The sequence below is a fragment of the Scyliorhinus torazame genome, chromosome 13, assembly GCF_047496885.1.
Source record: "Scyliorhinus torazame isolate Kashiwa2021f chromosome 13, sScyTor2.1, whole genome shotgun sequence".
NCBI classification, from domain to species: domain Eukaryota; kingdom Metazoa; phylum Chordata; class Chondrichthyes; order Carcharhiniformes; family Scyliorhinidae; genus Scyliorhinus; species Scyliorhinus torazame.
Window position 1 is genome coordinate 89,574,206 of NC_092719.1, and position 126,890 is coordinate 89,701,095.

The following is a 126,890-nucleotide window of genomic DNA, read 5'->3' on the forward strand; positions in this document are numbered from 1 at the left end:
CGGCCTCTTCCCCCCCCCCCCCCCCGGCCTCTTCCCCCCCCCCCCCCGGCCTCTTCCCCCCCCCCCCCCCTGCCTCTTCCCCCCCCCCCCCCCCGGCCTCTTCCCCCCCCCCCCCCGGCCTCTTCCCCCCCCCCCCCCCGGCCTCTTCCCCCCCCCCCCCCCCGGCCTCTTCCCCCCCCCCCCCCCCCCGGCCTCTTCCCCCCCCCCCCCCCCCCGGCCTCTTCCCCCCCCCCCCCGTCTCTTCCCCCCCCCCCCGTCTCTTCCCCCCCCCCGTCTCTTCCCCCCCCCCCCCGTCTCTTCCCCCCCCCCCCCGTCTCTTCCCCCCCCCCCGTCTCTTCCCCCCCCCCGTCTCTACCCCCCCCCGTCTCTTCCCCCCCCCCCCCCCCCCGTCTCTTCCCCCCCCCCCCCGTCTCTTCCCCCCCCCCCCCCGTCTCTTCCCCCCCCCCCGTCTCTTCCCCCCCCCCGTCTCTTTCCCCCCCCCCGTCTCTTCCCCCCCCCCCCGTCTCTTCCCCCCCCGTCTCTTCCCCCCCCCCGTCTCTTCCCCCCCCCCCCGTCTCTTCCCCCCCCCCCCGTCCCCCCCTCTTCCCCCCCCCCGTCTCTTCCCCCCCCCCCCGTCTCTTCCCCCCCCCCGTCTCTTCCCCCCCCCCGTCTCTTCCCCCCCCCCCGTCTCTCCCCCCCCCGTCTCTTCCCCCCCCCCCCGTCTCTTCCCCCCCCCCCCCCCCCCGTCTCTTCCCCCCCCCCCCGTCTCTTCCCCCCCCCCCCCGTCTCTTCCCCCCCCCCCCGTCTCTTCCCCCCCCCCCCGTCTCTTCCCCCCCCCCCCGTCTCTTCCCCCCCCCCGTCTCTTCCCCCCCCCCGTCTCTTCCCCCCCCCCCCGTCTCTTCCCCCCCCCCCCCCGTCTCTTTCCCCCCCCCCCCGTCTCTTCCCCCCCCCCCCGTCTCTTCCCCCCCCCCCCCGTCTCTTCCCCCCCCCCCCCCGTCTCTTCCCCCCCCCCCCCGTCTCTTCCCCCCCCCCCCGTCTCTTCCCCCCCCCCCCGTCTCTTCCCCCCCCCCGTCTCTTCCCCCCCCCGTATCTTCCCCCCCCCCCGTCTCTTCCCCCCCCCCCCGTCTCTTTCCCCCCCCCCCCCCGTCTCTTTCCCCCCCCCCCCGTCTCTTTCCCCCCCCCCCCCCGTCTCTTCCCCCCCCCCCCCCGTCTCTTTCCCCCCCCCCCGTCTCTTCCCCCCACCGTCCTCTTCCCCCCACCGTCTCTCCCCCCCCCCCCCCCCGTCACTTCCCCCCCCCCCCGTCACTTTCCCCCCCCCCCCGTCACTTCCCCCCCCCCCCGTCACTCCCCCCCCCCCCCCCGTCACTCCACCCCCCCCCCCCGTCACTCCCCCCCCCCCCCCGTCACTTCCCCCCCCCCCCGTCACTCCCCCCCCCCCCGTCACTCCCCCCCCCCCCGTCACTCCCCCCCCCCCCCCCCGTCACTCCCCCCCCCCCCGTCACTCCCCCCCCCCCCCGTCACTCCCCCCCCCCCCCGTCACTCCCCACCCCCCCCCGTCACTCCCCCCCCCCCCCCCGTCACTCCCCCCCCCCCCCCCGTCACTCCCCCCCCCCCCCCGTCACTCCCCCCCCCCCCCGTCACTCCCCCCCCCCCCGTCACTCCCCCCCCCCCCCGTCACTCCCCCCCCCCCCCCGTCACTCCCCCCCCCCCCGTCACTCCCCCCCCCCCCCGTCACTCCCCCCCCCCCCGTCACTCCCCCCCCCCCCCCCCGTCACTCCCCCCCCCCCCCCGTCACTCCCCCCCCCCCCCGTCACTCCCCCCCCCCCCCGTCACTCCCCCCCCCCCCCCCCCCCCGTCACTCCCCCCCCCCCCCGTCACTCCCCCCCCCCCCGTCACTCCCCCCCCCCCCCCCCCGTCACTCCCCCCCCCCCTCCCCCCGTCACTCCCCCCCCCTCCCCCCGTCACTCCCCCCCCTCCCCCCCCCGTCACTCCCCCCCCCCTCCGTCACTCCCCCCCCCCCTCCGTCACTCCCCCCCCCCTCCGTCACTCCCCCCCTCCGTCACTCCCCCCCTCCGTCACTCCCCCCCCTCCGTCACTCCCCCCCCCCTCCGTCACTCCCCCCCCCCTCCGTCACTCCCCCCCCCTCCGTCACTCCCCCCCCTCCGTCACTCCCCCCCCCCCTCCGTCACTCCCCCCCCTCCGTCACTCCCCCCCGTCACTCCCCCCCGTCACTCCCCCCCCCGTCACTCCCCCCCCCCACCCGTCACTCCCCCCCCCCCCCCGTCACTCCCCCCCCCCCCCCCCCTGTCACTCCCCCCCCCCCCGTCACTCCCCCACCCCGTCACTCCCCCCCCCCCCGTCACTCCCCCCCCCCCCCCCGTCACTCCCCCCCCCCCCCCCGTCACTCCCCCCCCCCCCCCCCCGTCACTCCCCCCCCCCCCCCGTCACTCCCCCCCCCCCCGTCACTCCCCCCCCCCCCCGTCACTCCCCCCCCCCCCCCCCCGTCACTCCCCCCCCCCCCCCCGTCACTCCCCCCCCCCCCGTCACTCCCCCCCCCCCCCCCGTCACTCCCCCCCCCCCCCGTCACTCCCCCCCCCCGTCACTCCCCCCCCCCCCCGTCACTCCCCTCCCCCCCCCCCGTCACTCCCCCCCCCCGTCACTCCCCCCCCGTCACTCCCCCCCGTCACTCCCCCCCCCGTCACTCCCCCCCCGTCACTCCCCCCCCCGTCACTCCCCCCCGTCACTCGCCCCCCCCCGTCACTCCCCCCCCCCCCCCCGTCACTCGCCCCCCCCCGTCACTCGCCCCCCCCCGTCACTCGCCCCCCCCCGTCACTCGCCCCCCCCCGTCACTCCCCCCGCCCCGTCACTCCCCCCCCCCCGTCACTCCCCCCCCCCGTCACTCCCCCCCCCCCCGTCACTCCCCCCCCCCCCCCCCGTCACTCCCCCCCCCCCCCCCCGTCACTCCCCCCCCCCCCCCGTCACTCCCCCCCCCCCCCCGTCACTCCCCCCCCCCCGTCACTCCCCCCCCCCGTCACTCCCCCCCCCGTCACTCCCCCCCCCCCGTCACTCCCCCCCCCCCCCGTCACTCCCCCCCCCCCCCCCCCGTCACTCCCCCCCCCCGTCACTCCCCCCCCCCGTCACTCCCCCCCCCCCACTCCCCCCCCCCCCCCCCCCCCCACTCCCCCCCCCCCCCCGTCACTCCCCCCCCCCGTCACTCCCCCCCCCCGTCACTCCCCCCCCCGTCACTCCCCCCCCCCCGTCACTCCCCCCCCCCGTCACTCCCCCCCCCGTCACTCCCGCCCCCCCCGTCACTCCCCCCCCGTCACTCCCCCCCCGTCACTCCCCCCCGTCACTCCCCCCCCGTCACTCCCCCCCGTCACTCCCCCCCCGTCACTCCCCCCCCCGTCACTCCCCCCCCGTCACTCCCCCCCCGTCACTCCCCCCCCGTCACTCCCCCCCCGTCACTCCCCCCCCGTCACTCCCCCCCCCGTCACTCCCCCCCCGTCACTCCCCCCCCGTCACTCCCCCCCCCGTCACTCCCCCCCCCCCCCCGTCACTCCCCCCCCCCCCCCGTCACTCCCCCCCCCCGTCACTCCCCCCCCCCCGTCACTTCCCCCCCCCCCCGTCACTCCCCCCCCCCCCCCGTCACTCCCCCCCCCCCCCCCGTCACTCCCCCCCCCCCCCCCATCACTCTCCACCCCCCCCGTCACTCCCCCCCCCCCGTCACTCCCCCCCCCCCCCCCCCCGTCACTCCCCCCCCCCCCCCCCGTCACTCCCCCCCCCGTCACTCCTCCCCCCCCCGTCACTCCTCCCCCCCCCCGTCACTCCCCCCCGTCACTCCTCCCCCCCCCCGTCACTCCCCCCCCCGTCACTCCCCCCCCCCCCGTCACTCCCCCCCCCCCCGTCACTCCCCCCCCCCGTCACTCCCCCCCCCGTCACTCCCCCCCCCGTCACTCCCCCCCCGTCACTCCCCCCCCCGTCACTCCCCCCCCCCCGTCACTCCCCCCCCCCGTCACTCCCCCCCCGTCACTCCCCCCCCGTCACTCCCCCCCCGTCACTCCCCCCCCGTCACTCTCCCCCCCCGTCACTCCCCCCCCCGTCACTCCCCCCCCCCGTCACTCCCCCCCCCGTCACTCCCCCCCCCGTCACTCCCCCCCCCCGTCACTCCCCCCCCCCCGTCACTCCCCCCCCCCGTCACTCCCCCCCCCCGTCACTCCCCCCCCCCCCGTCACTCCCCCCCCCCGTCACTCCCCCCCCGTCACTCCCCCCCCGTCACTCCCCCCCCGTCACTCCCCCCCCCGTCACTCCCCCCCCCGTCACTCCCCCCCCCGTCACTCCCCCCCCCGTCACTCCCCCCCCGTCACTCCCCCCCGTCACTCCCCCCCCCCCCGTCACTCCCCCCCCGTCACTCCCCCCCCCCCCCCCCCGGTCACTCCCCCCCGTCACTCCCCCCCCCCCCGTCACTCCCCCCCCCCCGTCACTCCCCCCCCCCCGTCACTCCCCCCCCCCGTCACTTCCCCCCCCCCCGTCACTCCCCCCCCCCCCCCGTCACTCCCCCCCCCCCCCCGTCACTCCCCCCCCCCCGTCACTCCCCCCCCCCGTCACTCCCCCCCCCCCCCGTCACTCCCCCCCCCCGTCACTCCCCCCCCCCCCCCCGTCACTCCCCCCCCCCCCGTCACTCCCCCCCCCCCCCGTCACTCCCCCCCCCCCCCCCCGTCACTCCCCCCCCCCCCCGTCACTCCCCCCCCCCCCCCCGTCACTCCCCCCCCCCCCCCCGTCACTCCCCCCCCCCCCCCCCCCCGTCACTCCCCCCCCCCCGTCACTCTCCCCCCCCCCCCCCCGTCACTCCCCCCCCCCCCCGTCACTCCCCCCCCCCCCCCGTCACTCCCCCCCCCCCCCCGTCACTCCCCCCCCCCCGTCACTCCCCCCCCCCCCGTCACTCCCCCCCCCCCCCCGTCACTCCCCCCCCCCCCCGTCACTCCCCCCCCCCCCCCCCCGTCACTCCCCCCCCCCCCGTCACTCCCCCCCCCCCCGTCACTCCCCCCCCCCCCCCCCCCGTCACTCCACCCCCCCCCCCGTCACTCCCCCCCCCCCCCCGTCACTCCCCCCCCCCCGTCACTCCCCCCCCCCCCCCCCGTCACTCCCCCCCCCCCCCGTCACTCCCCCCCCCCCCCCCGTCACTCCCCCCCCCCCCCCGTCACTCCCCCCCCCCCCGTCACTCCCCCCCCCCCCCGTCACTCCCCCCCCCCCCCCGTCACTCCCCCCCCGTCACTCCCTCCCCGTCACTCCCCCCCCCCGTCACTCCCCCCCCCGTCACTCCCCCCCCCGTCACTTCCCCCCCCCCCCCCGTCACTTCCCCCCCCCCCGTCACTTCCCCCCCCCCCCCGTCACTTCCCCCCCCCCCCGTCACTTCCCCCCCCGTCACTTCCCCCCCCCCGTCACTTCCCCCCCCCCGTCACTTCCCCCCCCCCGTCACTTCCCCCCCCCCGTCACTTCCCCCCCCCCGTCACTTCCCCCCCCCCCCGTCACTTCCCCCCCCCCCCGTCACTTCCCCCCCCCCCCGTCACTTCCCCCCCCCCCCGTCACTTCCCCCCCCCCCCGTCACTTCCCCCTTCCCCCCCCCGTCACTTCCCCCTTCCCCCCCCCCCGTCACTTCCCCCTTCCCCCACCCGTCACTTCCCCCTTCCCCCACCCGTCACTTCCCCCTTCCCCCACCCGTCACTTCCCCCTTCCCCCACCCGTCACTTCCCCCTTCCCCCCCCCCGTCACTTCCCCCCCCCGTCACTTCCCGCCCCCCCGTCACTTCCCCCCCCGTCACTTTCCCCCCCCCTCGTCACTCCCCCCACCCCCCCCGTCACTCCCCCCCCCCGTCACTCCTCCCCCCCCCCCCGTTCACTCTTCCCCCCCCGTTCACTCTCCCCCCCCCCCGTCACTCTCCCCCCCCCCCCCCCCGTCACTCCCCCCCCCCCCCCCCCCGTCACTCCCCCCCCCCCCCGTCACTCCCCCCCTCCCCGTCGCTCCCCCCCCCCCCCGTCACTCCCCCCCCTCCCCGTCGCTCCCCCCCCCCCGTCACTCCCCCCCCCCCCCGTCACCCCCCCCGTCACTCTCCCCCCCCCCCCGTCACTCCCCCCCCCCCCCCGTCACTCCCGCCCCCACGTCACTCCCCCCCCCCCCCCCCCGTCACTCCCCCCCCATTCACTCCCCCACCCCCCCCGTCACTCCCCCACCCCCCCCGTCACTCCCCCCCCCCGTCACTCCCCCCCCGTCACTCCCCCCCCCGTCACCCCCCCCCCCCCCCCCCCCCCGTCACTCCTCCCCCCCCCCCCCCGGTCACTCCCCCCGTCACTTCCCCCCCCCGTCACTCGCCCCCCCCCCCCGTCACTCGCCCCCTCCGTCACTCGCCCCCCCCCGTCACTCGCCCCCCCCGTCACTCGCCCCCCCCCGTCACTCGCCCCCCCCCGTCACTCCGCCCCCCCCGTCACTCGCCCCCCCCCGTCACTCGCCCCCCCCGTCACTCGCCCCCCCCGTCACTCGCCCCCCCCGTCACTCGCCCCCCCCCGTCACTCGCCCCCCCCGTCACTCCCCCCCCCCCGTCACTCGCCCCCCCCGTCACTCGCCCCCCCCGTCACTCGCCCCCCCCGTCACTCGCCCCCCCCGTCACTCGCCCCCCCCGTCACTCGCCCCCCCCGTCACTCGCCCCCCCCCGTCACTCGCCCCCCCCGTCACTCGCCCCCCCCGTCACTCGCCCCCCCCGTCACTCGCCCCCCCCGTCACTCGCCCCCCCCCGTCACTCGCCCCCCCCGTCACTCGCCCCCCCCCCGTCACTCGCCCCCCCCGTCACTCGCCCCCCCCCGTCACTCGCCCCCCCCCCCCGTCACTCGCCCCCCCCCCCGTCACTCGCCCCCCCCCGTCACTCGCCCCCCCCCGTCACTTCGCCCCCCCCCCGTCACTCGCCCCCCCCGTCACTCGCCCCCCCCGTCACTCGCCCCCCCCGTCACTCGCCCCCCCCCGTCACTCGCCCCCCCCCGTCACTCGCCCCCCCCGTCACTCGCCCCCCCCCGTCACTCGCCCCCCCGTCACTCGCCCCCCCCGTCACTTCCCCCCCCCCCCCCGTCACTTCCCCCCGTCACTTCCCCCCGTCACTTCCCCCCCGTCACTTCCCCCCCGTCACTTCCCCCCCGTCACTTCCCCCCCGTCACTTCCCCCCCGTCACTTCCCCCCCGTCACTTCCCCCCCGTCACTTCCCCCCCGTCACTTCCCCCCCGTCACTTCCCCCCGTCACTTCCCCCCCCGTCACTTCCCCCCCCGTCACTTCCCCCCCCCGTCACTTCCCCCCCCCGTCACTCCCCCCCCCCCCGTCACTTCCCCCCCCCGTCACTTCCCCCCCCCCCGTCACTTCCCCCCCCCCCCATCACTTCCCCCCCCCCGTCACTTCCCCCCCGTCACTTCCCCCCCCGTCACTTCCCCCCCCGTCACTTCCCCCCCGTCACTCCCCCCCCCCCCGTCACTCCCCCCCCCCCCCCGTCACTTCCCCCCCCCGTCACTTCCCCCCCCCCCCGTCACTTCCCCCCCCCCCATCACTTTCCCCCCCCCCCGTCACTTTCCCCCCCCCCGTCACTTTCCCCCCCCCCGTCACTCCCCCCCCCCCCCCCCCGTCACTCCCCCGCCGTCACTCCCCCCGCCGTCACTCCCCCCCCCGTCACTCCCCCCCCCGTCACTCCCCCCCCCCGTCACTCCCCCCCCCGTCACTCCCCCCCCCGTCACTTCCCCCCCCCCGTCACTCCCCCCCCCCCGTCACTCCCCCCCCCCCCCGTCACTCCCCCCCCCCCCGTCACTCCCCCCCCACCCCCGTCACTCCCCCCCCCCCCCGTCACTCCCCCCCCCCCCCCCGCGTCACCCCCCCCCCCCGTCACTCCCCCCCCCCCCCCCCGTCACTCCCCCCCCCCGTCACTCCCCCCCCCCGTCACTCCCCCCCCCCGTCACTCCCCCCCCCCGTCACTCCCCCCCCCCCGTCACTCTCTCCCCCCCCCCGTCACTCTCCCCCCCCCCCCCCCCCCGTCACTCACTCCCCCCCCCCCCGTCACTCACTCTCCCCCCCCCCGTCACTCCCCCCCCCCCCCGTCACTCCCCCCCCCCCCCCCCGTCACTCCCCCCCCCCCCCCCCCCCGTCACTCCCCCCCCCCCCCCCGTCACTCCCCCCCCCCCCCCCCCCCGTCACTCCCCCCCCCCCCCCGTCACTCCCCCCCCCCCCCCCGTCACTCCCCCCCCCCCCCGTCACTCCCCCCCCCCCCGTCACTCCCCCCCCCGTCACTCCCCCCCCCCGTCACTCCCCCCCCCGTCACTCCCCCCCCCCCCCCCCCCCGTCACTCCCCCCCCCCCCCCCCCCCCCCCGGTCACTTCCCCCCCCCCCCCCGTCACTCCTCTCCCCCCCCGTCACTCCCTCCCCCCCCCCCGTCACTCTTCCCCCCCCCCCGACACCCCCCCCCCCCCCCCCCCCCCCGTCACCCGCCCCCCCGGTCACTCCCCCCCCGTCACTCCCCCCCCCCCCGTCACTCCCCCCCCCCCCCGTCACTCCCCCCCCCCCCCCCCCCGTCACTCCCCCCCCCCCCCCCCCGTCACTCCCCCCCCCCCGTCACTCCCCCCCCCGTCACTCTCCCCCCCCCCCCTGTCACTCCCGCCCCCCCCCCCGTCACTCCCGCCCCCCCCGTCACTCCCGCCCCCCCCGTCACTCCCGCCCCCCCCCGTCACTCCCGCCCCCCCCGTCACTCCCGCCCCCCCCGTCACTCCCGCCCTCCCGTCACTCCCGCCCCCCCCGTCACTCCCGCCCCCCCCCCCGTCACTCCCGCCCCCCCCCCGTCACTCCCGCCCCCCCCCCGTCACTCCCGCCCCCCCCCCGTCACTCCCGCCCCCCCCCCCGTCACTCCCGCCCCCCCCCCCGTCACTCCCCCCCCCGTCACTCCCCCCCCCCCCCCCCCGTCACTCCCCCCCCCCGTCCCCCCCCCCCCGTCACTCCCCCCCCCCCCCCCCCCCCCGTCACTCCCCCCCCCCCCCGTCACTCCCCCCCCCCCGTCACTCTCCCCCCCCCCTGTCACTCCCCCCCCCCCCCCCGTCACTCCCCCCCCCCGTCACTCCCGCCCTCCCGTCACTCTCCCGCCCCCCCCGTCACTCCCGCCCCCCCCCGTCACTCCCGCCCCCCCCCGTCACTCCCCCGCCCCCCCCCCGTCACTCCCGCCCCCCCCCCCGTCACTCCCGCCCCCCCCCGTCACTCCCGCCCCCCCCCCGTCACTCCCGCCCCCCCCCCGTCACTCCCGCCCCCCTGTCACTCCCCCCGTCACCCCCCCCCCCCCCCCCCCCCCCCCCCCCGTCACTCTCCACCCCGTCTTCCCCCCCCCCCCCTCCATCCCCGTCTCTTACCTTGTTTGTTGCTGACAAAAGTGGAGGAAATGGTTTTGGGTCCCTTTGGCCCCCCGAACTTGGAAAAAAACGATATAAAAATAAAGCGGCCACACTGTTTTGCTCATGCGCATGGTTTTGCTCATGCGCATCGATAATCGGGCACATGTGCGCAGTGCAGCCAAATTTTTTTTTTCTTTTCCTGGTCATTTTGAAGGCCGCTCGTAGCCGGCATTATTAAAAGCCAGCTGATGCACACGGATTTGTGCGCTTGAGATCACTGCGACAGACGGCTCCGTGACCCGATGCCCGCCCACAGGTCGCGCCCCTGGGTTTGACAATGCCTGAACTGGAGGGATCAGCAACTAACCCAGGAGTGTAGGCTGGGGGGACTAATACAGCAAGGGGCAGTTGCACCAATGCTGGACATTTAAAGAATCTGTGACCTAAATATTTCCATTTCTATCAGTTTATTGGCTTTAATATTTCCTGATACAGAAAGTGACGAGGAACACGGATAAAGCTATTGCGGAAGAGCGAGATTTCATAGATGTGACTGAATTGTCAGATGAAGATTTAAAAGAACAGCTTATAAAACATGGGTTTTCTGCCGGTCCTATTGTGGGTGAGTATTAATACAGAATTGTGCAGTGAGACTTCCGGGTTGCGGCGATGCGGAGCTAAGCCGCGCGATTCGGCAGCTCCCGCGAAAACGGACTTTTGGGCCCGCTAACGCAGCCCCAACGGCACTTTTTTTAAAAACCAACCCGTGGGGATGGAAGGAGAAAGTCCCCTACAGACCTGCATGGATCGGACCTGCAGCGAAACGGCGAAAAAAGCTGCCCTGGAGCAGTGGGAGAAGAAAGAAAAAAAATAAAAAATGGCGGCGCCCACGGACAGAGAGGAGATGAAAGAGTTCATCAAGGGCTGCTTCGAGGAGCTGCGTAAGGAGATGGTGGCGCCTATTCTGGCAATGGTTGAAAGATTTGGAGCAACCCAGAAAGCCCAAGAGGTGAAGATCCAGGAGATCCAGGAAAAAGTGAGTGAGAACGACGACGAGCTCGTGGGCCTGGCAGAGAGAGTGGAGCGGCACGAAGCGCTGCACGAGACGTGGGCGGGAAGACTCGAAGACCTGGAGAACAGATCAAGGAGAAACAACTTGAGGATCCGGAGTCTCCCAGAAGGAGTGGAGGGGCCGATGCCGCGGCATATGTGGGCACAATGATTGGGACGCTGATGGGTGCGGAAGGCCCCCCCCGGGATTGCTGGAGCTGGATGGGGCGCACCGAGTGCTAGCGAGGAAGCCCAAGGCAAATGAGCCGCCAAGGGCGATGGTGGTGAGATTTCACCGGTTTACGGACAGAGAGAGGGTCCTGAAATGGGCCAAGAAGGAACGGAGCAGCAAGTGGGACAATGCGGAGATCAGAATATACCCGGACTGGAGCGCGGAGGTCGCTAAGCGGAGAGCGGGTTTCAACCGGGCCAAAGCGGTGCTGAATCGGAAAGGAGTGAAATTTGGAATGCTGCAGCCAGCGCGACTGTGGGTTACACATAATGGCCAACACCACTACTTCGAAACGCCCGAAGAGGCGTGGACCTTTATACTAGCTGAAAAATTGGACTCTAATTGAGGGTTTGTGTGGGAGGGGGGTGTTTGAGGGTTGAAGTATGATCGTTGTTGTACATAGGGGGTCAACCACGTGCAGGAAATGCTATATGGGCTGGGGGAGAGGGACAAGGCCACGACAGGAGCTGCGCCATGGGGGGCTGGGCAGGCTTTGGAAAGCGCGGGGTTGTCTTTCCCGCGTGCGGCAAAAAAGGCGGGAAGGGGAACAAAGGAATGTACATTGATTGGGAGAGTCCCACACGGGGGGGTTAAAGGGATGGCGGGGGAAGCCGGGGTCAGCAGGTGTCAGCTGACTTACGGGAGGGATATGGGGGGAGCAAAAAAGCTAGATGGGGATCTAGCCGGGGGGGGGGGGGGGGGGAGGGGAGGAGGAGGAGAGAGGAAGGGGGGGGGGGAAGGGTTGCTGCTGCACTGGCCAAAAGAGAACGGGACACACTAGGTGGCTGGGACGGGGATCCCCCGGCTGGGGGACTGGAGAGTGAGGGAGACGCGGACAAGGGACTGGCCCAGAAAAGGAGATGGCTACTCGGCGGGGTGGGGGTGAGAGTCCCTCCAATCCGGCTGATAACGTGGAACGTGAGGGGCCTGAATGGGCCGGTGAAGCGGGCTCGAGTGTTCGCGCACTTGAAGGGACTGAAGGCAGACGTGGTAATGCTCCAAGAGACACACCTGAAGGTGGTGGAGTATTCGGCCATAGCCGTTTCGGACCATGGCCTGCACTGGGTGGAACTGGAGCTGGGAGAGGAGAGGGACCAACGCCCGCTCTGGCGGCTGGATGTGGGACTGCTGGCCGATGAGGTGGTGTGTGGGAAGGTGAGGGGGTGTATTGAAAGGTACTTGGAGGCCAACGACAACGGGGAGGTGCGAGTGGGGGTGGTATGGGAGGCGGTGATCAGGGGAGAGCTGATCTCCATCAGGGCTCATAGGGAGAAGATAGAGGGAATGGAAAGGGAGAAATTAGTGGGGGAGATCTTGCGAGTGGACAGGAGATACGCAGAGGCCCTGGAGGAAAGATTACTTGGGGAAAGGCGACGGCTCCAGACGGAGTTTGACCTGACCACGGGCAAGGCAGAGGCACAGTGGAGGAAGGCGCAAGGGGCGACTTGCGAGTACGGGGAAAAGGCTAGTCGGATGCTGGCGCACCAGCTCCGTAAGAGGGCGGCAGCGAGGGAAATAGGGGGAATCAAAGATGGAAGGGGAGCCACGGTTCGAAGTGCAACGAAAATAAATAAGGTATTCAAGGACTTCTATGAAGAGCTGTACAGATCCCAGCCCCAAGGGGGGGAAGGGGGGATGAGGCGATTCCTAGACCAGCTGGGGTTCCCGAGGGTGGAGGTGCAGGAGACGGTTGGTTTGGGGGCACCAATTGGGTTGGAGGAGTTGAGTAAGGGTTTGGGGAGCATGCAGGCGGGGAAGGCCCCGGGGCCGGACGGGTTCCCGGTGGAGTTCTATCGAAAATATGTGGACCTTCTGGCCCCGCTACTAGTGAGGACCTTCAACGAGGCAAGAGAGGAGGGAACCCTGCCCCAGACTATGTCGGAAGCGACAATCTCCTTGATTCTAAAGCGAGACAAGGATCTACTGCCATGTGGTTCGTACAGGCCGATTTCGCTCCTCAATGTGGATGCTAAGCTATTGGCGAAGGTACTAGGATTGAGGACTGTGTCCCGGGGGTGATTCACGAGGACCAAACGGGATTCGTAAAGGGCAGGCAGTTAAATACCAATGTGCGGCGGCTCTTAAAAGTGATAACGATGACATCGGAGGTGGGAGAGGCGGAGATAGTGGCAACTATGGACGCGGAAAAAGCCTTTGACCGAGTAGAGTGGGAGTACCTCTGGGAGGTATTGCGCAGGTTTGGGTTCGGGGGAGGGTTTATTAGATGGGTTAAACTCCTTTACAGCGCCCCGGTGGCGAGCGTAGTGACGAACCGGCGGAGGTCGGAGTACTTTTGGCTGTACCGAGGGACGAGACAGGGGTGCCCCCTGTCCCCCCTGTTTGCTTGGCGATCGAACCCTTGGCTATATCATTTAGGGAGTCTCAGAAATGGAGGGGGATAGTCCGCGGGGGAGAGGAGCATCGGGTATTGCTATATACGTGACCTACTATACGTGGCGGACCCAATGGAGGGGATGGTGGAGGTCATGCATACTCTGAAGGAGTTTGGAGAGTTCTCGGGCTACAAGCTTAACGTAGAGAAGAGTGAGCTTTTTGTATTACAGGCAGGGGACCAAGAAAGAGGGATAGGGGACCTACCGCTGAGGAGGGTGGAGAGGAGTTTTCGGTATCTGGGGATCCAGATAGCCAGAAGTTGGGGGGCCCTACATAAACTGAATTTGACGAGGGTGGTGGAGCAAATGGAGGAGGATTTTAAAAGATGGGACATGCTCCCGCTCTCGTTGGCGGGTAGGGTGCAGTCGGTCAAAATGGTGGTCCTTCCGAGGTTTTTGTTCGTGTTTCGGTGCCTCCCCATCGTGATCACCAAGGGCTTTTTCAAGAGAGTAGGTAGGAGTATTATGGGGTATGTGTGGGCAAATAAGACCCCGAGGGTTAGGAGAGGGTTCTTGGAACGCAACAGGGACCGAGGAGGGTTGGCTTTGCCAAACCTAGAGAGTTACTACTGGGCAGCAAACGTGGCGGTGATCCGCACGTGGGTCATGGAGGGAGAGGGGGCGACATGGAAGAGGATGGAGATGGCGTCCTGTAAAGGAACGAGCCTGGGAGCGTTGGTAATGGCACGCTGCTGCTCTCGCCGACAAAATACACCACAAGCCCGGTGGTGGCGGCAACACTAAGGATCTGGGGCCAGTGGAGAAGACACGGGTGCAATGGGAGCATCGGTGTGGTCCCCGATCAGGGGTAACCACCGGTTTGTCCCGGGGAAGATGGACGGGGGGGTTCCAAGGCTGGCATCGGGCGGGGATAAGAAGAATGGACCTGTTCATTGACGGGACATTTGCGAGCCTAGGGGCACTGGAGGAGAAATTTGAGTTGCCCCCGGGAAATGCATTTAGACATATGCAAGTGAGGGCTTTTGTGAGGCGACAGGTTCCGTTGCTCCCGGCACAAGACGTTCAAGATAGGGTGATCTCGGGGGCATGGGTCGGGGAGGCCAAGGTGTCGGAAATATACCAAGAGATGAAAGAAGAGGGGGAAGCGCTAATAGAAGAATTGAAAGGAAAATGGGAGGAGGAGCTGGGGGAGGAGATTGAGGAAGGGCTATGGGCGGATGCCCTGGGTAGGGTTAATACCTCCTCGTGTGCCAGGCTCAGTCTGATACAATGTAAGGTGGTTCACAGAGCGCATTTGACGAAGGCGAGGCTGAGTAGGTTCTTTGGGGTAGAGGATAGATGTGAAAGATGTTCAGGGAGCCCGGCGAACCATGTCCATATGTTTTGGTCATGCCCGGCATTGGAGGGGTTCTGGAGAGGTATGGCGGGAGCTATGTAAATATACCAACTTGCCATGTATATAATCTTGTTCCGGGAGATTTTGCGTTATTTTGTTACCGGGGGGGGGGGGGGGGGGGGTTACTGTTTGTAAGGGGAAAAATTGTGTTGTTAAAAAAACCTTAATAAAAAAAATATTTTAAAAAAAGAATTGTGCAGTGATTATGGAATGTATGGCACAACAAGCCCTGACACAGTTAGTTGGCAGGATATCCTTTAATTCCTCAGCAATTATGGGCAAGGAAGACCATCCAGCTGACCTGTTCCTCCGCCAGAAAGTTATCCATTGAAACATCGAGTTATGTTTTAAATTATTCAGAGCTTTCACTTCCACTATCCAAAAACTCTTTTGTGATGCAAAATGTGAATTGATCTTTTGCTTGTTTGAGTCTATGATCCCATTATCCTCCCCTCTCCATTGAGTTTCATTCATTACTTGGAACTTCTTTCTGTCATTTACTTGTATCCCTCCCATATCGCATCCCATCGACCAGCTCACCCCTTTCTAATATGAATGCCACCCCCATTTCATTCCTTCCGTGCATTCCACATATCCTGAACCCCCCCCCCAGTAAAGATTTTTGATGAGTGGAGAATCTTCCTCCTGGTATCTTCAGTAGATACTTTGATGATTGTGTTTGGGATCCACAAATTTACAAACTTTTGTGGGGGAAATGGCAAAGTGCTGAATACAGTGCATATTACATCTTGTTTCTCTGGGCACTGTGTCTTATACTTTGGTCTGAGCGAGCAAGTAACAATAGGATGGCCTTGCCTTTAGGAATACATGTCATAATGCTGGGGTGATGCTAACTTTGAATGGTGAGATTTGATTACTGATCAGGAAAGCTGAAAATCGTTTTATGATTAGGGCAAAATCAAATTGTTTCATTCCACAAAGCAAGACACCAGGCCTCCAATGTTGGCAACTAGCTTCTGGAAATGGTTATGTGAAACCTGATGGAAACAGCCTGTACCTTTTGTAGGCGATGTTTGATCTCCAGTCACTCACCTTGTGTTTGGTTGAGATTGGGAATTCTGTTTTTCATCATGCACTCGTGGGTGTAAGCACTAATGCGAAGATATCAAATGGCTAAGTAAAGGGGAAGAGCAATCAGAATCCCATTCCTAAGTGGGCAAGTTATCTTTCCACTTGGCTCTGTTACCCAGCTGAAATAGTATATGCTGATCAGTCTTGTCTCTTCCAATAATGTGCTGATCACTGTTGCACAAAGAACAAAGAAAAGTACAGCACAAGAACAGGCCCTTCGGCCCTCCAAGCCTGCGCCGTCCATGCTGCCCGTCTAAACTAAAATCTTCTACACATCCGGGGTCCATAGCCCTCTATTCCCATTCTATTCATGTATTTGTCAAGATGCCCCTTAAATGTCACTATCGTCCCTGCTTCCATCACCTCCGGCAGGGAGTTCCAGGCACCCACTACCCTCTGTATAAAAAAAAAAAACTTGCCTCGTACATCTACTCTAAACCTTGCTCCTCGCACCTTAAACCTACGCCCCCTAGTAATTGATCCCTGTACCCTGAGAAAAAGCCTCTTGACTATCCACTCTGTCTATGCCCCTCAATTTTGTAGACCTCTAGCAGGTCGCCCCTCAACCTCAGTCGTTCCAGTGAGAACAAACCAAGTTTGTTCAACCGCTCCTCATAGCTAATGCCCCCCATGCCAGGCAACATCCTGGTAAATCTCTTCTGCACTCTCTCTAAAGCCTCCACATCCTTCTGGTAGTGTGGCGACCAGAATTGAACACTATACTCCAAGTGTGGCCTAACTAAGGTTCTATACAGCTGCAACATGACTTACCAATTCTTATAGTCAATGCCCCGGCCAATGAAGGCAAGAATGCCGTATGCCTACTTGACTACCTTCTCCACCTGTGTTGCCCCTTTCAGTGACCTGTGGACCTGTACACCTAGATCTCTCTGACTTTCAATACTCTTGAGGGTTCTACCATTCACTGTATATTCCCTACCTGCATTAGACCTTCCAAAATGCATTACCTCACATTTGTCCGGATTAAACTCCATCTGCCATCACTCCGTCCAACTCTCCAAACGATCTAAATCCTGCTGTATCTTCTGACAGTCCTCTTCGCTATCTGCAATTCCACCAACCTTTGTGTCGTCTGCAGACTTACTAATCAGACCAGTTACATTTTCCTCCAAGTCATTTATATATACAACGAACAGTAAAGGTACCAGCGCTAATCCTGGCGGAACACCACTAGCCACAGCCCTCCAATTAGAAAAGCACCCTTCCATTACTACCCTCTGCCTTCTATGCCCTAGCCTGTTCTGTATCCACCTTGCCAGCTCACCCCTGATCCCGTGTGACTTCACCTTTTGTACCAGTCTACCACGAGGGACCTTGTCAAAGGCCTTACTGAAGTCCAGATAGACAACATCTACTGCCCTACCCGCATCAGTCATCTTTGTGACCTCTTCGAAAAACTCTATCAAGTTAGTGAGACACGACCTCCCCTTCACAAAACCATGCTGCCTCTCACTAATACGTCCATTTGCTTCCAAATGGGGTAAATCCTGTCTCGAAGAATTCTCTTCAGTAATTTCCCTACCACTGACTAAGGCTCACCGGCCTGTAGTTCCCTGGATTATCCTTGCTACCCTTCTTAAAGAAAGGAACAACATTGGCCATTCTCCAGTCCTCCGGGACATCACCTGAAGACAGTGAGGATCCAAAGATTTCTGTCAAGGCCTCAGCAATTTCCTCTCTAGCCTCCTTCAGTATTCTGGGGTAGATCCCATCAGGCCCTGGGGACTTATCTACCTTAATATTTTTCAAGACGCCCAGCACCTCGTCTTTTTGGATCTCAATGTGACCCAGGCTATCTACACACCCTTCTCCAGACTCAACATCCACCAATTCCTTCACTTTGGTGAATACTGATGCAAAGTATTCATTTAGTACCTCGCCCATTTCCTCTAGCTCCACACATAGATTCCTTTGCCTATCCTTCAGTGGGCCAACCCTTTCCCTGGCTACCCGCTTGCTTTTTATGTACGTGTAAAAAGCCTTGGGATTTTCCTTAACCCTATTTGCCAATGACTTTTCGTGACCCCTTCTAGCCCTCCTGACTCCTTGCTTAAGTTCCTTCCTACTTTCCTTATATTCCACACAGGCTTTGTCTGTTCCCAGCCTTCTAGCCCTGACAAATGGCTCCTTTTTCTTTTTGATGAGGCCTACAATATCTCTTGTTATCCAAAGTTCCCGAAATTTGACGCATTTATCCTTCTTCCGCACAGGAACATGCTGGTCCTGAATTCCTTTCAACTGACATTTGAAAGCCTCCCACATGTCAGATGTTGATTTACCCTCAAACATCCTCCCCCAATCTAGGTTCTTCAGTTCCCGCCTAATATTGTTATAATTAGCCTTCCCCCAATTTAGCACATTCACCCTCTGACAACTCTTATCCTTGTCCACCAGCACTTTAAAACTTACTGAATTGTGGTCACTGTTCCCGAAATGCTCACCTACTGAAACTTCTACCACCTGGCCGGGCTCATTCTCCAATACCAGGTCCAGTACAACCCCTTCCCTCGTTGGACTGTCTACATATTGTTTTAAGAAGCCCTCCTGGATGCTCCTTACAAACTCTGCCCCTTCCAGGCACTAAGTGAGTCCCAGTCAATATTGGGGAAGTTGAAGTCTCCCATCACAACAACCCTGTTGCTTTTACTCGTTTCCAAAATCTGTCTACCTATCTGCTCCTCTATCTCCCACTGGCTGTTGGGAGGCCTGTAGTATACCCCCAACATTGTGACTGCACCCTTCGTATTCCTGATCTCTACCCATATAGCCTCACTGCCCTCTGAGGTGTCCTCCCATAGTATAGCTGTGATATTCTCCCTAACCAGTAGCGCAACTCCTCCACCCCTTTTACATCCCCCTCCATCCCGCCAGAAACATCTAAATCCTGGAACGTTTAGCTGCCAATCCTGTCCTTCCCTCAACCAGGTCTCTGAAATGGCAACAACATCATAGTTCCAAGTACTAATCCAAACTCTAAGTTCATCTGCCTTACCCGTAATACTTTTTGCATTAAAACATATGCACTTCAGGCCACCAGACCCGCTGTGTTCAGCAACTTCTACCTGTCTGCTCTGCCACTGTCCCTATTCCCTAGTTCTCCCTCAATGCTTTCACCTTGTGACCTATTGCTCCGGTACCCACAGAAGATTTGAATTCACCACTTACCTCAAGCCAACCGAAGGAAACAACAAAAAGGGAAACAGCACCTCCTCCCACTCTGCCCCGAATTACCACACTGCCCAAATTACCAAGTTCCAATTCCAATTCCCACTCTGGCTGTGTCTCACTCACTCAGGCTGTGTCTCCTTCACCTGTGCAAAGCTTAACAAAGTATATTTGTTAAACGCCATTTCGCTTTTCTCTTATTTTCACATTTTCTTTTTCTTAGTGATTGAGATTGAAGCACTGCAGGTAAGATGAATAATATGTCCACCAATCTCTCCCTCACTGTGCAGCCACCACTCGAAAGGTTTACGAGAAGAAGCTGGAGCAGCTGATGGACCAGGGCTCAGTAACTGAGGAAAACCAGCCAAATGGGAGCACAGATTCTGATCAGTACAGTGACACAGAAGAAGGTGAACAATCCCAGCTTAATGTAAACTCTTACTTGTAACTGAAGCAGAAAAGTGCTGGTAAAGAAACAGCAAGTCTCGCAACATCTGTGGAGAGAGAAGAGTTAACGTTTTGAGTCCGCATGACTCTTCAGAGCTAAAGAGAGCAGTGTAGACAGCCAGTGATTGGTGGGAGTTCCCACCTAACACTGACCTCGTCCGAGCTGCTCCACCCTCTCTTAAACAGCCCCAAATCATTCACTTATCTCTCTCTTTATCTTTGAAGAAGAGTCATGTGGATTTGAATGGTTCACAGAATTTACAGTGCAGAAGGAGGCCATTCGGCCCATCGAGTCTGCACCAGCTCTTGGAAAGAGCACCCTACCCAAGGTCCACACCTCCACCCTATCCCCATAACCCAGTAACCCCACCCAACACTAAGGGCAATTTTGGACACGAAGGGCAATTTAGCATGGCCAATCCACCTAACCTGCACATCTTTGGGCTGTGGGAGGAAACCAGAGCACCCGGAGGAAACCCACGCACACACGGGGAGAACGTGCAGACTCCGCACAGACAGTGACCCAAGCCGGAATCGAACCTGGGACCCTGGAGCTGTGAAGCAATTGTGCTATCCACAATGCTACCGTGCTGCCCACTGGTTAACGGCTTCTCTCCATAGATGCTGTCAGACCTGCTGAGTTAATCCATCATTATTCTGTTTTTATTTCAGATTTCCAGCATCCGCAGCATTTTGCTTTAATCTTTCTTGTAACTGCCAGTTTATAGAAAGAAAACGAGAGATGCTCTCTGGCACTGCTATAATACAACTTGTGATCCAGAGCGAGGCCAATAGCGCGGGTTCAATTCCCGAATTGGCTGAAGTTGTTTATGAAGGCTCAGTCTTCCCAACCTTGCCCCTCACCGGAGTTGTGGTAACCCTCATGTTAAATCATCATCAGTCAGCTCTCCCCCTCAAAGGGGGTTATCTTATGGGTGTACCTTTTGGTTATCTGGGACCATTCTTGCATTATTTATTTTGAAATATGAATTTCAGATGCTTAACAAAAGTTCTTGAAAATAGAAAAATCATTGAGTCCAGCCATTTCTAATTGATACCACCACAAAAAAAGCTTCCACTCCCGATATTCATCAAACATTTCTCTCTGATTCTTGCTCCGCCTATTAATCTGAGTTTGTAATTAACCAAATGAGATCAACAGGAGCTGAGTCTTCAGTTTGGGTCAAGAGACCAACATGAATCAAACTGTTGTGGTGAACTGTGACACTCAATTTAATTTTCAAAACTTCCATACTATTGTCACCACTGACCCGATGTTCCATATATTAATAACCCTTTCAGTTAACGGTCTCTGAGTCATTCTAACCATTTCATGCCAGTCTTAAGTTTATGAAGGCACTGAAGGAAAAGATTTTCAGGGAAGTTAACAAATGGTGCATGAACCATAAGAATTGTGTTAATGGGAGACTTAATGGAGTCATTAAGAACAGAGATGGGTGCATACATCTCTCATCCTTTTTGCTGTTATGAAGGGTGAAGGTTTCTTCAATCTCTGTTTATAATGAAATCGTGTTACCCTTGCATTTGTCCTGTACTTACCCTATAGCCAGTTAAAATGGCTAACTCCCGATTTAAAATGGCGAACTGCAAAGGCTGATGGGAAAGTCAGCCAACAGGACACAAACCAGCAGCTGCGGGTTGATTGTGTATTTACCTCTGGAAAGGCCAGACATAGAACATAGAACATTACAGCGCAGTAAGGCCCTACGGCCCTCGATGTTGCGTCGACCTGTGAAACCACTCTAAAGCCCATCTACACTATTCCCTTATCGTCCATATGTCTATCCAATGACCATTTGAATGCCCTTGGTGTTGGCGAGTCCACTACTGTTGCAGGCAGGGCATTCCACGCCCTTACTACTCTGAGTAAAGAACCTACCTCTGACATCTGTCTTATATCTATCTCCCCTCAATTTAAAGGTATGTCCCCTCGTGCTAGACATCACCATCTGAGGAAAAAGGCTCTCACTGTCCACCCTATCCAATCCTCTGATCATCTTGATGCCTTAATTAAGTCACCTCTTAACCACCTTCTCTCTGACGAAAACAGCCTCAAGTCCCTCAGCCTTTCGTCATAAAATCTTCCCTCCATACCAGGCAACATTCTGGTAAATCTCCTCTGCACCCTTTCCAATGCTTCCACATCCTTCCTATAATGCGTCGACCAGAATTGCACGCAATACTCCAAATGCGGCCGCACCAGAGTTTTGTACAGCTGCAACATGACCTCTTGGCTCCTAAACTCAATCCCTCTACCAATAAAAGCTAACCCACCATACGCCTTCTTAACCCTCTCAACCTGGGTGGCAACTTTCAGGGATCTATGTACATGGACACTGAGATCTCTCTGCTCATCCATACTGCCAAGAATCTTACCATTAGCCCAGTACTCAGTCTTCCTGTTATTGCTTCCAAAATGAATCACCTCACACTTTTCTGCATTAAACTCCATTTGCCACCTCTCAGCCCAGCGCAGCAGCTTATCTATGTCCCTCTGTAACTTGTAACATCCTTCCGCACAGTCCACAACTCCACCGACTTTAGTGTCATCTGCAAATTTACTCACCCATCCTTCTACACCCTCCTCCAGGTCATTTATAAAAATGACAAACAGCAGGGGCCCCAAAACATATCCTTGTGGTACACCACTAGTAACTGGACTCCAGTCTGAACATTTCCCATCAACCACCACCCTTTGTCTTCTTCCAGCTAGCCAATTTCTGATCCAAACTGCTAAATCACCCGGAATCCCATGCCTCCGTATTTTCTGCAGTAGCCTACCATAGGGAACCTTATCAAACGCTTTACTGAAATCCATATACACCACATCAACTGCTTTACCCTCATCCACCTGTTTGATCACCTTCTCAAAGAACTCTATAAGGTTTGTGAGGCACGACCTACCCTTCACAAAACTGTGTTGACTATCTCTAATCAAATTATTCCTTTCCAGATGATTATACATCCTATCTCTTATAAACCTTTCCAAGATTTTTCCCACAACAGAAGTAAGGCTCACTGGTCTATAGTTATGGGAGTTGTCTCTACTCCCCTTCTTGAACAAGGGGACAACATTTGCTATCCTCCAGTCTTCTGGCACTATTCCTGTAGACAAAGATGACTTAAAGATCAAGGCCAAGGCTCAGCAATCTCCTCCCTAGCTTTCCAGAGAATCCTAGGATAAATCCCATCCTGCCCAGGTGACTTATCTATTTTCACACTTTCCAGAATTGCTAACACCTCCTCCTTATGAACCTCAAGCCCTTCTAGTCTAGTAGCCTGAATCTCCGTATTCTCCTCGACAACATTGTCTTTTCCTGTGTGAATACTGAAGAAAAATATTCATTTAGCACCTCTCCTATCTCCTCGGACTCCAAGCACAAGTTACCACGACTGTCCTTGACTGGCCCTACTCTTACCCTCGTCATTCTTTTATTCCTGACATATCTATAGAAAGCTTTAGGATTATCCTTGATCCTACCTGCCAAAGACTTCTCATGTCCCCTCCTGGCTCTTCTTAGCTCTCTCTTTAGGTCCTTCCTAGCTAACTTGTAACTCTCGAGCGCCCTAACTGAACCTTCATGTCTCATCTTTACATAAGTCTCCTTCCTCTTGACAAGTGTTTCGACTGCTTTAGTAAACCACGGTTCCCTCACTCGACCACTTCCTCCCTGCCTGACAGGTACATACTTATCAAGGACACGCAGTAGCTGTTCCTTGAACAAGCTCCACATTTCCATTGTGCCCATCCCCTGCAGTTTTCCTCTCCATCCGATGTATCCTAAGTCTTGCCTCATCGCATCATAATTGCCGTTCCCCCAGATATAACTCTTGCCCTGAGGTATATACCTATCCCTTTCCATCACTAAAGTAAACGTAATCGAATTGTGGTCACTATCACCAAAGTGCTCACCTATCTCCAAATCTAATACCTGTCCTGGTTCATTACCCAGTACCAAATCCAATATGGCCTCTCCCCTCGTTGGCCTATCTACATACTGTGTCAGGAAACCCTCCTGCACACATTGGACAAAAACGGGCCCATCTAATGTACTCGAACTATAGCATTTCCAGTCAATATTTGGAAAGTTAAAGTTCTCCATAACTACCCTGTTGCTTTCGCTCCTATCCAGAATCATTTTTGCAATCCTCTCCTCTACATCTCTGGAACTTTTCGGAGGCCTATAGAAAACCCCTAACAGGGTGACCACTCCTTTCCTGTTTCTAACCTCAGCCCATACTACCTCATTAGGCGAGTCCTCATCAAACGTCCTTTCTGCCACCATAATACTGTCCTTGACTAACAATGCCTCCCCCTCTTTTACCACCTTCCCTGAGCTTACTGAAATATCTAAACCCCGGCACCTGCAACAACTATTCCTGTCCCTGCTCTATCCATGTCTCCGAAATGGCCACAACATCGAAATCCCAGGTACCAACCCATGCCGCAAGTTCACCCACCTTATTCCGGATGCTCCTGGCATTGAAGAAGACACATTTTAAACCACCTTCCTGCCTGCTGATACACTCCTGCAACTTTGAAACCCTACTCATGACCTCACTACTCTCAACCTTCTGGATACTGGAGCTACAATTCAGGTTTCCAAGCCCCTGCTGAACTAGTTTAAACCCTCCCGAAGAGCATTAGCAAATTTCCCCCCCAGAATATTGGTACCCCTCTGGTCCAGGTGCAGACCATCCCGTTTGTAGAGGTCCCACCAACCCCAGAATGAGCCCCAATTATCCAGAAATCTGAAACCCTACCTCCTGCACCATCCCTGTAGCCCCGTGTTCAACTCCTCTCTCTGCCTATTCCTCGTCTCGCTATCACGTGGCACGGGTAACAATCCAGAGATAATGACTCTTTTTGTCCTAGATCTAAGTTTCCACCCTAGCTCCCTGAATTCCTACCTTGCATCTCCATCCCTTTTCCTACCTATGTCGTTGGTACCTATGTGGACCATGACTTGGGGCTGCTCCCCCTCCCCTTTAAGGATCCCAAAAACACGATCCGAGACATCACGCACCCTGGCACCTGGGAGGCAACACACCAACCGTGAGTCTCTCGTTCCCACAGAATCTCCTATCTATCCCCCTAACTATGGAGTCTCCAATGACTAATGCTCTACTCCTCTCCCCCTTCCCTTCTGAGCAACAGGCACAGACTCTGTGCCAGAGACCTGTACCCCATGGCTTAATCTTGGTAAGTCTTCCCCCCCCCCCCCAAAAACAGTATCCAAAGTAGTATACTTGTTAGTAAGGGGAATGGCCACAGGGGATCCCTGTACTGACTGCTTCCTCCCAGCCCCTCTCACCGTCACCCATCTATCTTTATTCTTCGGAGTAACTACATCCCTGAAGCGTCTATCTGTGACCACCTCTGCCTCCCGAATGATCCGAAGTTCATCCAACTCCAGCTCCAGTTCCCTAACACGGTTTTTGAGGAGCTGGAGATGGGTGCACTTCCCACAGATGAAATCAGCAGGGACACTGACGGCGTCCCTCACCTCAAACATTCTGCAGGAGGAACATTGCACTACCTTCCCTGTCAGCCCCCCTAGATAAAAAAAAAGAAAGAAAGAGCTTACCTGTTATTCACTCCCCTTCTCAGCAAGCACTCACTCAGCAACCACTGCGCCCCGCACGATAACACCTGAGGGAAAATAAATAAAAACTACTTACCAGTCACCAGCCAATCCCTTACCTGCAGGCTGTGACTTCCTCTTGATCCTTACAGCGGTTGTTTTTTTGGTTAGAGGAGGGGGTAGGGAGGGAAACACTGAAGAAGTGTTTCGGGTTTAAGTGTCACTTGACAAGAGCTCCTCCACAAACCACCTCCAAGTTAGGGTGAGCACACGGACGTATGCAAATTTCCCCTGCAACGGCCAATCAGCAGCTCTGCTCTACTGCCCTCTGCTGGATGCTTGCCTTCACTTGAACAGCTAGGGTCTCTTGTTCAGGTACGCCTCCAAGTTAGGGTGAGCACACGGACGTATGCAAATTTCCCCTGCAACGGCCAATCAGCAGCTCCGCTCTACTGCCCTCTGATCGATACCGGCAACCATCAGCATAACAAAACACCAGCCATCTACATATTAATGAGCAATCCTCGGGAACAATGAGCAACATTTAGATACATAAAGCCAAACCAGACTCCGTGGCGCCAGCAGAAGCCTACACAATGGGAGGTGAACGACCACCTCAAGACCACCCATCGATCAGGGAACCGCTCCAGCATTGGAGAAAATCGAACCAAGTGATTAACCAGGTACAGGGTCCGCCCCGAAAGGCGGGAAGCCCCTGGGGACTATAAGAATCCAGCCCAAGTTCAAATCTGCCCTCTGCTTGACCGGGTCATTCAGCAACGCGAACCAACTCTCGACAGTGACCGGTCCAGCGATCGCTGAAATGTAGTAAGTCTTACTTCAACGCTCGCTACGAGATAGGCGCTCCTAGCTACCAATCTGTACCAACTTCGAATCCCGCAGGCTCAGAACCCGAACGAAAGGCCATTCGTTTCCCTGACCTGGTGGGCCAATTCCAAGTTAAGTATTGGCCTGTTAGTCGTAGAAGTAGCTTAGATGTAGAATTTATACATGAGTAGTGATTGCTGTGTATAATAAATGTGCTTTGATTTAAATCTTAGTAAGCGGTGTATTGGATTATTGATCATTACTCGGACTTGAACCACGTGGCGGTATCATAAAGATACCTGGCGATTCGAGAGCAAAGGTGATAAAACAGAGCAATTAAACGAAGGCAAAGTTAGCAACAACCCCATCCTCCCTAAAGCAAGGTGACAGTAATCAAGCACCGTATTTAAATGTAACCTAACCAATGATTTATAAATGTATATAAAACTTGATGGAGTATTTCTGAAGTTTAATTTTGTTTATGTCACATCTAATGGAGTTCAGCTGAATCAATAGATTGGCAATGGAATAGCAGGCTGGTGTTTAAAGCTGATTCAAGTATAAATTAGCCCTTTATCTTCACTCCATAGAATTTTGAGCCCGCAAGTAAAAACAAAATGCTGGAAATACGCAACTTGCATGGGCATCTGTGAAGAGATAACGGAGTTATCATTTTAGGTCGATAAAACCAACCTTTAATTGTATATAGTACCTTACAAGCTTTCCCATTGATCCAGTTTGCATTAGCACTACGAAATTTGTTTTCAACCTCAACTAAATGATTTGAATTCTCCCTGTTAGTTATCCAGGTTTGACTGGTCCAGTGCTGTGAAACTGCTGTCTAAACTGCTGCTTGTTTTTCCTTGTGATAGAGAGATCAGGTGTGTTGACAGCTCAGAAGATTTCTGTGATCGGAGAGTAGTTATAGAACGTAGTGGATTATTTACCCGTGTACTTGCCTTTTGATTATTCAGAGATCCTAAGTGAAAATAAGGAGCTGTTTACAAGCAAGACCAAGACTCCTGTAATAACCAGGCGCAGACAAACGGAGTACAGTTGGGTAAGTGATTTTCATGGATTATCCCATAACATTTTCAGCCTTGATCGCGTCAAAAATCCAATTATATATTTAAACAATTATATACTGATTAGAAATTGATTAACAATCTGCATTAAACCACACAAATAACAGAATGGGGCATAGTGCTGGAAGCAATGATCTTTCATTTAATTTAAATTGAGAGCAATGCATTCCAATTAGAGCGATCGGTGGCGGTGTTCCCACGGTGGCCCTGATCGCAGGAGCATTTATATTAATACTGACGGCTACAGACCCCCCCCCCCCCCCCCCCCGAGGGCAATGGTGGTGAGATTCCACAGGTACTTGGATAAGGAGCGCATTCTACAGTGGGCCAAGCAGACATGGAGCTGTAAGTGGGACAAGAGTATCCTGCGGGTTTACCAAGACCTGAGTGTGGAGGTGGCCAGGAGAAGAGCAGGCTTCAACCAGATTAGGTCGATCCTTTTCAAGAAAAAGGTGAAGTTCGGACTGTTGTTTCCGTCACGCACGAGGAACAGCACTTATATTTTGAGTCGCCTGAGGACGTGCTGGACTTCGTGAAAAGGAAAGGACTGGTGGTGGACTGAGAACTTTTGAACTTTGCTGCAGCGTTCATGTTTTTTTTTCTTTTGGTTTCTCTGTTCTTTTTAAAAAAAAAAAAAAAAAGTTTCTTGTTTTTCGTTTTGTGGAAGCTGTTTGTAATGCCTTCTGTGTTGATTTGGGACGAGTGACAGAGCTGAGTGAGTTCAGGTTTTCATTTGCACTGTTGGGGGATGGAAGTGTGCTTGTTTAGATTTTGGTGTTTTTCTGTCGGGCAATTGTGTGGGAATTGTTTGATGTTGGAGTATGTTTGTATGAGCGGAGGGGGAGGGAACAATAGATGGGAGACGATCCGGCGCCAGGGATAGGGGCCACCAAGCTAGCTGGGCGGGCTAGCTCACGGAAGCGCAGTGGGGGGGGGGGGGGTGCATATGTTTGGTTTATTAAAGAGGTTGGGTTACAGAGTGTTGTTATTGGGGGGGGTGGGGCGGAAAATGTTCTGACGAGGGAGGGACTTGGGCCAAGGGACAGAGAGGCGGGTGGGGGCGGAGGCTGTCTGGGGGCGGGGCGGTGGAGGCGCAGAGCATGGGCTGGAGGCGGGCCCAAAAAAGGGGATGGCTGATCGGCGAAAGGGGGGGCAATGAGCCCCCCAACTAGGCATGATCACCTGGAATGCTCGAGGATTAAATGGGCCGGTCAAGAGGGCACGTGTATTCGTGTGTCTTCGGGGACTGAAGGCGGACGTGGTAATGTTGCAGGAGACTCACATTAGCGTAACTGACCAGATTAGATTGAGGAAAGACTGGGTCAGTCAGGTCTTGCATTCGGGACTGGATTCAAAGACGAGAGAGGCGTGATCCTGATCAATAAGCGGGTGGTGTTTGAGACGGGTAGAATAGATTCGGATGTGGGAGGTAGGTATGTTGTGGTCAGTGGGAAACTGGAGGGAGTGCAGGTGGTATTAGTAAATGTATACGCCAAATTGGGATGATGTGGAGTTTATAAACATTGTTTATTGTGTTGTTATAATACCAAAAATACCTCAATAAAATGTTTATTTTTAAAAAAAATAATGACGGCTACCTTTTAAATGAGAAGGAAAGGTGACTGTGGCCAGAAGCGCAGCGATGAGCAGGTTACACGTGCTTTTGGCACCAAATCATGGAGGAGAGCTTGTTCCATTTTTTAGCTACTGGCATGCAAGACAAGAGGACTGTGAAGATGAATCATTTCCTTACAAGTAAGAGATGGCCAGAGACGCAAATAGGATGTTGTCATGTGAGAGTACCCTTTAAGAAATGGGTGTTTAAGAAATGTACCTTTAAGAAATGGAGCTGCTCATGTTACTGGAGTGATGTCAGAGTGTGGGTGGAGCTGAGCTCCACTTCTGCTTTTTTAGTTTCAGTTTGAGAAAGCTTGGGTGTCTCTGAGCTGCACTGCTGTTGATCTCTGCCATGAAAAACTATCTGTGGATCATTTGGTGAATTCAGAAGAAGTATAAATGTTTTCAGTCTTGAATAAACCCTGATGTGCTCCTGTTTGGAGGTTTGTTAAGTCTTTTGGATGGTAAAAGGATAACATAGAGGTTATTTAATGTTGTATTCTTTGGGGGGTGTATTTGATTTACTGGTTGCTAAGATGTTCACTGTTTGTTTTTGAAAGGCTAACTTGAGTTCATAGAAAAAACATTGTTTCGTTTTAAAAACCACTGGTCCATTTTCTGCTATACCATACATGTAGAGTGAGCCGTGTGCTCCCCATACCACAATCTATTAAAAGTTGTGGGTCAGGTGAACTCCATGATATACCTTGGGGTTCTCTAAACCCATAACAATGAGTACCTACTGGCCAGGATCTCACATCTAATCTGTTGGAGAGAGCTGCTCTGGAAAGTCCAGGGCAAGACCGAGCAGTGCTACTGTTAGCTCTGTACAGAATTCCAGGGCCTCTGGTTAACAGCCTACAAAAAAGAAAATTGACTCGGGAACAAAGCAGTAAAAGATGATTTGGTTTTGCCAATTGTGCCAATGCAATTACGGGCGCAAAGTCCTTCAGTGGGATTCTCCGTCCGCCAGCCGGTCAGTGGGGTTCCCCATGTGGCAGCCCCATGCCGTCGGGAAATCCCCGGGCATAGGTGCACTGCCGCCGTAACAGTGGAGAATCCTGCCTCGTAAATCCCCGGGACCTGATGAAATGTATCCCAGGATGTTGAGGGAGGCTAGGGAGGAAATTGCGGGTCCCCTAACACAGATATTTGAATCATCGGCAGCCACAGGTGAGGTGCCTGAAGATTGGAGAGTGGCGAATGTTGTGCCCTTGTTTAAGAAGGGCAGCAGGGAAAAGCCTGGGAACTACAGACCGGTGAGCCTAACGTCTGTAGTAGGTAAGTTGCTGGAAGGTATTCTGAGAGACAGGTTCTACAAGCATTTAGAGAGGCAAGGACTGATTTGGGGCAGTCAGCATGGCTTTGTGTGTGGAAAATCATGTCTCACAAATTTGATTGAGTTTTTTGAGGGGGTGACCAAGAAGGTAGATGAGGGCAGTGCAGTAGACGTTGTCTACATGGACTTTAGCAAAGCCTTTGACAAGGTACCGCATGGTAGGTTGTTGCAGAAGGTTAAAGCTCACGGGATCCAGGGTGAGGTTGCCAATTGGATTCAAAATTGGCTGGACGACAGAAGGCAGAGGGTGGTTGTAGAGGGTTGTTTTTCAAACTGGAGGCCTGTGACCAGTGGTGTGCCTCAGGGATCGGTGCTGGGTCCACTGTTATTTGTGATTTATATTAATGATTTGGATGAGAATTTAGGAGGCATGGTTAGTAAGTTTGCAGATGACACCAAGATTGGTGGCACAGTGGATAGTGAAGAAGGTTATCTAGGATTGCAACGGGATCTTGATCAATTAGGCCAGTGGGCCGACGAATGGCAGATGGAGTTTAATTTAGATAAATGTGAGATGATGCATTTTGGCAGATCGAATCAGGCCAGGACCTACTCAGTTAATGGTATGGCGTTGGGGAGAGTTATTGAACAAAGAGATCTAGGAGTACAGGTTCATAGCTCCTTGAAGGTGGAGTCGCAGGTGGACAGGGTGGTGAAGAAAGCATTCGGCATGCTTGGTTTCATTGGTCAGAACATTGAATACAGGAGTTGGGACGTCTTGTTGAAGTTGTACAAGACATTGGTACGGCCACACTTGGAATACTGTGTGCAGTTCTGGTCACCCTATTATAGAAAGGATATTATTAAACTGGAAAGAGTGCAGAAAAGATTTACTAGGATGTTGCCGGGACTTGATGGTTTGAGTTATAGGGAGAGGCTGGATAGACTAGGACTTTTTTCCCTGGAGCGTAGGAGGCTTAGGGGTGATCTTAGGGGTGATCTTATAGAGGTCTATAAAATAATGAGGGGCATAGATAAGGTAGATAGTCAACATCTTTTCCCAAAGGTAGGGGAGTCTAAAACTAGAGGGCATAGGTTTAAGGTGAGAGGGGAGAGATTCAGAAGGGCCCAGAGGGGCAATTTCTTCACTCAGAGGGTAGTGAGTGTCTGGAATGTGCTGCCAGAGGTAGTAGTAGAGGCGGGTACAATTGTGTCTTTTAAAAAGCATTTAGATAGTTACATGGGTAAGATGGGTATAGAGGGTTATGGGCCAAGTGCGGGCAACTGGGACTAGCTGAATGGTTAAAAACTGGGCGGCATGGACTGGTTGGGCCGAAGGGCCTGTTTCCATGCTGTAAACTTCAATGTTTCTATGTGTGTTATGTGCAGAGAATTTACTGATAAATGAGAGAAGTTTCAGAATTTGAAAGAGATGTGGTGGGTGAAAAGCTCCTTTTGAGGTTGAGTCCCCAGAGTCCATTATTAACTTACAGCTGACTCCAAATTAATAGACTACGCTGCTGCACCTTGCCTGTGACAGCACATTAAAAAACACGCCAAAAACCACGAGGCTTTCAGAATTCTGGATTAGTATCTCCCAGGAATATGCAGTGCTGAGTAAAACAAGCATTTTGTTGCTATTGCCCTTCACGATGACCTATATGTGGGTTGTTGGATTTTCCATTCTCCCAAAGAAGAAGTTGGCTCAAAGGAAACTGCTAAAATCTGCACCTGGTATGTGCTTGCCCTCTCCTCCTGTGAAACTGATTGGAGTGACATTGTGAGAACCAAGCAGGCTCCTCTTTCGCATTAAAGGTAAGTGATCATGTCATGGATTGCAAAGTCCTGCCGGCGTGGGTCACTATTCTACAGCTTACAAAAAACAATAAAAAATTGTTGGAGTATTCCTGATGTGATAAGATTTCAGAGTCTGCAAATGATTCATGGTGATCTTAGACAGTGAATGCTCTCGGGTGGACATTCACCTTCTCCTTCAGGGGTTCATCTATTTGTTTAGTTGAGTTAGCATCTGCTACAGTGGAAGAGAGGAATATCATTAGAATGTCACTGAGAAATCATCTAGTAACATGAGCCATTTACGTGGAATGTACAGTACAGGAACAGATCATTTGGCCCAGTTGGTCAAGAACTGTTATTGATGCTCAATGTAAGCTTCCTACCACCATACTTCATCTCGCTCTGAGTGATATCTTCTATTCCTTTCTCCTTTGTGCACTAATCCATCTTCCTCTCACATGCACCTACATTTTAAACATGTACAGCACACCATACAGTGACTGGCAGTTTGATTACACATGGGGCATGGTCTGCTGGAGGATATGTGGATATGTTTCAAATGTGGAGCGCTGGTGCATACAAGGGAGATGGCAGATTTCTACCACTAATGTATGTGTGTACATTTTATATATGATGTGGAGATGCCGGCGTTGGACTGGGGTGAGCACAGTCTTACAACATCAGGTTAAAGTCCAACAGGTTTGTTTCAAATCACTAGCTTTCAGAGCACTGCTCCTTCCTCAGGTGAATGAAGAGGTAGATTCCAAAAACATTTATATAGACAAAGTCAAAGATGCAAGACGATACTTTGCGAGCATTTGCAGGAAATTAAGTCTTTACAGATGTACAGTCTTTACCTCTTCGTTCACCTGAGGAAGGAGCAGTGCACCGAAAGCTAGTAATTTGAAACACACCCATTTTATATATGTATAGGCTTTCACAACCACCAGACTTCGCAAAGCACTTTACAGCCAATTAAGTACTTTTGAATGATGGTCAGTGCTGTAAATGTAGGAAATGTGGCAGCCAATTTGCACGCAGCACACTGTAGGATTGTACAAACAGTAATAGAATATTACCAGATCATCTAGTTTTTGTTTCAGAATTTTGGATGATAACTATTTGTTGCAACCTGTTAAAAGGCTGCACATACTTTCTAAAATAAAAACCGAATACTAGAAATGCAAAGCAAGTCGGTCAACATCTGCAAAACAGCGATGCAGGTTATTGTCTACCATAGAATCATAGAATCATAGAAGTTTACAGCATGGAAACAGGCCCTTCGGCCCAACCAGTCCATGCCGCCCAGTTTTTACCATTAAGCTAGTCCCAGTTGCCCGCACTTGGCCCATAACCCTCTATACCCATCTTACCCATGTAACCATCTAAATGCTTTTTGAAAGACACAATTGTACCCGCCTCTACTACTACCTCTGGCAGCCCATTCCAGACACTCACTGCCCTCTGAGTGAAGAAATTGCCCCTCTGGGCCCTTCTGAATCTCTCCCCTCTCACCTTAAACCTATGCCCTCTAGTTTTAGACTCCCCTACCTTTGGGAAAAGATGTTGACTATCTACCTTATCTATGCCCCTCATTATTTTATAGACCTCTATAAGATCACCCCTAAGCCTCCTACGCTCCAGGGAAAAAAGTCCCAGTCTATCCAGCCTCTCCTTATAACTCAAACCATCAAGTCCCGGCAACATCCTAGTAAATCTTTTCTGCACTCTTTCTAGTTTAATAATATCCTTTCTATAATAGGGTGACCAGAACTGCACACAGTATTCCAAGTGTGGCCGTACCAATGTCTTGTACAACTTCAACAAGACGTCCCAACTACTATATTCAATGTTCTGACCAATGAAACCAAGCATGCCGAATGCCTTCTTCACCACCCTGTCCACCTGCGACTCCACCTTCAAGGAGCTATGAACCTGTACTCCTAGATCTCTTTGTTCTATAACTCTCCCCAACGCCATACCATTAACTGAGTAGGTCCTGGCCTGATTCGATCTGCCAAAATGCATCACCTCACATTTATCTAAATTAAACTCCATCTGCCATTCGTCGGCCCACTGGCCTAATTGATCAAGATCCCGTTGCAATCCTAGATAACCTTCTTCACTATCCACTGTGCCACCAATCTTGGTGTCATCTGCAAACTTACTAACCATGCCTCCTAAATTCTCATCCAAATCATTAATATAAATCACAAATAACAGTGGACCCAGCACCGATCCCTGAGGCACACCACTGGTCACAGGCCTCCAGTTTGAAAAACAACCCTCTACAACCACCCTCTGCCTTCTGTCGTCCAGCCAATTTTGAATCCAATTGGCAACCTCACCCTGGATCCCGTGAGCTTTAACCTTCTGCAACAACCTACCATGCGGTACCTTGTCAAAGGCTTTGCTAAAGTCCATGTAGACAACGTCTACTGCACTGCCCTCATCTACCTTCTTGGTCACTCCCTCAAAAAACTCAATCAAATTTGTGAGACATCATTTTCCACGCACAAAGCCATGCTGACTGCCCCGAATCAGTCCTTGCCTCTCTAAATGCTTGTAGATCCTGTCTCTCAGAATACCTTCTAGCAACTTACCTTTTACAGACGTTAGGCTCACCGGTCTGTAGTTCCCAGGCTTTTCCCTGCTGCCCTTCTTAAACAAGGGCACAACATTCGCCACTCTCCAATCTTCAGGCACCTCACCTGTGGCTGCCGATGATTCAAATATCTCGGTTAGGGGACCCGCAATTTCCTCCCTAGCCTCCCACAACATCCTGGGATACATTTCATCAGGTCCCGGGGATTTATCTACCTTGATGCGCTTTAAGACTTCCAGCACCTCCTCGTCTGTAATATGCACACTTCTCAAGACATCACTATTTATTTCCCTTAGTTTCCTAACATCCATGCCTTTCTCCACCGTGAATACCGATGAGAAATATTCATTCAGGATCTCACCCAACTCTTGTGGCTCTGCACATAGTTGCCCTTGTTGATCCTTAAAGTCTCATCTCAAAGTATAGGCACCATACTCATTAACCTAACTTGGTAAATGCTCACGTACCTGGACATGTCCAGCATTTGGGATTTTTTTTCTCTTTGCTACAGTTGAGGGTAACTCATTGAATGAAACCAGAACTTTCTGGAACTCCCTAGTATAAATTTGATAATTAGTCCTGACTTAAATTAGTATATGTACAAATCCTGCAAATCAGTTTCTATTTTTCAAAATGAGATCACAACAGCACATTGAGTAAGTTGCTGTTCTTCAGATTTGCCTTCATTTTTCTGCCCTCCTATCTCCTGGATTTGTCAAGTATAAAATGTCGTTGGTTAGCATTTTGTTGTTAGCCTGCAGTATTTGTCAGTGATTTAGGCACTGCAAAACTTCACGGTTTATTTTTGCTGTACTTGAATGAAATTTTAGGCTTTTTTGTGAACTTTCTCCCAACTTTAGGGACTCAAACATTTAACTATAATTGACAGGTGTAACAAGTAAGGAAATCTGACAGTGATTCCAGTTTCAGGATTATTAGTAACCCTGAAATTTTTTTGTAAGTACTCCTTTAATCCTTTGCTAATTTGAATTGAATGTTGGAAAATTAACTGCATACAATCGTTGTATTCTTTAAATCTTTGATCATCCATTCTTTCAACCTTGACTTGGTTTTTCTAACCTTGCTGGTGTATGTATATCTTTTGTTGTTTATCATAGAATCCTTACAGTGCAGAAAGAGGCCATTTGCCCCACTGACACTCCGAAAGAGCACCCTAACCAGACCCACACCCACGCCCTATCCCCGTAACTCCACCTATCCTGCACATCTTTGGACTTTACCTTTAGTTTTGAGTGCAATTCTTCTGTATAAAATTGTTTAGGATTGGAGATAAATACCTGGAACGGAGGTGAAAAAGAAACAAATCCTTGTGTGTAGAATGTTGCATTGGTGAATTGGAGTTCAGTGAATGCAGTATTTGGCAACTACTTAGCTTTATATTGAATGTGACATTGGACTGAAACCACGGATTAAATTGTAAAAGATTGAGCAACAGTATTTTAGTGATTTATAACAGCTGGCATAACAGCGTTCCAAGTTCCAAACAGTCAGGCTGTCTAGAAGAACTTATCAAAGACAGCCACTTTGGAGAACATAGAACATACAGTGCAGAAGGAGGCCATTCGGCTTATCAAGTCTGCACCGACCCACTTAAGCCCTCGCTTCCACCCTATCCCCGTAACCCAATAATCCCTCCTATCCATTTTGGTCACTAAGGGCAATTTATCATGGCCAATCTACCTAACCTGCACGTCTTTGGACTGTGGGAGGAAACTGGAGCACCAGGAGAAACCCACGCAGACACGGGGAGAACGTGCAGACTCCGCACAGACAGTGTCCCAGCGGGGAATCGAACCTGGGACCCTGGCGCTGTGACACCACAGTGCTATCCACTTGTGCTACCATGCTGCCTTAAATGTGAATGGCCCCATATCTTGAAACATTCATAAAATATCCAGACGGCAACTGTGTGTTCAATTGGGTGTGGAACAAGCCATTTAGATGCAATCACTTTGGACAATGAACCCAGGCTAAGAAAGGAACTCTTCCAGGTATAATCTAATCATGCCTAAACTGTGAACCTGGAATAAACCTGCTGTGTCCATATTTGGTAATTGGTCAATTTGTGATGAGTCAAAAAAAATTGTGTGGAGAAAATATTTTTCTCCAGGCCAAGCAGAACAGAAGAACCAAAGATGATATTTATGTCATGTTAAGTACAAGAAATACAATTTTCTCTCATGTATTTTTTTAAGAGCTTCGCCTTTTAGAGTCACAGCACTTAAACACTGCAACACTCACCAAATTGACAGACATGTCCTTTTAAAAGTGCCTGTTACAGTAATTTGGGCTGTATGTAAAGAGAGGTACCGTTCTTCCACTTTTCACCTGGCTGTAATGCAACCCATTGTTGATGCTTAACTGAAGGCTCAATGTGATGTGCTATTTATTCAGAGATACTGATGGCATATTTACAGAGCTTTTTAAAATTTGTGTGTATATTTTGCTCCAGAAAAGTTGCAGAATTATAATCTCTCACAACTGCAGCTGCCATGATTACTGTCCTGTATATAGAACAAACAAAGAACAAAAATGTACAGCACAGGAACAGGCCCTTCGGCCCTCCAAGCCCGTGCCGACCATGCTGCCCGACTAAACTACAATCTTCTACACTTCCTGGGTCCGTATCCCTCTATTCCCATCCTATTCATGTATTTGTCAAGATGCCCCTTAAATGTCACTCTCGTCCCTGCTTCCACCACCTCCTCCGGTCGCGAGTTCCAGGCACCCACTACCCTCTGCGTAAAAAAACTTGCCTCGTACATCTACTCTAAACCTTGCCCCTCTCACCTTAAACCTATGCCCCCTAGTAATTGACCCCTCTACCCTGGGGAAAAGCCTATGACTATCCACTCTGTCTATGCCCCTCATAATTTTGTAGATCTCTATCAGGTCTCCCCTCAACCTCCTTTGTTCCAGTGAGAACAAACCGAGTTTATTCAACCGCTCCTCATAGCTAATGCCCTCCATACCAGGCAACATTCTGGTAAATCTCTTCTGCACCCTCTCTAAAGCCTCCACTACCTTCTGGTAGTGTGGCAACCAGAATTGGACACTATACTCCAAGTGTGGCCTAACTAAGGTTCTATACAGCTGCAACATGACTTGCCAATTCTTATACTCAATGCCCCGGCCAATGAAGGCAAGCATACCGTATGCCTTCTTGACTACCTTCTCCACCTGTGTTGCCCCTTTCAATGACCTGTGGACCTGTACTCCTAGATCTCTTTGACTTTCAATACTCTTGAGGCTTCTACCATTCACTGTATATTCCCTACCTGCATTAGACCTTCCAAAATGCATTACCTCACATTTGTCCGGATTAAACTCCATCTGCCATCTCTCCGCCCAAGTCTCCAAACAATCTAAATCCTGCTGTATCTTCTGACAGTCCTCATCGCTATCCGCAATTCCACCAACCTTTGTGTCATCTGCAAACTTACTAATCAGACCAGTTACATTTTCCTCCAAATAATTTATATATACTACAAACAGCAAAGGTCCCAGCACTGATCCCTGTGGAACACCACTGGTCGCAGCCCTCCAATTAGAAAAGCATCCTTCCATTGCTACTCTCTGCCTTCTATGACCTAGCCAGTTCTGTATCCACCTTGCCAGCTCACCCCTGACCCCGTGTGACTTCACCTTTTGTACTAGTCTACCATGAGGGACCTTGTCAAAGGCCTTACTGAAGTCCATATAGACAACATCCACTGCCCTACCTGCATCAATCATCTTAGTGACCTCCTCGAAAAACTCTATCAAGTTAGTGAGACACGACCTCCCCTTCACAAAACCATGCTGCCTCTCACTAATACGTCCATTTGCTTCCAAATGGGAGTAGATCCTGTCTCGAAGAATTCTCTCCAGTAATTTCCCTACCACTGAAGTAAGGCTCACCGGCCTGTAGTTCCCTGGATTATCCTTGCTACCCTTCTTAAACAGAGGAACAACATTGGCTATTCTCCAGTCCTCCGGGACATCCCCTGAAGACAGTGAGGATCCAAAGGTTTCTGTCAAGGCCTCAGCAATTTCCTCTCCAGCCTCCTTCAGTATTCTGGGGTAGATCCCATCAGGCCCTGGGGACTTATCTACCTAAATATTTTTTAAGACACCCAACACCTCGTCTTTTTGGATCTCAATGTGACCCAGGCTATCTACACAACTTTCTCCAGACTCAACATCTACCAATTTCTTCTCTTTGGTGAATACTGATGCAAAGTATTCATTTAGTACCTCGCCCATTTCCTCTGGCTCCACACATAGATTCCCTTGCCTATCCTTCAGTGGGCCAACCCTTTCCCTGGCTACCCTCTTGCTTTTTATGTACGTGTAAAAAGCCTTGGGATTTTCCTTAACCCTATTTGCCAATGACTTTTCGTGACCCCCTTCTAGCCCTCCTGACTCCTTGCTTAAGTTCCTTCCTACTTTCCTTATATTCCACGCAGGCTTCGTCTGTTCCCAGCTTTTTAGCCCTGACAAATGCCTCCTTTTTCTTTTTGATGAGGCCTACAATATCTCTCGTTATCCAAGGTTCCCGAAAATTGCCGTATTTATCCTTCTTCCTCACAGGAACATGCCGGTCCTGAATTCCTTTCAACTGACACTTGAAAGCCTCCCACATGTCAGATGTTGATTTGCCCTCAAACATCCGCCCCCAATCTATGTTCTTCAGTTCCTGCCTAATATTGTTATAATTAGCCTTCCCCCAATTTAGCACATTCATCCTAGGACCACTCTTATCCTTGTCCACCAGTACTTTAAAACTTACTGAATTGTGGTCACTGTTACCGAAATGCTCCCCTACTGAAACATCTACCACCTGGCCGGGCTCATTCCCCAATACCAGGTCCAGTTCCGCCCCTTCCCTAGTTGGACTGTCTACATATTGTTTTAAGAAGCCCTCCTGGGAGCTTCCGGGTGCGGCGATGACCAGCTGAGTCGCACGTTTCGGCAGCTCCCGGTGGAACGGACTTTTGGGCTCTTGATAGGAGCCCCAACGGCAATTTTAACGGCTGAAAACACCGTGCGGTAAACCAGAAGGGTGTTCCCCCTGGACACGGATGGAAAAAGGAGAGGAAAGTGGCCGGATTGCAGCGGATCCTTTGGAACAACGGCAAGGAAGGCAAGCAGAAACCAAGATGGCGTCGGAAGGTGGCAGTTTCATATGGGGCCCTGAACAACAAGAGTTTTTGAAACGCTGCGTGGAGGAGATAAAGAAGGAAATGAAGAAAGAGTTGTTGGCCCCGATATTAAAGGCGATTGAAGGGCTGAAAGAGGAACAAAAGACCCAGGAGCAGGAGCTTCGGGTCGTGAAGGCGAAAGCAGCAGAGAATGAAAACGATATACAGGGCCTGGTGGTGAAGTCGGAGATGCAGGAGGCACACCAGAAACGATCTGTGGAGAGGTTGGAGGCACTGGAAAACAACGCAAGGAGGAACAACTTGAGGATTCTTGGCCTTCCTGAAGGTGTTGAGGGGGCGGACGTCGGGGCATATGTGAGCACGATGCTGCACTCGTTAATGGGAGTGGAGGCCCCGACGGGTCCGTTGGAGGTGGAGGGAGCATACCGAGTTATGGTGCGAGGATCGAGAGCAGGAGAAGCTCCCAGAGCCATAGTGGTGAGATTTCTCCGTTTTAAGGATAGAGAAATGGTCCTTAGATGGGCGAAGAAAACTCGGTGTAGTAAATGGGAGAACGCGGTGATCCGCGTCTATCAAGATTGGAGTGCGGAGGTGGCGAGAAGGAGGGCGAGCTTTAATCGGGCCAAAGCGGTACTTCACAAAAAAAAGATAAAATTTGGAATGCTGCAACCGGCAAGACTGTGGGTCACATATCAAGGGAGGCACCACTACTTTGAGACGGCGGATGAAGCGTGGACTTTTATTGTAGAAGAAAAATTGGAATGATTGGACTACGAAAATGAACGTTTGGACAAAGTGGTGGGACGAGTGGGGGGGGGGGGGGGGGGCGAAGAGGGATTGTATGATTAATCCTGCGGTATGGTACCTTTTCTTTCTCCCACAGGTGGTGATGGGGGAGGTGGGGAGGGAGAGGAGATGGGGCGTTGGCCATGGGAGGCGGGGCCGAGGGAGAGGCGCGGGCTTGGTTCCCGCGCTATGATAATTATGGCGGGAATAGAGAAGTAGGAAGGAGGGGGCGCCGCACGGGGCGAGCCGTGATCACGGGGGGAAGCCGAGGTCAGCAAGAGTTTGCTGACTTCTGGGAGCAACATGGGGGGAGTAATTACGCTAGCGGGGGGGGGGGGGGGGGGGGAGGGGGGAATTACTGGGTTGCTGCTGCTGGGGAGGGTACGGGAAAGGATGGGCGGGGGGGCACCGTCTGGGAGAAATACAGCTGCGTGGGAACTGGGCGAGAAGCTGGAAAAAGATGATGGCTAACCGGCAAGGGGGGGGGGTGGGAAGCCCCCCAACTCGGCTGATCACGTGGAACGTGAGGGGGCTTAACGGGCCGATAAAGAGGGCACGAGTACTCGCACTCCTTAAGAAACTTAAAGCAGATGTGGTCATGTTACAGGAAACGCACCTGAAACTGATAGATCAGGTTAGGTTGCGCAAAGGATGGGTAGGGCAGGTGTTCCATTCGGGGCTGGATGCGAAAAACAGGGGGGTGGCTATATTAGTGGGGAAGCGGGTAATGTTCGAGGCAAAGACTATAGTGGCGGATAACGGGGGCAGATACGTGATGGTGAGTGGCAAATTACAGGGAGAGATGGTGGTGTTGGTAAACGTGTATGCCCCGAATTGGGACGATGCCAATTTTATGAGGCGAATGCTAGGACGCATCCCAGACCTAGAGACCGGAAAGCTGATAATGGGGGGAGACTTCAACACGGTGTTGGAACCAAGGCTGGATAGGTCGAAGTCCAGGACTGGTAGGAGGCCGGCAGCAGCCAAGGTGCTTAAGGATTTTATGGAGCAGATGGGAGGGGTGGACCCGTGGAGATTCAGTAGACCTAGGAGTAAGGAGTTCTCGTTTTTCTCCTATGTCCATAAAGTCTATTCACGCATAGACTTTTTTGTGTTGGGTAGGGCATTGATCCCGAGGGTGAGGGGAACGGAATATACGGCTATAGCCATTTCGGATCATGCCCCACACTGGGTAGACTTGGAGATAGGGGAGGAAACAAGAGGGCGTCCACCCTGGAGAATGGACATGGGACTAATGGCGGATGAGGGGGTGTGCTTAAGGGTGAGGGGATGCATTGAAAAGTACTTGGAACTCAATGACAATGGGGAGGTTCAGGTGGGAGTGGTCTGGGAGGCGTTGAAGGCGGTGGTTAGGGGGGAGCTGATATCAATAAGGACACATAAAGGGAAGCAGGAGAGTAAGGAACGGGAGCGGTTGCTGCAAGAACTTTTGAGGGTGGACAGACAGTATGCGGAAGCACCGGAGGAGGGACTGTATAGGGAAAGGCAAAGGCTGCATGTGGAATTTGACTTGCTGACTACAGGCACTGCAGAGGCACAATGGAGGAAGGCGCAGGGTGTACAGTATGAATATGGAGAGAAGGCGAGCAGATTGCTGGCACACCAATTGAGGAAAAGGGGAGCAGCGAGGGAAATAGGGGGGGTGAGAGACGAAGATGGAGAGACGGAGCGGGGAGCGGAGAGAGTAAATGAAGTGTTCAAGACTTTTTATAAAAAATTGTATGAAGCTCAACCCCCGGATGGGAGGGAGAGAATGATGGAGTTTTTGGATCGGCTGGAAATTCCCAAGGTGGAAGAGCAGGAAAGGATGGGATTGGGAGCACAGATCACGGTAGAAGAAGTGGTGAAAGGAATTAGGAACATGCAGACGGGAAAGGCCCCGGGACCGGACGGATTCCCAGTTGAATTTTACAGAAAATATTCGGACTTGCTCGCCCCGCTACTGACGAGGACCTTTAACGAGGCAAAGGAAAGGGGACAACTGCCCCCGACTATGTCAGAAGCAACGATATCGCTTCTTTTAAAGAAGGAAAAGGATCCGCTACAATGTGGGTCCTACAGACCAATCTCCCTCCTCAATGTAGATGCCAAGGTCCTGGCCAAGGTAATGGCAATGAGAATAGAGGAATGTGTCCCGGGGGTGGTTCATGAGGACCAAACTGGGTTTGTGAAGGGGAGACAGCTGAACACGAACATACGGAGGTTGTTAGGGGTAATGATGATGTCCCCACCAGAGGGTGAAACGGAGATAGTAGTGGCGATGGATGCCGAGAAAGCATTTGATAGAGTGGAGTGGGATTATCTGTGGGAGGTGTTGAGGAGATTTGGGTTCGGAGAGGGGTATGTTAGATGGGTGCAGCTGTTGTATAGGGCCCCAGTGGCGAGTGTGGTCACGAATGGACAGGGATCGGCATATTTTCGGCTCCATAGAGGGACAAGGCAGGGATGTCCTCTGTCCCCATTACTGTTTGAACTGGCGATTGAGCCCCTGGCGATAGCGCTGAGAGGTTCCAAGAGATGGAGGGGAATACTTAGGGGAGGAGAAGAACACCGGGTATCTTTATATGCGGATGATCTGCTACTATATGTGGCGGATCCAGCGGAGGGGATGCCAGAAATAATGCGGATACTTGGGGAGTTTGGGGATTTTTCAGGGTATAAATTGAACATGGGGAAGAGTGAGCTGTTTGTGGTGCATCCAGGGGAGCAGAGTAGAGAAATAGAAGACCTACCGTTGAGGAAGGTAACAAGAGACTTTCGTTACCTAGGGATCCAGATAGCTAAGAATTGGGGCACATTGCACAGGCTAAATTTGACGCGATTGGTGGAACAGATGGAGGAAAATTTCAAGAGATGGGATATGGTAGCACTGTCAATGGCAGGGAGGGTGCAGGCGGTTAAGATGGTGGTCCTCCCGAGATTCCTCTTTGTGTTTCAGTGTCTCCCGGTGGTGATCACGAAGGCTTTTTTTAAAAGGATAGAAAAGAGTATCATGGGTTTTGTTTGGGCCGGGAAGACTCCGAGAGTGAGGAAGGGATTCTTACAGCGTAGTAGGGATAGGGGGGGGCTGGCACTACCGAGCCTAAGTGAGTATTATTGGGCCGCTAATATTTCAATGGTGAGTAAGTGGATGGGAGAGGAGGAAGGAGCGGCGTGGAAGAGATTAGAGAGGGCGTCCTGTAGGGGGACCAGCCTGCAGGCTATGGTGACAGCCCCATTGCCGTTCTCACCAAGGAACTATACCACGAGTCCGGTGGTGGTAGCTACACTGAAGATTTGGGGACAGTGGAGACGACATAGGGGAAAGACCGGAGCACTGGGGGGGTCCCCGATAAGAAACAACCATAGGTTTGCCCCGGGGGGAATGGATGGGGGATATGGAATGTGGCAAAGAGCAGGTATAACGCAATTGAAAGATCTATTTGTGGATGGGAAGTTTGCGAGTCTGGGAGCGCTGACCGAGAAATATGGGTTGCCCCAAGGGAATGCATTCAGGTACATGCAATTGAGGGCTTTTGCGAGGCAACAGGTGAGGGAATTCCCGCAGCTCCCGACACAAGAGGTGCAGGACAGAGTCATCTCAAAGAAATGGGTGGGGGACGGTAAGGTGTCGGATATATATAGGGAAATGAGAGACGAAGGGGAGACTATGATGGACGAACTAAAAGGGAAATGGGAAGAAGAGCTAGGGGAGGAGATTGAGGAGGGGATGTGGGCAGATGCCCTAAACAGGGTAAACTCGTCGTCCTCGTGCGCCAGGCTAAGCCTGATTCAGTTTAAGGTATTACACAGGGCACATATGACTGGAACACGGCTCAGTAAATTTTTTGGGGTGGAGGATAGGTGTGCGAGGTGCTCGAGAAGCCCAGTGAATCATACCCATATGTTTTGGTCATGCCCGGCACTACAGGGGTTTTGGATGGGGGTGACAAAGGTGCTTTCGAAAGTAGTAGGAGTCCGGGTCGAACCAAGCTGGGGGTTGGCTATATTTGGGGTTGCACAAGAGCCGGGAGTGCAGGAGGCGAAAGAGGCCGATGTTTTGGCCTTTGCGTCCCTAGTAGCCCGGCGCAGAATATTACTAATGTGGAAAGAAGCCAAGCCCCCGGGGGTGGAGACCTGGATAAATGATATGGCGGGGTTCATAAAGTTAGAGCGGATTAAGTTCGTCCTAAGGGGGTCGACTCAAGGGTTTACTAGGCGGTGGCAACCGTTCGTCGAATATCTTGCGGAAAGATAGATGGGGGAGAATAAAGAAGGCAGCAGCAGCGGCCCAGGACTTGGGGGGGGGGGGGATGGGGGGGGTGTGGCCTGAGACAAGGCAGTTGCCAATTAGGGCTAGTTTTTTTTGTTTTTTTTTTTGTTATTTAATATTTATTTATTTGTTGTTGTTTTTGTTTAAATTAAAAAAGGTCATTATTATCTGTATTGTTACAATGTTGTGTAAAGGATGCACAATGTACTGTGTTGGTTGACCAAAAATTTTCAATAAAATATTATTTAAAAAAAAAAAAAAAAAAGAAGCCCTCCTGGATGCTCCTTACAAACTCCGCCCCGTCTAAGCCCCTGGCACTAAGTGAGTCCCAGTCAATATTGGGGAAGTTGAAGTCTCCAATCACCACAACCCTTTTGTTTTTACTCTTTTCCAAAATCTGTCTACCTATCTGCTCCGCTATCTCCCGCTGGCTGTTGGGAGGCCTGTAGTAAACCCCCCAACATTTTGACTGCAGCCTTCTTATTCCTGATCTCTACCCATATAGCCTCACTGCCCTCTCAGGTGTCCTCCCGCAGTACAGCTGTGATATTCTCCCGAACCAGTAGCGCAACTCTGCCTCCCCTTTTACATCCCCCTCTATCCCGCCAGAAACATCTAAATCCTCGAACGTTTAGCTGCCAATCCTGCCCTTCCCTTATCCAGGTCTCTGTAATGGCAACAACATCATAGTTCCAAGTACTAATCCAAGCTCTAAGTTCATCTGCCTTACCCGTAATACTTCTTGCATTAAAACATATGCACTTCAGGCCACCAGACCTGCTGTGTTCAGCAACTTCTCCCTGTCTGCTTTGCCCCACTGTCCCTATTCCCTAGTTCTCCCTCAATGCTCTCACCTTCTGACCTATTGCTCCCGTGCCCACCCCCCTGCCATACTAGTTTAAACCCTCCCGTGTGACACTAGCAAACCTCGCGGCCAGGATATTTATGCCTCTCCGGTTTAGATGCAACACGTCCTTCTTATATAGGTCACACCTGTCCCGGAAGAGCTCCCAGTGGTCCAGATAACGGAAACCCTCCCTCCTACACCAGCTGTTTAGCCACGTGTTTAGCTGCTCTATCTTCCTATTTCTAGCCTCACTGGCACGTGGCACAGGGAGTAATCCCGAGATTACAACCCTAGAGGTCCTGTCTTTTAACTTTAAAAGGCCTTGTTAGAGATAAAGTGATTTAATTTTAATTTCTTGGTGTGTGGGGTAACTTCTATAAATCTAACAAATATTTTATGCAGGAGAAACAAAGAGCCAGAGGAGCTGTTGAACTGCTGTAGAGAGCAGCTGTCCTGGCAAATGAGAATTCAGAGCAAAAACTAGGGAAGTTGCCAACTCCTGTATCACACAGGGTGGACTATCTCTTCCTTTAATTGCACCCCCCTGTGGGTTGTGGGTCTTTTGTTTCTCGTGTTTTAAATTCATTCGTTACTACTAAGCTTGCTGTGAAAGCTTTATAATCATGTTTCATTTTATAGGTTGAACAAAAAGAGGTAATGAAGGACAATCTGCTGGAAGAAATGTTCCCCAATCAGGCACCGACGCCTACAGGGATCAGGTAGGGTAAAGATTGCTGTTTTTTATATCCTTATAGAATATCTTTGCAGAGGTTTCAATTCATGGGATGCTGGCAGCAAATATTGGGAAAAGTTTAAGAAATGTTTCCATTGGGACAGACTCCACAGAAACCGGGCTGGGACTACTCTCCTGGTGAATCGAATAATGGGGTTTAGAATTAAAAAGAAGAGAGGGAGAGTTCAGGTGATAATAAATCCAAGTCTGAAGAGGGGAATCATGCCCATAGAACAAAATATAGAAATGAAAGTAAGTATCAACATGCTGGGATTTACCAAATCCCAGAAGATGATGTAAACCATTTTGAAAGAAATGGTTTAAAACCATTTCTGCAGCATAGTTGGCCTTATAAGAAAATGAAGGTAAGGATGCCATTTAACCCCTCAAGCCTATACTGCCACTCTGTTAGATTACTGCTGATCTGCATCTTAACTCCATCCACCCACCTTGGCTCCATAACCCTTAATGTCCTCGCCTAACATAAATTTTTCAATCTTAAGCCCCCCCGCCCCCAGAGAAAATGGGAAAATGGCTTCTCTTTATCTACCTTATCAACTCATTCAACCATCTAAACACATCATTTGGATCACCCTTAAATCTTTTATTTTGAAAGAATACCGATATAGTCCAAGGTTCAGATGTACAGGGGTGCAGGCAAATTCCCTTTCAAAATCCCCCAAAAGCCTGGGAAAGATTTATCACCGGGGAGACAAATGAGGTTAGGTTGGGTTACGGGGATAGGGTGGAGGTGTGGACTTGGGTAGGGAGCTCTTTCCAAGGGCCGGTGCAGACTCGATGGGCCGAATGGCCTCCTTCTGCACTGTAAATTCTATGACATAAACTATGAGTGACCAAACATGGAAGAACAGCACAAGAACTGGGCATGCATGAAGCCTAGTTCCCAGCGGACTCAGTAACTTCACGAGCTTGAACTGCTGCCATTCTGTCCAAAAAAGGAGCCTTCAAGGTGTTTTCCTGATGATAGCCCTTTTTCTGTAACACAGCTGTCCCGCAGCACAGCATCAACATCAATACAAGAGAACTGAAACATTTTTTAAAAAATCTGGAAGCATGGAACACGTCGGTCAGGATATGTAGACCGAAAAACAGTCAGTTTTTCAAATTGGGTCTTCCTTCACAACTGAGAAATAAGTGACAAACAAGCATTTTAACTGGAGCAAAAAGGAAGGGAAATTGGAGGGTGAAAAACAAACATGCAGCCAAACACACACACCATTTAAAAAATATGGGAGGGTTAGGTGGAATGATTTAATAGATCAGTCAAATAATGAATAGAAATATTAACACATTAAAAATACAGTTTCAACTGGGGAGCTGTGTGTGTGTGTGTAAGCCATGTTGGCTGGATATGGTTGTTGACTGGGGGAGGGGTGTTATTTACTGAGTTATGTTTAAATTTGTAATTACTATTATAAAATCATAAATGCCTTGATGTTTTTCAAAAAAATAGTTTCAAAACCTGCAGATATGAATTGAGATGGATTTCAGAATGAGGGTATTATTAAAGTCTAAAGTTATTTTGGCCAAAGTGTTGCAGTGTGCCAAGCAGAGAGATGCGATGTACTGGGCAGGATTCTCCCTCCGTTGGTTGATGCCGGAATGGGGAAACTCGATTGGGAGTGTTGTGCATTTTCTCTACTACTTGGTCTTTTCTGTGGCTCTGTTCCAATTAAGCCAATTAGTGAATTTGCCTTCTTTCTATATTGTCTATGTCCGAATGCTTAGAGTCGCCAGGTATCAAATGATACCACCACAAGTTTCAACCGGCTATCGATCAAAGAGCCAAACACCAGTTAGTTCAAGGTCAAGAGTACTTTATTTACAAATAATCAGTCATGCAACATAAACACTACTAGTCAACTACACCTATTACTAAGACAACCTGTACTTGACTTCCGGCACCCGGCTTAGGTCAGGAAACAGTGGCCGCTGTTCAATTCTGGATCTCTTTGGTTCGAAGTGGTAACTGCTGTTCAGCTGGGCTCACCCGTCTGGTAGTGGGCATTGAACTCAAACTCGCTTCTGGTGTTGCTGCAGTTGGCAATGGCCGTGACCGGGGTACCAAGGCCGAAAGAGAGTGAACATATGGCGAACTCTTCCTTTATACGCGGGGGGTTTTCGCGCTCTTTTGAGGGGTCCTTCGATATGGACCTTACTAATTGGGTGATCCCTGATCACTCTGTTCGATTCCTTAGCCAATAAGTGGCGGGGATCTGGGTGGCTGGATGTGTCCCAAGCGGTCATTGACCCTATTGTTTGCGTTTCCCTTGGACAGGGAGTGGCGCCAAAATGTCTGGGACTGTCCCGGTTGCTGGAGTACCAGTCCTTTGTTTTGGGGAAGATGGGCCATCACCTGCTAATCGGCCTGATTAGCATGCTAATGGGATGGAGTTTCGATGCTGTCTGGACTTTGCTGCCAAATATGCATTTCAGGCTCTGAGCCTGCCTGATTCTTGACTTGTCCATTTTACCCATCAGTCTTTGCGAGTTGCTCTGTACCTAATTGGAAGTGGCCATTCCAGATGGCTACACTCCATCCTCTTGATCCTCAGCGTGAAGTGTGAAGGATCACAATACTGGGTCTTCTTTGTTCTCTTGGGATGCCGGGTACCCTTAACCGAGGACAGATTCTACTCTACTCTGTCCTATGGGTCCAAAAACATTTACCTAATTTCCCTAAACAACACGTGTCTAAGAATCTCTAGGGGGCCATTTAACATTCAGTAAAGGGGGAACCTCTACCTGTCTCTAACTAGACTACACTCATGCTGCTATTTGCAATCAAAGAACTTATCTTACAATACAAAAAATATCCGATAGCAGCAACACATTTCTGCCTATCACTGACATTCACATAAAATAAACTTTATTAACAAAAAGAACAACCACGGAATTTATTAAAGAAAAAAGTTCAGAAGGAGTGTGGGGTTTGCTGGAGTCCGAGGAGCGGGGCTCTAAATGTATATACTGGGGGGCGGGAGGCTCTCCGTCTCCATTTCCGCAATCTAATTGTCTGAATGACACTGTACAATATGGTTATTACTAGTAAGGCTTCCACTGTGTAGGACAGTGAATACCACTTGATGAGGTTCTCACACCATTGGACATAAGACAGCACAAAACAGCCCTTCGGCCCTCGATGTTGTGCCGAGCATTGTCCGAAACCAAGATCAAGCTATTCCACTCCCTGGCATTCTGGTGTGCTCCATGTGCCTATCCAACAACCGCTTGAAAGTTCCTAAAGTGTCCGACTCCACTATCACAGCAGGCAGTCCATTCCACACCCTAACCAGTAAAGAATCTACCTTGGGCATCCCTCCTATCTCCCACCCTGAATCTTATAGTTATGCCCCCTTGTAACAGCTACATCCACCCGAGCAAATAGTCTCTGAATGTCCACTCTATCTATCCCCCTAATCATCTTATAAACCTCCATTAAGTCGCCTCTCATCCTCCTCCGCTCCAAAGAGAAACGCCCTAGCTCCCTCAACCTTTCCTCATAAGACCTATCCTGCAAACCTGGCAGCATCCTGGTAAATCTTTGCACCCTTTCCAATGCTTCCACATCCTTCCAAAAATGAGGTGAACAGAACTGCACACAATACTCCAAATATGGTCTCAACAGGGTCATGTATAGTTGCAGCATAACCCCGCGGCTCTTAAATTCAAGCCCCCTGTTAATAAACGCTAACACACAAGAAGCCTTCTTCACGGCTCTATCCACTTGAGTGGCAACCTTCAGAGATCTGCGGACATGAACCCCAAGATCTCTCTGTTCCTCCACATTCCTCAGAACCCTGCCGTTGACCCTGTAATCCGCATTCAAATTTTTTCTACCAAACTGAATCACCTCGCACTTATCAGGGTTAAACTCCATCTGCCATTTTTCGGCCCAGTTCTGCATCCTATCAATGTGTCTTTGCAGCCAACAACAGTCCTCCACCTCATCCACTACACCACCAATCTTGGTGTCATCAGCAAATTTACTGACCTATCCTTCAGCCCCCTCCTCCAAGTCATTGATTAAAATCACAAATAGCACCCCCATGTGGGGGTGGCTGGGTGTGTGTGCGGTGTAGTGTCCGGGCTGGGGGTGTTGTGTTGGGTGGTCGTGTTCGGGGCCTGTGTGGTGAGGGTGGTAGAAGTGGGTAACGCGTGCAACTGGACTGTTCCAGCAACGATCATGATGCCGATCATCAGGGTCGTCTTCATCTTGTTTCGGTTTTCCTTTACCGTCCAGTGTCTTCGTATCTCTCTAAGGGAACGAGCATAGTGTCTGTTATCATGGTGTTGTTTAACATTTCGTATGTCCGTCTGTGTCTCCTTAACGTCAATTTTCCCATTATAATCGTCACCATATTTGACTCCCTCATTTTCTTTTTTTTTAAACAACCATTTGCAGAGACGAGACATTCCAAAAACTATTCTGTGTCAGAGCGCGAGCACTCTCGCAGCCTGTGGTCGATGAGCTGAGTGGGCGGACAATTTCTCCGTCCTCTGCAAACTTGTTTTTCCAACAAAGTGTTTCTTACATGTAAATAGAATGTGGGGGGGATAGCAACCGAAGGGTTGCCGAGAAGGGCAAAAGTAGTGGCAAAGAGCATTCTTTAATCCACAGGACTCGGGGGAAAAAAACCAGAAAAAGAGTTTCGAAACCAAGTAGTCGAATGGGGTGGTGCATATGATCCGCAGCAGGGCAAGAATGGGTGGGATCCCCGGGTAGGGCGGTGATCAGTGTCGTTGCTCCACTACCCGAGCTTGACTGACCACATGTATAGGGGGTCCCCAGGTAGGGCGGGGATCAGTGCCGTTACTCCACTGCCTGAGTGACCTTTCAAGAGCTGTACGAATTTGTAACGATATGGATTCCAGACAAACCTGTTTCACTAACTGCCATGTGGCGTCAGACGAGTAATTATGGCTGCATCAAGAACTTTGGTGTGAGGCTGAAAGAATAAACTGTATTAAGAAATTCAGTGAGATCGACACAAATAGTTGTACAAAGAAGAAACATTCAACATTTAAAAAAATTAATTAAAGAAAAAAAAGCGGGCAGGCTCCATCTGGTACAGGACACCGTAAATATCCATCGGTTCCTGACTCTCATCATCTGGACACCTCAAGATTCCATTTCAAAAAGATTTGCAAAGGGGTTACCATGGTGGGAGTCAGATTCGTAGCTGTCATCATCTCCTGGGTGCCAACTCTTTCATGGAGTTTGCGTGCTAACGCGGCGTGTGCCGATGTGGGGTCCATTTCATAATTTCTCGTCCAGCAACAGGAATTGTCACGGTGCCAGTGCTTCATGGTCCGTAGGGAGGTTGTCAGGGAGGTGTCGCTATCGTCGGGTGGTGGGTCAGGTTCCGGATTGGGCAGATAAATTGTTTCAAAGGGGCTGAGAGTATCGTCGTCAGGGTCTTTGGGCCTGAAGTGACTGGGGCCTGTTTCGAGGGATCTTTGGTCGGGTCTCTCGGGCTTCGGTAGTGCTGTCACTGGCAGCCGAATCAAGCGTCAGGGTGAAATTTGATTCTGGGGGCGTGGTCAAGGTCTTGTCTGTGGACGTGCTGCTGCTGGGGGAGGGGGAACTCGGGTTGTCAGTGGGCGGGTCCTCTGTCTGCCATCGCCAATGAGAGGTGGTGCGAGTGGCTGCACTGCGTTCCATAAACCTTAAGCTGATTTACATGGAACCATCCTGATTTTCCGTTTGGAAACATGATCTTGTAAACCGAGGGGCTTACTTTGTCTGAAATTGAATAGGGTCCTGCAAATTTAGGGGAGAGGAACGAACTAGGGTTGTACAAGGTGATCATTACTTGCTGTCCGACTGTATACTCTGTCGGGTGTACTGTTTTGTCAAAGCAGGCCTTACTCTGCTTTCGTTTAGCGCCTAGTCGAACAGCTGCAGCGAGCTGTGCTGCTTTAATATTCTCTACCAAGTGTTGGACTGCTTTCTCATGGGTCAGGGCGGTGACTGCGGGGCTGGCCAAATCGAGTCCAAATAAGTATTCGGTACCCTTCATGGATCGTCCAATCATGAGGGTATCCTGTAGAGCTCGACACTGTTTCTAATAAAATGGGAGCACTGTTCCATGTAGTGTTGTGCTGCTGCACCATTTTCCTAAGGGTGGCCTTTAGCGTCCGCTTCATGCGCTCCACAATGCCGTTGGACTGCGGGTGATAGGCAATGTGGAACTTTTGTTTAATTCCAAATATCGTCATTACATTTTTCATGACCCTTCCCGTAAAGTGGGAACCATGGTCCGATTCAATACTACGGGGGAGTCCCCATCTTGTAAAAATCTGTTCTGTTAAGACCTTACGGTGGCCTTGGCTGTGTTTGTTCTCAATGGGAACGCTTCGACCCATTTCGTAAATGTGTCTATCACCACTAACACATACTTGTAACCATTTCTGCAGGGGGGGGGGGGGGACCGATATAATCCAATTGGAGGTTTGTCAACGGGCCATTTACAGGGCGGGTGTGTCGGAACTGGCTTTTCTCGCATACCTCTCGGAGTTGTTTAGAGCACAAATTAAACAGTTTTCGACGTAGTGCGAAACGTTGGTTTTCATCTCGGGCCACCAGCAGAGGGGTGGGAGGTGGGCAAGGGTGATTCAATCCCTTGATGTCCATGTCCGTCATGGAACTTGCAAATTATCTTGTTTCTGTCCTGGGTGGGGACTACATAAACTCCATCTTTGAGAACAATTCCCCCATGGACTGTCAAAAGAATTTCTAAATTTTTCATAGGGGGCTGGGAAGGTTCCTTTTTAAATCTCCTTCAATGCTTCGTCTTCTTTTTGCGCCTGGGTTAAGTCTTGGATGTTGGTCTGTGAGACCTGAACTTCGTGTACTGGGGCACTCTCGGGGGATTGCCAAAAGTGGCCATGCCGTGAGCCTGCCTTCGCTAGGGCGTCAGCTTTCACATTACCAGGTGGGGAGGAGTGATGGTGACTTCTTACTTTGATGCCGCATTCTCTGCCTTCAGCTGTCTGAAGGATATGTTTGAGTAGTGGGGCTGAGGGTAGAGGTTTTCCGTCCACGGAAATAAATCCTCTCGATTCCCACAGGGGTAGGAATTCCGTAAGGCTGTTGCAGACGTACAAACTGTCCGAATATATGTCTGTAGGGGTTAGGAATGAATCTGGGTGCTGGACCATGTAAGCAATGGCCGCTAACTCGGCTGCCTGCGAACCTAAGTGTCCAGGCAACTTTAAAGTTATCTCTTCTAAAGCGCATCCCTGCACGTCCTCTACATAAATGCCACAGCCTGTTATCCTTTTTCCCTCGAGGACTGTGGAGGATCCATCTACATACATTCTCAGGGCTTTGTCTGTGGGCTGGGGTCCGATACCTGTCTTTCTTGGGACCGACTTTGGAACAAAGGGTCCAGTGGTGTGTTTTGGGGCTATGATCTCGCACTCGTGAGGTCCCTGAATAATGCAAGTTATTGGCCAGAAACGTGCGCGTTTTGGTCCGTTTTACAGTGATAAGAACATAAGAACTAGGAGCAGGAGTAGGCCATCTGGCCCCTCGAGCCTGCTCCGCCATTCAATGAGATCATGGCTGATCTTTTGTGGACTCAGCTCCACTTTCCAGCCCGAACACCATAACCCTTAATCCCGTTATTCTTCAAAAAACTATCTATCTTTATCTTAAAAACATTTAATGAAGGAGCCTCTAGTGCTTTACTGGGCAAGGAATTCCATAGATTCACAACCCTTTGGGTGAAGAAGTTCCTCCTAAACTCAGTCCCAAATCTACTTCCCCTTATTTTGAGGCTATGCCCCCTAGTTCTGCTTTCACCCGCCAGTGGAAACAACCTGCCAGCATCTTTCCTATCTGTTCCCTTCATAATTTTATATGTTTCTATAAGATCCCCCCCCCCCCCCTCATCCTTCTAAATTCCAACGAGTACAGTCCCAGTCTACTCAACCTCTCCTCATAATCCAACCCCTTCAGCTCTGGGATTAACCTAGTGAATCTCCTCTGCACACCCTCCAATGCCAGTACGTCCTTTCTCAAGTAAGGAGACCAAAACTGAACACAATACTCCAGGTGTGGCCTCACTAACACCTTATACAATTGCAGCATAACCTCCCTAGTCTTAAACTCCATTCCTCTAGCAATGAAGGACAAAATTCCATTCGCCGCCTTAATCACCTGTTGCACCTGTAAACCAACTTTTTGCGACTCATGCACTAGCACACCCAGGTCTCTCTGCACAGCAGCATGTTTTAATATTTTATCATTTAAATAATCCCTTTTGCTGTAATTCCTACCAAAATGGATAACCTCACATTTGTCAACATTGTATTCCATCTGCCAGACCCTAGCCCATTCACTTAGCCTATCCAAATCCCTCTGCAGACTTCCAGTATCCTCTGCACTTTTTGCTTTACCACTCATCTTAGTGTCGTCTGCAAACTTTGACACATTGCACTTGGTCCCCAACTCCAAATCGTCTATGTAAATGTGAACAATTGTGGGCACAACACTGATCCCTGAGGGACACCAATAGCTACTGATTGCCAACCAGAGAAACACCCATTAATCCCCACTCTTTTCTTTCTATTAATTAACCAATCCTCTATCCATGCTACTACTTTCCCCTTAATGCCATGCATCTTTATCATATGCAGCAACCTTTTGTGTAGCACCTTGTCAGAGGCTTTCTGGAAATCCAGATATACCACATCCATTGGCTCCCTGTTATCTACCACACTGGTAATGTCCTCACAAAATTCCACTAAATTAGTTAGGCACGACCTGCCCTTTATGAACCCATGCTGCGTCTGCCCAATGGGACAATTTCCATCCAGATGCCTCGCTATTTCTTCCTTGATGATAAATTCCAGCTTCCTCCCTACTACCGAAGTTAAGCTCACTGGCCTATAATTACCCGCTTTCTGCCTACCTCCTTTTTTAAACAGTGGTGTCACGTTTGCTAATTTCCAATCCGCCGGGACCACCCCAGAGTCTAGTGAATTTTGGTAAATTAACACTAGTGCCCTAAATTCCCTAGCCATCTCTTTTAGTACTCTGGGATGCATTCCATCAGGGCCAGGAGACTTGTCTACCTTTAGCACCATTAGCTGGCCCAGCACTACCTCTTAGTGATAACATCCTCTCAAGGTCCTCGCCTGTCATAGCCGCATTTCTATCAGTCACTGGCATGTTATTTGTGTCTTCCACTGTGAAGACCGACCCAAAAGCCCTGTTCAGTTCCTCAGCCATTTCCTCATCTCCCATTATTAAATCTCCCTTTTCATCCTCTAAAGGACCAATATTTACTTTAGCCACTCCTTTTTTGTTTTTGTTTTATATATTTGTAGAAACCAATACTATCTTTTTATATTCTGAGCACGTTTACTCATAATCTATCTTACTCTTCTTTATAGGTTTTTTTAGTCGCTTTCTGTTGCCCCCTAAAGAGTTCCCAGTCCTCTAGTCCCCCACTAATCTATGCCACTTTGTATGCTTTTTCCTTCAATTTGATACTCTCCCTTATTTCCTTAGATATCCACGGTCGATTTTCCCTATCTCTACCGTCCTTCCTTTTTGTTGGTATAAACCTTTGCTGAGCACTGTGAAAAATCGCTTGGAAGGTTCTCCACTGTTCCACAAAGTCTTTGCACCCAGTCTACCTTAGCTAGTTCTTCTCTCATCTCATTGTAATCTGCTTTGTTTAAGCACAAAACACTAGTGTTTGATTTTACCTTCTCATCCTCCATCTGTATTTTAAATTCCACCATATTGTGATCGCTCCTTCCGAGAGGGTCCCTAACTATGAGATCATGAATCAATCCTGTCTCATTACACAGGACCAGATCTAGGACTGCTTGTTCCCTCGTAGGTTCCATTACATACTGTTCTAGGAAACCATCGCAGATACATTCTATAAACTCCTCAAGGCTGCCTTGACCTACCTGGTTAAACCAATCAACATGTAGATTAAAATCCCCCATGATAACTGCTGTACCATTTCTACATGCATCCGTTATTTCTTTGTTTATTGCCTGCCCCACCATAATGTTGCTATTTGGTGGCCTATAGACTACTCCTATCAGTGACTTTTTTGCCTTACTATTCCTGATTTCATCCCAAGTGGATTCAACCTTGTCCTCTATAGCACCGATGTCATCCCTTACTATTGCCCGGATGTCATCCTTAAATAACAGAACTACACCACCTCCCTTACTATCCACTCTGTCCTTCCGAATAGTTTGAACCCTTGGATATTTAACTCCCAGTCGTGACCATCCTTTAACCATGTTTCAGTAATGGCCACTAAATCATAGTCATTCACGATGATTTGCGCCATCAACTCATTTACCTTATTCTGAATACTACGAGTATTCAGGTAAAGTACACTTATGTTGGCTTTTTTTACCTCTGTTTTGAACCTTAACACCTCGATCAGTAACCTCTCCTAAGTTATATTTCCTCTTAACTTTTCTCCTAATTTTCCTTGTCGTTGAACCCATATCTTCATGTAACAACCTGCCGCGTCGCTTGCCATTAATGTTTTCACTTCCCGTTCTATTCCTTTTTGTATTACTGGTCCTATTCACTGAGCTCCCCTCAGCCACTGTACCTTGTACTGTCGCCCTTTTTGATTTTTGACTATGGCTTCTCTGCCTTACACTTTCCCCCTTATTGCCTTTTGTTTCTGTCCCTGTTTTACTACCTTCCAACTTCCTGCATCGGTTCCCATCCCCCTGCCACATTAGTTTAAACCCTCCCCAACAGTTCTAGCAAACCCCCCCCCCAGGACATCTGTTCCAGTCCTACCCAGTTGTAGAGCGTCCGGTTTGCACTGGTCCCACCTCCCCCAGAACCGGTTCCAATGCCCCAGGAATTTGAATCCCTCCCTCTTTCACCATCTCTCGAGCCAAGCATTCATCCTATCTATCCTGACATTCCTACTCTGACTATCTTGTGGCACTGGTAGCAATCCTGAGATTACTACCTTTGAGGTCCTACTTTTTAGTTTAACTCCTAACTCCCTGAATTCAGCTTGTAGACATCGTCCCGTTTTTTTACCCATGTCGTTGGTGCCTATGTGCACCACGACAGCTGGCTGTTCACCCCCCCCCCCCCCAAATGTCCTGCAGCCGCTCCGAGACATCCTGGACCCTTGCACTAGGGAGGCAACATACCATCCTGGGGTCTCGATTGCGTCCACCGAAACGCCTGTCTATTCCCCTTACGATTGAGTCCCCTATCACTATAGCCCTGCCATTCTTCTTCCTGCCCAGCTGCGCAGCAGAGCTAGCCACGGCGCCATGAACCTGGCTGCTGCTGCCTTCCCCTGGTGAGCCATCTCCCGCAACAGTATCCAAGCGGTATATCTGTTTTGCAGGGAGATGACCGCAGGGGACACCTGCACTGCCTTCCTACTCTTGCTCTGTCTTTTGGTCACCCATTTTCTATCTCCCTCAGTACCTTTCACCTGCGGTGTGACCAGCTCGCTAAACGTGCTGTCCACGACGTCCTCAGCATCACGGATGCTCCAAAGTGAGTCCATCCGCAGCTCCAGAACCGTCAAGCGGTCTAACAGGAGCTGCAACTGGACACACTTTTTCACGCGAAGGAGCCAGGGACAGTGGATGTGTCCCTGAGCTCCCACATCGCACACAAGGAGCATGACACAGGTCTGAGATCTCCTGCTATGTCTTAAAAACCTTAGGTTAACTTAGACAACTACAATTCCAAATAACGAAGGAAAAAATAAATACATTAGGCAATGAAAAGAAAAACTACTTACCAGTCACGTACCAGGGATAAAAAGCATTCCCCCCCCCCCCCCCCCCCCCCCCAAAGCTTTGAATTCCCACCTTGATTTAAATTCCCAAACTCACTCTTTGCTGTCTCACTCTGGCTGTCTTCTCTGGCTCACTGGGAGAACTCACTGCGAGTGAGTTACAAGTTGCTCTTTTTAAATTGGCCTGAGTTGACTCCCCTCCCCCACCTGCTTTTAGAGCAAAGTAGATTAAGGTGACTGACAGTTGACTGCCAACCAGTTATGTGAGTGGGTGGGGCAGCCCTTGTTAACCTACACTGCACAATTCTAGATTAATTTAAATTATTTTAAACTGAAATTTAAAAGGAACTGCATTACCGATTTGATTGGATTCAATTCCCACCTAGATTCAAATTCCCAAACTCACTCTTTGCTGTCCCACTCTGGCTGTGTCTTCTCTGGCTCACTGGGAGAACTGTGATGTCGAGTCCCTGTAGGAGTAGTGTCCACCTCGCGCTGCTCGTATTTGGCTTTCTGTGCCGTCTTTTAGTCTTGCGTCCAATAAAAGCTGTGTCGGGGTGTGCTCGATCAAAATGGTTACTGAGTTGAGTCCGGTTATGTACGAGAAGTACTGTACCGCCCAGAAAATTCCGAATTCGTGCCTCTCGCAGGCTGAAAATCCTTGTTCGACCGGATCTAAGACTCGTGAGGCATAGGCTATGGGTCCCAGGTGATCGTGCCTTTCCTGCAGGAGTACGGCCGAAAGGGTGTGATCTGTGGTCGCTACCTCTATCGCGTGGGTATCGGGGGCTTGCAGAGCGGGGGCTGTGCTCAGGGTGCGTTTCAATGCACCTACGGCATCCGTGTGCTGTGGAAGCCATTTCCATGTTCCTGTTTCTTTAGTAAATCGTGAGAGTGGGGTGCCTTTTTGGCGAATCCGTTGATATGGTTCCGACAAGAACCAACCAGTCCGAAAAATGACCGGAGGGCTGTAACTTTTTGGGGCAAGGGCAAATTTACGATGGAATCAATCCATTTGAGTTCTATTTCACGCTTCCCATGTGTGATGACTGTACCTAAATAAGTGACCTTTTCCTGAAGAATTTGGGCTTTCTTGGGGTTAATTTTGCATCCAGTCGTTGTAAGGTGTTCCAATAATTCAGAAAGAAGCGAGATGTGCTCTTCCTTCGTGTCAGTCTGTAGGAGCAAGTCTTCCACATACTGAACAAGGCATTCAGGGCAGGAAAATTTAGATAATCCATTTGCCAATTATCTGTGGAAAATGGAGGGGGATTTGTGGAAGGCACGTCCCTGGAAGGTAAACGCAAATTTATACTGGCGTGCTTTGTATAGTGGAATGGACCAAAAGCCATTACTGATGTCTAATACCAAAAAATATTTCGATTGGAGTCCCTGCCTCAGCATGGTCTCGGGACTTGTGGCAACGGTGGGGGCTGTTAGAGGAGTCACTTTGTTCAATTCTCTGTAGTCGATGGTCAGTCGCCATGATCCATCGGGTTTTCTTACTGGCCAAATCGGGGCCTTATTTGTCGATGCAGCGGGTGAATCACGCATATGGGTGAACCATACATAAGCTTTGAATTACCTTGGCTATCTCTCCCTCGGCTTGCTGGGGGAAGCCGTACTGTTTCTGGGGCTTGGGATCAGGACCTGTAATGTTTACAACACCTGGGACTTTACCGCAGTCGTGCTTGTGCTGGGCAAATGCTGTTTTATGTCTTTTCAAGATCTCCCTAACTGCTTTGACTGTTGTAATGGTTTGTGGATCAAACCAGTACTCTCCTACTGAGTTGATTCTGTGGGCATAATCTCCGACTGTGAGCGTGGCGGGGGCTCGTACTGCTCTTGCCATTTTCCAGATGCATCGGTTAACTGGGTCGAATGAGAGGTTGAGTACTCATGAAATCGATATCTAGAATGTGTTCTGCTGCCTGGGGCAAGTCTACTAAAACAACCGCATGTTTTGTCCTAATATTACCGAGCTGTACGTCCACAGGGGCTGTGATGTGTCCCTGCTGGAGGTGACCTGTAAAGCCACTAAGGATAATGGTATCCGTAGTGGGCCAAATCTCTTCCTGGAACATGTTGGAGGAGTTTAACGTGGTTCGGGAACCTCCTGTGTCCCAAAGGAACTCTGCGGGGTGTCCCCGGACTGCGACTACCGGTCTTCCGGACTTATCCCCAAGGCTATCGCAAACCCAAGTTCGGGAGTCCGAACACAGTCAATCAGTGCCACTCGTGGCCGAATTATCTGGTTGGGTGCTGACGCTGTGAACAGGTCGGGTATTGTTTCTGGGAGGGGGTGGGGGGGGTGTTTGGGTGCTGATTCCTTTGCTGCTTCGGGGGGGCATTGCATTCTCGAGCATAATGTCCTTCGAGTCCGCAAGTATAGCATTCCTGTGTCTTGGGGTGCTGCGCTGTACCTCTGCCTTCATTTACCCATGCGGGGTCTTGATGTGCCCTTACAGGGTTCATGATGGCGTCTACTCTCTCATGTTCTGTCTTTTTCTGTATCGACTGTTCCCAAGCTCTGGACAATCGTTTCATTGTGTGCTGGGTCTGAAGGGTCATTACTGGCGCATGCCTTCTGTCCTGCCTCTGTGGCATGGGACACTAACGTACGGGTTCATTTGGCCATATTGTCTGCTGATAAAATGGGCGTGGGCTAACTCACCGAATACCGCAGTAAAATGGATCCAAAGGCGTCCAGCAAACACTGTTGGATGCTCTCCCTTTTTCTGCCTGCACTGGTTGAGTCCGTCTACCGGATCTCCTCTGTTATACCCTATGGCGTCTAAAATGACCGTTTTCATTTCTTGGAGGCCAACTCCTCCTACATTTTGTGGGTTGGAAAGGGCTGAACTAACTGAGGGGTCTAAGCACATAACTATGAGCTTAACCTGCTCCGGCTCGTCTAAACCATACATCAGGGTTTGTTGTTTTACTAACTCGAAAAAGTGACGTGGGTCCGATGTGGGGTGGAAAGTATCTATCTTCTCGCGGGCGTCTCGTAACTGGGTGATAGATAATGGGGTGGTGTACACAAAATCGGGTTGGTCTTCCGTGGTAACGCTGCACTGTGTGGTAATGGGGTTCATTGGGTTGGGTGCTGCTTGTGTAGTCGGTGATGCGGGTGCTTTTCTCTTCGGGGCCTGTGGGGCTCTATTTTGATTCTCGGTCTCGCTTACGTACCGTTGGGCCGTTTCACTGAGTTCCTGCCAATCGGGGCCGTCTTCCTGGTCTAGCTGTGGGCCAAAGGTGTCTCTAAACCCATTTTGAACTGATAGCAGGGATTGCAACCTTGCAACTTGCTGCCTGCATTTGGTGAACTCTGTCTCTGTTCCGTGGTGGGACAGTGGAGTGCTCGGAGGGCTGCTTTTAGGTCCTCACATTGTTTCTTTAGCTGCTGTACCTGATTCTCTGCCTCTTCTCTCACCACTACAGCACGCTGTGTGACCTGGTAGGCCTTATCATATTGGATTTGGAAGCTGCTAAGGTGGGTGAGACAGGATTGATGTGCCCTCTTGACATCATCCATTTCCTTGTCCTTCGCTGCTAACTGCTCCCGGAGCTGTACATTTAATCTCTTGCATTCACTTAAATCTCCCTCTCTACTTTTCTCCTTCTCCTCCTCTAGCTGCTTGCTCTTCACGACCTCCTCTGTGCCTCGCAATTGTGCCAGACAGGACACGATTGCCATCGGCTTACGAATCTTAGGCAAACTCTTTTTAGAGGCTGTCCCACCAAGTCTGTCCTATGCTGTCAGGACCTGTCTCTTCAGGGCAGCACGGTAGCATTGTGGATAGCACAATTGCTTCACAGCTCCAGGGTCCCAGGTTCGATTCCGGCTGGGGTCACTGTCTGTGCGGAGTCTGCACATCCTCCTCGTGTGTGCGTGGGTTTCCTCCGGGTGCTCCGGTTTCCTCCCACAGTCCAAAGATGTGCGGGTTAGGTGGATTGGCCATGATAAATTGCCCTTAGTGTCCAAAATTGCCCTTAGTGTTGGGTTGGGTGGGGTTACTGGGTTAGGGGGATAGGGTGGAGGTGTTGACCTTGGGTAGGGTGCTCTTCCCAAGAGCCGGTGCAGACTCGATGGGCCGAATGGCCTCCTTCTGCACTGTAAATGCTATGATCTTTCATTCGCGCAAAACTCAGACCATAGAGGCCATCCTTTCCCCTTTATGCACTTCCTGATCTCTTCTTCCCGTACGGGACACTGTTCTGATCTATTGGTCGCTGCGACCTCGGGCTCTTGTGGATGCATAAGGTGTTCCATTACCTTCATAGATCATAGAATTTACAGTGCAGAAGGAGGCCATTCGGCCCATCGAGTCTTCACCGGCCCCTGGAAAGAGCACCCCATCCGAGGTCCACACCTCTACCCTATCCCCATAACCCAGTAACCCCACCCAACACTAAGGGCAATTTTGGACACTAAGGACAATTTAGCATGGCCAATCCACCTAACCTGCTCATCTTTGGACTGTGGGAGGAAACCGGAGCACCCGGAGGAAACCCACGCACACACGGGGAGGATGTGCAGACTCCGCACAGACAGTGACCCAAGCTGGGAATCGAACCTGGGACCCTGGAGCTGTGAAGCAATTGTGCTATCCACAAGGCTACCGTGCTGCCTACAAATACTCTTCTGTCTCTTATCTGAAATTTGGAACAAGGACGAATAAAGCGGTGGTACAAACACTGGTGCGGCTTAAGCTATTTTCCCATTTACGCAACTCCCGAAAGTTTCCCGCAACAAAATTTATCGAGTTTACCTTCTATCCCTTTGTTAGTACGCATGCAAATTACACACTTCCGAATTCTGGAGGTTTGATCGATACTGACTTCGCTTGTGGTTTCTTTTACTTTGCCAATTTAGATTCTAATTCAAATGCTGTGGTGGGTTCTCTCGGAGTGACACGGTCACTTCTGGGTCGAGTCCCGTCAGATGTCGCCAATAACTGTTGTGCGTTTTCTCTACTACTTGGCCTTTTCTGTGGCTCTGTTCCAATCAGGGCAATCAGTGAATTTGCCTTCTTTCTATATTGTCTATGTCCGAATGCTTAGAGTCGCCAGGTATCGAATGATACCACCACAAGTTTCAACCGGCTATCGATCAAAGAGCCAAACACCAGTTAGTTAGTTCAAGGTCAAGGGTACTTTATTTACACATAATCAGTCATGCAACATAAACACTACTAGTCAACTACACCTATTACTAAGACAACCTGTACTTGACTTCGGGCACCCGGCTTAGGTCAGGAAACAGTGGCCGCTGTTCAATTCTGGATCTCTTGGGTTCGAAGTGGTAACAGCTGCTCAGCTGGGCTCATCCGTCTGGTAGTGGGCGTTGAACTCAAACTTGCTTCTGGTGTTGCTCCAGTTGGCAATGGCCGTGACCGGGGTACCAAGGCTGAAAGAGAGCGAACATATGGCAAACTCTTCCTTTATATGTGGGGGGTTTTCATGCTCTTTTGAGCGGTCCTTCGATATGGACCTTACTAATTGGGTGATCCCTGTTCACTCTGTTCGATTCCTTAGCCAATAAGTGGCGGGGATCTGGATGGCTGGACGTGTCCCAAACGGTCATTGACCCCGTTGTTTGCGTTTCCCTTGGACAGGGAGTGGCGCCGAAATGTCTGGGACTGTCCCAGTTGCTGGAGTTACCAGTCCTTTGTTTTGGGGAAGATGGGCTATCACCTGCTAATCGGCCTGATTAGCATGCTAATGGGATGGAGTTTCGATACTGTTTGGACTTTGCTGACAAATATGCATTTCAGGCTCTGAGCCTGCCTGATACTTGGCTCGTCCATTTTATCCATCAGTCTTTGCGAGTTGCTCTGTGCCTAGTTGGAAGTAGCCATCCCAGATGGCTACAGGAGGAGAATCAGTTTTGACGCTGGAATCGTGGCAGTCGCCAGTTTCACATTAAATCTCAATTCTCCGGTGCCTCGACAGCGGTGTCGATGTGTTCCACTCCACATGCACAGTAAACACCGTTGGCATGTCATTAATGTGCCTGACCCGGTTTTGGTTTTGCTGACAGTCGTGCTGCCAGCCGCGGGGGTGGGTGGGCTGTGGGGTCGGGGTGGACAATCAGGGAACACTATTGCCGCAGTCTGCAAGGCAGCCATGCAGCTGGGCACGTCGCTGACTGTCCATTGTGAATTTAGGCCCACAGGTCGTATGGGTGTCCCCCCAGGTCACCCCCTAGGTGCCCTCTGACCCCTGCCGGCCCATCAGTGGAATGGGGGAGGCAGTGGCATTGTCACTGGACTAGTAATCCAGAGACCCAGAGCAAGATCAGGTGACCTGGGTTCAAATCCCGCCATGGCAGATAGTGAAATTTGAAATTAATATGTATTTTTATGGGGAGGCGGTGGGGTAGTGATATTGTCACTGGACTAATGATCCAGAGGCTCGGGTAAATCCTCTGGGGACCCAGGTTCAAAGCCCACCATGGCAGATAGTAAAACAAATTTTGGGTGGCATGGTAGCACAGTTGTTTCACAGCTCCAGGTTCAATTCCTGGCTAGGGTCACTGTCTGTGCGGAGTCTGCATGTGTGAATTTTCGTTTCCCTTCAGTCCGGATGAAATGATCAATCGAACACCAAGTTACTTTTAACATATGTTTATTTCTCGGCTGGTGCTAAAACCATTGTATCTCTGAGAGTTACAACAGTAAGCCAAAGTCAATACATCTAACAGCAGTTCTTATACATTTTTGGTTCATTGCTGAGGGCAGCCCCCTCAATTATAATTATCTTTAAAGCCAGCGCAACCATTCCCAAGGCCGTTATGCAATTTGTCTGGTACAAAAACAAGTGATTACAGCTTGCTACCCAAAAAGCCTGTCTTGACATTCCTGCACACAAAGCTTTATCTAACATTTTGTTTTCCCATAAAGTTCCAATCCATCTTGAGCCAAACTCTCATTTATCCATCATCAGCCAAACTCTCACATGTTCTTCCTGTGTCTGCTTGCTCCGGTTTCCTCCCACAGTCCAAAGATGTGCAGGTTAGGTGAATTGGCCATGCTAAGTTGACCTTCATGTCAAAAAAGGTTAGGTTGAGTTACAGGGATAGGGTGGTGGGTGTGGGCTTAGGTAAGGTGCTCTTTCCAAGGGCTGGTGCAGACTAGATGGGCCGAATGGCCTCCTGCACTGTAAATTCTATGACTCTTGAGTGACCCTTTGAAATTAAGGTCCACAATTTAATGTAATGCTTTGAATAATGTTTTCTCATACAGCTGTTACCACCCCTGGGCTAGTGCACAGTCACTTGCAGCCCCACTTGACCCTGAGTTGCAATTAACTTTATAAAAAAATACTTTGGCTACCAATAACTATGGTCACAAGTTTGTATATTTAAACACAATTGATTTTTATTAATGACAACTAGAATTAAAGAGGCAGCAAATACAACTAGTTCACTGTTATCTCATTCCTAACACCCCTTAAGGTGGGCCCCCTTAACTCGGCCCACCCTTTTATTTATATATATATATATATATATATATATATTTATATATATTATATATATAAATATATATATATATATATATATATATATATATACTACACACACACAAGACAGACATACACAGAGGGGAAAAAAGAGTGTAAAGGAAAATAATACGAAAAGTAAAAAGGATAAAAGTTTCTTTCAGATGAACATCTTCCAGTACACCTTTCTTCAGTCTAGACTGTTGGATGAGGCCTTTGCTTTCAGTCTGTAATGGTTTTGACTAGATTCATCAGGATCTCAAGATTTCTCTGCAGAAGGCAACTCACCACTACCTTCTGAAGAGCAACTAGAGATGGACATCAAATGCAGACTAGATGGAGACTATCTAGATGCAGATAGATATAACCACGATACCCGCATCCCGTAAATGAATTTTTAAAAAGATACTGAAGCAGGAAGCATTTTTGGAGAAAGAAAAAGAAAGAACTTCTCTCCGTGTACAGGCATGTTCTGTTTCCTACATCTGCTGAAAACACAACACCTGGCAGGACCCACCACTCTTTGTCACCGGGCAGATTATGGTCTTTGGCCAATCCATTGGGTGTCAATCGAACCAAATCCCTCCAATCACACGGATGCCAGAAAGTCTGAGTTCTTCTGTTCAAAATCTAAATCTTCATAGCACAGTACTATTTTGGAACTTTTTGTGTTCCTTACTTCCTCTGCTCGACTTAAAGGTCCATTAAATATCCATGTATCAAAATGATAACCACAAAGTAAAAGAAATGGGAAATAAGGGAGTCAACAGGAAGGGCCCGTACACAGCAGATACAGTTTACTCAAAGCCAGAAATGGAACCTTATTATTCCAGGTTACCAAGGAAAACAAAGGCGAGATACTGGCAGCATTGATGAAGCATGATATTACCATTCTACATAGGATTTACTATGGTTGTAGGACTGAATCAATTTGGTAGTCTATTTATTTTAGGAACTGTTCTAGCTGAACCCAGTTCTATTCTTATTCAAAATTTACACATACAAACACAGATATGCATGCAAGCATGGACACACACACACATTCCCAGCAGGTGTCATTGAATAGGGATCAAGCTCATCTCCATAATTCTCGGTGCGCTTACAAAGGATTGGAACTGGAGCCTTCCAGAGTTGGGTTGCTACTCATTGGGAAGATTAGGCCTTTGGGGTCAAGCAAATATATAGAGTTTTTTTCAATGGACCTGTTGCTCTTAAAAACCCACAGTGCAGTTGAAAGTTTTAAGATCTGTAGTACCTTAAAATAGCCTTAATGTTTTTTTCTGCTCCATTCTGCCTAACTCTTCATAGTGCCACTTGCCGGAGACCAATCAGAGGGGCCGCTGGGAGACCGATTGAATTCATGTTCAAGGATGCATTTCCAAGAAGACCTTTCCCCAAAGTTCAGCCAGTGACGCAGGTCAAACCAGAAAAGAGTATGAATCAACGCTCTGTCTCCATTTGGATGCAAATTGTGGTGCTCCTCATCGTGGCATTCTTCCTGTTCTTGGTTTATCAAGCCATGGAAACTAACAAAAGGAATCCATTCCCCGTCATTCCTGAAGATCCCTCCAAGTCAACGGCTGACAGTCACCAATGAGCAGGACGGTACAAGAAGCTTAATCATGAGTACATCCTCGAGTTCAGATGTGAACATACAGTTCTGTTTTTTCTATTGGAATAGAGACTAAGGGTAGGGGAATTATTGGGAGGAACGTGATCATGTGGAAATGTTTTAAAAAGGCAGGAAAGGAAAACGGACATCTGATTTCTGCTTTAGAGATGACTGTATCAGGTCTCTGCCATATAAGGAAAACACTCAAAATTACAGCCTCAGACCTTTTTGTAAACTATTTTTCTAAACTTAGAATTTCTTCATTTTTTTAAACAATTGATCGTGGCACAATGAGGGTAAGGCATAGTGAGGTGTTACAATGTGTGTTTGTAGCCATTTTAAGTAGTTACTAATGAGGATTGTGTACAAAGTCAGTAATGTTGAATCATTTATTCCTTTTTGAGATGTGATTAGACTGGGCATGAGGTCAAAGATCTGTGTTCCAAAAAAAATACTGTTGTGCAGGTAATGTTGATCTGGTAAAATGAGGATTAAACTAGAATGAAAGAATTCAGCATTACAGCTTATAGCAGGAAGTACACCTACTTCTAGCAGAATGCGTTCGGAAAAAAAGTGCATCTTTCAATAAAGAATTTAATTGGGCAGCACTACAAATTGAATCATGAGTCTTGGCACATACCAATCTGTGGAATCAGATATTCTTCACTGTTACATAGAACATAGAACGATACAGCGCAGTACAGGCCCTTCAGCCCACGATGTTGCACCGAAACAAAAGCCATCTAACCTACACTATGCCATTATCATCCATATGCTTATCCAATAAACTTTTAAATGCCCTCAATGTTGGCGAGTTTACTGCTGTTGCAGGTAGGGCATTCCACGCCTCACCACTCTTTACGTACAGAACCTACCTCTGACCTCTGTCCTATATCTATTACCCCTCAGTTTAAAGCTATGTCCCCTCGTGCTAGCCATTTCCATCCGTGGGAGAAGGCTCTCACTGTCCACCCTATCTAACCCCCTGATCATTTTGTATGCCTCTATTAAGTCTCCTCTTAACCTTCTTCTCTCTAATGAAAACAACCTCAAGTCCATCAGCCTTTCCTCGTAAGATTTTCCCTCGAGACCCGGCAACATCCTGGTAAATCTCCTCTGCACCCGCTCCAAAGCTTCCACGTCCTTCCTATAATGCGGTGACCAGAACTGTACGCAATACTCCAAATGCAGCCGTACCAGAGTTTTGTACAGCTGCAACATGACCTCATGACTCTGGAACTCAATCCCTCTACCAACAAAGGCCCACACTCCATAGGCCTTCTTCACAACCCTATCAACCTGGGTGGCAACTTTCAGGGATCTATGTACATGGACACCTAGATCCCTCTGCTCATCCACACTTCCAAGAATTTTACCATTAGCCAAATATTCCGCATTCCTGTTATTCCTTCCAAAGTGAATCACCTCACACTTTTTCATAGAATTTTCATAGAATTTACAGTGCAGAAGGAGGCCATTCAGCCCATCGAGTCTGCACAGGCTCTTGGAAAGAGCACCCTACCCAAGCCCACACCACCATATCCCCATAACCCAGTAACCCCACTCAACCAACACTAAGGGCAATTTTGGACACTAAGGACAATTTAGCATGGCCAATCCACCTAACCTGCTCATCTTTGGACTGTGGGAGGAAACCGGAGCACCCGGAGGAAACCCACGCACACACTGGGAGAACGTGCAGACTCCGCACAGACAGTGACCCAGCCGGGAATCGAACCTGGGACCCTGGAGCTGTGAAGCAATTGCGCTAACCGCTATGCTACCGTGCTGCCCGCACTTCTCTACATTAAACTCCATTTGCCACCTCTCAGCCCAGCTCTGCAGCTTATCTATGTCCCCCTGTAACCTGCTACATCCTTCCGCACTGTCGACAACACCACCGACTTTAGTGTTGTCTGCAAATTTACTCACCCACCCTTCTGCGCCCTCCTCTAGGTCATTGATAAAAATGACAAACAGCAACGGCCCCAGAACAGATCCTTGTGGTACGCCACTTGTAACTGAACTCCATTCTGAACATTTCCCATCAACCACCACCCTCTGTCTTCTTTCAGCTAGCCAATTTCTGATCCATATCTCTAAATCACCCTCAATCCCCAGCCTCCGTATTTTCTGCAATAGCCTACCGTGGGGAAGCTTATCAAACGCTTAACTGAAATCCATATACACCACATCAACTGCTCTACCCTCGTCTACCTGTTCAGTCACCTTCTCAAAGAACTTGATAAGGTTTGTGAGGCATGACCTACCCTTCACAAAGCCATGCTGACTATCCCTGATCATATTATTCCTATCTAGATGATTATAAATCTTGTCTCTTATAATCCCCTCCAAGACTCTACCCACAACAGACGTGAGGCTCACCGGTCTATAGTTGCCAGGGTTGTCTCTACTCCCCTTCTTGAAAAACGGGACCACATTTGCTATCCTCCAGTCCTCTGGCACTATTCCTGTAGCCAATGATGACATAAAAATCAACGCCAAAGGCCCAGCAATCTCTTCCCTGGCTTCCCAGAGAATCCTAGGATAAATCCCATCAGGCCCCGGGGACTTATCTATTTTCAGCCTGTCCAGAATTGCCAACACCTCTTCCCTACGTACCTCAATGCCATCTATTCTAATAGCCTGGGTCTCAGCATTCTCCTCCACAACATTATCTTTTTCCTGAGTGAATACTGACGAAAAATATTCATTTAGTATCTCGCCTATCTCTTGAGACTCCGCACACAACTTCCCTTGACTGGCCCTACTCTTACCCTAGTCATTCATTTATTCCTGACATACCTATAGAAAGCTTTTGGGTTTTCCTTGATCTTACCTGCCAAATACTTCTCATGTCCCCTCCTTGCTCTTCTTAGCTCTCTCTTTAGATCCTTTCTCGCTACCTTGTAACTATCAATCGCCCCAACTGAAACTTCACACCTCATCTTCACATAGGCCTCCTTCTTCCTCTTAACAAGCCATTCCACTTCTTTGGTAAACCACGGTTTCCTCGCTCTACGCCTTCCACCCTGCCTGACCGGTACGTACTTATCAAGAACACGCAGTAGCTGTTCCTTGAACAAGCTCAACTTATCCAGTGTGCCCAACACTTCTGCAGCCTACTTCTCCAACCTATCCCCCCCCAAGTCATGTCTAATGGCATCATAATTGCCCTTCCCCCAGCTATAACTCTTGCCCTGCGGTGTATACTTATCCCTTTCCATCACTAACGTAAACGTCACTGAATTGTGGTCACTGTCCCCAAAGTTCTCTCCTACCTCCAAATCTAACACCTGGCCTGGTTCATTACCCAAATCCAAAGTGGCCTCGCCTCTTGTTGGTCTGTCAACATATTGTGTCAGGAAACCCTCCTGCACACATTGTACAAAAAACGACCCATCTAATGTACTCTAACTATATCTTTTCCAGTCAATATTTGGAAAGTTAAAGTCTTCCATAATAACTACCCTGTTACTTTCGCTCTTATCCAGAATCATCTTCGCCATCCTTTCCTCTACATCCCTAGAACTATTTGGAGGCCTATAGAAAACTGCCAACAGGGTGACCTCTCCTTTCCTGTTTCTAACCCCATACTACCTCGGAAGAAGAGTCCCCATCTAGCATCCTCTCCGCCACCGTAATACTGTTCTTGACTAGCAGCGCCACACCTCCCCCTCTTTTGCCTCCTCCTCTGAGCTTACTAAAACACCTAAACCCCAGAACCTGCAACATCCATTCCTGTCCCTGCTCTATCCATGTCTCCGAAATGGCCACAACATCGAAGTCCCAGGTACCAACCCATGCTGCCAGTTCCCCTACCTTATTTCGTATACTCCTGGCATTGAAGTAGACACACTTCAAACCACCTACTTGAACACTGGCCCCCTCCTGCGAAGTCAAATCTGTGCTCCTGACCCCTCTACTCTCATTCTCCATTCTCCCGTACCCTAAAACTACAATCCAGGTTCCCATGCCCCTGCTGCATTAGTTTAAACCCCCCCCCAAAGAGCACTAACGAATCTCCTCCTCCTCCTCCCCCCCCCCCCCCCCCCCCCAAGGATATTTGTGCCCCTCCGGTTCAGATGTAGACCATCCTGTCTGTAGAGGTCCCACCTTCCCCAGAAAGAGCCCCAGTTATCCAGAAATCTGAATCTCCCGCCTGCACCATCCCTGTAGCCACGTGTTTAATTGCTCTCTGCTGTTCATTACTATGAGGATTTCATTGTTTCATGTTAAATCACACAAGTATACTTGTTGGGTATTTTAATTGTCTGGAACCATGTCTTTAGAAGCCCTATTTATTAGCAATCATGTTCATGTTAAAATAAAATGACTAAAATAACGATAACTATGTAGCGGATATACAATTTGCTAACCGCATTCTCCTTTCTTGACAACTAGTGACCAGCATAGCATCACCTGCCACAACATTCCAGCACACTCCTTGGAATTCTCCTCAGCCATTATATCTTTGCTGGAATCCAGTTTGTGTGGGTACCTCGCTCTGATGAAGAGTGATACGGACTCAAAACGTTAAATCTATTTCTCCCTCCACAGATGCTGCCAGCGTTCTCTTAGAACCTTAGTTAGGCCACACTTGGAGTATAGTGTTCAATTCTGGTCGCCACACTACCAGAAGGATGTGGAGGCTTTAGAGAGGGTGCAGAAGAGATTTACCAGAATGTTGCCTGGTATGGAGGGCATTAGCTATGAGGAGCGGTTGAATAAACTCTGTTTGTTCTCACTGGAACGAAGGAGGTTGAGGGGCGACCTGATAGAGGTATACAAAATTATGAGGGGCATAGACAGAGTGGATAGTCAGAGGCTTTTCCCCAGGGTAGAGGGGTCAATTACTAGGGGGCATAGGTTTAAGGTGAGAGGGGCAAGGTTTAGAGTAGATGTACGAGGCAAGTTTTTTACGCAGAGGGTAGTGGGTGCCTGGAACTCGCTACCGGAGGAGGTGGTGGAAGCAGGGACGATAGTGACATTTAAGGGGCATCTTGACAAATACATGAATAGGATGGGAATAGAGGGATACGGACCCAGGAAGTGTAGAAGATTGTAGTTTAGTCGGGCAGCATGGTCCGCACGGGCTTGGAGGGCCGAAGGGCCTGTTGCTGTGCTGTACATTTCTTTGTTCTTTGTTGTTCTTTGGCCACTGTAACCTTGGTGGAAACAATCAGGAGAACCCACAAAGGAATTCCTGTCAACTGTTGTCTTTGTTTTGAGCTGAATGCTTTGCTCCACTGAATGTTTGTACCTGCCATTAACAGTCTTAGCTTTAACCTATTTGTTATATGTTGGGGAACAATTAACAAACTACATTGGAACTTGTTGCACTAAATTTGTCCATTTTTCATACAAGTACAATTTTGTCACAATATCTACAAATAATGGCCACTATGTGGGTATGAAAGCAGAGCTAGCTGAATTGAACTGAGACCAGGCCAGTGCAGAGATCAATAGAGAAGCAGTGGCAGACATTTAAGGGGATATTTCCGAATACTCAGAATAAGTATATTCCTGCTATAATTAAAATTTCTAAAGCGAGGTTCCACCAGTTAACTAAAGTTGGAGAAATCAAACTTAAGGAAAATGAGTGGCAGGTCAGGTGATTGGTCAGAATATACCAACAGCAGAGAATGACTAAAAGTTTAATTGGGTGAAAAATTAGAGTTTGAGAGGAAGCTGGCTAGAAATATAAAGGATTGCAAGAGATTCTCCAGGTATTAAAACAGGAAAAGAGTTAAGTAAAGTGAGTGTCTGTCCTCTATAGAGTGAGAATGGGGAGTTAATAGTAGATAAGAAGGAAATGGTAGGTGAAATGATAAAATATTTTGCTTCTATCTTCACTATAAAGGATACAAAAAGATTCCAATAAAATCTGTAAGTCAAGAGGAGGAAGGGAGAGGGGACTTGGTGAAATTACAATCACCGGGGAAGTGGTATTGAGTAAACTGACAACTCTCCGGGTCCAGGGGGACTTCATCCTAGGGCCTTAAAAGAAGGAGTAGATGTTAATTTTCCAAGATTCTGTAACGGTTCCATCAGACTGGAAAGTAGCAAATATTCAAGAAGCAAGGGAGGCAGAAAACTTTAGGCCAGTTAGCTTGACTTCTGTAACCCAGTCACCCCATCTAACCTTGGACACTAAGGGGCAATTTAACATGGCCAATCCGCCTAACTTGCACATCTTTGGACTGTGGGAGGAAACCAAAGCACCCGGAGGAAACCCACGCAGACACGGGGAGAACGTGCAGACTCCACACAGTCACCTGAGGCTGGAATTGAACCCGGGACCCTGGAGCTGTGAGGCAGCAATGCTAACCACTGTGCTACCGTGCTGCCCCTTCAGAATGGATTATTAAAGAAGGTATATCTGGACACTTGCACAAAACCATGCTTACCATGAGTTTTTCTAAGGGAAATCATTCTTAATCAATTCATTCTTTGTGCATGAAGGGGAACCTATACACAAAATACTTAGTTACAGCACAGGAGGAAGCCATTCGGCCCATGTCCATGCCAGCCTGAGGACACCCAGGAGGCCTTTCTACCATTCCCACCTTCCTGCACCAGTCAATAGCCCTGTAGCTTAGAGCACTTAAGGTCCAGGTACTTCTTAAAGAGTTTAGGGTCTCTGCCTCCACCACCAGCTCGGGCAATGAATTCCAGATGCCTACTACTCTCTGCATAAAAAAGTTCTTCCTCGTCCCCTCTACACCTACTGCCATTTTGTCCCCAGGTTCCAGAATTCACCAAGGGAAACAATTTTAACCTGTCCACTCTCTTCCCCAAATAATTTTGTATACCTCTATTAAGTCACTCATCGGCCTTCTTTGTTCCATGGAAAATAACCCCAGTCTATCCAATCTCTCGTAGCTACACTTTTCCAGCCCTGACAACATTTTTGTAAAGCTCCTCTGCACTCTGTCCAGAGCAATTAAGTCCTTCCTGTAATGTGGCCAGAACAGCGCACAATATTCCAGTTGTGGCCTCACTAGTGTTTTATGCAGATCCAACATTATATCCTCACATTTATTCAAATCCTCTGCCAATGAAGGAGAGCTTCATATGCTTTCTTAACAGCCTTGTCTACTTGAACTGCTGTACTTAGGGACCTGTGTACTTGTATACCAAGATCTCTCACTTCATCTACCTTTTTGGTATATTCCCATTTATTGTGTACTCCCTACAATTGTTTGACCTCCCTAAATTCATGACCTCACATGTCTCTGTTAAATTCCATCTGCCTCTTTATTGCCCACTCCACCAATCCATCCATATCATTCTGGAGATTGTAGCTATCTTCTACAATGTCCACCTCTCAGCCAGTCTTTGTGTCGTCTGCAAATTTCCCAATCATGCTCCCCCGGTTTGCGTCCAAATCATTAATATATAACACAAACAGCAAGGGGCCCAACACTGAGCCCTGTGGAACACTACTTGAAACAACTTTCCAATTTCAAGGGCAGCCATCGACCATTACACTTTGTTTCCTGTCACTAAGCCAACTTTTTATCCAGTTCACCACATTGCCCTGTATCCCATGGGCTTTCACTTTCTTGACCAATCTGCTATGTGTGATTTTGTCAAACGCCTTGCTAAAATCCACGTACCACTGCACTACTTTGTCAACCCTTGTCACTTCCCCCCCAAATTTGAGGCAAGACCTTCCTTTTAACAAATCCATGCTGACTATCCCTGACTAGTCCAGGTTTTTCTATGTGACAGTTAATCCTATCTCCCAGTATTGATTTTAGTAATTTGCCCACTACTGACGTAAGGCCAACTGGCCTATAATTGTTTGACATTTCCTTTGATCTCTTTCTAAACAATGGGGCCACTTTGCATTTCACCAGTCCGCTGGTACCTCCAGTGTACCGAGTGAGTATTGGAAAATCATCCTCCGAGCATCTGCTATCTTCGCCGACCTTCAGTATCCTCAGAAACAATCCATCTGGCCCTGGCGACTTATCAACTTTCAAGGATTCCAATCCTTCGAGTGCTTCCTCGCTCTTTATGCTTATCCCATCCAATATTTCAGTGTTCCTCCTGGACTACTATATCTGCACCATCCATTTTCTTTCTAAACACTGAGACAAATATTCATTTAAAACACTGCCCACAGCTTCTGCATCTACAAACAAGTTCCCTTCATCATCTTTGATTGGTCCCGCTTTTTTCTTAACTAACCGTTTACCATTAATACATTGGTAAAACACCTTTGGGTTTTCTTTAACTTTAGTTGCTAATCTTTTTTCATGCCCTCTCTTTGGTTTCCTTATGATGTAGAGGGTAACTTATTGACATGGTAGAAGATTGGCTGGCTGGCAGAAAACAGTACTCCTAAATGGATCTTTGTCTGATTGGCAGGATGTGATGAGTGATGTCCCACTGCGGTCTGTGCTGGGGCCTCAACGTTTTACAATTTACATCAATGACTTGTATTAGAAGAGCAAAGGTATGGGACTGGATTCTCCAAAAAAGCAACTATGTCCCCACGCCGGTGTAAAAACGCTGGTGTTTCACTCCCCAGTTTCCTGCAACAAATAAAGAGCAATTTACTTCAGGGGGCTAGCAGGGATCCTGGGAGCTTCACGCAGCTTTGGCTGTGGATACGGGCCACCCGCACTTCCGGTTCTGAGTCCGCGCATGGTGGTGGCCTCCAGCGGTCGCGCCATGGCAGACGCAGACCAGCACTAGGAAGGAAGGTCCCCCCTGTCAGCCCCGCGCTGCTTCATCCGACCTGCCCGATCGCTACCCTGACCACCCCGGTGATGGATCCCCCACTAGGGCGGCCGCGGACTGAGTCCCGACCGGCCAGACGTGGTTAGAACCACGCCGTTGGGAACTCGGCCGGTCGGGTTCGGAGTATTGCTGGGAGGGCCTCTGGCGTTGGCCACCAGCTGCGCAGCATAATCTGCAGGCGAGCGATTCTCTGGGGACCGGGCCCGATTCGGGCATAAAAGTCGATTCTCCGCCCCCGCGCCAAACACTATTTTGGCGCGGGGCTGCGGAGAATCCAGCCCATGGTAGCTGAATTTACAGACCGCACGATGATGGGTAGGAAAATAAGTTGTGAAGAGAACGCAAGGAGTTTGTCGTCGAATATACATGGATTGAGTGAATGGCCAAAAATCTGGCAGATGGAATATAATATGGGGAAATGTGAAGTTCACTTTGGCCGGAAGAATTAAAAAAGCAGAGTATTGCTTAAATGGAGAATGATTGCAGAACTCCCAAGGTGCAGCCCTGAATATACCTGGGAGACTTAATGTCCAAAGGCTGTAAAGTGCTCAATTGAATGATAAGGTGCTGTCCCTGCAGCTCCTGTTGGACTTCACTAGAACCATGTATGAGACACGTCATGGCTTTCAAAAATATATTAGATAATTACTTTGAGAAAAACATTGTGGGACAAAATGGGAAAGAAGCAGGCTGTGTTGCTCTTGCAGGGAGCTGACACTGATATGAGGACTGAATCGTTACACCACAGAAGGAAGCCATTATATAAACTTTATTTGCACCTTCTCTAATGCCTTTACATCTTTCCTTGGATATGGTACCTAGAATGGGAAATTCTGTTCAAATTGAGGCCTTCCATGTTTTTCAAGTAAGGAGAGCCAGGAGGAGGAGGGTGGTGGCTGATGCGGACTAGCTGGACCTCAATTAAGGGAAGGAGAGCACCCTCGGGCTGCTCTGATGGAGGAGAGAGTTCTGGAGGGATTAGACATCAGTTATAAAAAGGGTGTTCGGGACAGGAAACTTGGTGGATGAGTCCCGTGAACAGGAGAAAAAGAAATTAAAATAGGAGGAAAGTTCCATGGAGGAAGAACAGATTCAAAGAGCTATACAAAGGCCATCTGCATTTAATAACCCAGGCTATCCAAAAGGAGATGGATCATCTGCTAACACAGGAGAGCCCAGAGCAGGAGGAGGCCTTTTGAGCCTGTCCGCCATTCATCATGATCATGGCTGATCATCTAATCTCCCTTCACCCTAAGTGCTTTTCATCTTTGGAATCGAGGCAACGGATGCCTCTTTCACAGTGTCAGAAGTAATATTGCCTTGCTGAATTGCATAGCTCATTCTGCTGTTTAATAATAATCACATTGCCAAGACTAGGCTTCAATGAAGTTACAGTGAAAAAGCCCTAGTCGCCACATTCCAGCGCCTGTACGGGGAGGCCGGTATGGGAATTGAACCTGCGCTGCTGGCATTGTTCTGCATTACAAGCCAGCTGTTTAGCCAACTGTGCTAAACCAGTCCCTCTAGCATCTGGCGAGTAGTCTGGCAGACAACCAGCTTTGTCAAGGTGGAATACGTGGCCTTCATCCTTGGCTGGTTTAGCTCAGTGGGCTAGACATCTGGTTTGTGATGCAGAACAAGGCCAGCAGTGCGGGTTCAATTTCCATACCAACTGAGAATTCTGAATTCTCCCTCTGTGTACCCGAACAGGTGCTGGAATGTGGCGACTAGGGGCTTTCACAGTGTCAGAAGTGAAAATATTCACACGTAGGCCTGTTTGAGTAAGTAAAGAAGCAGTTTATTATTGCAGATCTGGGAGAAAGATTTGGAGACTGCAGTCTTGCAATACACTTTCTCACTTGAGCTAAGGTTCGCATTGGGTTAATATACAAATTCAAGGGGCGGAATTAGTTGTATTCTCATTTACATACAATCAATCAACTATATTCGCATCACAATTCATTACATGCAGTCAATCAATTTTCTTAGCATCCCAGTTATCACATATATGGTTAAAGTGGGTGTTGTCTTACCCGCCCCTAACTTCATGCAAAAGTCACTCAAGACTAACATAAGGATATGTCCTGTCTGCAGCTGGGGACCTTGAGCTATTAAGAATACATTGCATTCCTTGTTCTGTGAAGCTGTTATCAGCGGCTGTTAAAATACTTCCTATACATACCCACGCCTGGTTCTCATGAGGTAGTTTACACAGTTTGTAACTTATTGTTCAGGAATGTGGCTAGTTCAGCCATTTTGTGTCCTTTCTGATATTAACAAGCATTGGATAGTGAAGAAGGTTATCTCGGATTGCAACAGGATCTTGATCAATTAGGCCAGTGGGCCGACGAATGGCAGATGGAGTTTAATTTAGATAAATGTGAGGTGATGCATTTTGGCAGATCGAATCAGGCCAGGACCTACTCAGTTAATGGTATGGCGTTGGGGAGAGTTATAGAACAAAGAGATCTAGGAGTACAGGTTCATAGCTCCTTGAAGGTGGAGTCGCAGGTGGGCAGGGTGGTGAAGAAGGCATTCGGCATGCTTGGTTTCATTGGTCAGAACATTGAATACAGGAGTTGGGATGTCTTGTTGAAGTTGTACAAGACATTGGTACGGCCACACTTGGAATACTGTGCGCAGTTCTGGTCACCCTATTATAGAAAGGATATTATTAAACTAGAAAGAGTGCAGAAAAGATTTACTAGGATGTTACCGGGACTTGATGGTTCGAGTTATAAGGAGAGGCTGGCTAGACTGGGACTTTTTTCCCTGGAGCGTAGGAGGCTTAGGGGTGATCTTATAGAGGTCTATAAAATAATGAGGGGCATAGATAAGGTAGATAGTCAACATCTTTTCCCAAAGGTAGGGGAGTCTAAAACTGGAGGGCATAGGTTTAAGGTGAGAGGGGAGAGATTCAGAAGGGCCCAGAGGGGCAATTTCTTCACTCAGAGGGTAGTGAGTGTCTGGAATGTGCTGCCAGAGGTAGTAGTAGAGGCGGGTACAATTGTGTCTTTTAAAAAGCATTTAGATAGTTACATGGGTAAGATGGGTATAGAGGGTTATGGGCCAAGTGCGGGCAACTGGGACTAGCTTAATGGTAAAAACTGGGCGGCATGGACTGGTTGGGCCGAAGGGCCTGTTTCCATGCTGTAAACTTCTATGATTCTATGATTACAATCTATTTCTACAAATTGCCTCTTCTAAACCGGCATCTGAGCCAATGAGTACCTTTTGTCTCAGCAGAACTATTCAAAAGTAATATGGAAGCACAAATGTAGTTACAGAGCCACCAATAATTTATATCATAGTCAAGTATCAGAAAATGTCCCCAACACACAGTAACTTCATTGCAGTGTTAATGTAAGCCTACTTGTGACAATAAAAGATTATTATTATACTGCTTCGGTTGCGTGTTCTGTACATCGCCTATAAGATGGATTCAACTCTGCGTGCCTAACTCATCGCGTGAAGTCAGCACCACCAGACAAGCAAATTATCCAGCATCAGTATTCAGCCCACCAATTTCTGCAAAGGAATATGTCATTGGACTTTGATTCTAGACTCCGGAACCCAAGTGAAAAAATATTTATTTTCGATGGTCTCTACTGTAAATCTTGCTTTTCTCTAACCCTTTCTTTATTTTGTGCGAGGGGTGTTGTGATCGCTCTTTTTGCATTTTTAGTCGGTTTAAATAAACAAATCCTCTAAGTGCATACGAACTCCAGTGTGCTGTGGGATTAAGTGAAAACTGAGGGGTTGGGAAATAGGCCACTGCTTAGAAAGAGGAAAATAAATTAAAAGACCTGTCTGTTTATGGGCAGGTGGTGAGAAGTGAAATTTGTGCTTTCAAATTAACCTCCCGCCAAAATCTATAACACTGGCAAAGAAAGAATATGAAAATCGAATGATAGTTAACATAATAAGGAATCAAAAAATGTTTTACCAGAATGAAGCAATCCGGTATGTGAATAATAAACTGGGAAGCCAACTTCTATGGGTCAAGAATGGATCTGGCCAGATAAACTGAAATCAAAGCTGTCACTGAACAATGGGCTACCTTTAAAGAAGATAGAATTCAAGTACAGTCAAGGCATATTCCAACAAAAGGAAAAGGTGGGCAAACAAATCCAGGAAATGGTTATTTAAACATTCTACAAATTTGTCTCCTAAGACCACCCTTGCCAACTTGGTGGGTCTAGTGTCATGTGAGAGTACCCTTTAAGAAATGTACCTTTAAGAAAGGGAGCTGCTCATGTTACTGGAGTGATGTCAGAGTGTGGATGGAGCTGAGCTCTACTTCTGCTTTTTGAGTTTTAGTTTGAGAAAGCTTGGTGTGTCTGTGAGCTGCACTGCTGTTGATCTCTGCCATGAAGGACGATCTCTTAATCATTTGGTGAATTCAGAATTATAAATGATCTCAGTATTGAATCTAAGTCTAATGTGCTCCTGTTTGAAGGTTTGTTAAGTCTTTTGGATGGTTAAAGGACAGCATACAGGTTATTTAGTGATGTATTCTTTGGGGGGGTGTATTTGATTTACTGGTTGCTAAAATGTTCACTTTGTTTTAGAAAGGTTAACTTGAGTTCATAGAATAAACCTTATTTTGTTTTAAAAACCACTGGTCCATTTTCTGCTGTACCATACCTGTAGAGTAAGCCGTGTGCTCCCCATACCACAATCTATTAAAAGTTGTGGGTCAGGTGAACTCCATGATACTCTTTGGGGTTCTCTAAAACCTGGCCCATAACAATTGGGGGCTCGTCCGGGAAAAAAGTCGTATCTATTGGATTGGCTTAGTGAATTTAAAGACAGTAAGGGGTGAGCATATTATGGTTGCTTTTCAGGTGTGGTATTTTAGTTTAAGTGGGGTGTGTGTTGTGCACAATGGCTCTTTCAGAGGCTCAGAAGTTTTTGGGGGTGGAGACGGTCACATGCAGTACCTTACGGACAGAGACTAAAAGCAGGCTGTTAGATTTGGCAAAAACATTGCAGTTAACATTACCTGACAAATTGCGAAAAGATGAGGTAATTGTGGCGGTGGTTTAGCTTTTAAAGTTGCCTGAGATACAGATTGACTCACTGGAAATGGCAAAAATTCAGTTGCAAATTAAACAAATGGAACATGAGAAAGAATTAAAGCAGCTTGAATACGAAAGAGAGAGAGAGGAAAAAGAAAAGGAGAGAGAATAAAGGAGAAAAGAAAGAATAGCCTTAGCAGAACAAAAAGAAAATGAAAGGGAGATACAGATCAGGGAAAAAGATAAAGAGAGAGAGTTTGAACTTCAGAAAATGGCCATGAAACATGACAGTCCGTTAAAATTGGCAGACGTAAAGGGAAACGTACAATTGGATGATAGTGATGAGGATAGTGAGAAAGAGCGTCAAATTGGAAGGCTTGGTGGGAATCTATTTAAATATGTCCAAGCATTGCCAAGGTTTGACGAGAAGGAGGTAGAAGCCTTTTTTATTTCATTTGAGAAGGTAGCTAAACAAATGAAATGGCCACAGGACATGTGGGTATTACTGATTCAAACAAAGCTGGTAGGTAGAGCTAGTGAAGTGTTTGCATCACTACCGGAGGAGGTATCTGGGATGTATGAGGAAGTGAAAAAATCCATCTTAGGTGCATATGAACAAGTGCCTGAAGCCTACAGACAAAGGTTTCGAAATTTAAGGAAAGAATTTGGTCAAACATGCATGGAGTTTGAAAGGCTCAAACAGAGTAATTTTGATAAGTGGATAAGGGTTTTGAAAATAGACCAAACGTATGAAGCTCTCAGAGAAATTATACTTTTGGAGGAGTTTAAAAATTCAATTCCTGATGTAGTGAAAACTCATGAAGAGCAGAGGGTCAAACTGCGAGATTAGCAGCAGAAAAGGCAGATGATTATGAATTAGTTCATAAATCAAAGCTTGGTTTCCGACATCAGTTTCAGCCTGTGAGGGATAAAAACTGGGGACATGAGAAATACTCACGTGGTAGAGGCAAAGGTGATCTGATGGGAGATAATAAGGAGAGTGTACCTCAGATTAAAAAAGAAATCGAGGAGGGTGGAAAAGAAATGAAAAGTTTCAAATGTTTTCACTAATAAACTAGGCCATGTAAAGTCACAGTGTTGGTGGTTGAAGAAAAGCACTGGGAAGGCTGATGTGGTAAAACCGGGTAAGACAGTGGGGTTTGTTAAAGTGGTAAAGGAAAGCCCAAGTGAAGTGAAGGAAGTGCAAAAGATTGTACAGCCTGATCAAGAGGTGATTGATAAGAAGGTGCCAGATCTCTTTAAGGAATTTACTTGTGTGGGTAAAGTTTACTCGTGTATCAGGAGGAGCAGGTAAAGAAGTTAAAATTTTAAGAGATACGGGAGCTAGTCAATCTTTAATGGTAAGAGATGAGGAGTTATGTAGTTTGGGAAGAATGTTGCCAGAAAAGGTGGTAATATGTGGAATTCAGGGTGAGAGGAGTAGCGTTCCATTATATAAAGTAAGTTTGGAAAGTCCAGTGAAGAGTGGTGAAGTGGTAGTAGGAGTAATAGAGAAACTATCTTGTCCAGAATACAGTTTATCTTGGGTAATGATATAGCTGGATCGCAAGTGGGAGTGATGCCTACTGTGGTTGATAAGCCCGTGGAAAATCAGACCACTGAAGTGTTGAAGGATGACTATCCTGGTTTTTTTCCGGATTGTGCAGTAACAAGGTCGCAAAGTCACAGGTTAAGACGAGGAGAAGTCAAAGAGTGAAGATGAAGTTGAAGTGCAATTATCAGAAACGATTTTTGATCAGATGGTTGAAAAAGAACAAGAACAGGTGGAGGATGAGGTGGATATTTTTAGTTCAGGAAAATTGGCAGAGTTACAACAAAAAGATATAGAAATAAAACGGATGTATCAAAAAGCATACACGGAAGAGGAATCTGAGTATACCAGTAAAAGTGTCACCGTAAAAGTGATGTCTTGATGAGAAAATGGAGACCTTTACATAGGCAGGCGGATGAAAAGTGGGCAGAAGTTCATCAAGTAGTATTGTTGGTAGGGTATAGAAAGGAGGTGTTGCGAGTTGCACACGAGGTACCAGTGGGAGGTCATTTTGGAATAAGGAAAACTCGAGCTAAAATCCAGAAACATTTTTATTGGCCTGGACTACATAAAGATGTAGTTAAATTTTGTCAATCGTGTCACACATGTCAAGTGATAGGGAAACCTCAGGCAGTGATAAAACCAGTGCCCTTAATACCCATTCCAGCATTTGAGGAACCTTTTACAAAGGTCCTAATTGATTGCGTAGGACCGTTTCCTTAAACAAAAAGTGGGAATCAATATCTTTTGACGATAATGAATGTGTCTACTAAGTTTCCAGAGGCCATTCCAGTACGTAATATTACAGCTAAAAAGATTGTGGAGGAGTTACTTGAATTCTTTACTAGATATGGACTACCCACAGAAATACAATCGGATCAAGGATCAAATTTTACCTCGAGGTTATTCAAAGAAGTAATGGATAGCTTAGGAATAATTCAATTTAAATCAACTGCGTACCATCCAGAACCGCAGGGAGCGTTAGAAAGGTGTCGTCAGACATTAAAGACAATGTTGAGGCCGTATTGTCAAGATTATCCAGAGGATTGCGATAAAGGAATTCCATTCGTTCTGTTTGCAATTAGGGATGCACCTAATGAGTCATCCAAATTTATCCTTCTGAACTAATTTTTGATCATGAGGTAAGAGGACCACTTAAATTGATTAAGGAAAAATTGGTGGGTGAGAAATCGCAAATTACATTATTGGATTACGTGTCAAATTTTAGGGAACGATTAAATAGAGCAGATGAATTGGCTAGACAACATTTGAAAGTTGCACAAAATGTCTCGGACAAGAAATCCAAAGTTTGTAGTTTTGCCAGTGGAGGTAAAGTTTTAGTGTTGTTACCAGTGGTAGGTGAACCTTTAAAAGCTAGGTTTTGTGGACCTTATCAGATTGAAAGGAAATTAAGTGAGGTGAATTATGTGGTAAAAACACCAGATAGAAGGAAGAATCACTGAGTGTGTCATGTGAATATGCTTAAAAGGTACTTTGAAAGGGAAGGAGAGAAAAAGGAGGAGGTTTTAATGATTCTAACTCAAAGTGACGAACCAAATCCAGATGACTGTGAATTTGACATACCTCAAATTCAATTTGAAAATGAGGATGTTCTTAAAAATTGGGATAAATAGTTGAGTTAGCTTCCAGAGGAAAAACAAACTGACCTGAAAGAGTTATTAATAACACATGGGCAAGTTGGTAGAGATAAATTGGGAAGTACTGAAATGGCTAAACATGATGTAGATGTGGTGTAGCCACTTAAAATGGCCAACTCCCGATTCAAAATGGCGAACGGCAAAGGCTGATGGGAAAGTCAGCCAACAAGACAAAAGCCAGCAGCTGCAGGTTGGCTGTGTATTTACCTCTGGAAAGGCCAGACAATATCGATACCAGCAACCATCAGCATAACAAAACAACAGCCATCTGCATACTAATGAGCAATCCCCGGGAACAATAAGCAACATTTAGACACACAAAGCGAAACCAGACTCTTCGGCGCAGGAGCCTACACAAAAGGGGGTGAACGGGCACCTCAAGACCGCCCATTGATCAGGGAACCGCTCCAGCATTGGAGAAAATCGAACCAAGCGATTGTGACAAAGTCCAATCACTTGGGACCAGGTACAGGTTCCGCCACGAAAGGCGGGAAGCCCCTGGGGACTATAAGAATTGAGCCCCAAGTTCAAATTGCTCTCGATAGGCCGAATGGCCTCCTGCACTGTAAATTCTATGATCATCTTCACTCTTCAGCAGCTCCTCTTCAGCTCTCCTTCCTGCCCGGGTCACCCAGCAACAACGAACCAACATTGACCGTGACCGGAGCAGTGAAGATCGAATCGTAAGTTTAATTCAACACTCGCTACGAGATAGGCGCTCCTAGCTACCAATCTGTACCAACTTCGAATCCTGCAGGCTCAGAACCTGAACAAAAGGCCATTTGTTTCCCTGACCTGGTGGGCCAGTTCCAAGTTAAGTATAGGCCTGTTAGTTGTAGAAGTAGCTTAGACGTAGAATTTATGCATGAGTAGCGATTACTGTGTATAATAAATGTGCTTTGATTTAAACCTTACTAATCGGTGTATTGGATTTTTTAAATTTTGTTTTATTTTATTTTTTTATTCTTTTTCACATTTTCTCCCACATTTACATCCATCAACAATAAACAATAATCAGCAAGATATGTCAGTCCCCATAATAACAACAACGATCCCATCTACCCACCAACCCCCAAACCTCAACCCGCATGTTTACATAAACAAATGGCAAAAAGGAATCAGGGATTACCCATAGTCACCCTTAATCTTACACAGCTCTCTTTCCCCCCCCCACCCCCACCGCAGGTCTCCAGCTCCTCCTGTCCACTGCCTCTTGTAAAACTCCTCCTCCCAACCTCGGTTCCTTCCCCCCAACTTTCCACCCCAGCTAGACCACTCGGACCCTGTTCTGCCAGGCTCCGATGGCCGCAGCCCCTCCCCCCCCACCTCACTCCCGTTCACTGGCCGGCTTAAACCGGTCAGCATGGAGGCCCCCGCCCGGGTCCCTTTCCCACTTGCCCGGCCCTAGGAAAGCCCAAAGATCCCCTTTTAGCACACAAACCCCGCATATCCACCTACACCCCAAAGAACTCTCATTTCGAGTGAAAGTCCCGTCCCTTCCCTTGTCCAAATATATACCACATTGGCTCCTTTAATCTCTACACCCGCGCGCAGTGATACAAAAAAGAAGAAAATACAGTCATGAGGTTACATCGGCACATGGCCAGTCCTCAATTTGTCAGTTCTGCCACAGTCCTTCTGCTTTTGCAAACTCCTCCGCTGTTCCAACATAAAAGTCCCTGAGCTTGTAAGTCACCCTCAGCTTCGCTGGATATACAATGCCGCACCGCACCTTGCTAATGTACAGTGCCCTCTTCACCCGGTTGAAGGCAGCCCGCCTCCTTGCCAGCTCCACCGTAAAGTCCTGGTATACACGTATACCAGCTCCAGCCCACTGCACCACCCGCTTCTGCTTGGCCCAGCTCAGGACCTTCTCCTTCACCCTATACCTACGGAAGCACAGAGTCACTGCCCTTGACGGCTCACTCGCCTTTGGTATAGGCCTCCAAGACCGATGAGCCCAATCCAGTTCATATCGGGAGGGATCCTCCCCCTCCCCCAATAATTTTGCCAGCATCGCGGCAAAGTACTCAGTTGGCTTCGGTCCTTCAACTCCTTTGGGCAGCCCCACAATCCTCAAATTCTGTCGCCTGGATCTGTTTTCCAGGTCTTCCATTTTTCCTCGCAGATCCTTGTTAGTATCCATCACCTTCCGCATCTCTTTCCCCATCGAGGCAAGTTGATCACCGTGCTGCAATAACGTCTCCTCCACTTCCTTCAGCGCCTCCCCTTGCTCTGGCACCTCCGTCCTCATCGGGGAAACAGCCTCCTCCACCAGCACACTCAAAGCCTCCCTCATCTCCTTCCTCACCGTCTCCATGCATTTCGCAATCTGCGCCAACTGCTTTTCAAATTCCGCAGCCATCACCTTAGTTATTTCTTCAGCCGTAAGCAGTGCGGCCTTCCCTGGTGCTCCAGCCTCCATTTTTCCTGGTGACCCCGCGGTGACCTTTCCACTCCCCGACGGACCTCCAACTGTTTTTTTTCCGGCCGTTTTCTTGCTCACCCTCGACATTTTTCTTTGTTCCTTTTTTCCTCCTGTGTCTCCACTGCGCCTCCTCCGTGCCTTCTCCCTTCTGCCGCCTCCGCGGACCCTGGGACCGGGCTTAAAGCCCCGAAAATGCCGTTGCCAACCGGGAGCCCTCCATTGTGCGGCCGCCTCCCGCATGCCGTCACCGGAAGTCTCGGTGTATTGGATTATTGATCATTACTCGGACTTGAACCACGTGGCGGTATCATAAAGATACCTGGCGACTCAAGAGCAAAGGTAATAAAACAGAGCAATTAAACTAAGGCAAAATTTGCAACAGTGGGAAATGCTATTCCAATCAAACAACATCCATATAGACTTAACTCTTTAAAATTGGCACAGGCTAACAAAGAGATTGAGAGTATGCTTAAAAATGGCATAATTGAAGTGGGTTGAAGCCAATGGAGCGCACCCATAGTGATGGTACCTAAACCAGATGGTACCCAACGGTTGTGAGTGGACTATAGATGTCAAATCCCAAATTTCTTTACCCGTCAGTCTGGCCTCAATAAAAGTCGAGATGGATTTGCAGGTACAGCATTAGTTATTTTATTTAGCTTGCAAGCTTTACTCAGTTCACAGTAGCACAAAGCACATCCTGCTTCGTACACTTCTGGAATCAAGTGAGTCTAGAACAAAGGAGTCTCTACTGATACATTCAAATGGCATCAAGTTTCACATGCACGATTCCCATAGGTCATCCTATACCCCTCCTGACCTGGTGCTATATTCTGATTGGCTCACTTCCAATCCCTTCCTCTGGCCCCTATTACCCAGCATCCTTTTCTCCTCCTTTGGTGGACACACGTCTTCCTTGCTTTGCCATGCGGTCTGAAATCCTTTGTCTGTGAACTCACCAGAATTAGACTGGCCTACCTCTACATTACATTAACTAAGATCTCTAAAGTAACTATTTTATATCACATTCGTCATTCCCTCCTATTATCATTCCATGATAACCAAACTATCCAATCCATAGCTACGGTTCCTCATCTAAAAAGATCCGTCGCTGCATTTCCAATTCCTGGCTTAGCCCCCCCTCACCTGCTGCACCCTCATGGATTTTAACAGCTAAGATTTTAGGGGCGTTGATCTGTTCCAGTGCACCCCGCATTCTACCCATCACACATTTAAGGATGTCTGGGCCCACAAAGATGCAGCCGATAGCCACCACTAAATACATGGCCATATTTATCAACCAGTCCTTCCAACCTCCAAATCCCCAGTTACCCCAAGAGCCAGGATCCTGCATTCCGTCCAGGTGATCCCGTATGTGATCCATAAATTTAGTGATGTTAGCGGTCAAGTCCTGAACTCCCATGATACACTTGCCCTGCACTATGGCGCATACCCCACCCTCACGGGCCAGAAGATAGTCAAGAGCATACCGGTTCTGCATTGCAAACAACCGTAGCTGAGACAATTCCTTGGTTATTGCCCCGAGGGCTCCCAAGGTTTCATTTCCCAAGATGGTAAGGCCACAAATAAAATAATTCCTATTGCTGACAGCCAAGGAACCCCCCCCACCTCCCAGTGTCAAGACGCTCAGAATCCCCCACCCGGCTGAGTGACCCCGGTTGGGTGCAAGAACCTGAGGTTTTTTCCAGTTCTCGCAAAATTCAGCCGAGACTGCCCGGCGTGCTAACTGATTATGCAGCTTCCACGCCGAAGGGCAGGGGACTGTGGTAGGGACTAGAGTCCCAATAGCAATTTGTCGGGGAAATGGGGGTGACAAAACATTGGTCGCTGTGCCATTAAATAAAAAGTAGTATCCTTGCTCCGTGTGCAGGCTAGCATCACAATCAGTATATCGGTTGCGTAAGGATCCCCCAGTAGCCCAGTTTATCCAGCTTCGAAACGCCCATTCGGGCCGCCCAGCAATGCGGAAAGCCCTAGTCCCAACAGTGATATGAGAGACATTCGCCCAGCCACAGAGGAGCTGGAGGCCGGCGTTCAATGGAACGCAAGTGGTGTTGTAACAAACGCATTGGCCAGACGCCTGGGTGATATGGCACCTCCTGTCCGTACAGGTGGGGATCAGACATGTTATATTCGTTTCCACCACTACCAGCAAACAGCCGTATCCTTCACTGCTGAAACAATTCTCGTACGACCGGGAATCCCTATTGGGAGTGAAGTGGCTAGGTATATACGCCCTCCACCATCGCAGCCTATCGTACTGTGAATGGGAATTATCCCGAGGAAGGGGAAGGCAAATAGCCGGTGGTGCTGAACCCGGATCGTAAGGAAGAGTGACCTGATCGGGCAGTGGTTCGGAATGCTGACAATGAACCACCGTTTGGGGAGTGCCCCAAAGCGGTGAAACAGAAAATAACCTAGACACCGCTGCGGGGTTTGGGTAGCAGACAACCCGTCCCTGGCCATACAGACGGTGGTAAATCTGGTAGAAGAGATTCATACTACCCGGGTTTTCCTCAGTTTGGCCTTTAATTAACTTAAGTGTATCTCCCGGTAACCTACGTTCTAGCTGTACTTCCCTTCTCATACGCCCCGTCCTCTCTCTAGTCCCTTTCTCTTTCTCATAGCCTCTTCCTACACTCTTCTGACAGCCTGATTTTACCTTTATTGTACCACTCTTAACACATCCAAAATCAAATTTACATGTATTCCAAAAACAAGGCAATGTCCATATAATGTTCCCTTCCCATCGCCGGGACCGGTGCAACTGCTTCATGACTCCTGCATTCTCCTTAACTTTGATGACCTTCCATGAGTCGATACCATGTCCTCGTATATGGGGGTAGCGAAGAACATCACCTTTGCATAGGTGATGTATCCTTGTAGATTGGTTGGGGCTACACAGATACATAATGTTCCCCTTTTCCATGTCCATCGCCAATAACACGCCAAGCGAAGTGAGGCCAAATATCAGACAGACGATGCGTAGCCACTCCATCATGCTCCACACCTGTAAAATAGCACTGGAGAAGGGAGGCAGGTTAGTATCTGACCTTTTACAGTAGTGGAGATGGACTCAATTTGCAGTGATGTAGGTGGACCCAAGCACTTCGCCCCTCCACTTTAACTGCTGTGGGGGTGGTAAGGAGAACTTGGAACGGCCCGTCCCATCGCGGCTCCGACCCCTTCCTAGTCCAGTTTTTGACCATGACATAACTACCGGGCTGGACTGAAAGTGAGCTAGGTACTGGGGGCAATGGCTGGTGAGCCGCGCGGACTTGGCCATGGAGTTCCTTGTGCACTTGCGTAAGGGCTAGAACATAGGTGGTCATTTCTTCAGTCATCTGATGAAACTGAACCCGTCTGGGAACCTGCAGGCTCCAAGGAGTTCTAAGAGGCCTGCCATAAAGAATCTCGGCGGGAGAGAGCCGGGCTGGTCCCGCAGGTGTAACCCGCAGCAGGAAGAGGGCAACGGGGAGCAACTTAAGCCATGTCAGTCCCGTGTCTGCTCTTAATTTAGCCAATTTAGTTTTGAGGGTCTGATTGTGTCTCTCAACCAACCCGGCCGCCTGCGGTCTGTAAGCACAGTGTAACTGCTGGCGTATGCCCAACTGGGAGCAAAACTCCTTGTTAATTTGTCCAATAAAATGAGGCCCATTATCAGAACTTAACTGAGCTGGTATACCGTACCGGGGAATGATTTCCCTCATCAAGACTTTAACCACAGTAGCAGCTTTATTATCGATAGTCGGATACGCCTCGACCCATCTGCTGAACACATCCACAATGACCAAAACATATTTGTAACATTGACACCTTTCCAACTCAATGTAATCCATTTGGAGCGTCTCAAAGGGACCACTGGGCAACGGGGTTTGCCCCTTCCCACAAGGGATACCTTTTCCGGTGTTATATTGCTGACAAATCAAACACCGATTACTGATACTTTGGGCCAACCCCTGCATTTTAGGGTGCCACCAAGTGTCCAGCAACAAATCACTAGTCCCTCGAGCCCCACAATGAGTTGCAAAGTGTACACATTCAATGACCCATAAAGCCAGCACATCAGACATACAAGTCTGATGTGCTGGCGTGGTCCATAAAGAGGAAGCAGAATCATATGTACAACCTAACCGTTTCCACATTTGTTTATCACTCTCAGGCGCGTCCTCCTGTAACCTTATGACGTCTTGGATGGTTGGCATTGACTTGTCAGAAGCAGACATATTTATAGTAGATCGTTTAGTCTGACTTAACATTTTAGGCACCATCACTTGCTGAATTTGTGCGGCTGTGCGCGCTGCACGATCTGCTCGTTCATTACCAACGTCAACTGGGGTTGTACCATTCGTGTGGGCAGCGCATTTAATAACGGAAATCTGCGCTGGCAGAAGGAGGGCCTGCAGTAGGTCATTAACTAAACCCCAGTTGGATATTTCTGTGCCTGCCGAGGTAAGGAATCCCCTATTCTTCCAGAGTTGTCCGAAGTCATGAACTACCCCGAAAGCATATCGAGAGTCAGTGTAGATATTTACCCGGCGATCTCCCCCAAGTATACATGCACGGGTGAGGGCAAAAAGTTCGGCTTGTTGTGCTGAGTAAGGGGTCTGGAAAGCTGCTGCTTCTAAAATCAGACCATCCTGATCTATGATTGCATAACCGGACAGTCTCCGGCCAGTGGGGCTTACTAATGCACTGCCATCAACATACATAATCATGTCAGGTTGTTCTAACGGAATATCACTCAGATCGTCCCTTATTGTGGTAGTTTCCTGAATCAAGGCTAAACAGTCGTGACCAGGCGCATCCTCATGGACAGGGGGACCGCTATGAAAACAGGCTGGATTGATAGTGGTACAATATTTAAATGTCAGACGTGGATTGTTCAAAAGGTATATCTCATACCTATTCTGACGAGCTGCGGTAAGATGCTGAGTCTGCAGCTGCCCCAATAGTGCGATTACCGAGTGGGAGCTATACACCGTAATATCCTGTTGGAGAGTGATGTTGGCAGCAGCCTGCAAACTATTGTATATCGCTGCCAAGATCTGGGTGCAAACAGGGTGGCCCAACGCCACTGGGTCGAGTTTGGAAGAGTAATATGCTACGGGCCGGTGCTTGTCCCCATGTTGCTGGGTGAGTACCGCTGTTGAACATCCTTCCAGAACAGTACAGTATATCTGGAATGGTCGGTCGTATAGGGGCCTACCAAGGGCCGGTGCTTGTAGCAAGGCCTGCTTCAGGCAACGGAAGGCCTCGAGTGCCTCGGTGGTGAGAATAAAGTTTCCCTCTTTACTCGTGTAAGGCGTCAGCAGCTTTGTATAGACAGCGATGTTTGGTATCCACTGCCGACAATAATTCACCATACCCAGCCAATGACGAACCTCCTTGGCTATTGTAGGGGCGGGGAATTGGCATATTGGTTCAATCCTACTGGGTTCGAGACTTCTTTCTGTGGCTGTAAGTAAAACTCCTAAGAACTTAACTTTTCTCTGAGCCACCAAGACCTTTGCTTGTGAAACAACATAACCCAACGAGGATAGGTGGTTCAATAATTGGATCACATCATCCCTATTACTGGGCTCGTCAGGACTTGCCACCAATATGTCATCTACATACTGCACTAGAGTGGAACCATGCTCCAATGTCAAGGCCTGGAGTTGGGTCTGCAGACATCTGGAGAAGAGTGTAGGTGAATTGACGAACCCCTGTGGCAGTCGGGTCCAGGTATACTGCTGTCCATTGTAAGTGAAGGCAAACAAATATTGACTTTCAGTCGCAAGTGGGAGGGCAAAGAAGGCGTGCTGAAGGTCAATTACGGCGAAGACCCGGGCTTGAGCTGGAATTTGAGCCAGTATGTGGGCAGGGTTAGGGACGAGAGCATGTAACGGCTGTGCGATGGCATTAATTGAACGTAAATCCTGTACTAATCGGTACTGGTCTGGTTTGGCTGGTTTAGGCACAGCAAGTATTGGGGTATTACATTCTGATTGGCAAGGGACCAAAATACCCTGTTTCAACAGTTCTTGAATTAATTTATCTATTGATGGAGCAGCTTGAGATTTCAGGGGGTATTGCCGAATGGAAGGTAGCTTTACATGATCCTTAATCATTACCTTGATAGGTGTAACATTTGTCTTTCCCACTTGTGATGGGTATTCCGCCCAGACCTGTGGATTGACATATTCCAACACATCATGTCCCCTGTGATGCTGCAGTCGAGTGTTAATCATTTCAGGGACCTCAAAATATTTTATGGTAGTGCCGTCCGGCATGACTTGAAGTGCGTAGTCTGTTGGATCTGAATGATCCACTGCCCTCCTGACCATTCGCCCCATATCCCTGGCATGGTACTGGTCATGGACCTGACGTGTAATATGAGGGCTTACCGAAGCTGACTGTGGCCATAAATGTGGTGATATTGTAACAAAATCGGCTGTACCTTCTTTTCCTGTAACTGTGGCTGTAACCTTGACTGGCCATTCGGTCTCAAGTAATGGCCGGTATTTGTCCTCCAACTCCCTGTTTCGTCCAGTTCTGTCATAGGCCAGGGTAACGTGATGCAGTGACTGTTCAACGTCTAACGTCCACCACTGGGGGTGATAGAAATATAGCACTGTTGTCTCATCCTCCATGATGTAACCGTTACCCCCTCATCTCCGCATTCTAGCTGTAGCTGGAAGATACACAGTAAATCTCGGGCCAACAAGTTACAGTCCAATCCAGTAGTCACTACAAACTGATGCTCTGCAGACGTATTCTCGTAAGTGACTGTCACAGGTTCAGAAATAGGATACTCACACACCTGTCCTTGGAACCCTGACAATTGCTGCGTGTGGTCGGATATTGGTAATTTAAGTGTTGATTGCACAGAAGACATAGCTGCCCCTGTGTCGATTACAAATGAGTGATGTTGATCTCCTATCTGCAGAGAGATAATAGGTTCCCTGTCGGATTGGAGAGTCCTTATGGCTAAATTAGCTAGTCAATCCTGTGTTGGGAAAGGGTTTTCCTGGGAGAAGTCAGTGTATCTCATCTGTCCTCCCCTTGGTGGGTACCCTCTCCTTTGGGTCGAATAATCTCCTTCTACTGTCTGTCTTTTAAAGGGGCATTCCTGTTGCCAGTGATCTACACGGCCGCAATTAAAACATGCATTGCTCCCTCTATTTCTGCCCCGTCCTCGTCTTCCAGTAGACCAATGGCCCCTCAGAGGGGGCTGCGGTTGTAGAGCTGTTGATTCGTTCGGTGGGCCATAAAAATGGGGTGAGGGTCCCTTTGGGTGGGTTTGGTATCCTCCTCTTCGCTGATCCACCCACCCAAAGTCACTATATTGGGGCTCCTGCTGGTAAACTACCATTTCTGCCGCTTGTTGGGGTCGCAGATCATCCTTTTTCATTACATACTCAGTCTTAACCTTTGTAACTGAGCCTCCTTCTTGGCCTACACCCTCCTTCCAGTAAAATCTGACTGCCCTTGCCATCTGGGAAGGGTCGTTCTCTGTCCAATTCATGTTATTACATTTCACAGCAGTAACCACAGAAGGTGGTAGGCAATGCATTAACATAGCACAGTATTGAGGGGAATTCTGACCATTTTGATACAGCAAATCGCCTGACTGCCCCCGGTAGATTTCATTAAAATGCTCCAGAAATTCCTCTGGCTCTTCAGTCTTCTTAGGTTTTAGGTCTAAGATAACAGAAAGATTTATGGGCCTTTGAAATGTGCTATTCAACGCATTCAAGATCTGTGTCCTTCTATCGTCGTCTAACGCATAGGCCTGCTGGAGTGCGGCATGACTAGCATAATTCAGGTGGTTAAGATAATTGCGGTACTCTGCTGGGGTTAAAATCTGCTGGACTAGGGCCCAGAGGTCCCTTGAATCAGCTTGATAAATTGAGATGGTAGTTCTCAATGAATCCACGAAGGCAGCAGGAGATTTTTTTCTATCTGGGATTGTAGCCATAATAGCCATCATCTCACTGGGTGTCCATGGGAAGTAAACGTCTATCGTGGGGTTCGCTGCCGCAGTCCCTGGGTCGGGGTTTCGCATCTTCCTAATCGGTAACTGTCTCCGAATGTCACCAGGGGGCACTCTAGCTATTTCCCCTGGTTGTTCCAAGACTTCAACGTCTCTCCCTGTCATTAGGGGGAGTTCTTTCTCTTCAAACGAAGTTGTTTCAGCTTTCTTTGTTCCCAAATCTTGTGATTTCTCCTTAGTTTGGGGAGACTTAGGTGATATGCTTAATTGTTTCTGGTGAGCGTCAAGCCCCTCTCTCGCTGTCCGAGATCTTGTCCTAGAGCTAACTGGGCTTGTGGGACAGAGTTCCTTTTGCTCTTTCGGTTGTGAAGTTGGTAAATCAGGACCCACACTATCACCCAAAAGGGCTTGAGTTTCTGGCATTTTTGAAATCTGGGGAGCAATGGCTGGGTATATATTATTGTACTCTGGTGGTTCTGGAATGAGCGCAGACCATACTATGGGTGCAGACGGAACTTTTACTGACTTTTCCAAATTATTGAATTTTTCTTCTTCTGTCAATTCAAGGCCAGCCGTAGTTCGTCTCTTGTGTGACCCGGGTCCTTCCTGTCTCTATTTGCTCTTTTTTTAAATGCACATTCCTTTTTCAAGATCTGTAATGTTTTTAGGTTACCCTGTTCACTAATTGAAATCCCCATTTTAAGGGCGTTATCCTGCCAGCTGGACAACATAATCTTATCTTTTTCCTCTTGACAATATTGCCTCCATAATCCAATTAATTCTTTAGTTTTCATACCTTGATTTTTTCTCCATATTTGTCCCTGGATTTTCTTAACCATTTCTAGGTCTTTGGTTCCCCCTAGTGGCCATTCATCTCCCATTTTAGTTCTTAACTGTGCTGACAATTTTCTAAAATCCTTCGCTTTGTCCGGATACTTATCACATAATATTTGCAGTGGCATGCCTGGCTCATTTGTGCTATCCAAGGAATTTCCCATAATCTCAACTAGTCCTTGGAACTGCGTTTTTTCGCCACTACAGTCCAAAGAGAAAATTTTAGCTTAATCAACTATATTTTTAACACACAGACATATAGAGGTGAACCATTTTCAATTTCAAATGTTACATCTACCTCTCATAACGTAACCCAACCGAATTAACTCACAAATAAAGTTGAACCATTTATATTTTAAATGTTACATCAACAATACAGCCTACCCCAGCCGAATTAACTCACAAATAAAGTTGAACCATTTATATTTTAAATGTTACATCAACAATACAGCCTACCCCAGCCGAATTAACTTTATGAAATCCCATCAATTAAAATGCTAATCCCCAGACTGACCTGTGATTTCGTCGAGGCGGTCTTTCTGTGCCAACCGCGAGTGACCAGACTAATCAGACGATAAGAAGAGGGGAACAATCAATGCGCGGTCGTTTTCCAGTTCTACATTGAGGGCCCTTTGTTCCCCATCCTCATGTTCATAATCAGTCTAATTCTGATTTCGCAGTTGGATCAGGATCGCCCTGAGAAATCCCGGTTTTCGGCACCAAATGTCGATTCCCAAATTTCTTTCTCTGTCAGTCTGGCCTCAATAAAAGTTGAGATGGATTCGCACGTAAAAAGAAGTTATTTATTTAGCTTGCAAGCTTAATTCATCTTACAGAAACATAAGAGACATCCAGTCTCTTACACTCCAGAAAGCGACTGAACAAAGAGACAAAAGGATCTCTGCAAAATCAATTCAAATGGTATCAAGTTTCACATACTCGACGCCCATAGGTCAGCCTATGTCCCTCCTGACCTGTTTGATCTATTCTGATTGGCTCGCTTCCAATCCCTTTCTCTGGCCCCTATCAATGCAGCATCACTCTCATAGACACACCTCTTCCTGCTTTTTCCATGCGGTCTCAAATCCCTTTGTCCCTAACTGCCAGAATCAAAGTGGCTTATTTCTACATTACATTAACTAGTATCTCTAAAGTAACTATTTTATATCACATTCGTCAGGTCCAGGTATACTGCTGTCCATTGTAAGTGAAGGCAAACAAATATTGGCTTTCAGTTGCAAGTGGGAGGGCAAAGAAGGCGTGCTGAAGGTCAATTATGGCAAAGACCCAGGCTTGAGCTGGAATTTGAGCCAGTATGTGGGCAGGGTTAGGGACGAGAGCATGTAACAGCTGTACAATGGCATTGATTGAACGTAAATCCTGTACTAATCGGTACTGGTCTGGTTTGGCTGGTTTAGGCACAGCAAGTATGGGGGTGTTACATTCTGATTGCCAAGGGACCAAAATACCCTGTTGCAACAGCTCTTGAATTAATTTGTCTATAGACGGAGCAGCTTGGGATTTCAGGGGGTATTGCCGAATGGAAGGTAGCTTTACATGATCCTTAATAGTTACCTTAATAGGTGTAACATTTGTCTTTCCCACTTGTGATGGGTATTCCGCCCAGACCTGTGGATTGACATATTCCAAAACATCATGTCCCCAGTGATGCTGCAGTCGAGTGTTAATTGTTTCAGGGACCTCAAAATATTTTATGGCAGTGCCGTCCGGCATGACTTGAAGTGCGTACTCTGTTGAATCCGAATGATCCACTGCCCTCCTTACCATTTGCCCCAGATCCCTGGCATGATACTGGTCGTGGACCTGACGTGTAATATGAGGGCTTACCGAAGCTGACTGTGGCCATAAATGTGGTGGTATTGTAACAAAATCGGCTGTACCTTCTTTTCCCGTGACTGTGGCTGTAACCTTGACTGGCCATTCGGTCCCAATTAATGGCCGGTATTTGTCCTCCAACTCCCTGTTTTGTCCGGTTCTGTCATAGGCCAGGGTAACGTGATGCAGAGAATGTTCAATGTCTAACGTCCACCACTGGGGGGGTGATAGAAATATAGCACTGTTGTCTCATCCTCCATGATTTAACCGTTACCCCCTCGTCTCCGCACTCTAGCTGTAGCTGGAAGATACACAGTAAATCTCGAGCCAACAAGTTACAGTCCAATCCAGTAGTCACTACAAACTGATGATCTGCAGACTTATTCTCGTAAGTGACTGTCACAGATTCAGAAATAGGATACTCACACACCTCTCCTTGGAACCCCGACAATTGCTGCGTGTGGTCGGATAGTGGTAGTCGAAGTTCTGATTGCACAGAAGACATGGCTGCTCCAGTGTCGATTACAAATGAGTGATGTTGATCTCCTATCTGCAGAGAGATAATTGGTTCCCTGTCCGATTGGAGAGTCCTTATGACTAAATTAGCTAGTCAATCCTGTGTTGGGAAAGGGTTTGCCTAGGAGAAGTCAGTGTATCTCGTCTGTCCTCCCCTTGGTGGGTACCCCCTCCTTTGGGTCGGATAATCTCCTTCTGCTGCCTGTCTTTTAAAGGGGCATTCCTGTTGCCAGTGATCTGCACGGCCGCAATTAAAACATGCATTGCTCCCTCTATATCTGCCCCGTCCTCTTCTCCCAGTAGACCAATGGCCCCTCAGAGGGGGCGGCGGTTGTAAAGCTGTTGATGCATACGGTGGGCCATAAAAAGGAGCTGAGGGTCCCTTTGGGTGGGTTTGATATCCTCCCCCTCGCTGATCCACCCACCCAAAGTCACAATATTGGGGCTCCTGCTGGTAAACTACCATTTCTGCCGCTTGTTTGGGTCGCAGATCATCCTTTTTCATTACACACTCAGTCTTAACCTTTGTAACTGAGCCTCCTTCCTGGCCTACACCCTCCTTCCAATAAAATCTGACTGCCTTTGCCATCTGGGAAGGGTCGTTCTCTGTCCAATTCATGTTATTACATTTCACAGCAGTAGCCACAGAAGGTGGTAGGCAATGCATTAACATAGCACAATATTGAGGGGAATTCTGACCATTTTGATATAGCAAGTCGCCTGACTGCCCACGGTCGATTTCATTAAAACGCTCCAGAAATTCCTCTGGCTCTTCAATCTTCTTAGGTTTTAGGTCTAAGATAACAGAAAGATTTATGGGCTTTTGAAATGTGCTATTCAACGCATTCAGGATCTGTGTCCGTCTATCGTCGTCTAACGCATGGGCTTGCTGAAGTGCGGCGTGGCTAGCATAATTCAAGTGATTAAGATAATTGCGGTACTCTGCTGGGGTTAAAACCTGCTGGACTAGGGCCCAGAGGTCCCTAGAATCAGCGTGATAAATTGAGATGGTAGTTCTCAAGGAATCCACGAAAGCAGCAGGAGATTTTTTTCTATCTGGGATTGTAGCCGTAATAGCCATCATCTCACTGGGTATCCATGGGAAGTAAACGTCTATCGTGGGTTGGGCCCCTGCAGTCACCACATCCGGGTTTGGTATCTTCCTAATCGGCAACTGTCTCCGAATCTCACCAGGGGGCACTCTAGCTATTTCCTCTGGTTCTTCCAAGACTTCGACGTCTCTCCCTATCACTAGAGGGAGTTCTTTCTCTTCAAAATCATCTGTTGCATCTCCCTTTGTTCTCGAAATTTGCAGTTTCCCCTTGGTCTGGAGGGATTTAGGTGGTATGCTTAATTGTTTCTGGTTAGGATCAAGCCCTTCTCTCGCTGTCCGAGATCTGGTCCTAGAGCTAACTGGGCTTGCGGAACAGAGCTCCTCTTTCTCTACTGATCATGAAGATGGTAAATCGGGACCCACACTATCAACCAAAAGGGCTGGAGTTACTGGCATGATTGGAATCTGGGGAGCAGTAACTGGATATAAATTATCATACTCTGGTGGTTCTGGAATTAGTGCAGACAATGCTACAGGTGCAGTAGGAACTTTTAATTTCTAAATTATTGAATTGATCATTTTCTGTCAATTCAAGGCCAGCCATTGAACTACGTAGCTCATCTTTTGTTTGACCCGAGCCTTTCCTGTCTCTACTTGCGCGTTTTTTGAATGCACATTCCTTTTTCAAGACCTGTAATGTTTTTTGGTTACCCTGTTCACTAATTGGAATTCCCATTTCAAGGGCATTGTCCTGCCAACTTGATAACATGTGATCTTATCTCTTTCCTCTTGACATTATTGTCTCCATAATCCAATTAATTCTTTTGCTTTCATACTTTGACTCTTTTTCCAGATGTGACCCTGGATTTTCTTAATAATCTCTAGGTCTTTGGTGCCCCCTAAGACCTACTTCTTAGCATTGCTGACATTTTTCTGAAATCTTTTGCTTCATCCGGATACATATCGCATAATATTTGCAGTGGCATGCCTGGATCATTTGTGCTATCCAAGGAATTCTCCATAATCTCAACTAGTCCTCAGAACTGCGTTTTTCACCACTACAGTCCAAGGGTACCATTTTTTAGCTTAATCAACTATAGATTTAAAACACTCACACATGGAATTGAATCATCTTCAGATTTAAAAACACTTATACTTGACTGAACCTTCACTACTGAAGTCTCATCAGCCCTTAAACACTTATACTTGACTGAACCTTCACTACTGAAGTCTCATCAGCCCTTAAACACTTATACTTGACTGAACCTTCACTACTGAAGTCCCATCAGCCTTTAAACACCTAACCCAAGCCGAATCAACAATATGAAATCCCATCAATTAAATTTCTAATCCCCAGACTGACCATTGATTTCATCAAGACGATCTTTCCGTACCAACCGCGAGTGACCAGACTAATCAGACGATAAGAAGAGGGGAAAATCAATGCGCGGTCATTTTCCAGCTGTACATTGTGGGCCCTTTTTCCCCATCCTCCTGTTCATAATCAGTCTAATTCTGATTTCGCAGTTGGTCAGAACCGTCTTGAGAAATCCCGGGTTTTCGGCACCAACTGTCAAATCCCAAATTTCTTTACCCGTCAGTCTGGCCTCAATAAAAGTCGAGATGGATTTGCAGGTACAGCATTAGTTATTTTATTTAGCTTGCAAGCTTTACTCAGTTCACAGTAGCACAAAGCACATCCTGCTTCGTACACCTCTGGAATCAAGTGAGTCTGTAGAACAAAGGAGTCTCTACTGATACATTCAAATGGCATCAAGTTTCACATACACGATTCCCATAGGTCATCCTATACCCCTCCTGACCTGGTGATATATTCTGATTGGCTCACTTCTCATCCCTTCCTCTGGCCCCTATTACCCAGCATCCTTTTCTCCTCCTTTGGTGGACAGACCTCCTCCTTGCTTTGCCATGCGGTCTGAAATCCTTTGTCTGTGAACTCATCAGAATGAGACTGGCCTATCTCTACATTACATTAACTAATATCTCTAAAGTAACTATTTTATATCACATTCGTCATAGACAGGTTAATGCAGTTACAAGAACGGACTCTTATCCTATCCCACGTTTGGAGGATTGCATTGAGAAAGTGGGACAATCAGTTTTTATTTCCAAATTGGATTTACTTAACGGTTACTGGCAGGTACCTTTATCCGAAAGGGCGAAGGAGATTTCAGCTTTTGTGACTCCAGATGGTATATACCAATTCAAAGTTTTGCCATTTGGCATGAAAAACGGTTAACTAACAAAGTTGTTTCAGAATTACCCAATTGTGTGGTATACATCAACGATCTAGTAATTTTCAGCCAGACATGGAAAGACCATTTGAAACATCTGATGGAGTTATTCAATCGACTTCAGGAGGCGGGTTTGGTGATAAACCAAGCCAATAGTGAATTTGGAAAAGCCCGAATCACTTTCCTTGAGGAGTTTTCGATACCCTCAAGACGAAGGGAAATAATGCGATTTCTTAGCATGAGTGGATTTGACCAATCATGTGTGCAAATATTTTGGAGCGTGATTGCTCCACTGATGGACTTGCTGAAGAACCGTTGCAAAGTGCAATGGACAGCGGACTTTCAACAGGTATTTGACTGCCTGAAAACTGTGATAACCAATGCTCCTGTGTTGGAGAATTGCAAGAGACTCTGTGATCAGGTTGAACTAAATTATCTGACTTTAAAGAGAAATGCCGAGGCGTAGAGAAATGGACTGATTGTGCAAAGACCTTCTTGTTCAAAGAGACTGTCAATCATGAAGAATTTCAGTTGGAGGAAGAAGAACGGGAAAACAATGGACGATATTATTATACCTGTTTGCGTGTGTTGTTTTTTTAAACGAACAAGTATATTTACGTTGTGCATTTCTTAAAGGATAGTGCAAAGGTGAAAAATGAAACTATCTTGAAGTTGATGGTTTATTTTTTTTTCTTGGGGGTGGGGGGTGTCATGTGAGAGTACCCTTTAAGAAATGGGTGTTTAAGAAATGTACCTTTACGAAATGGAGCTGCTCATGTTACTGGAGGGATGTCAGAGTGTGGGTGGAGCTGAGCTCTACTGCTTTTAGAGTTTAGAGTCCAACGCCGGCATCTCCACATCATTTAGAGTTTCAGTCTGAGAAAGCTTGGGTGTGTCTGTGAGTTGCGCTGCTGTTGATCTCTGCCATGAAGGACGATCTCTTAATCATTTGGTGAATTCAGAATTATAAATGATCTCAGTATTGAATATAAATCTAATGTGCTCCTGTTTGAGGATTTGTTAAGTCTTTTGGATGGTAAAAGGATAGCATACAGGTTATTTAGTGTTGTATTCTTTGGGGGGTGTATTTGATTTACTGGTTGCTAAGATGTTCACTGTTTGTTTTAGAAAGGTTAACTTGAGTTCATAGAATAAACCTTGTTTTGTTGTAAAAAACCACTGGTCCATTTTCTACTGTACCATACCTGTAGAGTGGGCCGTGTGCTCCCCATACCACAATCTATTAAAAGTTGTGGGTCAGGTGAACTCCATGATACATTTTGGGGTTCTCTAAACCCTTGCCCATAACACTAGTCTGTATGAAGATTAAATCCCCTACAATTATTACATTTACTTTGTTACGTGCTCCAATAATTTATTGTTTAATTCTCTGTCCAACAGTATGACAGGGGTACTATTAACTACTCTCACCAATATTTTCTGACTCTTGCTATTTCTAATCTCAACTTCAATGACGTTCAATGAGCCAAGATCCTTTCTCACTTGTGCTCTGCTTTACCATTCTGTCTGTCTTTCTGAAATATTGTCCGCACTGCTATATTTCCTAAACTTGATCAGCTTGTAACCATGTCTCTAGAAATGCAATTAGATCTAAATCATTTACCTAATGTTTTGCTATGAGTTCACCTTATTGCGATGCTTCACGCATTCAGATTAAGCACCTATAATTAAACTTTTTCACCACTATTCCCTGCATGGACAATTACTGAAAAACTCTGTTTCTTCCTGCCCCACCCACATTACTGCCTGAACCCCCATACTCACGTTGGGGTCACTATGCTTGTACCCACACTAACTGTCTCTGGGATATCTCCGCCTGTGCCCACACTCTGACTCTGGACATCCTCTTTCTGACTGTAACCACACTCTCTGAGTCTTATAATGGATTCTGGGCCCTTTGTCTGTACCCAGACTCAGGGCTCTCTCCATGTCTGTGTCCACACACTCTGACACTGGACTCTTTCTCCACCCGTAATCACGCTCCCTGTCTCTAGGATCTCTCTCTGCCTGTACCCACACTCTCTGACACTGGGATCTCTCTCTGCCTGGACCCCACTCTGGATTATGATAGCTCTCTCAGCCAGAAACACTATTGGTTCTCTCTCTGATGCTGCGATCTCTCTACCTGAATCCTCACTCTCTGACTCTGGGCTATCTCTCCGCCTGTACCCACACTCACTCTGGGATCTCTCACCTTGCAACTCACACTGTCTCTGGGATATCTCCGCCTGTAACCGTGTTCTCTCTGACTCTGAGATCTGCCTCTGCGTGTACCCACACTGTCTTTGTGATCTCCCTCTCTCTCTTTGTATCCTTGCACTCTGGGATTTCTCTCTGCTTGTAACCTCACTCTCTGACTCTGGGATCTCTCCCTGCCTGTACTTACACACTCTGTCTCTGAGATCTCTCGCTACCTGTACCCTCACTCTGTCCCTGGAATCTCTTTCCCTCTGTGTCCTCACACTGTCTCCGGGATCGCTCTCCGTCTGTACCCATGCTCTGTCTCTGGGATCTCTCACCGCATGTACCCATGCTCTGTCTCTGGTACCTCTCTCCAGCTGTAACCTCAAACTCTGTCCCCAGGGTCTCTCTCCACCTGTACCCACACACTGTCTCTGGAATCTTTCTCTGCCTGTCACTACTCTCTCTGCCTGTGCCTCTGCACTCTGGGATCTCTCTCCACTTTAATTCTGGGCATCCTGAAGGGGGAGGGCAAACAGGCAGAAGTTGTTGTACATATTGGTACTAACGACATAGGCAGGAAGGGGCATGAGGTCCTGCAGCAGGAGTTCATGGAGCTAGGCAGAAAGTTAAAAGACAGGAGCTCTAGGGTTGTAATATTGGGATTACTCCCTGTGCCACGTGCCAGTGAGGCTAGGAATAGGAAGCTAGAGCAGCTAAACACGTGGCTAAACAGCTGGTGTAGGAGGAAGGGTTTCCGTTATCTGGACCACTGGGAGCTCTTCCGGGGCAGGTGTGCCCTATATAAGAAGGGCGGATTGCATCTAAACTGGAGAGGCATAAATATCCTGGCCGCGAGGTTTGCTAGTGTCACACGGGAGGGTTTAAAGTAGTATGGCTAGGGGGTGGGCACGGGAGCAATAGGTCAGAAGGTGAGAGCATTGAGGGAGAACTAGGGAATAGGGCCAGTATGGCTCTGAGGCAGAGCAGACAGGGTGAAGTTGCTGAACACAGCGGGTCTGGTGGCTTGAAGTGCATATGTTTTAATGAAAGAAGTATTACGGGTAAGGCAGATGAACTTAGAGCTTGGATTAGTACTTGGAACGATAATGTTGTTGCCATTACAGAGACCTGGTTGAGGGAAGGGCAGGATTGGCAGCTAAACGTTCCAGGATTTAGATGTTTCAGGCGGGATAGAGGGGGATGTAAAAGAGGTGGCGGAGTTGCGCTACTGGTTAGGGAGAATATCACCGCTTTACTACGGGAGGACACCTCAGAGGGCAGTGAGGCTATATGAGTAGAGATCAGGAATAAGAAGGGTGCAGTCACAATGTTCGGGGTTTACTACAGGCCTCCCAACAGCCAGCGGGAGATAGAGGAGCAGATAGGTAGACAGATTTTGGAAAAGAGTAAAAACAACAGGGTTGTTGTGATGGGAGACTTCAACTTCCCCAATATTGACTGGGACTCACTTAGTGCCAGGGGCTTAGATGGGGCAGAGTTTGTAAGGAGCATCCAGGAGGGCTTCTTAAAACAATATGTAGTCAGTCCAACTAGGGAAGGGGCTGTACTGGACATGGTATTGGGGAATGAGCCCGGCCACGTGGTAGAAGTTTCAGTAGGGGAGCATTTCGGGAACAGTGACCACAATTCAGTAAGTTTTAAAGTGCTGGTGGACAAGGATACGAATGGTCCTAGGGTGAATGTGCTAAATTGGGGGAAGGCTAATTATAACAATACTAGGCGGGAACTGAAGAACCTAGATTGGGGGCGGATGTTTGAGGGTAAATCAACATCTGACATGTGGGAGGCTTTCAAGTGTCAGTTGAAAGGAATTCAGGACCGGCATGTTCCTGTGAGGAAAAAGGATAAATACGGCAATTTTCGAGAACCTTGGATAACGAGAGATATTGTAGGCCTCGTCAAAAAGAAAAAGGAGGCATTTGTCAGGGCTAAAAGGCTGGGAACAGACGAAGCCTGTGTGGAATATAAGGAAAGTAGGAAGGAACTTAAGCAAGGAGTCAGGAGGGCTAGAAGGGGTCACATGACTACCAGAAGGATGTGGAGGCTTTAGAGAGTTGCAGAAGAGATTTACCAGAATGTTGCCTGGTATGGAGGGCATTAGGTATGAGGAGCAGTTGAATATACTCTGTTTGTTCTCACTGGAACGACGGAGGTTGAGGAGCGACCTGATAGAGGTCTACAAAATTATGAGGGGCATAGACAGAGTGGATAGTCAGAGGCTTTTCCCCAGAGTAGAGGGGTCAATTACTAGGGGGCATAGGTTTAAGGTGCAACGGGCAAGGTTTAGTGTAGATGTACGAGGCAAGTTTTTTACACAGAGGGTAGTGGGTGCCTGGAACTCGTTACCGGAGGAGGTGGTGGAAGCAGGGACGATAGTGACATTTAAGGGGCATCTTGACAAATACATGAATAGGATGGGAATAGAGGGATACGGACCCAGGATGTGTAGAAGATTATAGTTTAGTCGGGCAGCATGGTCGGCACGGGCTTGGAGGGCCGAAGGGCCTGTTCCTGTGCTGTACTTTTCTTTGTTCTTTGTTCTTTCCACCTGTGCCCTCACACTCTCTGACTCTGTGATCTCTCCCCACCTGAACCCTCACACTCTGCCCCTATTGTCTCTCTCCACTGTACCTGGGATCTCTCTCTTTGTGTCTGGGAGGGATCTCTCTCTCTCTCTGCATAGAACATGGAACGATACAGCGCAGTACAGGCCCTTCGGCCCACGATGTTGCACCGAAACAAAAGCCATCTAACCTACACTATGCCATTATCATCCATATGTTTATCTAATAAACTTTTAAATGCCCTCAATGTTGGCGAGTTCACTACTGTTGCTGGTAGGGCATTCCACGGCCTCACTACTCATTGCATAAATAACCTACCTCTGACCTCTGTCCTATATCTATTACCCCTCAGTTTAAAGCTATGTCCCCTCGTGCCAGCCATTTCCATCCGCGGGAGAAGGCTCTCACTGTCCACCCTATCTAACCCCCTGATCATTTTGTATGCCTCTATTAAGTCTCCTCTTAACCTTCTTCTCTCCAACGAAAACAACCTCAAGTCCATCAGCCTTTCCTCATAAGATTTTCCCTCCATACCAGGCAACATCCTGGTGAATCTCCTCTGCACCCTCTCCAAAGCCTGCACGTCCTTCCTATAATGCGGTGACCAGAACTGTACGCAATACTCCATCCAACATCTGGGATCTACCTCTCTTTCTGGAATCTCTCTGACTCTGAAATCTATCACGCTCTGGAACCTACCTGTCTCTGGGATCACTCTGATTCTGGGATCTCACTGTCTCTGGTATCTATCTGCCTTTGGGATCTCTGACTCTGGGATATACCTGACTCCGGGGCATCTCTCTGTTGCTGGGACCTATCTATATCTGGGATCTCTCTGCCCTGCGATGTCTCTGTTTCTGGGATCTCACTGATCAGGGGATCTATCTGTCTCTGGGATATCTCTCTGTCTCTGGGATATCTCTTTGAATCTGGGATATCTCTCTGAATCTGGGATGTCTGTGAGTCTGGGTTACCGCTCTGAATCTGCGATCTCTCTCTGAAACTGGGATCTCTCTGACTTGGGATGCTTCTCTGGCCCTGGGATGTCTCTGACTCTGGGATGTCTCTGACTCTGGGATGTCTCTGACTCTGGGATCTCTCTGACTCTGGGATTTCACTGAATGGGATGTCTCTGAATCTGGGATGTCAATGAATCTGTGATCTCTCTGAATCTGGGATATCTTTGACTGGGATGTCTCTGAATCTGGGTTCTCTGACTCTGGGATGTCTCTGAATCTGGGATATCTCTGACTCTGGGATGTATCTGAATCTGGGATCTCTCTGACTCTGGCATCTCTCTGAATCTGGGATCTCTCTGACTCTGGGATCTCTCTGATTCAGGGATGTCTCTGACTCTGGGATGTCTCTGACTCTGGGATCTCTCTGATCTGGGATCTCTCTGTCTCTGGGATCTCTCTGAATCTGGGATACCTCTGAATCTGGGATCGGTCTAACTCTGGGATCTCCCTGACTCTGGGATCTCTCTGGGATGTCTCCAACTCTGGGATGCATCTGAATCTGGGATGTCTCTGACTCTGGAATCTCTCTGACTCTGGGATGTCTCTGACTCTGGGATGTCTCTGAATCTGGGATCTCTCTGACTCTGTGATGTCTCTGACACTGGGACGTCTCTGACACTGGGATCACTCTGACTCTGGAATGTCTCTGAATCTGGGATGTCTCTGACTCTGAATCTGGGATCTCTCTGACTCTGGGATCTCGCTGACTGGGATGTCTACGACTCTGAATCTGGATTCTCTCTGGCTCTGAATCTGGCATCTCTCTGACTCTGGGATGTCTCTAACTCTGAATCTGGGATGTCTCTGACTCTGAACCTGGGATCTCTCTAACTCTGAACCTGGGATCTCTCTGACTCTGGGATCTCTCTGACTGGGATGTCCACGACTCTGAATCTGGGATGCCTCTGACTCTGAATCTGGGATCTCTTTGACTCTGGGATACCTCTGTCTCTGGGATCTCTCTAACTCTGGGATGTCTCTGTCTCTGGGATCTCTCAGACTCTGGGATATCTCTGACTCTGGGATCTGTCTGGGATGTCTCCGACCGTGGAATCTCTCTGGGATGCCTCCGACTCTGGGATGCATCTGAATCTGGGATGTCTCTGTCTCTGGGATGTCTCTGAATCTCAATCTGGGATGTCTCTGACTCTGGGATGTCTCTGAATCTGGGATATCTCTGACTCTGGGATGTCTCTGAATCTGAATCTGGGATGTCTATGACGCTGGGATGCCTCTAACGCTGAAGCTGGGATCTCTCTGACTCTGGGACCTCTCTGACTGGGATGTCTACGACTCTGAATCTGGGATGCCACTGACTCTGAACCTGGGATCTCCCTAACTCTGAATCTGGGATCTCTTTGACTCAGGGATACCTCTGCATTGGAGATGTCTCTGACTCTGGGATGTCTCTGACTCTGGGATGTCTCAGACTCTGGGATGTCTCTGACTCTGGGATGTCTCTGACACTGGGATTCTCTGAATCTGGGATCTCTCTGAATCTGGGATCTCTCTGAATCTGGGATGTCTGATCTGGGATACCTCTGACACGGGGATGTCTCTGACACGGGGATGTCTCTGTCTCTGGGATTTCACTGACTGGGATGTCTCTGAATCTGGGATGTCTCTGACTCTGAATCTGGGATCTCTCTGACTATATGATCTCTCTGACTGGGATGTCTACGACTCTGAATCTGGATTGTCTCTCACTCTGAATCTGGGATCTCTCTGAATCTGGGATTTCTCTGAATCTGGGATCTCTCTGATCTGGGATACCTCTGACACGGGGATGTCTCTGACACGGGGATGTCTCTGACTCTGGAATCTCTCTGACTCTAGGATTTCACTGACTGGGATGTCTCTGAATCTGGGATGTCTCTGAAACTGTGACCTCTCTGAATCTGGGATATCTTTGACTCTGGGATGTCTCTGTCTCTGGGATCTCTCTGACTCTGGGATCTCTCTGACTCTGGGATCTCTCTGACTCTGGGATCTCTCTGACTCTAGGATCTCTCCGTCACTGGGATGTCTCTGAATCTGGGATGTCTCTGCCTTTGGGATGTCTCTGGCTCTGGGATGTCTCTGACTCTGGGATGTCTCTGAATCTGGGATATCTCTGGCTCTGGGATGTCTCTGAATCTGAATCTGGGATCTCTCTGACTCTGGGATGTCTCTGAATCTGGGATGTCTCTGAATCTGGGATTCTCCGAATCTGGGATATCTCTGACTCTGGGATGTCTCTGACTCTGGGATATGTCTGAACCTGGGATCTCTCTGACACTGGGATGTGTCTGACTCTGGGATCTCTCTGACTCTGGGATGTCTCTGAATCTGGGATGTCTCTGACTCTGAATCTGGGATCTCTCTGACTCTGGGATGTCACTAACTCTGAAGCTGGGATCTCTCTGACTCTGGGATCTCTCTGACTGGGATGTATACGACTCTGAGTCTGGGATGCCTCTGACTCTGAACCTGGGATCTCTCTAACTCTCAATCTGGGCTCTCTCTGAAACTGGGATCTCTCTGATCTGGGATACCTCTGACACGGGGATGTCTCTGACACGGGGAAGTCTCTGACAGGGGGATCTCTCTGACTCTGGGATCTCTCTGACTCTGGGATGTCTCTGACTCTGGGATCTCTCGGTCTCTGGGATGTCTCTGAATCTGGGATGCCTCTGACTCTGGGATTTCTCTGACTCTGGGATGTCTCTGAATCTGGGATGCCTCTGACTCTGTGGTGTCTCTGAATCTGTGAGCTCTCTGACTCTGGGATGTGTCTGAATCTGGGATGTTACTGAATCTGGGATGTCTCTGACTCTGGGATATGTCTGAATCTGGGATCTCTCTGACTCTGGGGTGTCTCTGAATCTGGGATGTCTCTGACTCTGAATCTGGGATCTCTCTGTCTCTGGGATGTCACTAACTCTGAAGCTGGGATCTCTCTGACTCTGGGATCTCTCTGACTGGGATGTATACGACTCTGAATCTGGGATGCCTCTGACTCTGAACCTGGGATCTCTCTAACTCTCAATCTGGGCTCTCTCTGAAACTGGGATCTCTCTGATCTGGGATACCTCTGACACGGGGATGTCTCTGACACGGAGAAGTCTCTGACACGGGGATCTCTCTGACTCTGGGATCTCTCTGACTCTGTGATGTCTCTGACTCTGGGATCTCTCGGTCTCTGGGATGTCTCTGAATCTGGGATGCCTCTGACTCTGGGATTTCTCTGACTCTGGGATGTCTCTGAATCTGGGTTGTCTCTGACTCTGGGGTGTCTCTGAATCTGTGAGCTCTCTGACTCTGGGATGTGTCTGAATCTGGGATGTTACTGAATCTGGGATGTCTCTGACTCTGGGATATGTCTGAATCTGGGATCTCTCTGACACTGTGATGTGTCTGACTCTGGGATCTCTCTGACTCTGGGATGTCTCTGACTCTGGGATCTCTCTGACTCTGGGATATCTCTGAATCTGGGATGTCACTGACTCTGAATCTGGGATCTCTCTGACTCTGGGATGTCACTAACTCTGAATCTGGGATGCCTCTGACTCTGAACCTGGGATCTCTCTAACTCTGAATCTGGGATCTCTCTCAATCTGGGATCTCTCTGAATCTGGTATCTCTCTGATCTGGGATACCTCTGACACAGGGATGTCTCTGAAACGTGGAAGTCTCTGACACGGGGATCTGTCTGACTCTGGGATCTCTCTAACTCTGGGATATCACTGACTGGGATGTCTCTGAATCTGGGATGTCTCTGAATCTGGGATCGGTCTGACTCTGGGATCTCTCTGACTCTGGGATCTCTCTGGGATGTCTCCGACTCTGGGATGCATCTGAATCTGGGATGTCTCTGACTCTGGGATGTCTCTGACTCTGGGATCTCTCTGACTCTGGGATCTCTCTATCTTTGGGATACCTCTGAATCTGGGATACCTCTGAATGTGGGATCGGTCTGACTCTGGGATCTCTCTGACTCTGGGATCTCTCTGGGATGTCTCCGACTCTGGGATGCATCTGAACCTGGGATGTCTCTGACTCTGGAATCTCTCTGACTCTGGGTTGTCTATGACTCTGGGATGTCTCTGACTCTGGGATCTCTCTGACTCTGGGATATCTCAGACTCTGGGATCTCTCTGACTCTGGGATTTCACTGAATGGGATGTCTCTGAATCTGGGATGTCAATGAATCTGTGATCTCTCTGAATCTGGGATCTCTTTGACTCAGGGATATCTCTGCATTGGGGATGTCTCTGACTCTGGGATGTCTCTGACTCTGGGATGTCTCAGACTCTGGGATGTCTCTGACTCTGGGATGTCTCTGAATCTGGGATCTATCTGAATCTGGGATCTCTCTGATCTGCGATACCTCTGACTCTGGGATGTCTCTGTCTCTGGGACCTCTCTGACTCTGGGATGTCTCTGACTCTGAACCTGTGATCTTTCTAACTCTGAATCTGGGATGTCTCGGAATCTGGGATGTCTCTGAATCTGGGATCACTCTGATCTGGGATACCTCTAACACGGGGATGTCTCTGACACGGGGATGTCTCTGACTCTGGGATCTCTCTGAATCTGGGATATCTTTGACTCTGGGATGTCTCTGTCTCTGGGATCTCTCTGACTCTGGGATCTATCTGACTCTGGGATGTCTCTGACTCTGGGATGTCTCTGACTCTGGATGTCTCTGACTCTGGGATCTCTCGGTCTCTGGGATGTCTCTGACTCTGGGATGTCTCTGACTCTGGGATCTCTCTGACTCTGGGATCTCTCTATCTTTGGGATACCTCTGAATCTGGGATACCTCTGAATGTGGGATCGGTCTGACTCTGGGATCTCTCTGACTCTGGGATCTCTCTGGGATGTCTCCGACTCTGGGATGCATCTGAACCTGGGATGTCTCTGACTCTGGAATCTCTCTGACTCTGGGTTGTCTATGACTCTGGGATGTCTCTGACTCTGGGATCTCTCTGACTCTGGGATATCTCAGACTCTGGGATCTCTCTGACTCTGGGATTTCACTGAATGGGATGTCTCTGAATCTGGGATGCCAATGAATCTGTGATCTCTCTGAATCTGGGATCTCTTTGACTCAGGGATATCTCTGCATTGGGGATGTCTCTGACTCTGGGATGTCTCTGACTCTGGGATGTCTCTGAATCTGGGATCTATCTGAATCTGGGATCTCTCTGATCTGCGATACCTCTGACTCTGGGATGTCTCTGTCTCTGGGACCTCTCTGACTCTGGGATGTCTCTGACTCTGAACCTGTGATCTTTCTAACTCTGAATCTGGGATGTCTCGGAATCTGGGATGTCTCTGAATCTGGGATCACTCTGATCTGGGATACCTCTAACACGGGGATGTCTCTGACACGGGGATGTCTCTGACTCTGGGATCTCTCTGAATCTGGGATATCTTTGACTCTGGGATGTCTCTGTCTCTGGGATCTCTCTGACTCTGGGATCTCTCTGACTCTGGGATGTCTCTGACTCTGGGATGTCTCTGACTCTGGATGTCTCTGACTCTGGGATCTCTCGGTCTCTGGGATGTCTCTGACTCTGGGATGTCTCTGACTCTGGGATGTCTCTGCCTTTGGGATGTCCCTGACTCGGGGATGTCTCTGACTCTGGGATGCCTCAGAATCTGGGATCTCTCAGAATCTGGGATATCTCTGACTCTGGGATGTCTGTGTCTCTGGGATCTCTCTAACTCTGGGATGTCTCTGGGACCTCTCTGACTCTGGGATGTCTCTGACTCTGGGATCTCTCTGGGATATCTCCGACTCTGGGTTCTCTCTGGGATGTCTCCGTCTCTGGGATGCATCTGAATCTGGGATGTCTCTGGCTCTGGGATGTCTCTGACTCTTCGATCTCTCTGACTCTGGGATGTCTCTGACTCTGGGATGTCTCTGCCTTTGGGATGTCTCTGACTCTGGGATGTCTCTGAATCTGGGATGTCTCTGTATCAGTGATCTCTCTGAATCTGGGATATCTTTGACTCTGGGATGTCTCTGTCTCTGGGATCTCTCTGACTCTGGGATCTCTCTGACTCTGGGATGTCTCTGACTCTGGGATGTCTCTGACTCTGGATGTCTCTGACTCTGGGATCTCTCGGTCTCTGGGATGTCTCTGACTCTGGGATGTCTCTGACTCTGGGATGTCTCTGCCTTTGGGATGTCCCTGACTCTGGGATGTCTCTGACTCTGGGATGTCTCTGACTCTGGGATGTCTCTGAATCTGGGATCTCTCTGAATCTGGGATATCTCTGACTCTGGGATGTCTGTGTCTCTGGGATCTCTCTAACTCTGGGATGTCTCTGGGACCTCTCTGACTCTGGGATGTCTCTGACTCTGGGATCTCTCTGGGATATCTCCGACTCTGGGTTCTCTCTGGGATGTCTCCGTCTCTGGGATACATCTGAATCTGGGATGTCTCTGGCTCTGGGATGTCTCTGACTCTTCGATCTCTCTGACTCTGGGATGTCTCTGACTCTGGGATATCTCTGCCTTTGGGATGTCTCTGACTCTGGGATGTCTCTGACTCTGGAATGTCTCTGACTCTGGGATGTCTCTGAATCGGAATCTGGGATCTCTCTGACTCTGGGATGTCTCTGAATCTGGGATGTCTCTGAATCTGGGATATCTCTGAATCTGGGATGTCTCCGACTCTGGGATGTCTCTGAATCTGGGATATCTCTGACTCTGGGGTGTCTCTGAATCTGGGAGCTCTCTGACTCTGGGATGTGTCTGAATCTGGGATGTCACTGAATCTGGGATGTCTCTGACACTGGGATATGTCTGAATCTGGGATCTCTCTGACACTGGGATGTGTCTGACTCTGGGATCTCTCTGACTCTGGGATGTCTCTGACTCTGGGATCTCTCTGACTCTGGGATGTCTCTGAATCTGGGATGTCTCTGACTCTGAATCTGCGATCTCTCTGACTCTGGGATGTCACTAACTCTGAAGCTGGGATCACTCTGACTCTGGGATCTCTCTGACTGGGATGTCTACGACTCTGAATCTGGGATGCCTCTGACTCTGAACCTCGGATCACTCTAACTCTGAATCTGGGATCTCTCTCAATCTGGGATCTCTTTGAATCTGGGATCTCTCTGATCTGGGATACCTCTTACACAGGGATGTCTCTGACACGTGGAAGTCTCTGACACGGGGATCTGTCTGACTCTGGGATCTCTCTGACTCTGGGATTTCATTGACTGGGATGACTCTGAATCTGGGATGTCTCTGAATCTGTGATCTCACTGAATCTGGGGTATCTCTGACTCTGGGATGTCTGTGTCTCTGGGATCTCTCTAACTCTGGGATGTCTCTGGGACCTCTCTGACTCTGGGATGTCTCTGACTCTGGGATCTCTCTGGGATGTCTCCGACTCTGGGTTCTCTCAGGGATGTCTCCGACTCTGGGATGCATCTGAATATGGGATGTCTCCGGCTCTGGGATGTCTCTGACTCTTCGATCTCTCTGACTCTGGGATCTCTCTGACTCTGGGATCTCTCTGACTCTGGGATGTCTCTGTCTCTGACACGGGGATGGCTCTGACTCTGACTCTGGGATGAATCTGACTCTGGGATGTCTCTGACTCTGGGATGTCTCTGACTCTGGGATCTCATTGAATCTGGGATTTCACTGAATGGGATGTCTCTGAATCTGGGATGTCAATGAATCTGTGATCTCTCTGAATCTGGGATCTCTTTGACTCAGGGATACCTCTGCATTGGGGATGTCTCTGACTCTGGGATGTCTCTGACTCTGGGATGTCTCAGACTCTGGGATGTCTCTCACTCTGGGATGTCTCTGACTCTGGGATGTCCCTGACTCTGGGATCTCTCTGAATCTGGGATCGCTCTGAATCTGGGATCTCTCTGATCTGGGATACCTCTGACACGGGGTGTCTCTGACACGCGGATGTCTCTGACTCTGGGATCTCTCTGACTCTGGGATTTCACTGACTGGGATGTCTCTGAATCTGGGATGTCTCTGAATCTGTGATCTCTCTGAATCTGGGATATCTCTGACTCTGGGTTGTCTCAGTCTCTAGGATCTCTCTGACTCTGGGATCTCTCTGACTCTGGGATGTCTCTGACTCTGGGATATCTCTGACTCTGGGATCTCTCGGTCTCTGGGATGTCTCTGAATCTGGGATGTCTCTGACTCTGGGATTTCTCTGACTCTGGGATGTCTCTGAATCTGGGATATCTCTGACACGGGGATGTCTCTGACACGGGGATGTCTCTGACTCTGGGATCTCTCTGACTCTGGGATTTCACTGACTGGGATTTGTCTGAATCTGGGTTGTCTCTGACTCTGGGATCTCTCTGACTCTGGGATGTCTCTGACTCTGGGATGTCTCTGAATCTGGGATACCTCTGACACGGGGATGTCTCTGTCACGGGGATGTCTCTGACTCTGGGATCTCTCTGACTCTGGGATTTCACTGACTGGGATTTGTCTGAATCTGGGTTGTCTCTGAATCTGTGATCTCTCTGAATCTGGGATATCTTTGACTCTGGGATGTCTCTGTCTCTGGGATCTCTCTGACTCTGGGATCTCTCTGATTCTGGGATGTCTCTGACTCTGGGATGTCTCTGACTCTGGATGTCTCTGACTCTGGGATCTCTCGGTCTCTGGGATGTCTCTGACTCTGGGATGTCTCTGACTCTGGGATGTCTCTGCCTTTGGGATGTCTCTGACTCTGGGATCTCTCTGACTCTGGGATGTCTCTCACTCTGGGATGTCTCTGACTCTGGGATGTCCCTGAATCTGGGATGTCTCTGAATCTGTGATCTCACTGAATCTGGGATATCTCTGACTCTGGGATGTGTGTGTCTCTGGGATCTCTCTAACTCTGGGATGTCACTGGGACCTCTCTGACTCTGGGATGTCTCTGACTCTGGGATCTCTCTGACTCTGGGATATCTCTGAATCTGGGATGTCACTGACTCTGAATCTGGGATCTCTCTGACTCTGGGATGTCACTAACTCTGAATCTGGGATGCCTCTGACTCTGAACCTGGGATCTCTCTAACTCTGAATCTGGGATCTCTGTCAATCTGGGATCTCTCTGAATCTGGTATCTCTCTGATCTGGGATACCTCTGACACAGGGATGTCTCTGAAACGTGGAAGTCTCTGACACGGGGATCTGTCTGACTCTGGGATCTCTCTAACTCTGGGATATCACTGACTGGGATGTCTCTGAATCTGGGATGTCTCTGAATCTGGGATCGGTCTGACTCTGGGATCTCTCTGACTCTGGGATCTCTCTGGGATGTCTCCGACTCTGGGATGCATCTGAATCTGGGATGTCTCTGACTCTGGAATCTCTCTGACTCTGGGATGTCTCTGACTCTGGGATCTCTCTGACTCTGGGATCTCTCTATCTTTGGGATACCTCTGAATCTGGGATACCTCTGAATCTGGGATCGGTCTGACTCTGGGATCTCTCTGACTCTGGGATCTCTCTGGGATGTCTCCGACTCTGGGATGCATCTGAACCTGGGATGTCTCTGACTCTGGAATCTCTCTGACTCTGGGTTGTCTATGACTCTGGGATGTCTCTGACTCTGGGATCTCTCTGACTCTGGGATATCTCAGACTCTGGGATCTCTCTGACTCTGGGATTTCACTGAATGGGATGTCTCTGAATCTGGGATGTCAATGAATCTGTGATCTCTCTGAATCTGGGATCTCTTTGACTCAGGGATATCTCTGCATTGGGGATGTCTCTGACTCTGGGATGTCTCTGACTCTGGGATGTCTCAGACTCTGGGATGTCTCTGACTCTGGGATGTCTCTGAATCTGGGATCTATCTGAATCTGGGATCTCTCTGATCTGCGATACCTCTGACTCTGGGATGTCTCTGTCTCTGGGACCTCTCTGACTCTGGGATGTCTCTGACTCTGAACCTGTGATCTTTCTAACTCTGAATCTGGGATGTCTCAGAATCTGGGATGTCTCTGAATCTGGGATCACTCTGATCTGGGATACCTCAAACACGGGGATGTCTCTGACACGGGGATGTCTCTGACTCTGGGATCTCTCTGAATCTGGGATATCTTTGACTCTGGGATGTCTCTGTCTCTGGGATCTCTCTGACTCTGGGATCTCTCTGACTCTGGGATGTCTCTGACTCTGGGATGTCTCTGACTCTGGATGTCTCTGACTCTGGGATCTCTCGGTCTCTGGGATGTCTCTGACTCTGGGATGTCTCTGACTCTGGGATGTCTCTGCCTTTGGGATGTCCCTGACTCTGGGATGTCTCTGACTCTGGGATGCCTCAGAATCTGGGATCTCTCAGAATCTGGGATTTCTCTGACTCTGGGATGTCTGTGTCTCTGGGATCTCTCTAACTCTGGGATGTCTCTGGGACCTCTCTGACTCTGGGATGTCTCTGACTCTGGGATCTCTCTGAGATATCTCCGACTCTGGGTTCTCTCTGGAATGTCTCCGTCTCTGGGATGCATCTGAATCTGGGATGTCTCTGGCTCTGGGATGTCTCTGACTCTTCGATCTCTCTGACTCTGGGATGTCTCTGACTCTGGGATGTCTCTGCCTTTGGGATGTCTCTGACTCTGGGATGTCTCTGAATCTGGGATGTCTCTGTATCAGTGATCTCTCTGAATCTGGGATATCTTTGACTCTGGGATGTCTCTGTCTCTGGGATCTCTCTGACTCTGGGATCTCTCTGACTCTGGGATGTCTCTGACTCTGGGATGTCTCTGACTCTGGATGTCTCTGACTCTGGGATCTCTCGGTCTCTGGGATGTCTCTGACTCTGGGATGTCTCTGACTCTGGGATGTCTCTGCCTTTGGGATGTCCCTGACTCTGGGATGTCTCTGACTCTGGGATGTCTCTGACTCTGGGATGTCTCTGAATCTGGGATCTCTCTGAATCTGGGATATCTCTGACTCTGGGATGTCTGTGTCTCTGGGATCTCTCTAACTCTGGGATGTCTCTGGGACCTCTCTGGCTCTGGGATGTCTCTGACTCTGGGATCTCTCTGGGATATCTCCGACTCTGGGTTCTCTCTGGGATGTCTCCGTCTCTGGGATACATCTGAATCTGGGATGTCTCTGGCCCTGGGATGTCTCTGACTCTTCGATCTCTCTGACTCTGGGATGTCTCTGACTCTGGGATATCTCTGCCTTTGGGATGTCTCTGACTCTGGGATGTCTCTGACTCTGGAATGTCTCTGACTCTGGGATGTCTCTGAATCGGAATCTGGGATCTCTCTGACTCTGGGATGTCTCTGACTCTGGAATGTCTCTGACTCTGGGATGTCTCTGAATCGGAATCTGGGATCTCTCTGACTCTGGGATGTCTCTGAATCTGGGATGTCTCTGAATCTGGGATATCTCTGAATCTGGGATGTCTCCGACTCTGGGATGTCTCTGAATCTGGGATATCTCTGACTCTGGGGTGTCTCTAAATCTGGGAGCTCTCTGACTCTGGGATGTGTCTGAATCTGGGATGTCACTGAATCTGTGATGTCTCTGACACTGGGATATGTCTGAATCTGGGATCTCTCTGACACTGGGATGTGTCTGACTCTGGGATCTCTCTGACTCTGGGATGTCTCTGACTCTGGGATCTCTCTGACTCTGGGATGTCTCTGAATCTGGGATATCTCTGACTCTGAATCTGCGATCTCTCTGACTCCGGGATGTCACTAACTCTGAAGCTGGGATCACTCTGACTCTGGGATCTCTCTGACTGGGATGTCTACGACTCTGAATCTGGGATGCCTCTGACTCTGAACCTGGGATCACTCTAACTCTGAATCTGGGATCTCACTCAATCTGGGATCTCTTTGAATCTGGGATCTCTCTGATCTGGGAAACCTCTTACACAGGGATGTCTCTGACACGTGGAAGTCTCTGACACGGGGATCTGTCTGACTCTGGGATCTCTCTGACTCTGGGATTTCATTGACTGGGATGACTCTGAATCTGGGATGTCTCTGAATCTGTGATCTCACTGAATCTGGGATATCTCTGACTCTGGGATGTCTGTGTCTCTGGGATCTCTCTAACTCTGGGATGTCTCTGGGACCTCTCTGACTCTGGGATGTCTCCGACTCTGGGATCTCTCTGGGATGTCTCCGACTCTGGGATGCATCTGAATATGGGATGTCTCCGGCTCTGGGATGTCTCTGACTCTTCGATCTCTCAGACTCTGGGATCTCTCTGACTCTGGGATCTCTCTGACTCTGGGATGTCTCTGTCTCTGACACGGGGATGTCTCTGACTCTGACTCTGGGATGAATCTGACTCTGGGATCTCTCTGACTCTGGGATTTCACTGAATGGGATGTCTCTGAATCTGGGATGTCAATGAATCTGTGATCTCTCTGAATCTGGGATCTCTTTGACTCAGGGATACCTCTGCATTGGGGATGTCTCTGACTCTGGGATGTCTCTGACTCTGGGATGTCTTAGACTCTGGGATGTCTCTCACTCTGGGATGTCTCTGACTCTGGGATGTGCCTGACTCTGGGATCTCTCTGAATCTGGGATCTCTCTGAATCTGGGATCTCTCTGATCTGGGATACCTCTGACACGGGGTGTCTCTGACACGCGGATGTCTCTGACTCTGGGATCTCTCTGACTCTGGGATTTCACTGACTGGGATGTCTCTGAATCTGGGATGTCTCTGAATCTGTGATCTCTCTGAATCTGGGATATCTCTGACTCTGGGATGTCTCTGTCTCTAGGATCTCTCTGACTCTGGGATCTCTCTGACTCTGGGATGTCTCTGACTCTGGGATGTCTCTGACACTGGGATCTCTCGGTCTCTGGGATGTCTCTGAATCTGGGATGTCTCTGACTCTGGGATTTCTCTGACTCTGGGATGTCTCTGAATCTGGGATATCTCTGACACGGGGATGTCTCTGACACGGGGATGTCTCTGACTCTGGGATCTCTCTGATTCTGGGATTTCACTGACTGGGATTTGTCTGAATCTGGGTTATCTCTGACTCTGGGATCTCTCTGACTCTGGGATGTCTCTGACTCTGGGATGTCTCTGAATCTGGGATGTCTCTGACTCTGGGAACTCTCTGAATCTGGGATCTCTCTGAATCTGGGATGTCTCTGAATCTGGGATCACTCTGATCTGGGATACCTCTGACACGGGGATGTCTCTGACACGGGGATGTCTCTGACTCTGGGATCTCTCTGACTCTGGGATTTCACTGACTGGGATTTGTCTGAATCTGGGTTGTCTCTGAATCTGTGATCTCTCTGAATCTGGGATATCTTTGACTCTGGGATGTCTCTGTCTCTGGGATCTCTCTGACTCTGGGATCTCTCTGATTCTGGGATGTCTCTGACTCTGGGATGTCTCTGACTCTGGATGTCTCTGACTCTGGGATCTCTCGGTCTCTGGGATGTCTCTGACTCTGGGATGTCTCTGACTCTGGGATGTCTCTGCCTTTGGGATGTCTCTGACTCTGGGATGTCTCTGACTCTGGGATGTCTCTCACTCTGGGATGTCTCTGACTCTGGGATGTCCCTGAATCTGGGATGTCTCTGAATCTGTGATCTCACTGAATCTGGGATATCTCTGACTCTGGGATGTGTGTGTCTCTGGGATCTCTCTAACTCTGGGATGTCACTGGGACCTCTCTGACTCTGGGATGTCTCTGACTCTGGGATCTCTCTGGGATGTCTCCGACTCTGGGTTCTCTCTGGGATGTCTCCGTCTCTGGGATGCATCTGAATCTGGGATGTCTCTGGCTCTGGGATGTCTCTGACTCTTCGATCTCTCTGACTCTGGGATGTCTCTGCCGTTGGGATGTCTCTGACTCTGGGATGTCTCTGAATCGGAATCTGGGATCTCTCTGACTCTGGGATTTCTCTGACTCTGGGATGTCTCTGAATCTGGGATATCTCTGACACGGGGATGTCTCTGACACGGGGATGTCTCTGACTCTGGGATCTCTCTGACTCTGGGATTTCACTGACTGGGATTTGTCTGAATCTGGGTTGTCTCTGACTCTGGGATCTCTCTGACTCTGGGATGTCTCTGACTCTGGGATGTCTCTGAATCTGGGATGTCTCTGACTCTGGGAACTCTCTGAATCTGGGATCTCTCTGAATCTGGGATGTCTCTGAATCTGGGATCACTCTGATCTGGGATACCTCTGACACGGGGATGTCTCTGTCACGGGGATGTCTCTGACTCTGGGATCTCTCTGACTCTGGGATTTCACTGACTGGGATTTGTCTGAATCTGGGTTGTCTCTGAATCTGTGATCTCTCTGAATCTGGGATATCTTTGACTCTGGGATGTCTCTGTCTCTGGGATCTCTCTGACTCTGGGATCTCTCTGATTCTGGGATGTCTCTGACTCTGGGATGTCTCTGACTCTGGATGTCTCTGACTCTGGGATCTCTCGGTCTCTGGGATGTCTCTGACTCTGGGATGTCTCTGACTCTGGGATGTCTCTGCCTTTGGGATGTCTCTGACTCTGGGATCTCTCTGACTCTGGGATGTCTCTCACTCTGGGATGTCTCTGACTCTGGGATGTCCCTGAATCTGGGATGTCTCTGAATCTGTGATATCACTGAATCTGGGATATCTCTGACTCTGGGATGTGTGTGTCTCTGGGATCTCTCTAACTCTGGGATGTCACTGGGACCTCTCTGACTCTGGGATGTCTCTGACTCTGGGATCTCTCTGACTCTGGGATATCTCTGAATCTGGGATGTCACTGACTCTGAATCTGGGATCTCTCTGACTCTGGGATGTCACTAACTCTGAATCTGGGATGCCTCTGACTCTGAACCTGGGATCTCTCTAACTCTGAATCTGGGATCTCTGTCAATCTGGGATCTCTCTGAATCTGGTATCTCTCTGATCTGGGATACCTCTGACACAGGGATGTCTCTGAAACGTGGAAGTCTCTGACACGGGGATCTGTCTGACTCTGGGATCTCTCTAACTCTGGGATATCACTGACTGGGATGTCTCTGAATCTGGGATGTCTCTGAATCTGGGATCGGTCTGACTCTGGGATCTCTCTGACTCTGGGATCTCTCTGGGATGTCTCCGACTCTGGGATGCATCTGAATCTGGGATGTCTCTGACTCTGGAATCTCTCTGACTCTGGGATGTCTCTGACTCTGGGATCTCTCTGACTCTGGGATCTCTCTATCTTTGGGATACCTCTGAATCTGGGATACCTCTGAATCTGGGATCGGTCTGACTCTGGGATCTCTCTGACTCTGGGATCTCTCTGGGATGTCTCCGACTCTGGGATGCATCTGAACCTGGGATGTCTCTGACTCTGGAATCTCTCTGACTCTGGGTTGTCTATGACTCTGGGATGTCTCTGACTCTGGGATCTCTCTGACTCTGGGATATCTCAGACTCTGGGATCTCTCTGACTCTGGGATTTCACTGAATGGGATGTCTCTGAATCTGGGATGTCAATGAAACTGTGATCTCTCTGAATCTGGGATCTCTTTGACTCAGGGATATCTCTGCATTGGGGATGTCTCTGACTCTGGGATGTCTCTGACTCTGGGATGTCTCAGACTCTGGGATGTCTCTGACTCTGGGATGTCTCTGAATCTGGGATCTATCTGAATCTGGGATCTCTCTGATCTGCGATACCTCTGACTCTGGGATGTCTCTGTCTCTGGGACCTCTCTGACTCTGGGATGTCTCTGACTCTGAACCTGTGATCTTTCTAACTCTGAATCTGGGATGTCTCAGAATCTGGGATGTCTCTGAATCTGGGATCACTCTGATCTGGGATACCTCAAACACGGGGATGTCTCTGACACGGGGATGTCTCTGACTCTGGGATCTCTCTGAATCTGGGATATCTTTGACTCTGGGATGTCTCTGTCTCTGGGATCTCTCTGACTCTGGGATCTCTCTGACTCTGGGATGTCTCTGACTCTGGGATGTCTCTGACTCTGGATGTCTCTGACTCTGGGATCTCTCGGTCTCTGGGATGTCTCTGACTCTGGGATGTCTCTGACTCTGGGATGTCTCTGCCTTTGGGATGTCCCTGACTCTGGGATGTCTCTGACTCTGGGATGCCTCAGAATCTGGGATCTCTCAGAATCTGGGATTTCTCTGACTCTGGGATGTCTGTGTCTCTGGGATCTCTCTAACTCTGGGATGTCTCTGGGACCTCTCTGACTCTGGGATGTCTCTGACTCTGGGATCTCTCTGAGATATCTCCGACTCTGGGTTCTCTCTGGAATGTCTCCGTCTCTGGGATGCATCTGAATCTGGGATGTCTCTGGCTCTGGGATGTCTCTGACTCTTCGATCTCTCTGACTCTGGGATGTCTCTGACTCTGGGATGTCTCTGCCTTTGGGATGTCTCTGACTCTGGGATGTCTCTGAATCTGGGATGTCTCTGTATCAGTGATCTCTCTGAATCTGGGATATCTTTGACTCTGGGATGTCTCTGTCTCTGGGATCTCTCTGACTCTGGGATCTCTCTGACTCTGGGATGTCTCTGACTCTGGGATGTCTCTGACTCTGGATGTCTCTGACTCTGGGATCTCTCGGTCTCTGGGATGTCTCTGACTCTGGGATGTCTCTGACTCTGGGATGTCTCTGCCTTTGGGATGTCCCTGACTCTGGGATGTCTCTGACTCTGGGATGTCTCTGACTCTGGGATGTCTCTGAATCTGGGATCTCTCTGAATCTGGGATATCTCTGACTCTGGGATGTCTGTGTCTCTGGGATCTCTCTAACTCTGGGATGTCTCTGGGACCTCTCTGGCTCTGGGATGTCTCTGACTCTGGGATCTCTCTGGGATATCTCCGACTCTGGGTTCTCTCTGGGATGTCTCCGTCTCTGGGATACATCTGAATCTGGGATGTCTCTGACTCTGGGATGTCTCTGAATCTGGGATATCTCTGACTCTGAATCTGCGATCTCTCTGACTCCGGGATGTCACTAACTCTGAAGCTGGGATCACTCTGACTCTGGGATCTCTCTGACTGGGATGTCTACGACTCTGAATCTGGGATGCCTCTGACTCTGAACCTGGGATCACTCTAACTCTGAATCTGGGATCTCACTCAATCTGGGATCTCTTTGAATCTGGGATCTCTCTGATCTGGGAAACCTCTTACACAGGGATGTCTCTGACACGTGGAAGTCTCTGACACGGGGATCTGTCTGACTCTGGGATCTCTCTGACTCTGGGATTTCATTGACTGGGATGACTCTGAATCTGGGATGTCTCTGAATCTGTGATCTCACTGAATCTGGGATATCTCTGACTCTGGGATGTCTGTGTCTCTGGGATCTCTCTAACTCTGGGATGTCTCTGGGACCTCTCTGACTCTGGGATGTCTCCGACTCTGGGATCTCTCTGGGATGTCTCCGACTCTGGGATGCATCTGAATATGGGATGTCTCCGGCTCTGGGATGTCTCTGACTCTTCGATCTCTCAGACTCTGGGATCTCTCTGACTCTGGGATCTCTCTGACTCTGGGATGTCTCTGTCTCTGACACGGGGATGTCTCTGACTCTGACTCTGGGATGAATCTGACTCTGGGATCTCTCTGACTCTGGGATTTCACTGAATGGGATGTCTCTGAATCTGGGATGTCAATGAATCTGTGATCTCTCTGAATCTGGGATCTCTTTGACTCAGGGATACCTCTGCATTGGGGATGTCTCTGACTCTGGGATGTCTCTGACTCTGGGATGTCTTAGACTCTGGGATGTCTCTCACTCTGGGATGTCTCTGACTCTGGGATGTGCCTGACTCTGGGATCTCTCTGAATCTGGGATCTCTCTGAATCTGGGATCTCTCTGATCTGGGATACCTCTGACACGGGGTGTCTCTGACACGCGGATGTCTCTGACTCTGGGATCTCTCTGACTCTGGGATTTCACTGACTGGGATGTCTCTGAATCTGGGATGTCTCTGAATCTGTGATCTCTCTGAATCTGGGATATCTCTGACTCTGGGATGTCTCTGTCTCTAGGATCTCTCTGACTCTGGGATCTCTCTGACTCTGGGATGTCTCTGACTCTGGGATGTCTCTGACACTGGGATCTCTCGGTCTCTGGGATGTCTCTGAATCTGGGATGTCTCTGACTCTGGGATTTCTCTGACTCTGGGATGTCTCTGAATCTGGGATATCTCTGACACGGGGATGTCTCTGACACGGGGATGTCTCTGACTCTGGGATCTCTCTGATTCTGGGATTTCACTGACTGGGATTTGTCTGAATCTGGGTTATCTCTGACTCTGGGATCTCTCTGACTCTGGGATGTCTCTGACTCTGGGATGTCTCTGAATCTGGGATGTCTCTGACTCTGGGAACTCTCTGAATCTGGGATCTCTCTGAATCTGGGATGTCTCTGAATCTGGGATCACTCTGATCTGGGATACCTCTGACACGGGGATGTCTCTGACACGGGGATGTCTCTGACTCTGGGATCTCTCTGACTCTGGGATTTCACTGACTGGGATTTGTCTGAATCTGGGTTGTCTCTGAATCTGTGATCTCTCTGAATCTGGGATATCTTTGACTCTGGGATGTCTCTGTCTCTGGGATCTCTCTGACTCTGGGATCTCTCTGATTCTGGGATGTCTCTGACTCTGGGATGTCTCTGACTCTGGATGTCTCTGACTCTGGGATCTCTCGGTCTCTGGGATGTCTCTGACTCTGGGATGTCTCTGACTCTGGGATGTCTCTGCCTTTGGGATGTCTCTGACTCTGGGATGTCTCTGACTCTGGGATGTCTCTCACTCTGGGATGTCTCTGACTCTGGGATGTCCCTGAATCTGGGATGTCTCTGAATCTGTGATCTCACTGAATCTGGGATATCTCTGACTCTGGGATGTGTGTGTCTCTGGGATCTCTCTAACTCTGGGATGTCACTGGGACCTCTCTGACTCTGGGATGTCTCTGACTCTGGGATCTCTCTGGGATGTCTCCGACTCTGGGTTCTCTCTGGGATGTCTCCGTCTCTGGGATGCATCTGAATCTGGGATGTCTCTGGCTCTGGGATGTCTCTGACTCTTCGATCTCTCTGACTCTGGGATGTCTCTGCCGTTGGGATGTCTCTGACTCTGGGATGTCTCTGAATCGGAATCTGGGATCTCTCTGACTCTGGGATGTCTCTGAATCTGGGATGTCTCTGAATCTGGGATGTCTCCGACTCTGGGATTCTCTGAATCTGGGATATCTCTGACTCTGGGGTGTCTCTGAATCTGGGAGCTCTCTGACTCTGGGATGTGTCTGAAACTGGGATGTCACTGAATCTGAGATGTCTCTGACTCTGGGATATGTCTGAATCTGGGATCTCTCTGACACTGGGATGTGTCTGACTCTGGGATATCTCTGACTCTCGGATGTCTCTGACTCTGGGATCTCTCTGACTCTGCGGTGTCTCTGAATCTGGGATGTCTCTCACTCTGGGATGTCTCTGACTCTGGGATGTGCCTGACTCTGGGATCTCTCTGAATCTGGGATCTCTCTGAATCTGGGATCTCTCTGATCTGGGATACCTCTGACACGGGGTGTCTCTGACACGCGGATGTCTCTGACTCTGGGATCTCTCTGACTCTGGGATTTCACTGACTGGGATGTCTCTGAATCTGGGATGTCTCTGAATCTGTGATCTCTCTGAATCTGGGATATCTCTGACTCTGGGATGTCTCTGTCTCTAGGATCTCTCTGACTCTGGGATCTCTCTGACTCTGGGATGTCTCTGACTCTGGGATGTCTCTGACGCTGGGATCTCTCGGTCTCTGGGATGTCTCTGAATCTGGGATGTCTCTGACTCTGGGATTTCTCTGACTCTGGGATGTCTCTGAATCTGGGATATCTCTGACACGGGGATGTCTCTGACACGGGGATGTCTCTGACTCTGGGATCTCTCTGACTCTGGGATTTCACTGACTGGGATTTGTCTGAATCTGGGTTGTCTCTGACTCTGGGATCTCTCGGTCTCTGGGATGTCTCTGACTCTGGGATGTCTCTGACTCTGGGATGTCTCTGCCTTTGGGATGTCTCTGACTCTGGGATCTCTCTGACTCTGGGATGTCTCTCACTCTGGGATGTCTCTGACTCTGGGATGTCCCTGAATCTGGGATGTCTCTGAATCTGTGATCTCACTGAATCTGGGATATCTCTGACTCTGGGATGTGTGTGTCTCTGGGATCTCTCTAACTCTGGGATGTCACTGGGACCTCTCTGACTCTGGGATGTCTCTGACTCTGGGATCTCTCTGACTCTGGGATATCTCTGAATCTGGGATGTCACTGACTCTGAATCTGGGATCTCTCTGACTCTGGGATGTCACTAACTCTGAATCTGGGATGCCTCTGACTCTGAACCTGGGATCTCTCTAACTCTGAATCTGGGATCTCTCTCAATCTGGGATCTCTCTGAATCTGGTATCTCTCTGATCTGGGATACCTCTGACACAGGGATGTCTCTGAAACGTGGAAGTCTCTGACACGGGGATCTGTCTGACTCTGGGATCTCTCTAA

At 49.6% G+C, this 126,890-nt stretch overlaps 1 protein-coding gene across 1 annotated transcript; it reads left to right on the top strand.

Moving 5' to 3' along the window:
- The first annotated feature begins 9,849 nt into the window (after positions 1–9,849).
- LOC140388181 (lamina-associated polypeptide 2, isoforms beta/gamma-like) lies at positions 9,850–71,014 on the top strand. Its single transcript, XM_072471943.1, has 5 exons — positions 9,850–9,997; positions 18,976–19,095; positions 26,541–26,626; positions 45,660–45,739; positions 66,360–71,014. Exons 2-5 carry the CDS (start codon positions 19,017–19,019, stop codon positions 66,646–66,648), a joined length of 534 nt encoding a protein of 177 aa, XP_072328044.1. The 5' UTR covers positions 9,850–9,997; positions 18,976–19,016; the 3' UTR covers positions 66,649–71,014.
- The last annotated feature ends 55,876 nt before the right edge of the window (positions 71,015–126,890 follow it).

What these genes read in the sequence shown, in the direction of transcription:
- LOC140388181 (XM_072471943.1), top strand. Translation starts at nt 19,017, where the DNA reads ATGGACCAGGGCTCAGTAACTGAGGAAAACCAGCCAAATGGGAGCACA. An exon ending in GTACAGTGACACAGAAGAAG is followed by an intron (nt 19,096 to 26,540) that starts GTGAACAATCCC and finishes TTGATTATTCAG; the next exon opens with AGATCCTAAGTGAAAATAAG. An exon ending in GACAAACGGAGTACAGTTGG is followed by an intron (nt 26,627 to 45,659) that starts GTAAGTGATTTT and finishes TTCATTTTATAG; the next exon opens with GTTGAACAAAAAGAGGTAAT.